At 30.4% G+C, this 143,086-nt stretch overlaps 13 protein-coding genes and 2 long non-coding RNA genes across 27 annotated transcripts in view; 7 read left to right on the top strand and 8 right to left on the bottom strand.

The window, feature by feature from the left end:
• The window catches only part of LOC126678524 (proteinaceous RNase P 2), a 5,101-nt gene extending 1,738 nt beyond the window's left edge, over positions 1-3,363 (top strand). For all 3 annotated transcript variants that reach the window (XM_050373430.2, XM_050373420.2, XM_050373424.2), the window contains exons 3-7: positions 256-357; positions 474-646; positions 758-878; positions 2,361-2,429; positions 2,989-3,363. In XM_050373430.2, the coding sequence (XP_050229387.1) occupies positions 256-357; positions 474-646; positions 758-878; positions 2,361-2,429; positions 2,989-3,288 (765 nt within the window). In that variant the 3' untranslated portion in view covers positions 3,289-3,363. The remainder of the gene's footprint in view (positions 1-255; positions 358-473; positions 647-757; positions 879-2,360; positions 2,430-2,988) is intronic.
• A 77-nt stretch (positions 3,364-3,440) lies between these two features.
• LOC126678551 (alcohol-forming fatty acyl-CoA reductase-like) lies at positions 3,441-14,482 on the bottom strand. The gene is made up of 10 exons (XM_050373449.2): positions 14,333-14,482; positions 14,127-14,230; positions 11,159-11,361; positions 10,469-10,569; positions 9,206-9,398; positions 5,611-5,772; positions 5,445-5,526; positions 5,065-5,334; positions 3,813-3,940; positions 3,441-3,724 (listed from the first exon to the last, which is right to left on the bottom strand). Exons 1-10 carry the CDS (start codon positions 14,409-14,411, stop codon positions 3,565-3,567), a joined length of 1,482 nt encoding a protein of 493 aa, XP_050229406.1. The 5' UTR covers positions 14,412-14,482; the 3' UTR covers positions 3,441-3,564.
• A 14,354-nt stretch (positions 14,483-28,836) lies between these two features.
• LOC126664273 (uncharacterized) lies at positions 28,837-29,550 on the top strand. Its single transcript, XR_007637387.2, has 2 exons — positions 28,837-28,912; positions 29,379-29,550. It is a non-coding gene; the product is annotated as an uncharacterized LOC126664273 (long non-coding RNA).
• Positions 29,551-30,013: 463 nt separating this feature from the next.
• On the bottom strand, positions 30,014-31,479 carry LOC126664272 (uncharacterized). The gene is made up of 2 exons (XR_008789904.1): positions 30,882-31,479; positions 30,014-30,397 (listed from the first exon to the last, which is right to left on the bottom strand). It is a non-coding gene; the product is annotated as an uncharacterized LOC126664272 (long non-coding RNA).
• A 1,024-nt stretch (positions 31,480-32,503) lies between these two features.
• LOC126664270 (fatty acyl-CoA reductase 3-like) lies at positions 32,504-41,600 on the bottom strand. Its single transcript, XM_050356578.2, has 10 exons — positions 41,359-41,600; positions 41,177-41,280; positions 40,898-41,103; positions 40,218-40,318; positions 39,300-39,492; positions 37,938-38,099; positions 37,585-37,666; positions 36,842-37,111; positions 33,408-33,535; positions 32,504-32,790 (listed from the first exon to the last, which is right to left on the bottom strand). Exons 1-10 carry the CDS (start codon positions 41,516-41,518, stop codon positions 32,637-32,639), a joined length of 1,560 nt encoding a protein of 519 aa, XP_050212535.1. The 5' UTR covers positions 41,519-41,600; the 3' UTR covers positions 32,504-32,636.
• Positions 41,601-50,440: 8,840 nt separating this feature from the next.
• Positions 50,441-57,339, bottom strand: LOC126660322 (protein HIRA). 2 transcript variants are annotated; one of them, XM_050353753.2, is made up of 10 exons: positions 56,910-57,339; positions 56,426-56,701; positions 55,814-56,065; positions 55,340-55,737; positions 53,957-54,974; positions 52,885-53,089; positions 52,476-52,716; positions 52,058-52,180; positions 51,786-51,903; positions 50,441-51,390 (listed from the first exon to the last, which is right to left on the bottom strand). In XM_050353753.2, exons 1-10 carry the CDS (start codon positions 57,015-57,017, stop codon positions 50,992-50,994), a joined length of 3,138 nt encoding a protein of 1,045 aa, XP_050209710.1. In that variant the 5' UTR covers positions 57,018-57,339; the 3' UTR covers positions 50,441-50,991. The 2 variants fall into 2 exon arrangements, with proteins under 2 accessions (XP_050209710.1, XP_050209720.1); XM_050353763.2 differs by lacking the exon at positions 56,910-57,339 and having other exon boundaries at positions 55,814-56,068; positions 56,426-56,518.
• A 1,240-nt stretch (positions 57,340-58,579) lies between these two features.
• On the top strand, positions 58,580-63,457 carry LOC126665268 (pentatricopeptide repeat-containing protein At2g27610). Of its 3 annotated transcripts, XR_008789902.1 has the most exons (3): positions 58,580-61,509; positions 62,227-62,645; positions 63,141-63,457. XR_008789902.1 is itself a non-coding variant. In XM_056104298.1 (1 exon), exon 1 carries the CDS (start codon positions 58,726-58,728, stop codon positions 61,324-61,326), a length of 2,601 nt encoding a protein of 866 aa, XP_055960273.1. In that variant the 5' UTR covers positions 58,580-58,725; the 3' UTR covers positions 61,327-61,758. The 3 variants fall into 3 exon arrangements, 1 of the variants encoding a protein (XP_055960273.1); XR_008789903.1 differs by lacking the exon at positions 62,227-62,645; XM_056104298.1 differs by lacking the exons at positions 62,227-62,645; positions 63,141-63,457 and having other exon boundaries at positions 58,580-61,758.
• Positions 62,069-66,922, bottom strand: LOC126665269 (subtilisin-like serine-protease S). The gene is made up of 10 exons (XM_050358014.2): positions 66,817-66,922; positions 66,535-66,632; positions 66,154-66,312; positions 65,964-66,075; positions 64,825-65,362; positions 64,401-64,495; positions 64,072-64,311; positions 63,603-63,717; positions 63,123-63,327; positions 62,069-62,708 (listed from the first exon to the last, which is right to left on the bottom strand). The coding sequence occupies exons 1-10, from the start codon at positions 66,891-66,893 to the stop codon at positions 62,161-62,163; spliced, it is 2,187 nt and encodes a 728-aa protein (XP_050213971.2). The 5' UTR covers positions 66,894-66,922; the 3' UTR covers positions 62,069-62,160.
• Positions 66,923-68,468: 1,546 nt separating this feature from the next.
• LOC126662677 (protein SUPPRESSOR OF K(+) TRANSPORT GROWTH DEFECT 1) lies at positions 68,469-74,161 on the bottom strand. 2 transcript variants are annotated; one of them, XM_050356367.2, is made up of 9 exons: positions 73,529-74,161; positions 72,072-72,177; positions 71,648-71,846; positions 70,982-71,050; positions 70,820-70,894; positions 70,626-70,724; positions 70,347-70,502; positions 69,455-69,610; positions 68,469-68,698 (listed from the first exon to the last, which is right to left on the bottom strand). In XM_050356367.2, the coding sequence occupies exons 1-8, from the start codon at positions 73,992-73,994 to the stop codon at positions 69,485-69,487; spliced, it is 1,296 nt and encodes a 431-aa protein (XP_050212324.1). In that variant the 5' UTR covers positions 73,995-74,161; the 3' UTR covers positions 68,469-68,698; positions 69,455-69,484. The 2 variants fall into 2 exon arrangements, with proteins under 2 accessions (XP_050212324.1, XP_050212323.1); XM_050356366.2 differs by lacking the exon at positions 68,469-68,698 and having other exon boundaries at positions 69,271-69,610; positions 73,529-74,160.
• A 1,041-nt stretch (positions 74,162-75,202) lies between these two features.
• LOC126666231 (uncharacterized) lies at positions 75,203-78,306 on the top strand. Of its 2 annotated transcripts, XM_050359237.2 has the most exons (6): positions 75,203-75,498; positions 75,674-75,780; positions 76,437-76,610; positions 76,698-76,920; positions 77,728-77,846; positions 77,937-78,306. In XM_050359237.2, exons 1-6 carry the CDS (start codon positions 75,295-75,297, stop codon positions 78,136-78,138), a joined length of 1,029 nt encoding a protein of 342 aa, XP_050215194.1. In that variant the 5' UTR covers positions 75,203-75,294; the 3' UTR covers positions 78,139-78,306. The 2 variants fall into 2 exon arrangements, with proteins under 2 accessions (XP_050215194.1, XP_050215193.1); XM_050359236.2 differs by having other exon boundaries at positions 75,205-75,498; positions 76,437-76,920.
• A 2,421-nt stretch (positions 78,307-80,727) lies between these two features.
• Positions 80,728-81,890, top strand: LOC126665910 (zinc finger A20 and AN1 domain-containing stress-associated protein 3). Its single transcript, XM_050358844.2, has 2 exons — positions 80,728-80,960; positions 81,126-81,890. The coding sequence occupies exon 2, from the start codon at positions 81,173-81,175 to the stop codon at positions 81,656-81,658; it is 486 nt and encodes a 161-aa protein (XP_050214801.1). The 5' UTR covers positions 80,728-80,960; positions 81,126-81,172; the 3' UTR covers positions 81,659-81,890.
• A 5,418-nt stretch (positions 81,891-87,308) lies between these two features.
• Positions 87,309-90,086, top strand: LOC126664395 (beta-1,6-galactosyltransferase GALT29A). 2 transcript variants are annotated; one of them, XM_050356765.2, is made up of 2 exons: positions 87,309-88,748; positions 89,510-90,086. In XM_050356765.2, the coding sequence occupies exons 1-2, from the start codon at positions 87,566-87,568 to the stop codon at positions 89,536-89,538; spliced, it is 1,212 nt and encodes a 403-aa protein (XP_050212722.1). In that variant the 5' UTR covers positions 87,309-87,565; the 3' UTR covers positions 89,539-90,086. The 2 variants fall into 2 exon arrangements, with proteins under 2 accessions (XP_050212722.1, XP_050212721.1); XM_050356764.2 differs by lacking the exon at positions 89,510-90,086 and having other exon boundaries at positions 87,309-88,977.
• A 161-nt stretch (positions 90,087-90,247) lies between these two features.
• On the bottom strand, positions 90,248-95,793 carry LOC126664394 (protein ADP-ribosyltransferase PARP3). 2 transcript variants are annotated; one of them, XM_050356762.2, is made up of 17 exons: positions 95,672-95,793; positions 94,782-95,056; positions 93,977-94,175; positions 93,772-93,885; positions 93,627-93,684; positions 93,450-93,519; positions 93,054-93,228; positions 92,607-92,978; positions 92,397-92,524; positions 92,251-92,327; positions 92,004-92,164; positions 91,709-91,918; positions 91,531-91,633; positions 91,376-91,458; positions 91,163-91,306; positions 90,897-91,079; positions 90,248-90,651 (listed from the first exon to the last, which is right to left on the bottom strand). In XM_050356762.2, exons 1-17 carry the CDS (start codon positions 95,675-95,677, stop codon positions 90,580-90,582), a joined length of 2,430 nt encoding a protein of 809 aa, XP_050212719.1. In that variant the 5' UTR covers positions 95,678-95,793; the 3' UTR covers positions 90,248-90,579. The 2 variants fall into 2 exon arrangements, with proteins under 2 accessions (XP_050212719.1, XP_050212720.1); XM_050356763.1 differs by lacking the exon at positions 95,672-95,793 and having other exon boundaries at positions 94,782-95,062.
• Positions 95,794-100,738: 4,945 nt separating this feature from the next.
• On the bottom strand, positions 100,739-105,089 carry LOC126679825 (zinc finger protein WIP3). Of its 2 annotated transcripts, none has more exons than XM_050374839.1 (3): positions 104,423-105,089; positions 101,924-102,403; positions 100,739-101,048 (listed from the first exon to the last, which is right to left on the bottom strand). In XM_050374839.1, the coding sequence occupies exons 1-2, from the start codon at positions 104,924-104,926 to the stop codon at positions 101,957-101,959; spliced, it is 951 nt and encodes a 316-aa protein (XP_050230796.1). In that variant the 5' UTR covers positions 104,927-105,089; the 3' UTR covers positions 100,739-101,048; positions 101,924-101,956. The 2 variants fall into 2 exon arrangements, with proteins under 2 accessions (XP_050230796.1, XP_050230790.1); XM_050374833.1 differs by having other exon boundaries at positions 100,739-101,125; positions 104,423-105,088.
• Positions 105,090-122,948: 17,859 nt separating this feature from the next.
• Positions 122,949-129,338, top strand: LOC126665254 (probable sodium/metabolite cotransporter BASS4, chloroplastic). 3 transcript variants are annotated; one of them, XM_050357991.2, is made up of 14 exons: positions 122,952-123,308; positions 123,382-123,496; positions 123,614-123,721; positions 123,800-123,867; positions 124,575-124,653; positions 124,776-124,834; positions 124,949-125,017; positions 125,188-125,301; positions 125,592-125,613; positions 125,953-126,020; positions 126,764-126,849; positions 128,158-128,287; positions 128,513-128,614; positions 129,114-129,338. In XM_050357991.2, the coding sequence occupies exons 1-14, from the start codon at positions 123,081-123,083 to the stop codon at positions 129,186-129,188; spliced, it is 1,323 nt and encodes a 440-aa protein (XP_050213948.1). In that variant the 5' UTR covers positions 122,952-123,080; the 3' UTR covers positions 129,189-129,338. The 3 variants fall into 3 exon arrangements, with proteins under 3 accessions (XP_050213949.1, XP_050213950.1, XP_050213948.1); XM_050357992.2 differs by lacking the exons at positions 128,158-128,287; positions 128,513-128,614; positions 129,114-129,338 and adding an exon at positions 127,510-128,075 and having other exon boundaries at positions 122,949-123,308; XM_050357993.2 differs by lacking the exons at positions 128,513-128,614; positions 129,114-129,338 and having other exon boundaries at positions 122,950-123,308; positions 128,082-128,285.
• Positions 129,339-143,086: the final 13,748 nt, after the last annotated feature.

Below are 143,086 nucleotides of genomic sequence, written 5' to 3'. Positions count from 1 at the left end.
TGTTTTGTAATGCTGTCGTCTTTTCTCTCTTTAAATTCATAGTTCAATTCAAGGAACTATATTGGTTTAGAAATCATTAAATTTCATACTTATTATTAGTGATCCCTTCTAACTTTACCAGATGAAATTAAAATGCAAAAGGACTTTACAAACCAAAAAGTGCAGTTTCATGACAATCTCATTCAAATTGAATAAAAAAGTATCGCTTTCATATTTTGTTGAGTAATTCTGTCTTTTTAATACCTGGTACTACAGGATTGGCTGGACAGAAATGCCAGTTATGAAGCAATCGTGGATGGAGCAAACATTGGTCTCTACCAGCAAAATTTTGCAGAGGGCGAGTTTAGCATTTCTCAGGTTGTTAATTGAACGTAGTGAATCTATTTGTTATCTGTTCAACTTAGCCTTTTTTTCCCAAGTGACATAGATTAATGCTTCATAATACTTATCTATCCAAAATTGCTATAGAGCAGCTTGACGCTGTTGTTAAAGAGCTATATGATCAGAGTGGAAAATGGCCACTTATTGTCTTGCATAGTAAGAGGGTTAGAGCACTTCTTGAGAATCCTTCCCAGAGAAATCTGATTCAGGAGTGGATGGAGAAGGATGTTCTTTATACAACACCTCATGGTTCAAATGATGACTGGTATTAATATGTGAATCCAATTTTGTTTGCTTGCTTCTTCTTCATGTTTGATATGTGCATTGTTATTCATCGTAAATATGCTTATTTGTAAGTTCTTTTATGAAATTTCAGGTATTGGCTTTATGCTGCTGTAAAACTGAGGTGTTTGCTTGTTACCAATGATGAGATGAGAGATCATATTTTTGAACTTCTAGGAAGCAGCTTCTTTCTCAAGTGGAAAGAAAGGCATCAAGTATGTGCTATCTCAGAATCTGGTTTCATCTGCAGTTTTTTTTCTTTTTTATACTATTTATTTTGCCAAGTTGTAAGTAGTGTTTTTACAAATATATAAGTTTGTGCTTTAAATTTGAAGTTGTGTCTATCTTCTTTCTAAAATACCTGTAGTATAATAGCACATCTTTTCAAGAGAAATCTTAGATTTTCAAGATAACTTAAAATACAAGCGCCACTTTGTATTCAAACCTGATCTTACGATGAATTGAGGTTGGTTTAGCATAGCGGAGTGTGATACTAGTTATGATCATTATATCAATTTTATGTAGTTCTCATATTTGATAAATGTGCTATGTCCAATGTAGCTATAGTTTTCAACCAATAGGTTGATATATCGCCCATTCAGTTGTTATGGACTTGAGTATAGGCTCACCGTATCTTTCTAGTGTACTTGTACAGTTGTATTGACGTGAGCGTATAGGTGTCCGTCAGTCCGTGTCACTAGTCAAGCGCTTCTGCTTGAAGTTTGAGCATTGAATGTTGGTCAACGTAGGACTAAAACTATACTGGTCCAGTCTCAAGATTATCTTTTTCATCGATGTCTTCTACTAAAACAGAGCTTTGTTCTGCAACTTTAGTGATGTAAATGGAAACAAACCCTACACCATGCTTTGCATTTAATCCACAGATGAATGGCTTGTACTACTGACCAGTAAGTTGTTTTAGAACGTTTCTGATTCTGGGCATTCCAGGAACTAAGTGAGAAACTGGGTAGAGCAGTTTGATAGCCATGAAAAAGATATCAGCTTTTTGTTTTGGTTATAAACATGTATTAATAACTAATCCCTCCATCCCATTTTGTTTGTCACTTTTTACACTTTCTGATGTCCCAAAAAAATTGTCACTTTTATATAATGAACATTAATTTTTCTCTTTTACCCTTGACATTAATGAATTTGCTAGATAGAAATTAATGATGCATTTAACTATATCATATTTCCTAGACAAAAAGGAGGGATATAAAAGAAAATTTATCGATCACATTAGATGTATTTTTAATATGTGTAAAAATGAAAAAGTGACAAACAAAACGGGATGGAGGGAGTATTAGTTATGGCCAATAAAGTGGGATAAACTTTGTTTGGCTACAAGGTTCGCATTGTTTGCCTCTGTTTGTGTTTAGACTGTTTGCTAGTCTATGTAATAAAAAAATTCAAAAAAGTGGCAGAGCTAAGGTATGGAAACAATAGAAGTGAATTCTAAGATAAGATGATGTGATGAATCATGTGGTGGAGAGTTCCCATGAATTGATCAGAGAAACAATTGAGTTCCATGTGTACCTTATAAGTGGCGACGTCACAGCTAGAATTACTCAAATTTAATAAACTTGTGAAACTTGCATAAGTTCAGGTAAAAATATCATGCTGTAGCTAATTGTGGTACTTTTCCTATATTCTTTCAGTATTGCTTTTGACTTAGTGTATGATGGATTGACTTGCAGGTTCGATATACCTTTGTGAAAGGCAACCTGAAACTTGAGATGCCGCCTCCTTTTTCTGTAGTAATCCAGGTATCATTCTATTGGTGTTCATATTTTTTTTCCCGCTTGTGGAACGTTTTACTTATGAGATTTCCATATTTTGGGCCTCCTACACTTGATGATGCAGGATGAGCTCATTTTTTTAACAATGGATCATGTGTTATTGGTTAGTGCACGTCTGCACATGAAACAATTTTAACGAAATTCTTGCAAGTTTGATGCATGATTTACTGTTCACTAGTTTCTAAAATCTATAACTTTTCTTGTCATCTTAATACTGCTTTGTGAATTGCAATTGAAATGACACGATTTAAAGTTGGGAGGCAATGTCATTAAGAATTGTCGAACTCTAACCGAACATAGTTGAACTCAAATTTTATATATGTATATGTCCTACGTTGTATGATTTTTTACTGAAATTACGTTTCAACATTTTTTCCGTTTTTGAAAATGTTCTCGTAACTCCATAACGTAATATTTCTAATATATTCCTAAAATAAACTGTTTTTCCGTTTTCCGTTTTTAATGTGTTCTGTTTTAATGTTTCTTTTTTCGTGCAACATAATATATCACTGTATCTTCATTTCAGGAATCAGAGAAGGGGTCATGGCATGTGCCAATAACAAGTGATGGAAATGAAGATTCTGCACAAAATTGGGTATGCATTACGAGGCCGAGTGCTTGTGATGCACCTCACAAAGATGAAACTTCTCAAAATGGCCATCACGCGTGTGTCGGGAAATCGTTAAAACCTTGCGAGCCAAATGGTATCACGAAAAAAATCGACAGTGAAGATTCTTTTATTCATTCAGAGAATAAACCTGCAACTCTAACAGGTAAAAGGAAAGAAAGGTCAACATGTCAGCTTAATTTAGAGTTGGACAAATAATCTATTTATGTTATTTGCTACATTATTATAGCTGTAATGACAGTTTTTTTTATAATCAGACATTGAAATACTAAATTCAAAAAACAAAAAAATACAGATAATAGTGATATAATTTTTTTTTCTTCTAAAAATAGCATAATGGAGACAAGAAATTATTATTAAAAGTTTGATGATAATAAATAAAATAATAAACATATAAGATGTAATCTGAATACAATTAAATTATATGATATGCATCACTAATTAAAAAATTGAAGTCTTTCTTAGTTTGTGAAATTATTTGATGACATATTTAACAAGACCAGGGATATGAACATTCATCATGTAATCTTCCCAGTCAATTTTTGTCGGATCGAAGTCGAATTCATCTTCCTCTTCAACACTTGTCTGTGGTGTTGATGCTATTCTCAGCTTCTCCGAGTTTGTATCGTCGAAGCTATATATGAATAAAATTTTGAATCAAAGACGAATAATAAGTATTTATATATGTAAAAAAGATTTGTGTAAGCAGAGAGTGATCTTACATGCCCTCGAAGAAAAGATATGGTTTATAAAGATCTACCAATTTCATCACCAAATTTAGTTTGTGAGTAAGAACCGTATATGTATCTTCATATTTCTTCAACATCAAGGTGTTTGCGAGCTGTAATGCCTGAAACCAAATAATTAACTTACTAGTAAAGAAATAGATCTCAAAGAAACGTACACCATGCATTAATATTCGTTAAAAGAATCCAATTTGTTTTCTTTATAAATTTAATTGAAAAATCTTATTTCGATTCAAAAGTTAATAATAATTTTATCGTATTTAAATTAGTTGCATTATGTAATCTATATTAAGTTATTTTACTGGAAATATTGAACATATATATATGATTCTCTCTATTTTTTTTACTTGTACATCTAGCCAAATTCAATTGTCTATAATTAATTAAGAACTTTAAGATGACTTTTATTATTGTCTTTCAAATTTATCCCTCCTCATAATTATACCGTCATGTAATGAATCAAAGCATTCATTAATTAATAGTGTTAAATTAATCTTTACTCTTAATTGAAGACACAAAGATCACTTTCTTATTTTGTGTGTTATTTTCTAAATGGACAAGTAAAAAAAAAAAAAAAAATTATCTTTATATTTCATATGTTATTTTAAAAAAAATTAGTTTTTCGGTGTATTATATTATATGTCAATTAAGTAATTTAGATAGCTTCAAAAAAAAGTAATTTAGATAGTTGGACTAGAGTTGCTGTCAAGTTTTAAAGTTGAACTAAATCCGAAATTTAAAATTTTAGTGTAACTTATAAAAAGTAAAAAAAAAAAGATTTTTTACATCCATTAATTAAGGTGAATAAACAATCAATTTGGTTAAAAAATCAACGGATTTAACCAAAATAAAGTTAATTCGAATTACTTTATTTTGTATACCGAACAGGCCAAATTAATTAAATTAGCCGAAACTGAATTAACAATAAATCAAAATCTTAAAAATTCAAGGCTGAACCAACTGAACTAAGGCAGTTAATTCAGTTAAATTGATAAAGTATAAATTAAACAAATATATTAGTTAATTTGGCTAATCGAAATTTTAAAAACTCTTAACCCTATTCAAATCAAAATACCTATCAATCAAACCGATCAAACTAATAAAAACTTTTAACCAAACTCAACAGAAATATATTAATTTATTTGGTTTAACCGACCCCTATCCATCATGTCGTTCTAGTATTTAATAAAAAAAGAAAATTTATATAACAAAATGAATGAGCAAATACCTTCAATGGAAGCTGAAATCGAATGGCCATGAACAAACGGAAGCTGGCCATGGAGCTTAACACAATGCCCTTAGTAATTTTGACAGGATCGCCATTTTTATTGATGCATGGATTTGCAGAGAAATATCGGAAGCTAAAATCATGAATGCTTGAGAATTTAAAAGGGTTTCTTGCTGAAGAACCTAATTGATATATTATTTCTGAACTTTTTTGCTTCTCACGATTCGCCATTGCCACCAGAATACCATTCACCACCATGTCAGCTGGTATCTGCAATTTTTCAATTTTATAGAAACAAATTAGAAGCTCAAATTAATATTCTGGCAAAACCATCAAGTTTTATTAATACTATGAGAAGGGGTTGAATGAAGGTTACGTACGACATCAAGGAAAGAGCGAGGATTAGAAACAAAACATGTCAATTTGCCTTTACCATATCCCACAATTACACTATCAATGGTCCTGCCACGATAACAAGTAATTGACATCACACATTGATGGGTATTTATTCACTGTAAAACATAAAGTGTTTATACAAAATATTACCGGAGACCTTCAATCCAGCCGGGAAAGGGTTGTTTGCGAGTGCTGGTTATCATAGTTGGTCGTATAATAACAAGGGGCAAATTGTGTTTGTAATGTACCAAATTCATCTCTCCCATTGCCTTTGTAAATACATACGTGTTTGGCCATCCAAACAACCTTGCCCTATTCATCATGCCTCATATATATATTAAGAAACAATAAACATGTGGCTTAATTACTTTAAAACCACTCACCTTGATTTTTTTTTCGTTTATACCCTGATTTAGGAAAAAATTCATTTATATCCTGACGTATGTGTTTATGTTTCACCTCTACCCGAGGCACTAAATTAACCTCTTTTCATTTAAAAAAAAAGTTTTAAAAAGTCCTTAATTTTTAACCTATATTCTAATTAGACTTTAATGTTATTAATAGTACAAAAATGACTTCTTCTTTGAAAAATTAAACTTATAATAATTATTTAATTTATTTTAACTATCAATAATTTTTTGTATACAAAACCGTATAAATATACAATTTTTTTTATTTTTTTTTCCGATTCTCTCTCCGGAAGAGGAGCCCGAGCACAGTAATTTTTTTAAAATTAAAAACCGTAAAAAAATTTATATAAAATAAAAAATTTACAAAAAAAAAATTCCGATTTTGGGAGGAGGAGCTCTCTTCCTTCCGTGGAAGGAAGGAGCAGATCTGCTCCTTCCTCCCATGGAGGAAGAAGCAGGCTGCTCCCATGGAGGAGGAGTTCAAAAACCGGATTTTTTTTAATAAAAATAATAATATTAGAGCGGTTTTTTAAATCGGGTTACGCTTGTAGGTTCGAATTAATTAGAAATATTTTATTTTATTTAAATTAAAAAATTAATTAGTTTAGGACTTATTTGAACGTTTTTAAAGATGAAGTATTTATTTGTACTTTTTTTAATAAAAAAGAAGTATAAAATAATCTTTATATTTAGTTGTTTTCAATAAATCATCTTTTTTTTTTTTTTGAAATTTGGGGTAGAGGTGAAATATAAATACATACGTCAATATATAAATTAATTTTTCTTAAGTCAGGGTATAAACGAAAAAAAATTCAAGTTGGGTGGTTTTTAAGTAATTAAGCCTAAACAAATTATATAACCAACATTTTTTTTGTAATGTGTTAATCTAAAAGAAAAGATAAAGCAAACGAACTTATATTCACTTTTAATAAATATTAAGGTTCAATCTCTTTAAAAAAAACCTAATTACTTAAAAACTACTTACCTTATAATTTTTTTTCATATATACTATGACCTACGAAAATTTTCAATTGTATACTGTTTTCGATTTTGATGTTTCATCTCTATCCTAATGAATTGAATTGATCTATTTTCCTTTAAAAAAGAGTTTAAATTAGTCCTTCATTTGTATTTTTTTCAAATAGAAAAAAGTATATTATAATCCTTCTATTTAATTGTTTTTAATATTTTCATCTTTACATTAATTAAATTGTCAAAAAATTTAATTTTGGGGTACAGATAAAACATAAAAATCGAAAATAGGATATAACTAAAAAATTTCATAGTTCATGGTATAAATGAAAAAAAGTTAAAAGATGGGTGGTTTTTAACTGATTAAGCCTTAAAACAATTCAAGTCGTATCGACATTTATAATATTTTTTTAATTTTAACATTTTTTTTTTAATTTTAACATAGTTTAAACAATTGTGTTTCAATTATTGGTAGTCGAATCATTTGAATGAATATCATTGAGTTATATATAGAGGTAAGCAAACAGCTGATAAAATCAAATTATCTGTTGAAACGATATTTTTCATTTTCGGTTAAGTTTGAATAAATATTTGATAAATTTATTTAATATATTTAATTTTGGCAAATATTTTTTGTTTGATTACGGTTAAGGATTTTTGAATATTTAATTAGAAATAACTGAATATTTAACATAATTTATATTTATTTTAAATATTATTTTTATATTTTTATCAGCTTAATCAAATTAACCTAATTAACCAACCCAGTTATTTCCTTTTTAATATTTTGGTTAGTTTAGTATAATCAATTTTAGTTAAATTAAAAATTTATATTCGTTCTGTTAAAGAGATAAAATAATTAAATTAATTCGATTTAAATTAATTTGGTCAGTTCTCAGCTGAATGAAACTCTTAAAACAATAACGTGTTATTTACTTAAATGAATTATTCAGCTATAATTGAATAAAAGTATTCTATTTAAACTAAAATTAATGAAATCAAAATATTGGATCATAGTTGATTAAAAGGTTTGAATTTTAAATAAGTCTAATGTCTTAAAAATATTAAACCTTTTCGGATGAGAATTTCAAAAACATAGATTTTAGCTAATTTTTAATAACTATATTTCAATTTTAATCAATCACTAATCTTTTTCAAAGAAGGTCAAACCTTTTTGGTTTGTTTCAGTTACGACTATCTAGTCATTATGTCGTAATTTTGATAAATATTTTTCAAATAAAAAAAGAGAGTGAGTTTGATTAGAATTGGATTTTGAAAAGGTTTGGTATTTTTTGATAATTAATGACAATGTGGTTAAACTTGAAATATTTATTAGGATTAATGTCATAAAAATTCACCAACTTTACACGTTTTTTCAATTTAGTCGCGTCCTTTAAAATTTATCATAAAGACACACCAATTTTTTTTTTCAAATCCATACACGGTGTTGACGTAACACTAATTCATTGGTTAAAAATGATCCACCTCAACAAATTATACCAATGAATGAATGCCACCTCCGTACCGTGTATGGATTTAGAAAAAAAATAATAGTTGATGGTATCTTTATAATAAATTTTAAAAAACGTGATTAAAATGGAAAAACGTGTAAAGTTGGTTGTTGTTTAGGCCGAATTATGAAGCGGAGGAAAGCAACAATGTCATATCAATGATGTCATCGGAGGTTGGCGGGACGGGACTGTCATGTGAGGTTGTTATGGACATATTGGCAATTTTGGATCAAATAATGTCGAGAGATTTTAGGATTTTAAATTTAGGCCATGACTTTGAGATAATAATTAGGGATTTTTTTTAAGAAAATTATAAAATTATATTAATTTATTAGATTGTGGAGTTTTTCACAAGTGATACTATGTTGTTTTTTTAATTGATTAATGGATTTTGACTATTTCTATCAATCAAATTTGTGTATTTGAAATGGTTTGGTGTTAGTTTACCAATAATTTATTAATAGTATATCAATAAATTTATTTTTAATATATTGTTAGTAAACCATTTATAAATTTAATATTTTTAGTGTATCGTGAATAAATAGTTAGTAAACTTAAATTGTGCATTTAAACAAATTGTTTTTTAATATATTTTATTTTTTAGTAATATCAATAATAAACTGGTAGTAAACCATTGGCAAACTTATAAAATGTTAATTTTTAGTATACCGTTAGTTACCTAAATCGTATTTTTGAAAAAAAGAATTTGTCAAAAAAATAAAAAATCAAACCATCTTTATACAAAAAAAAAAGGTATATTTTTAAAAGGAAACTTTTGCTCCAATATTTTTAAAAATATTTTACTTTTTTATGGATATTTGTCAAAAAAATCTTAAATAATCAGGCATATACCTTTCAATGCCAAAATCTTTGAGAATTTCTGTAATTTCTTTCTCGGAAGCATTTTCTGATTTAAGTTGATCTAACTTTTCTTGCACTAATTTCATTTCTTCTTTAATATCTAATTTCACGCTTCCCTTCTTGGCTTTACCCATTGAGAATGGCTTTTCTAGTACAAGTCCTGTATCTTCTCCACATACATAAGCTGAAAAATAAAATTAAATTAAAATTAAGATCAAAATTCACATCAAATTAATTTAAAAGTAATGAATATTAAAGGTTTTGGAGTCGTTAATTTTTTGGATTATTTTAATTCAGTCATAAAATTTTAATTTATTTCAATTTAAAACTTCTAAATTACAAGCAACGATTTTGTTTTTTTTCATGATATTATACCGAATTTAAGTGACAACCGCACCTTGCCATACAATGGAGCAAGAAAATTTTCTTACACCAAGACAAATAAGGCCAAATTTATTTTAGGGTCTCTGTCTTTCTATTTTTTTTATTCATTTGGTTATTTTTAAAAGTTTTTTTCGTTATCTAGTTCTTGGTTTTATACTTTTTTTTGATGGAAAAAGAGCATGCACTACACTCGTCGTGAAACGCTCGTGAGGCCAAATTTGAAAAGTGACCAAATAAATAAAAATTTAAAAGTATAAGGACTAGATAAACAAAAATTTAAAAATATAAGAACCAGATTTTAATTCATACCCTATCCTGAACTTTTATTTTATGATTTTGATTATTCCTACCATTAGTCTGTAGTCGTTTTTTACTATCTTAAAGATGTAGTGTGCCATTAGAAGTTCTATATGAACGCCAAATTTTTATTGTTTTTCCATAAAGCACCACGTGGTAAAAAAATTGACGGCAACAATGTTCGTATAGGATTCCATTTTAAACGCCATTGTGTTAAAAGTGACGTAAACGCCGCATAAACAACGGCAGAAATAATCAAATTATTAAATAAAAATCTAGAGACAATTGGGATATAGATTAAATTTGAGGGACGATTATAAAACGATAGTTCTAAAATAGTTGGCATAAACTACCCCATCAATAGAGGAAATATGGCGTGGCAAACCAATTGTCGCATAGACCCAGTATAACATGAATTCATTGAATAACTTCCGATTATTTGTATTTTTTAAGTCTAGTATCTAAATTAAAATAATTAAAGTTTTATACGTAAAATAAAATAATATAAAAGTTTAGGGATTTCAAAACTTTTATACCGGAATATTAGATGTCAGATTGAGAATTTGTACTTACCAGTAGAGACATGAACTAGCATCTTAATCTTTGGACATTTCTTTGCAAAATTCAGGACATGCAAAGCTCCCAATGTATTAATGCTCAATGCAACATCATATCTTCCAACCCAAAAAAAGATTAAAAGAGAACATTCAATTAAATTGTATATATTATTACTTTTAATTAGAGTTCAATGGTTTGAAAAAACTAAATTTTTTTATAAATTTATTCAAAGTTTTAAAATCTATTCGGATTCCGTTACAATTCTATTGAATTTTTTTTTTAAATAATTTAATTATGTCAATCTTTCACCTCACTACAATACCTAGTTTTATCATTTCTTTTTTCTTTTAGCTTTAAACTTATTTTTTTTACAACTACAAAAAGTTAATAAATTTTGAATTAAATTTTGACGTTATTTCTGATTTTTCTTAATTTAAAGTCAAATTTTGCAATTTAAAAAATAGGTTTTGCTATTTAAGGAATTAGTATAGATATTTCAATTGAAAATTGGAACTATTAAACTAATTAGAAAAAATTAGATAAAATTACAACAAAATTATCAAATTAGGATAGATTTATAAATTTTGAAAGTTTTGAATAAATCTGTAAAAAACAAAAAATTAAACTTTTTGGCACCTTTTATTCTTTAATTAATGAACAAATTAGTACAAAAGGGTAATAGGTAAATATGAATTATACATTCACCTTTCATCAAAGTTGATAGTGGCAGCAAAATTAATAACCAAATCAATTTCTTTCAGCATTTTATCTCTCAAATAAGAATCTTTAATTCCCAAATCTTCATAAGAAATGTCACCAGGAATTGGAGTCAATTTTTCTGATATAAAAGAAAGTAGACTTGCTCCATATTTTTCCCTCACTACTTTGAATATGTCCTTTCCTACCACCTATAGGTCCAACAAAGTCAATTATATAAGCAAAATGAATTCACATGTCCACAATTAAATTAAAATTAATAAATATATCTTGAATTGGAAACTTTGACAGCTTCATGCAATGATTATATTTAAAAAATATATATAAAATTGGAAGGTCTAGTTGATAAAATTAAATAACTGCCCACTTGAAATTACTTTTTTTTTTTATAAATTATTTTATATTTAGAGAAAATATTTAGTTTTTTTTTTAAAAATAATATTATATATAAACAACTTTAAAACAAATTTTACAGTCTGTCATGTTTATTTTATAAATTGGGATAATTATATTCAAGATATGTTTGATCCGACATGAACTTATTTAATTAGTCCAATTAAAAAAATAAAAATTCTATAATTTTAATTGAATTTAAATTTAAATATAATTATTCAATTTTTTTAAATTAACGGATCAAACTGCCTAATTTATTTTTAGGAATATATCTATTAGAAATGTTAAAATTATAGGTATATAGTTATTGTGGTTTTTCCTAGAATAGCAAAATTATTTTGAAGCAGCATAGGAACTTTAATAAAATTAAATACATAGTATCTTAATTTTTTTTAGTCTTGTAGACTAATTTACTATAAAAATAAATTTAAAAACTAAAATGTATTTTATTTATACATTAATCAATCCTTAGTCATTTGCATTTACTATCTAGATATAACTGAAATATATGGTACAAAATTATTTAGACCATATTGTCAATATATATATAGCACTCCCGTCATTTCACATGGGATGAATGAAAAACTATAGCGGTCTCATCTAATGATGCTTGGTTTATAGAAGGAGACTTTCATATTCTCGCTGAAATTCATGAAAATTTGATGTTTTAAGTGATTATTTTGGCTAATAATCACCCACGGCCCCTGACTTTAGGGGTACCTTACGACAAACTCCCTGATAAAAAAAAAACGATCAGTAAACCCCCTAATCTTTGTGGCGGCGCTCGCTAAACCCCCTAAACCCTAAATATGACGAAAATACCCCTGGCGCCGTTTTTTTCAGTCAACTGTCATTTTTTTGAAAAAAAAATAAATCTGACGGCGCCACGTCAGCTGCCACGTCAGCAAAATACCATAAAAAATTTAAACACCCAAAATACCCCTAATTTAATTTAGAAAAAGACAAAAATAAAATAAATCAACCCAATCTAAACCATTTAATTAACCGAACCAACCACCGCCACCCGACCAACCCACCGCCCGACCACCGCCGAAAAATTTTCCGGTCATCTTCTCCGAGATGACCGGAAAATTTTCCGGTCATACTCAGATCTGTTCTTGGAACAGATCCACCATGGATCTGTTCCAAGAACAGATCCACCATGGATCTGTTCTTGAACAGATCCGTCGTCGGATCTGTTCAAGAACAGATCCATGGTGGATCTGTTCTTGGAACAGATCTGAGTATGACCGAGATGACCAGAAAATTTTCCGGCGGTGGTCGGGTGGCGGGTTGGTCGGGTGGCGGTGGTTGGGTCGTTTGTGTTTGGGTTGATTGAATTGTTTGGGTTAGATAGAGTTGAGTTGAGTTATTTTATTTAATTTTTAATTAAATATGGGGGTATTTTAGGTGTTTTAATTTTTTATGAATTTTCGATGACGTGTCAGCTGACGTGGCGCTGTCAGATTTTTTTTTTTTGAAAGTCAGTTGACCAAAAAAGACGGTGCCAGAGGTATTTTCGTCCAAAAGGGGTTTAGCGAGCGCCGCCACAAAGATTAGGGGGTTTACTGATCGTTTTTTTTATCAGGAGGTTTGTCGTAAGGTACCCCTAAAATCAGGGGCCGTGGGTGATTATTAGCCGATTATTTTTGTTCCAATTCGATTCATGTTTTTCAATATCAATGTATTTAAAATACATTTCTCTCTATTTTATCCTTATTTATTACTCATTGCTTTCGAAAATATACAAAGCTACAAATGAGAGAAAAAGTTATAATGAAGATAGTATAATACTCTTTTTGTTCCATATTCTATTTAGAATAATTTTTTTTATTTAAAATTTCTCTTTACAACTTTTTCTAAATCACCTTAAAAGAATTAATATGAAAAATTCGACTATTGTTAATAAAAATAAAACAAATAAAAAAAACATGAAAAAATAATAATAATAATAAATGTTTTTTAAACCTGTGTGTTTGCAAATGGAACTTCTAAAATAGAACGCAATGAGTATTTTTTTACACATATTAATCACTCTTTTTGTAGAGAGTTAACTACTCTTCTTAATCTTTGTGTATAATCTTCAAACATCAAATATTATAGAATATGAAAAATTATTGCACGCAGCTGTTGCGTCATATCATTCGTGCAATAAATCATTGTTGCGTTAGTTAGGTGAAAAGATTAACAATAAAAAAAATTGAGTAGTATTTCTCTCCAAAAAAAAAGTAAGTAATAATTAAAAGATTTTTTATCGCAAATGTTCTTTGTCTTGTTGTAAATATGACATGACACAACCAATACATAGAATAGAGGGAGCATCAACTACAAACTATAGCTACGTAGGATAGAAATGTTGAAACGAAAAATGTGAAAATGACAACATAATTGACTAGCGTGCTCGAAGTCAAGACTCGAAGTTGTAGAAATATTTATGAAAATAAAAACAAAACAGCAAAACGTAAAATTCAAAAAATTGCTGCACGACATAACTGACCGTACAAATGTCAAACTTTATGAGTCTTTCAGCATCACAAGAAGAAAAAAAAAAAGTTGATCATACCTCATTATTCAAGCGATCCATGGCAGAGTTGGCATCTTTAGCTCTTAAAAGGAGATAAAGTTTCTTCACATTGGGTTGAACTCTCAATATCTTCTCCACAAAAACTGCAAATCCATCAAACAAAAATTATCACTAAACCCTAAAAAATTCATTATAAAAGCAAAACAATAGAGCTAGAGAATAATTAAATAATTAAGTAAACATACTCTTAGCTAAATATCCAGTTGCACCAGTGACCAAAATGGTCCTGTTCTTAAGAAACTCATCCACATTTCCAAATTCCATGAATTATATTCTTTCAAACCTATGAAAAGTTGGTGTTTTTTTTTAATATTTTATAAGTGAAATTGAAAAATAAAATATTTGAAATGGTATTTATAAACAAAAGTAATGTGTAATATTAAAGTCGCAAGTGACAGCTTAACCACCAAGCTGGGCAGGTAGTAATGTTTATAGTTGTACATGTACAGTTTTTCCATCGTTTATTTCCTATATTGGCTAAAATGTTGGGACATGCAAAAAACAAAATCCACCATTAAATTGAATGCAGCGCTGGGTATTTGTCTTTAGGGTTAATTACAATAAAAAACATGCATTTTAATGTATTTTATAATTATATTGCTAATTTTTAATTGTAATTCAAAATACATATCAAGTTTTTATATAATTATATTGATTATATGAACACCATAAGGTAACAAATTTCTGATTTACCTTCTGCGTCCATCAATAAAAACATATCACAAAATTAAAATATGTATAATTTTTTTAAAATTTATTTGTTTGAGATAATTAGTGTTATAATCATAATTTAACATTTTTAAAATTTTAATATTTAAATTATGAAAAAAATGTAAAATGTTTCTAAATAATTATACGATATAAGATAAGACATTCAAACCGTGAAGAAGGACTAGGGATGGTAATGGGGAAGCTATCTCCATCCCCGTCTCCGATTTTATGGGGAATCTCATCCCCGTCCCCATTTATTTGATGGGGATTAATCCATCCCGATCCCGATCCCCGTGGATTCCCTATTTCCATGAAAATTCTCATATCTCCGTATAATTTTAATATGAATATTTAAATATTTTTATTATATTTATAAAACATTTGAAAAAACAAGTATAAATTATTCAATATCAATATTATAAAATTAAATTATTTCAAAAATTAATTAATTATCTAAAGTATTCAGCAATTTTAAATATTAAAATAATAATCAAAACAAAATAAAAAAAATTCTAAATTTTTTATCTCGTTTTATAAGTAATTAAAAGTTTATTTCAAACAAAAAAGTAGTTATTTTCTTTTAAATAATTATATTAAATTATTAAAAATCATAAACAATATATTAAAAATTATAATATAAATTATATAAAAATAGATCGAATCCCCCTTAACGATGGAGATGGAAATCCCCATAAAGTAGAGTATATATTTCCTGTCTCCTCTCCAGCTCCGTGGATGGAGAAAAATCTTCTCCCATTCCCTACCCATAAGGGCAATTGGTGGAGATTTTTCTTCCCATTACAATCCCTAAAAAGGACCACTTTAATTTAAGCAAATCATTCCCACCTTTCCTTTCGCCTAACCTAAGATTGACATGTAAATACATTTTAGGTTGTCCAATTATAGGATAAACCACCTCACCACTCCACACACACAAAAATATATTGTTAATTTAAGTTTTTGTTTTTTGATAAATTATTGTTAATTTAAATTACAAAAAAATAAAAAAATAAAATAAAATTTTGTTTTTATCTTGGATGAGTTTAGTATTTTTTTTTTCAATTTCTATTATTAAATAACATTTTCAACTTAACTTTTAATTTTTAGTCATTTTTAAAATCAATCGGAAATTTTTTCCATCTTTTTTATTTTGTTGAAGAAGTTAGATTTTGTATTATTGTCAAATTTATCTTCTCGAATTGAAATTTGTTCCACTCGAGTCAAATGATTGAAAATCGATAAATTTTTAGACTCAAGTGCAGGTAAATTTTATTTTATTCATAAAATATCTACATGATTCATTAAATATATACAAAAATTAAATTATTAGTTATTAAATAAAATAATATATATATTTTAGTATAAAATAATAAACACATTTATCATTTACATAGCGACTTGTCACTAAATTAAAGTATCTTAGTACCACATTTCAACTATGATCTTAATGATTTTTCAGGCGCAAACTAAAATATAAGCACCCTAATAAACAGTGTTAAAGGATCCGTTAGCTAGGTCGAAATTATGAAAAGATGAATTATATAGCATCACTTGTTAGTATTTAATAAGGCCACCAACATATTTGTTTGAATGAATAAAAAGACGGTAAAGTAGGCAGTAAACTGTCCCACTTACATTATTGCACGCTATCTTTGTTCATACCACACAACTCGTTCTATCATTAGTTCAATAAAGAGTGGTAGAGTGTGTATTAAATCCTACTTAATCTAATATAATCCTGCTTTATGTGTTTGCATGTAAGACACGTGGCTGCCATTTGGATTAAACAAAAATAAATTTTTACTTTTCATTTTCATATAGAAATCAAAAGAATAGTTACAATTTTCTCTTTAAAGCTTATTTTTATCACCTTCTCTTCACTATTTTGTTAATCTCTACATCCTACATCTTCGTCATTTATATCCTCCATTGTCTCGTCAATCATTTTTGTCTAATTAGAAAAATAATTTTTTTCTTTTATATTTTTTCTCATCATTATTCTTTTCTTATTGAGTATTTTCATTTTTTTTCTTTTTATCTTAAAATATTTATAGATCTGAAAACATAATCAATTTACTTAAGGGCTTAGTCTAATGTCTAAGTCCCTCTTTATACATCCGAAGGTCAGAGATTCGGTCCTGATTTTACGCAAACAGTTGTTTCGCCTGATTTAAAAAAAATATTAATATAAATTAATTTCCGCTAACATCTAACATCGAATAGTTTTATCTCTGATAAAAAAATACTATCAATGAAAAATAATCTTACTTATTCTTCTTGATTTTTTTTTAATTTAATTTTGTTAGCTCAAAGCTGATTTAGATATAAAAACCTAAGCATGGAGAAAATTAACTTTAGAATCCCCTCAGCTCATTGCAACATAGAAGTCGTTATGAGAACATCATGAACTAATGAAAATTTAGGGAGAAGGTTCTTAAGGTGTTCAAATTATGAAATTAGTTGTGTGTTTGTGTATTAACAACTCATAAAATTAGTTAATAATATTTTTTTAATGGATCTTCGATACTGTTAAATGACTAGGCACCCCTATGCAGCCAAGAGTTAGAGTAGTAATAAATTGATGAATAAATTATTATGAGGTCCTTCATATTTGACATAATTCATATTTTAATCTCACTTATTTGAAAATTAAACGATACAGCCCCTCATCTTTATTTCCGTCAACAGTTTAATTCCTTCGTCTATTTTTAGTATTAGTCAACGAAGTTAAAGGAATTAGGTATAAATTGATTTTTAAATATGAGAAACGAAATCGTTGACGAAAACAAAAATGAGACAAAATCGTTGAAAAAAACAAAAATGAGAGATCATATAGTTTTGTTGACTAACACAAAAAATGGATATAAGGACTAAATCGTTATTAACGTTAGGCTCAAATCGCAAATAAAAAAAAGTGAAATGTTAGGATTTGTTTAACGAATACCCCTATATATTACATAATTTTATAACTTTTAATATTTATAAATATGACGCTATATTTTTACTATTTACACGTTTTCCCCATATTTCTGTTTTCTATATTTAAATAAAAAATTGTTCTGCTGTATTCGTGCAATTTAGGAGTATGCAAATCACATATTGAAAATAAGCAGAAATACAGAAAGCATGGACAAAGCAATTAACATTTCGAGCTTCAACTAATAAACTCTTAATTTATTTAATACATTTAGGTTTTGCTTTACTTTTGTATTGTAGTTAAGCATTTAGGGTGGATACCCTTTATATATTTTGTAGCAAAACAAAATTTAACCTTCTAAAGCATTCAAATGATAGCAAATGTTATGCTCCTTTTAGCTTCCTTTCTTTAGTTTCTAACAGCAAATACTCTTTCTATGCCAATTGATTTTCTTTTGATTTTCTTAGATTACACTATGGCTATGTTTGGTTCATGAAATAGGCGTGGAATGGAATAGATATTTCATATGAAATGATTATTCTTTGCTTTGATTCATGGAATAGTTATTCCATGAAATTGCTATTCCATGATTTTGTGGAAAAACATTTTTTTTCTTAAAAAGTAAACAATAGCTATTCCATTTCTAATGAAATAGTTATTTTATTTTATATTATTCCATTTCATGAATTAAACATGGTCTAGGTTTTTATACATTTTCTTTTTCTATCTCGTGATACAATAAACGATTAGTGGATACACATCTCTTAGCTCATAAAAGGAATGAATACCCAATTTTCATATTAATCTAAATACTCTACTTTATATAATCAAATCTATATCTTTAGAATACAGCAAAGGTAAATATTAGGCACATCCTTAAATCACCAAAAGTCTGAATACCCCAATAGAAACAATATTTAAGTCTAAAGCTTCACCAAACCAATCTCATTTTATCGCTTCCTCAAAAATCAGAATGAAACCTTATTAGGATATAACAGGTGCAGATGGAATCTATAACCTTTGGCCCGACAATCCGATTGAAGCAATTTTGGCATGCAACCATAAGACATTTTTGAAACCATTAAATAAAGAGAGATTAAACTCGAAAGGGGGAAAGGGATGGCCGAGAGACATCGAAGGAGAAGAGATACGGCAGTAGAGAAAGATTCGGTGACGGTGTGATATAAATGAGAGAAAGCACGAAGATAAACAATTTTTGCGAGATACAATTTTGGTTCAGACCTAAAACTAAAGCACGACGATAAAACAATTTTTTTTTATCTTTATACCGTATTTGTGTAGATAAAAATAGTTAGTAATTAGAAAATTTGAAAAGTTAATATATAAATAAAAAGTTTTTTTTTTTGTCAAAGGCTAAACTTCATTAAATGAAGAAATGATATATACAAATAGGAAATGACTGCTCATTACCAATGAGTAAGTCATTCCAAAAGTAAATGATGAGAACTGCAAAACAGTCATCCACAAGGGCTTTTTTAGCCACCTAATGGGCCACCCAAATTAAATCTAATTTCTAAAATTTGAAACTAGATCAAGAAAATCAACTAACTGAAGTCAATAACTCATTCATTGCTGTTCGTAGTCCTAGTGCCGCCACCACCATTGGTTCTATAATGCCAAGAAGCTGTCATGCCTATATCAAAATTGAAAAAGCCAAATAGTAGGAGAAAATAAAATAAAATAATTTGCCATTAAAAATAGGTCTATAGTTACTTTGTTTTTTTAATAAATAATACTTTATCAACCTTTTACTATTAGATGAATGTGATGACATTCATCAAATAGTAAAGTAGATAAAGTAACTTAAATACAAAGTAACTATAGAAACGGCCATAAAGAGTTTAATGTTATATGTTACCGCCATCTAAAACCGATTGTATACGAAACAATTACTAGACAGTCAAAAATCCCAATTTCAAATGCCAAAATTTAATGAAAAAGTTAAAACAATATTTTTATAATTATTTTATAGTTTTACAAGGTTTAATTTCTTCTAATATATAAGCCCATTTTATATTTATTGAAAGCTCAAAACATGTCTGATAAATCACCAAAAACTATGATAGATCTATGCCGGAAGCATCACCTGAAATCCACAAATAAGGGTCAGAAAAAACGCCGGAGGGGGTCTCCGGATGTTCGCTTCGCCGCTGAAGTCAGCTTTTTAATCGGGGAAAGAAGAGAGAATAGAAAGAAACAATATCAAGTGAGTAGAAAAAAAGTAACTTAGGGTTTTCTCATCATGTGACTTATATAGTCCATATTTGGTGGTCTCCTTTTCTCTCGGTATTGGTATCTCGGTATTAAGGGTAAGTCCCTTCGCGATAGAGATACAAAATAAGGGTTTCTTACATATATGCTTGTTTTTAGGCTTAATACATAATTTGACCTCTGAACTTGTACCATTTTACCCATCTAACTCCTAAACTTAACATCTCACCTATGGAACCTCTAAATTTGTTAAGTAATCCGATTTGACCCCTGAATTTGATAAATACGTAAACATTGAACCCCTCATTGTCCACCTGGCACTTGAAACATTCTACAAGAATTTATGTACAGAGGGATTCAATGTTTACGTATTTATCAAGTTCGGGGGTCAAATCGAATTATTTAACAAGTTCAGAGGTTCGATAGGTAAGACGTTAAGTTTAGGGGTTAGATGGATAAAAAGGTGCAAGTTCAGGGGTCAAACTATGTATTCGGCCTTTGTTTTTGTGCAGGTTTTTTCATTTATATGCTTCACAATAATAAATTATAAATATAGGCTCTATTTTTCTATTGTTTTGCATTTATACGCCTTTTGAAGAGAAGATAATTAACACATTTTATTGATTGCACACTAACGTCCCACCATATATGTGGACATCACTAAAAAATTAATTCGAAAAAAAATTAAAAAATATTTATCGGGGTATCTTCGTGTTTGAATGTGAGTTGAGAGGAATTGAATGTGAGTTTTAGAATTATAAAAAAATAAACAGGTATTTAGATAAAAAAAAGACGATACCTAGTAATTTAGGATAGTAAATAGTAGTGTATAAAAAGAATTGTTTTAGTTTATACACATAAGACGACAATGTTTTTCTATATATAAAAAAATTATTTATCTACTTCATTATTCACACATCATAGAATAGCACCACATACTATTATGTCAGGTTTGACATGATTGCCATATGGACGCTAGGCATATGGTGGGACGTTTGTGTGCAAATGTCCCACCACATGGTGAGACGTTGACGCAAAATGTGGACGTCCCACCATATGGTAGGACGCAATATGAAAACATTTTCAAGTAAAAAAAATTAAATTATGAAAATTATATGAGAAAATTTTCCGAAATTTTAATATTTTTTTCAGACGAATTAGAATCGTAATCAGTCATTACTATTTTGGGGTTGGATTAAAATCGAGAGGAAAAAAATTACTATATTTTGGTTAAAGGGTAAGGAGGTAATTTAGAGGGCGGCACCTAGTAAATAGTGGTAGTATATAAGTAATACCCTACAAAATAAGTCCAACAAGGAAATAATGTGTCCACATAAACCGTCTATATCAGAGAAAATATGTTATGATAGAAATTGGATAATATTTATCGGTGGTATTCATAAAATTAACACACTAAACAGTATTTTTTTTTAATTTTTTTTTGACAAAAAAAACACACTAAATAGTAAACTTATTTTTTGAATATTCATACCAATTTAGTCATAATCGCGAATTTTTTGAACAATCGTACATTGATAAAATCATTTTTGCTAGTATTTTATGTTCTCTCTTATATCTATCATGCTCCCATTCAGTGGCGAATGCAGAAATTTTTTATAAGATCTATTATCAAATAATATCTGACGGTTTTACAGTTGATGTGGAAATTTCATTTTTGTACGATTAGTATCTTCTTTACATTTGGCGAAAAAAATATCTTCTTTACAAAGGGGTAATGTTGTACCAAAATTTTATAAGATGATTAAAATTGACGAAATATAAAATTTAAGGTGGACAATGCTTCTATTTTATGATTATAAAAAAAGGCCAAATGTTGTAAAAAGATCAAACCTTTCACAAAAGTTTCACAAAAGTCCTGACCTTTCAATTTTGTCAATTTTGGCCAAAAACTGATTATTTGGTTTCATAAAAGTCCTGATCTTTCACTTTTGTCGATTTTGGCCAAAAATGGATTATTTGGTTTCACAAAAATCATGACCTTTCAATATTTGGCATGCCACATAGGCGTCACATAGGCGCCACATAGGCAAATTGAAATCAAATTGAGAGTTGCCACAATTGAAATCAAATAATTTGTTTTTGGCCAAAATCGACAAAATTGAAAGGTCATGATTTTTGTGAAACTTTTATGAAAGATTTGGCTTTTTTAAGACATATTTGGCATAAAAAAAACATGGTCACAGTCTTGTTATTGCAAGTGAATAGGCGATAATTCTAAAGATTGTCGAATTACATGCCATATATAAAATAAGCTAAACCCTAGAAAAAACTCCAAGAACACGGAATGCATGATAGCTATAAAAATATCAAACTTTCTTCACACAAAGAACTATAACCCAAATATGAAAATGAAAACCAAATACGTCGTCGTTTTATTGCTGACACTAACATTATCTATAAATCACCCATGCACTGGTTTTTGCATTACACAAAGGTATAACGTCCACATCATCAATAATTTGAGCAACAACACACTGCTTCTTCATTGCTGGTCTGCTGATGATGATTTAGGTAGCCATGAAATTTCATCTTTGGATGAATTTAGCTTTCGATTTTGTATGAATATTTTAGGGACTACTCGTTTCTGGTGCGATTTCAATTCGAATCGTAATTTATACAGCGGAAGGTATAAAATATTTTGGGATTGGCCGGAGTTATTACAAATGTGTGACTCCAAAACTTGTGTTTGGTCTGCTCGTGATGATGGTTTATATTTGCTAGATGTTGTCGGACAGAAGTTTTCTAAAGAGTATAATTGGGAGAATTCTGGCCAACCACCAAAATTGTAATGTATTTATCATATTTTACTGTAAGATTAATTTGATCGTTATATTATTTAGGAATACTTACTATTACCTCCAGATATTAGCCAGGAATCAAAATTAAGGGGAGTAAAATAGAAATAAATTTATATTATATATAAAATTAATTTTTTTTTAAATTAAGAGAGTTAATATGTAATAATTGTCTAAATAACATAATAAATTTTAAAAAATTCACTTGAAAAGTTTGTAATTTTTAAAATTAAGGAAAAATGTCCATTTGAGCCACCATGTGGCTATAATATTGTTTAAGTCCGAACTACTTTTTCCTCTCTTAACTTTAAAAAATTTTTGTATTCTCCCTCATATATATATTTCATCTAATTGCAACTCTCTTATAAATCGAAATTTTAGTTAAAAACTTAACAATAATTTTTTGAGGGATTGGGATTCCCTCAAGTTCTGAACTTGAGGGGATCATGTTCACGATTTACACCGTTCATTTTGTAATGAACAGTGTAGATTAAAAAGGCACAATTTTAATCAAATTAATCTACACCGTTCATTTTACAATGAACGGTGTAGATCGTGAACATGACCTTCTCAAGTTCATTTGGACTTGAGGGAATCCCAATCCTTTTTTGAGACTCATGAAAAATGGGGAGTAGTTCAGAACTCATGTGGACAATAGATATCCCCTGTTATCTATATTATTATTGTTGGGTTTTATAGGTTCATAACGCAGCGGAATTTCAAAAATTTATCTACAAACCCAAATCAAGATCCATGTAATTCGAATTAACAGAATAATTACTTACTTGTATGTCGAATTCAACAGCAATGTAGGAAGGAAGGAGGTGGTTCACTTTGGTGATACCTGGCCTCGGATCAGAAACGCCTCCAAAAGAACGCGTCCTCTACGAGTATCCACACGAACAGACCTTAGCCAAAACTAGTGCTTGTGTGCTAGCACTATTGCTTCACAAGCAATTTCGAATTTTAGTGATTTAGTGAATAATGAATTTCGTGATTCTCAAACCAACTGCTTAATGAGTATTTATAGTGATAAATAACACTAGGGTTTGAGACAAATTCGAATTTCAATCTCATTGCAATTCTACAAGTTTATGTTTATCAAAAACTCCCTTTTTGATAATTATCCATATATATTAATTACTATATTTATTATCTTCCAAAAATAATAAATTAAGGAAAACACTTATCCTTAAATTTCGAATTAATATATATATTTATTAATATATTACGAATTATATATATATATATATATATATAATTAATTAATTAATCACTTAATCACATTGGGCTTGTACAACCCATAACTGTTTTGGGCCTGTTCTTAGTGTGCGACCCTGTAGGTTCATATAACGTTGGCAGTAGGCTCGAAATCCCTATTTCAGCCCACAAGTCATAAGTGGCCTCTAGCAAGACATTATGACTACCCAAGTTATATGAATATCGATAATCCGATTTAACCATTTACAATAATATTTTAATCCCTTTGTCTCTCGATATCCAGATTGAATATAAGGCATAGTTATGTCATCCTTATAACATTCAATCATTAGTTTTTTGACTCTAAGTAGACTGAAAATGATAACTTCTTATCAATTAGCATGGCCATGCATTTTCTTCAGTCTATCTTCTTCAAGGGGCCCATAGATATCTTACTCAAATAAATGAGGGACAAATTCCTTCTCAGTCACTCACATTTCTCACATAGTTACTTTCATATCCAATGACAATCTATTCCATTATCTTGTTAAAGATAATGTAAGACTGTATCAAAATATGAAATAGCTATGTAGAAATCCATGATGATTTCAAGGTCAAAGGATTATACTAATAGAACTGTAATGAGAATTACTTATGACAGTGATCTATATAGTATTCTCACAGTGGGTCATCCAGTGCCTTATTTCTCAAATAGCACCTATGATTTGACTTAATATCTCATATACATGATTAGTAAAACATAATCATCAGTCAACATCATACTAGTCTCAATGTTCTATTAAGACTAGAGATAGATGGTATATAATTCTTTTATTAAACCTAAGGGTTCTACTATCAAGTCACATACTCGATGACCTTAGAAAGAATTAACCATTCAAGTATTTTAATCATTAATATAAAATGATAAAAACTGCCAATCAATAAATAATAAAATGATAAAGTCAAAACATGGTCAAACATGATTGACCTAGTGCATATCACTAACAATTATTTGTGAGAGGAAATTGAATCTTGCTTCCCTTAGTTCCAAAAAATAAATAAAAGTTAAATTTGTATAAAGTTTAAAAATAAAAATTAAATTAATTATTTTTATTAAAATTTTATAATTTTATTAATTTTAATTATAATTTTTTAAATATTATTAATTATATATTTTTAAAACATTAATTATCTTTTGAAATTAAAAATATTTATTATCAATTTTTATTGAATAAAATAATAATTAATGATACTAAAAGGAAATGTAAAAATAGTCAAAATTAATAAAAAAACAATATTAATATTTAGACAAGTTTAAGTAAATACATCTTTATGTAATTGAAGAGTTCTAGAGCAGGGACTGGAGAAGGCTTTGGCCCCTTAACTTTCAAAAATTATTTAATTCAATACATAAAATTATGATTTGACCTCGTTTATTTTCAAAAATTATCTCTACGTGTATAATATTTATTATAATTTGGTCCTCTTAACATAATAGTTTTAACTCCGTCAAGTGAAAATATTTGAAAATAAAAAATATTTATTCAATTATTGTATGCTACATCAATAGGTATTGATTTGAACCTATTCAAATTCCACCGCCTATGATATAAATTAAAGTTATGGAAAGAAATTGAAATTTCAAAACCAAAATAAACTATGACTAAAAGTTTATTATCTCACGGGCTAATATACTATATTTTCACATACATTAATATTCTGATTAAAAAAAGTAAAATACAAATTTATTTGATAATCTTATTAGACGTTAAGATCTCACTTGGTTCGTTTTATAGCAATTTCCAGAAAGTTAACTTTCCATAAAATTTGATTAATGTTGCTTGTTTCGATTTTTACTACCGGAAAGTTAACTTTCCGAAAAGTATAGTTCCTGGAAAGTTAATTTTCCATGAAGTTTGATTAATGTTGCTTGTTTCGATTTTTACTTGCCGGAAAGTATGAAATTGATTTTCGTATAATATATATTTTATTTTTGAACAAAGGGTCAACGCGCCTCCTGAACTTGTGACACGGGGTCTTCTACCCCAATATATATTTTTTGAACAATTAACCCCAAAACTCTTCATTTTTGGGTCAAATGACCCCATAATTTACATTTTTATTTCAAAAAATAGATTTAGGATAATTATATCGCAACAATTAGGGAGGTATCTAATTATTTTTTTACATCTCTCACCTCCGATTTATATTTTACGCGTTTTACAAATACAATTATGGGGTTATTTGACCTAAAAATGAAGAGTTTTGGGGTTAATTGCTAAAAAAAGTATAAATTGGGTTAGATGACTCGGTGTCACAAGTTTAGGGTGCGCGTAGACTCTTTGTTCTTTTATTTTTAATTAAAATACATAAATGTTCTCTAATAATTTTTATATTGTTAACATATAAGTATTTTTTTAAATCGAGCAATAAATAATTTAATTTTTGCTCATTAACATTTGTTTAACGATTCAAGTACTATTTGAAAGAGTTTTTAAATATTAAAATTTAAAAATTGTATTTTTTAGTTTAATTTTTCATAATATAAAAATATTAAATAAAATATTTAATTTTGTTATAAATAATGATTATAAAATAATATAGGTATATTTTTTAAAGTAAATAAAAAGAATTATATGAATTTTAGAAGAAAAAAAAGAGTTAAGGTAAAATTAGGAAAATCCAACAAAAGTACTAGAAAAGTTCTACTTCCTTACAATTTGCTAAGAAAAGTTACTTCCCTAGTCATTATTGCTCTTTGATTCACTTAAAGGAAAAGGAAGTTTTCTTTGCTCTTCTAAATGACAAATTTCACAAGTAACATTCTTGAAATAAGAAAAAGCTGAATCAATATCTTGAAGCTTCTTTATTTTTGTAATATCCTGTATTTTTCAGTCATGGTTTTGTTGTGTTTCCGACTTAGTTTCGGATTATTAATGGTGGACTTAGCAAGTGTGAAACTTTATTTGGGGTTGGAGTTGTATCTTGTATATGTCGCACGTGTCGCGTGAAGTTTCGATGACGATTTGATTTGTATCCGAATTACAATCGATGTTGCGTTCGTGTGCCTTCTAAATCTGACGTGTTTTGATAAACCATTCATATCTCCCAATTGCACCGTTGGATCGGGCTCATCTTTGGATATGTAGTGCATAATAAAAAGTTGACCGTTGGATCAACATTTAAGTCAAATTGGAGTAGTGTGCGAGTGTGCGAACGCACACTCTTGAAGTTGTGCAGTGTGCGAACGCACACTTCAGGTGTGCGATCGCACACCTATTTCTGCGGATAGACCTGTTACCACACGACCCTTTTCTTTTATTCTTTTAAAACCCTAAATTTAACACAAACCCTAGCCGTCCCACCTTGTCAAAACGCTCTGAAACATTACATCCTTCATCCCTCTTCTTCGCTCGTGGATTCGGTAAGATTTCGTTACTCTTCTTCGTGTTAACCTTTCGGTATCGCTTTGCCGTTGTATAACTCATGTCTCTACATTTTTTTTAGCACCGTTCCGAGATGGGTTTCTGCGTTGCTTCGTGCTTATCGTCCTCTATAATCCTAAGGCAATGGTATCGAAAATTGGTACGTAAAATTCTCCCGTTCCTATGCCGTTCGTTTCGCCGTCGATTTCACACGTTGCTAATGTTGTTCTTTTTGAATTCTGGTTGCCATGGCCTTGCTGTAATCTTTCATATATGTAGTAATAAACCCTTTTACTTGAATTGTGATTGTTCTTCGGTGTTGTCTCAATTCGCCGTTTGAAAGTTCTTTGTTGCCGCCGTAAATCTTGAGATGTCGTAGTTGTTATGGCTGCCGTGGGTTTGGTTTCACGCTTTTAGGTAGTTTAGGTTTAGAGGTTCATTAATATTTAGATTTCTAAACTCAGAAACCTTACATTCTTGGCTTGACATGTTTGATGTTTTTCAAATGGTGGTTGGCGGGGAAATCATGATTTTGTATGTAGGAGATGGCTAATGGTATTTTTAAGTCATGGGTTAAAATTGTCTTAACTATTTGAATTCTCATTGTTTATTGTTTTAATCAATTGAACCCCTCAAGATTGTTTCTAGCTATTGTCATTATTGTGATAATAACTTTGATTTCATTTTAATTTATAATTGGGCAATTTGAAAACGATAAATATTTTATAACTTAATTAATATAATTACTCGGGTAATTATATTTAATTTTGATTGAAATGTCAACTTGGCTAATTTACAGTTTAGCCCCTAACGTTTTCTTAACTTATTTTAGTTAAGTATTTGATTGTAACTTTGGTTACTTGAACTTTAAGCTATTGAGTTCCGTTTTAAATTTTGATTTTTAATTATCAAAGTTATTTTCATAATTATAAACTATGGTTTATAATTGGGATATAAGTATAATTATTTTATCAATGTTATATTTAATTATAAACTATGGTTTATAATTTGGGTAATATATTATTTATTAAAGCTGTTTTAAAATTATAAACTTGGGTTTATACTTTGATAAAGCTTTTAGGTCGGGTTAGACTTTGGTCGCCCGACAAGTGGGAAGAAGCTTGGTAGTTTTGATAACTCGGCTGACTCACTGATATGGATTTTAACTTGGGTTATTATCTAATAAATATTTAAATAATATTTTCTGAAAAGGACTTTAAAGCGAGAACTCGATAAACTTGACTTGTTGTTAACTGTATAATTATTTGAGTATTGTGTTTACTCTGTTTGACTTTACCTTGACTTGTTGTTTGTGCTAGTCCTATGTGGTGTCTAGTACTCCATAGAGTTAGGATCTGTTTTTAATGATTATTTATATTTGTTTAGACTCGTCGACTGTTCGTGCTTTTGAGACGAACCGAGTTTAGGCTGCTTGCCAGGAGTTTTCACGTGGATTAGCAAGCAGTGAGTTTATATCGCTATTTACCGCTTTATTAAGTAAATTGTATTTTGTATATATGTATATATTGTATAAACAGATTTCGAACTGTTTTCGGCATTATGGATCTGAATTGGAACGGGCTACTCGATGGGCATCATCGAGACTGTGTGCGCACCGGTATGATCATATATGGTATTTGAGGTAGGTTAGAGATACGTCTCACCTAGTGAGGGCGCCGGTGGAAGATACATCTCCTGGGACTCACATGTTTTATTCGAGTGACAGTCGGGGATCGGTTATTGAGATACGTCTCACCGACACGACAATGGATTTAGTATATTGTGGTTTAGGGTTTCAATACTTATCCATAATGATAAATTGCTTTACAAATGTTTTAAAAGTGTTTTAAAGGTTTTCACTTAATAAATGTAAATAGTTATATGAACTCATCTCAGTATATCTGACCCCGTTGTTTTCCCAATTTTCCAGGGTTATGATTTTGAGCGAGTCAGCTGGTCTCCGATTCTTTATTTCCTCGGAGGTCTTATTTTTATTAAAGTTATTAAATTGATTTTATTCTTAGACCGCAGTAGTAATTAGAAGTCTTATTTGTCTAATACTTGTTATACAATTATTCAATTGATTTATATTTTATTTAGCATTCTTATATTAACTTGGGTTAATATGTATTTATGCCATGTTGGAGACTCGCAGTTGTTCGAGCACTTAATATATAAATGTGATTATTATAAACTGCTAGAATTAGGTTGAAGTCTCGGTTGCTCCCGAGCATGGGTTTCTTGCAGGTTTATGTACTTATATGGTTATCCGCAAGGCTTGCTACGGGTTTTGGTACAACCATACCCATACCCTAGCGCCGGTCACGATTCATGAAAATGGGTCGTGACAATTTTGGACTCAAATGGATGTCCCAATCTAAAGTGCCATATCCCAGCTGCCGACTAAAGTTTAGCAGATACAAAATTACAAAATGAAGCAGAAGAAGAAATCAACGTGAGCGAGTATAAACCATCCCTTTTGCTAGCTGATCCAATCATCATGAATCTGTTCATATCCTGAATTAAACATATATTTTAAATAGAATCAAACATAAATGAGAAGCATTAGTCAATTTGTTGGCTAATATCAAATTGAAACTAAAACTTGGCACATACAAGACATATTTGAGTAATAATAAGGGACTGGATTGAATGTCTCCTATAGCAGCAATATGAACTTGTTCAACATTAGGCAGCCTTAGAACCATATTATAAACAGGTTTAGAAGACTTAAACAATTGTGAATTGCACGTTATATGATCTGTAGCCCCTGTATCTATTATCCATTTAGCAAATATCAACTCTGTGTCCTTCCTTTCCACAATAAGAACATATTGTTTACTTGTTTTGACTGAAGCCAAAAAATTTGGTTTTGATCCACTATTCACATAAGCAGGGTTCCTTTGCTGTAGAAAACACTTGGCTCCTCAGAAACAGAAGTAGAATTATCTGTCATTTCTTGAATAATGTTAGTGGAATAATGTCCATGACTTTTGGAATAGAAAACATTAGATTCAATAGCATTATTTCCAGATGTAAGTTGCCTTTCATACTAGATCATCATTAAGAAAGCTTTATTAGTTGGAGGCAAAAGCTTCATCATCATTATATGTGGCTTGAGGACTCCAAATTTATCATTTAGACCCTTATCATTAGAGAAATAATCTTTGATTTTTCTCAGCATCATACATGAACAAGCTGGATTACAAGCACAGTTTGGTATCGGTCTGGGACTTCCAAGCTTATCGCAAAGCATTTTCAGGTGAGTAAAATAGTCAGTAACATTCATATTATACTATTCAAAAGAATAAAACTTCTCTTGAAGATCTGAAATTCTCACAACATCAATTTGAGAAAAGTATTCTCGTAAATCTTGCAACAAATCAATATCATTGTCTATACAAGACAAACTATATGAGATAGAACTACTTACTGCTCTAGTCAGCCATAAACACTCCATATTATTGCGCCTCTCCCATGCTGGAAAGGAAGGGTCATTCCTGTGAGGAATAGGAATACTTCCATCAATAAACTTTAACTTGTTTTTAGAGATCAATGCTTTTTTCATGGCTCTGCACTATGAATGATAATTTTGTTCAGTTAACATATTTGTAACCGGCAATAGTGAGGGATTCTCACTCGGATGAACACAATAAGGACGTGAAGGAATATCTTCAAGTCTTGCAAAAGAATTTGCCATTGATAACAAAAAATAGCCTTGAAAAAGAAATTGATGAAGAAAAAGTGTTTGTTTACTGAGAAAATTAGCAAAATGCAGCTGAGAAAATGAAGAAATATAGAGCAAATTGCTTTGATACCATATTAAGAAGGCTTAATCACCAAAAAAATCCTAACTTTTAGCCCCTTTTTAGTTGCACCCTGACATTGCAATTTTGTCAGTTGCACCCTAATTCGCACCTCTGGGTTTCAATTCCACCCTCAAAATCAAATTGGACTTTTTTCACTCGGGAAAAATTCATAAAAACCCTTATAAAGTACTTGTTTGAACTCTTTTTCACATAAAAAGTTAAAAATAGATGACTTATTTTAACTTTTTCAGATGAAAAAAAGATCAATTTAGTACTTGAGGGTGGAATTGAAAACCAAAGGTGCGAATTAGGGCGCAACTGACAAAATTGCAATGTCAGGGTGCATTTGAAAAGGGGCTAAAAGGTGGGGTTTTTTTTGGTGATTAAGCTTATTAAGAAATAAGCTTTTTCTCATTAAAAAATGCAAATGAGTACAAATTATCCTTTTACTTACCAAGGCAGTTGGTATCACACTTTCAACGTGTGATCCAAGATACAAACATGCTAAATGAATCTAACCACCACTAATTGTAGTCTAGATACATTAAAAACAGTTATTAAGGAATCTCGAGCTCAGCTATAGCTCAGCAATCCGTGGCATGTAAGTTTGAACCAATGGCAGCAGCTCCCTGATTACTCTCAGCAGCAACAATTGAATCTGTAGTATCAGCCGAAGCAACATTCTTCAATAGGAAGAGCCTGACATTTTTGCCCAAGATCTAAATTTGGATGGGAAGAGCCTTACTAGGTTGGTGTGATGGGAAAACCTGGACAAGAATTTAAAAACCTGATAGTATTTGTTGATGCAAAAGATGGTAAAGGGGTCGAAGCATGGATTACTTCAGATGAACAAAGAATGAATATTTTACAACAAGATCATGAGTTCTTGAACTTTGTTTCTCTTATAATTTGAGGTTTTTCTAGCATCTGATAATTATTGTTTTTCATGGTTCAAGCATTAGTTCTTGTTCTTGATTCTATTAAAATTAAGTGATATTTGTGTTTTGAGACCATGTTTTCGCTATACTTCAATTCCGATATTGGCTTCCAAATGGCTTTAAACTCGTGGAACACACTCGCATTATGTTTGAAATGCTCAAACACGAAATGTAACATTCCACATCGAAAGTATGAGGATGGTTTAAGTGCCTTATAGTACTTATGATTCAACTACTGAATTTGGATTATTGCATGAAATAAGTATAAAAAAGTTCAAAAACAAACACATAACTACACTAAAATAATATAGAAAATAGCCGTAATTTTATGGCTATCAATAAGGTTAAAAGTTAAAACAGTAAAATATTAAATGTGAATACAACTTTATTGGAAACAAAACAACTTAAATGTTAAATAAATGTATTTTTGCCCATTATCTATCATTTAAAAACATATTTTACAATACCAGGAATATGAATATTTGTGAAGTAATCATCCCAATTAATGGATTTTGGATCGAAATAGAACAAATCAGTCTCCGTACCATTCTCTTTAGCTGCCATTCGCAATCTTTCCGTGTTCATGTCATCAAATCTGCACGTAAATTATTTATGCATATGTACCAAATTAATTGAATTGATATTGTGGCGAGGTTTATAAAAGAACTAAGAAAAACTAAATTTATTTATCTATAAATTTCGACTTGGTCAATTTTACAAATTATGACAATTACATTCAAGTATTAAACAAAAAAAATAAAAAAGTTTAATTGATAAATACAAAATATATTTTGATCTCTTAACTTATATCTATGATAAAACAGTACATACTTGAAGAAAATATTATAAAAATTATATGTCAAAGTTCATGAAAATTAATATATTTTTTTTACAATAGATTTATTACAATTGAAGATTTGCAAAAAAATATTTAATTTATCATAAATTAACAAAAAATATGGAAATAAATTTTATGTTTATTAATTAGACTCTTCATATTTATCATTTATATTTACTGGATATAATTGTTAGGACTCACAAAATCGACAAATCAGACTGTCAAAATTATTTTTTAAAATATTTATGCTAATTTGGTCATAGATATTATAAAGAAAATCTATTGAAAAATAATAATTTTATGAAATGTACAAGGAAAACAATAATTTAGAACTAATTATTTAAAAGTAATGAATGTAAACTAGAAAGACTTACACTCCACAAAAGAACAAGTAGGGCCTGTAAAGCTCCACTAATCTCATCACAAACTTGATCTTTCTATTAAGATCACTGTACAGCCCCTCAAAATAATGGCAAAATGCTGTGTTTACCACTTCTAGTCCCTGTGTTTCAGAAATTAATAATCTCAGTATTTATTATTGGGCCTGAACATCCAAAAATATTCTAATATTTTTATATTTCAAACTTTAGAAAAACATTTATTTTACCCCATTTTTTCAGTTTTTAGTTTCACCTATATCTACTTTTTTAATTTAGAGTTTTATCTTTTTTTTTAAATATATCATTTGTATTTAGAACGTGTTCTAAATACATCTTTAATATTTTAAATATTACATCTTTAAGATGATGTGTCTAATATGAAAGACATTTAATTTTTTTACAAATAAAATACTAATTTAAAAAAAAACTAAAAAATAATAAAGATTGAAAATTAAAAAAATAAGATAAGAGTGATGGTTTAGAAAATTCACAATATAAAAAAGTTTAAAAAATGGATTTTTTTTTATGATTAACCTTTATATTATTTGCATCCAAAATAGTTTTATGCTAAAACATTAGGAAATAAGTCTTAATAAAGAATTATGATAAATGGCTCGGTCTTTTACTTATTATATGTAGGGTTACTTTATTTTCAGAGTCATTTCATAATGACAAAGCAAAAAAATTATTTTGATGAAATAAAATTGTTCATAGCAACATGTGCCGGTACTGACACTATCAAAATAATTTGGATACCGGAGCATATGCCAATCACGTGCTGGTACTGATAGTTATATAAATTTGGATTAATTCCATAAAAATCACGACCTTTACACGAAATTTTATTTTAATTACGACATTTAAAAGTTGTCATATAAAACCATGACTTTTCATTTTTTGTATTTGTTTTTACTAAATTCTTCATTAAACCATTAATTAAAGACTCAAATTATAAATCGACACCAAATATTATTATCTTTCGGTTATAGTATGTAGGATTATTAATTTTTCGTTAAAAAATATGCACCGAATTTTACTTTGTTGATAGATTTGAAACAAAATTAAAGGTCGTGCCTTTAAATGCAAACATTTAAAAGTTGTGATTAAAATAAAATTTCGTGTGAAGGTCGTGATTTTTTATGGACTTAACCCTATAAAATTTGTAAAAACTTATTTTTAGGTAGTTTGAATTTAATATTAGATCAATAACCCCAGTATTATATATAATAAATATTTCTTGAATTTTAATAAAAAATTTAAATTAACAAATAATTAATAAAAACTATATATAATGTTATTTTTTATTATTAATTAAATTATTTAATTGTTAGAGATTTTAAAAATCATTTGTAGTAAATTTTAAATTGAGTTTTTTTTTTGTCAAAAGAAACCGAGGTTCAAATTGATTATTTTTATCAATTAAAAATTGACGATATCAATATTTCAACGGAAGGATAGACAATTAAATAACTTAAATTTTGGAAAGAATAGTTCATTCTAAAAATATAAGTGATAAACTAGTAATGTTAATATGATTTCAGAAACTTTTTAATGATTATTTTAAAAAAAATAATGAATAATATATTTATTTATTAGTATTATGAAGTTCTTTATAAATTTATGAGGAACGAATGATTTTATCTTCTCAACTTGTATTAAAATATCAAAAAAGTTCAAAATTGAAAGCATAATCATTTTTATTTTGAATTTGTGTTTAAATCCGGTCAAAAATCCTCCTCTCACCCCAGAAAGTGAGGCACACTCTCCGATATTTGATGGTGGTTTCTTTTATCAAAGTGGTATTTGATGGTAAAAAAAATTTAAATGGTTTTAATTTTTTTTCCAATTTTTTACTTTAACACATGATAATTTTAAAAAAGATTAATTTTTTTAATTTTAAAACTTTTATATCTAATTATTTTTTACTAAAAATATAGAGGATCTTTCGTACTTTTTTACAAAAAGATTTTTTTTATTTTCTTTTAGATCTCAGGCGAGGTGGAGCTCCTCCTCGCCTGCTTCTCGTGCTCCTCCTCGCCTGCTCCTCGCGCTCCTCAGACGAGGAGCAGATCTGCTCCTCGTTGAACAGGCCCATTGGTGCGTCTTTTTTTGAAGAACAGACCCATTTAGATCTGTTCGAAGATGAAGAGTATATCCATACGAGTTTGTTCTTCACATAATTGATTGGTCGGAAATTTTTCCGGCTAATCTGTTGAAGAAATAAAGCCTGGAAAATATTTGAATTTTTTTAAGAAAAGTTCAAAAAAATCCTTAATTTAGTTTATTTTAATTAAAGTTTAATTATGATTAATTAGTATTTAATTAAAATTAATTAGAGTAAATTATGATTTATAAATTCATTCTCCAATTAAAATGACACGTCATCAAAAAGGGGGAGGGGGGTGACCCGATTTACACAAATTCAGAATATAAATTATCCGGTTTCACTATTTTGGACTTTTTTTATATTTTAACGCAAGTTGAGAGGTTAAAGTGATCTTTTGCTCTATTTATGAGATATTGAGCTTAAAAATAAGGGTCCTAAATGAAGTATAATGAGTAAAAATTAGAGGATAGTCAATTATCATGGCAGTCAAACTATTATTTTATTTCAATTTAGTAAGTAAGTTTGGTTTTTTATTTTAATTATTAAATTTTAATTTTATATCAACAGAATATAGTCCGGGTATATATGCATACGTGACAATTGATTTTTGCTTATCATCATTATTATATGACAATTGTTTTTTACTTGAAAATTCATCATGTATGCATAATTATATTAGGGCGGAAATTTTCTATGCTAAATTATGCATACACAAGGAAAAACCACTCATAAACTCAAGTAGACTTATAGTTCAGGCTGCATCAAAAACTTTTAAGAGAAATATACTTTGAGTTTATAGTGAAGTCGAGCCAATAAAAAAAAATTAAGTTTGGACTGCAGATAGACCAGATCATTTAGCCCGAGCTAGAAAAAAATGGATCCTCCATTGTTCATACGTGAAAAAAATGGTTGCTATGTATATATTTTTTGGCTGAAAAATCACTGTAAAAATTAAATTACTCATTTTGTCCTATTTTAAAAGTCTAATTTACTTTTACACACAGATTAAAAAAATATTTATTTTTTTATCTTTTCATATTTTTTTTGTTTTACACTTATTAATAATAGCTGAATTTTGCATATTAGTTCTTTCAAAGTGATTTAAAAAAGGTAAAAATAGAAGTTTTATGTAAAAATATTTTAAAAATAGAAATTGAACATCATAAATGGAAAATTTTAAAATGAAATATGAGACTTTTAAAATTAAACTGAGGGAGTACTATTTAGCTAAAATAAGACGAGTTAAAATTTAATTTTCAAAATAAAATAAAATAATAGTTTGAATACTCTGAGAATTGTTTATCCGAAAATTGGAACTAACCTTGAGCAGAAGCAAGTAACGGAGAGCCATGTATCTATGGAAGCTAGCCATACTGTTCAAGACTTTAACCTTGCCGACCTTCACGGGCTTGCCATTTTTACCGATCCATGGTTTGTTTGTGAAGTAGTAAAATGCATAATCTTGAAGATTACTATATCTTACACTATTTTTTACTGACGAACCTACTTGATAAATTGCATTCTCTGATGCTCCATTTGCATGAGCTGCCATCGCCACTATTATTGCATTCACCACCATGTCCGCGGGTATCTGTCAAATAATCAATTCATAAAAAAAAAAAACGATTATATGACATTCTAATAATAATTCCATTATTTATAACTCACCCTCTTGTCGGATGCATGTAAAATTCAAACCAAAACTATAAATTTGGTTCGGTTTAATCTAATATTATAAAAATATTAATATTTCGCTTTAATTTGGTTTCAAATGTAAAATAATTCAGTTACTTTTAGTGCAAATCGAACTAAATCAAAAAACAATGACAAGTTCAGTTAAATCATCTTAAAATTTCAATTCGGTATAAGTCCAAAAAGATTAATTCGATTAAGTTCGATTTAAGCATAATGTACACATATATCCTCACGTAAACATCCTTTTTGACTTAAGCATATAATTCTAAATCTATTTAAATATTTTAATTAATTAAACGAAGATTGTCAAGAATTCGGTCGTAATATAAATATATTGATCAAGTGCTCAGTTATGGAAGATAAACCTACCACATCAACTATTCCATTAATATCACCAAGAAAGCATGTCAATCTTCCTTTGGCATAACCAACTGCCAAACTGTCAATAGTCCTGCAACAGTATAATTAAATCAAGACATATCCAGTAATTGAATGTCAATTCATCTAATAAAGCAGTTGACTTTAGATCAAATAACTAATTCACAACTATTGTAATCAATTTGCAAAAAAAAAAAAACAAATTAAGCCTTTTTATATATACAATATCCTTCATTTTGGTTCCATTAATAACTTTAAACCAAACAAATGTATTCCAATAATTTATGCATGTACATATATAAATAATATTGAAAATTATAGAGAAAATAAAAATGAGAGCATACCTGACCCCTTCGACCCAACCAGGGAAGGGTTCTTTGTAAGTAGTGGTTACAATTGTGGGACGTAAGATTACTACAGACAGATTGTCTTTAAGATGTCCTACAATCATCTCTCCCATTGCCTTTGTAAATACATATGTGTTTGGCCATCCATACATATTTGCCCTACTCATGTCATGTACATATATAAATAATTAATTTATTAATCCAAAAGATTTTTTGATTATAAATTCTATATCTTCTTTTCTAAGTTTGCATTTTTTTTTCTTTTATTGTTTTAAGAATAACAAAATAATTATATACGTCCATATATAATTATAATCAAACTAATAGAAATATATTTAAAAAGTAATTTCAACAATTTGATAACTCAAATTCTGATAATTGTATTTAAAAAATCAATAATAATAAAAGTTTAATTATAATGATAAAATTATTTTAAAAATAATATATTTACATATTTTTATAAAACTAGACAGATAATTTGATATAGAAACTGTAATTCCTTAATTATAAACAATGTTATTATAAAAATAAGTTAGAAGATCACATAATATTTTATTTTTGTCAAGCTAAACCCATCATAAAGTTTTTATACCTTTATCTTTATTTCACTTGATCTTTGATTAATATTTTAAATTTAAGTAGTTTTTTAACCATTTATTTTGTACACTCATGATCCTTATGTGGATAAAATTATATATAAAAAAATATTTTTATTTCATGTCAATCAAAACGACAAAGTTTCATATAAAAAGGGGTACAAAATATATAGTTAAAAAACTATTTAACTAAATTAAATTGTTTGTTAACGATTAAGTGAAATAAAAGTTAATAGTAAATAGATTTTGTGATGAGTTTAGGCTTTTATCAATTTGATCCTCTATCATTTTATAAATTCTCAAAATTTACAGATCAGAGTATTACAATCATTTTAAAGGATGTTTATTCAATTTGGTCAATCATTATGAATAAATAAATTTTTTGACCAAAATCAATCTGGAATCTGAACTTGTAATTCGGGATCAAATAATTCACTCTCAACTATTTTGATAAATTAAGGACAAAGCTCTCTATTTTTATCGACTAATGACAATACTCTCTATTTTTAGGTCAATCAAGGAAAAATTAAATCATCATAATCCCTATATTTGTTCATATTGTAAAATTTATACTTAATTGCTCTAAAAATAGAGAGTATCGTCATTAATTGATGAAAATAAATTATTTAATTTCGAATTGCAAATTGAGAGACCGAGTTGAAACAACTTAATCAATTTTTATCATGACAAGTGAAAATATATAAATGTAATTAAAGATATCCCAAGTAAATATTAGGTAGTTTGAAGAGTAATTAGTATATACCTTTGATTGCCCATTTGTTGCATGGCATCTTTGATTTCACGATCAGAAGCTCCTTCAGCTTGGAGTTGATTTAATTTATCATCAACCAACTTTTTCTCTTCATCAATGTCTAGCCCTGAAATACCATTCAGTGTCTCTCCAATTTTACACGGGCTCTCCAAAATCAGTCCTGCCTTTTCTCCACAAACATATGCTGAAAAGAGGATTTAATTATATTAGTCGTATATATATCAGAACTAAAAACAATTGAAAGAAATTGTAAAAAATAATTAGGAATGATTTTTTTTCCCCACAAAAGGAATCTATCGACAATTATATCTCCTTTATCAAATATATTATAATTTTAAAATTTTATCAGTTTAACCTATTATATTTTTGAATATTGTTAAATATATTCATGCCTAATTTTAAGCTGACGGTGCAATGTATATGTCAAGGTAATCAAGTTTTATATTCATTGACTTATAGTATTATGTCATGTCAGTTTTAAATAAGTTGCGCCCAAATTTGATAAAAGTCAAAAAATGATCGATTGAATTGACAAAATTTTAATATTATAAAATATTTAACAAATTAGACACAGTTATGGTTGGATAAATATATTTTATCTAAATATATTTGGTAAAATATAAAAATTATAATGGTAAAAAGGAATGGTAGAATGTATGAAAAAAAAATTAGTTTTTCAAAAATAGCATATAAACCTTTTAATTTATTTTTTTACCATTCAAGTTTTCAATGTTTTTGAATGGTGAAAATTGAGAGTTAAATATCCAAAATTAAATTAAAATATAAGGGTTTGTTTTAAAAAAATTTAATAAAATTGCACTATTAAAAATTATTAAAAGGTCCAGTGATAAAAAATATTAACCGAATAATTTAATTTTTCACCTTTGGCCGAAAGGAATTTATACTAACCAGTGGAAACATGAACAAGAACTTTGAGTTTAACACATTTCTTGGCAAAGCATAAGACATTCTTAGCACCCATAGTGTTGAGACCAAGTGCCACATCATATCTGCATCAAATTATTTAAAAACAAATCATCTTCAGCTGATTACTTATTATTCGTGAAAACTAATACTCTGTCCTTCCTTATATGATAAATCGTTGAACAAAATATAAAATCAAGTAAAATATAGTTTAATTGGTTAAATTAATTTTTTTATCGTTCTTTTCAGTTTTACTTATGTGTAATTTTCTAGACATAAAAATAATATTTAATAATTAATTTTTCATTGAAGCATTTTATATCGGAATATGAAGTGATTAATTTATTCGAGAACAACTATACAGAGAATTTTTTAGGTAGATTCAGTTCATCACGTCATCCGTAGACTAACCCTTTCACATTATCCAATTATAGTAATATTTATCAAAGATATAAAAAAAACTTTTAATCTTTAGTTTGTTTACCTAATATGCATTTTTTTAATAATTTCAGATAAAAAGAGTAATTATAAGAAATCATGCATGATCATTATAGCTTTTAAGTTATAATTAAGAAAGAAATCATGTATGATTACTGTGTTTAATTATTAAGAAAGAAATCATGCATGCATGAGCATGATTAGTTAAGTAATCAAAAATTAAATACCTCTCATCAAAGTTTGTTGTTGCAGCTAAATTAACAATAACATCTAAATCTCTGCACATGTCATCCCTCAAATCGGGATCCTTCACTCCCAAGCCCACATCACAAGCTATGTCACCAGGCACAAGAACTATTTTTTCAGCAATGAAAGAGTTCAGATTTGATCCCCATTTTTCTCTCACAACTCTAAATAAGTCCTTCCCCAACAGCTGCCAAAAAAGAAAAATCAAAAGCTGCATTAAAAGTTAAAGAAATTAATTAAATTAGGAAGAGAGAAAATACCTCATTTTGCAAGCGTTGAGAAGCAGACTTAGCATCTGCAGCTCTTAAAAGAAGATACAGTTTGTTCACATTTGGTTGCACTCTCAATATTTTCTCTATAAAAACTGCACAGAAAATAAGATTAATATATTATAAAAGATCACAAAAGAAGAACAAAGTAAAAAAAAAACTTATAAATATACTCTTTGCTAAAAACCCAGTTGCACCAATGACCAAAATGTTCTTGTTTTCAATAAACTGGAGAATACTTCCAAACTCCATTTTTGCAAATAATATGAAAGTTGCAGAAATTGAGATAGAGAGAGAGAGATGAAGTTTTGTGTTTTTTTGGTTAATTTTCATGTGCTTTGGCCAAATTATGAAGAGGGATTCACTTATAGGGTAGAGTGCACGTAAATTGTTTATTATAATATATTTCCATGCTTAGTTGCTTTGTTTATTTATCACATGTTATTTATAGTACATAAAAAGTAAAATCTAAGAGAATCTTATTTTCTTTAATTCTCTCATCACTTTCCAATTTTCTTTTAACTTTTAGTTTTTCTTTTATAATTCTTTTCTATTTTCTTGATCGGTCGAATTATATTAAATATTTTTAATTTTAAGATATAAATACATATAGTTTAATATAAATTAGACTAAATTTGTTAATTTAAAATTAGCATTTGAAGTGCTGAAAATATACTATTCAGTGGTGATACTTTCCCCAAATTTTTTATAAAGTAAATGTTATTTTATTTTTTTACCAGGATTGAATGAATAACAAATAGTTTTATTAAATTGTAAAATAAATGAATAAGAATGAAAAAAAAAAGTTTAGAATTCCACTTTATTAGTGGGTTGTTGAAATTGTACAAAAAGAAGGCAAAAATAAATTATAGAATTCCACTTCATTAGTGGGATTTGTTGAAATTGTAGAAAAAAACAAAGTGTGGAATTTCACTTCATTTTTAGGATTTGTTGAAAAAAAAATTCATTAAGTAAAATAGCTTGAACTTAGTAAAAGTTTTACTAATATACCTTGGATAAACAAATTTAGACTGAAAACAATGAAAGACAAAATAACTGGTCTATTGATATATTTTTAGAATTTTTAAGGGATTTTTAACTTTTTTTTTTGGATAGTTTGTTTAGTTAAAAAGACAATTAACAATTGTTTTAAGTTATTTATATAACTTATGCTTCCTCTTCCAAAGACAATTAACAAATGTTTTAAGTTATTTAGAGTTTTTATGCTACCTTATTCATTAAGTATTAATACTTAAATGTTATTTTAAGACATCGTTTCACTTTTTTGAAGATTTAGTTTCAACGTTCAAAATACTACAAAACAAATTTTTATTTTTTTTTATTTTTATAATTTGTAGCCTCAACCAGTTTTCCGACAATTTTATCTCCTTTTTTAGGCTACGAGTGTAAAAATACGAAAGTTTAGGATTTTATTTAAAAAAATTAAAACGTTAGAATTTAATATACCAATACATGTATCTAATATGTCTGTCACGTATGCACAAAGTTGTTGAAAAACGGTTTAAAGTACGAATTGCAAATATATAAAAGATTGGGATATTTGTTTCGTAACGTTTTGAACATTTGAATTAAATCGCTATACCGAGATACCCTTTATTTTATCACTTAAAATAGTAAAATATGGATATGAAAAGTCCACAGATGTTTGGTGGCAACATGTGAATTAGCGGGCGGGGTGTGGTGGGCTATACAACTCATCCTACATGTTCAAGTTTCTGATGTTATTATAATAAATTATCTAAACAAAACAAAATTTTGGCTCTAACCTCCAAAAATAACATTTTTATAAATACTTTAATGTAAGTTTTTAACAAATATACATCAATAAAGTCAGCGTGTATTTAGAAGCTTTTCTTCTTATATGTTTGGATGTTTGGCTTGTACATGAGAATCATTGATTCGATCCACGCGTTTATAGTTTTATTTGGACTTGTATGTTAGAAATTTTTAGGTTGATCAAAATTTTGGGAAAATTAGAGAAAAACTAAAAAAAAGGACCAAATTTTTTTAAAACATGTCATTTCGAAAAGCTTTTATTTATTAAATAAAAAGAATTTACTAACCTAAGATATTTCACTTTGTATGTTTCGTATTAGTAATATATTAGAAAGATTTTTTATTGAGAAAAAATAAAGGTATCAAATTTGTAACTATATTTTATTTTTTATAGTCACAAATAGATACGTAATATGTGAGAGAGAAAATATACTTTTTAGATAAAATTAATTTTTTTAACTGAAAGCGTACTTTTAACAATTAAATTATTATTTTTATGGATAGTTTCATAGTTAATACTAAAAGTTAAATTGTTATTAAAAGATTGATATCTTTTTTTTTTTTGCTTTTATATTCGGTTTTCTAGCTTGTATGTAATAGATGCTCTATTAAAATTGAGGGATTTTGATAAGGTTTCTGAAGTTGTATTTGCATGTGGTAGATCCTTAAGATGTTTGATTAGATCAAGGGAACTTGATTAAAATATTAAATTTTATTGAAGAAGGTTCCAAAATGAAGCATTTGTATAAATGAAATATTTTAAAGTTGTAAATAATAAATTAAAAGATTTCCATAGATAAATATTTTTACTTTATATTGTATGGTCAAAGTCCATCCCTGCCCTTTTATTTTATTGTTTCAGTTCACATTTTTGTAGATTAAATGTGATATTTTAATTTATAATTTGGATAATTTTTTTTTAATACCAAACTTTTTAGGGCGTTCTTAGTTATAGCCAAATCTTTTAAAATTAGTTGATTTAATCTATTTTGAGATATTTAAAATTTTTAATAGCCAATTGTGAAACAACCAAAGATTGTCATGTCACTCGCCTTGATGTGGCGAATGACATGACAATTTTTTCTCTTCGATTCGACAATGACTACAAAAGTTTTGAATATTTAAAATGGGTTATACAAACCGATTTTAAAAAAATTTGACTATAACTGACGTTACAAGTAAACATTTGGTATTATTGTTTAGGCTTACGTGCATAAAAATCATAAATTAAAGCATATTTTGTAAATTTAACATGAATTTTTTATTTTGACAAATTTAAATATCAATTTTAATTTTTTACAATTTTATACACCGAGCAATTTTCTGTTAAAAAAATATTAATGTGGACGCCGGATTAAATTTTTAGAATATGCGAGTAGGAAAAGAATTCCTATTTAGAATATGAATCGAAATAGAAAAAAAGATTCTTATTTGACTTGTCAATAAAAAAAAGGTAAAAAGATCAATCTAATGAAAAATGGGTCAATTTGAAAAAAAAAAAAGATCAATTTAATATTTAAAGGTACAATTAAAATAAAAAAATAAAAAAAAATTGACAATTTTTTAATATCGGAGTAGAATTAAAAAGAAATTAAAAGGTCAGATTTTTTAAAAGATTAAGTCTATATATAAATAGTTCTTTACGCTATAAATATAGTTCTTTGCGCGCTAAAGCATATATTTCTCCACTTGCATGCTACGACGTCATATAAAATTATTTTTCCAACAATTATCAGGTCATGGCGAATATAAGTTTTAAATGAAATCGTCAACATCAATTAATAATCCCACCATGATGTTGTAAAATGTAAATTGATGTAAGATTAGCATTAAAATATTTATATTTAGAGCATTTTCATTGCATGTTCTATTTTTTATATTGATATTATTTTACGTGTTTTACACGTGACTCATAGTATGACTCGGCAAATAATTATAATTATATTTATTAGAAATGGTTTATCTTATTTACGAAGAATATAAATAAAAATACTAAATAATAATTAAATTAATAAATGTTTTAAAAATACTTTAACTCTGATTATTAAATTAATAATTTATTAGAAGTAGTTTATCTTAATTAGAATGTTAAATAATTCAATAATAATTATTGAATATTTAGAGTAGTTTATTTTAATTAGTACTTAAACAATTGTCTTGAGATATTATTATAAGTAGTTTATTTTATTTAGTATTCTAATTCTATTCATTATTTAAATAATTTTTAAATAATAAGTATATTTTATACAGTAAAAATGACAATAACGTAAATGTGTCCTCCCTATCCATACTTTTATATATAGTATATATTATGTTTAGTATAGAAAAGATAAATAGCACACATATTGAATTCACTCTATTGTAAAATATTAAATAAAATGCTAAATTTGTAATTTTATAATTATTTATTATTGTTAATGATAAATTTATAAATAATTTCGATATATTATAATTTAGCGTATGCTAATCTTTCTAATAAATTTTGCACAAAATTTAGCATATGCCAAATTTAGTATGTAAAATAGAAGTCCAATTGAAACGTATTTTTTATATTAAATATTAAATTATAGTATTACTATAAGATAAATATGGCACTAGAGTGATGACTATGATATCCAACTTGATGTTCTAAAAAAAAGTCTGCATTCACTAAACCTTGTTTTCCTTATAGTGAGGAGTGGTTTTCTCAGCCTTTAAGCCGGAAATCACATTTTATCACCTTTATATCTTCATGTATTATATTTTTTCAACTAAATTGCTTCTTTTTCTTTTGTTATATATTTTTTTTAATTAAATTGCTATGTATTTTATTTATCAAAAAAATGCTATGTACTTTATATTTTTTCTGTTTGAGTATGTCTTATGGTTGTTTTAGTGTGTTTTGTTGTTTTAGTATGTTTTGTGGTTGTTTTTATAAGAGTTAATTCCTAAAAAAATCACAAACTTTACACGAAGTTTCATTTTAATCATGACTTTTAAAATTGCCATTTAAAGGCACGAACTTTCATATAGTTTCAAATTCATCATTTCAGTGTATTTTTATTGACTAAATTCTTCACTAAATCATTAATGAAAGACCCAAGTTATTAATCAACATCAAATCTTATTATCTTTCGGTTAGAGTATCTAGGATTAGGAATTTTTAGTCAGATAAAATACACCGAATTTTACTTTGATGATAGATTTACAATAAAATGAAAGTTCGTGCCTTTAAATGACAACTTTTAAAGGTCATGATTAAAATAAAAATTCGTGTCAAGTTCGTGAATTTTTAAGAATTAATCCTTTTATAATTACATATGTACTTTTAGTTAGATATTTCGTGCTAATTTCCACTTGCATGTTGCAAAATCTTGACGGATCAAGTTTTTTGGTGATGTCTAGCTTGTATAAGAAATTATGTAATTTTTTTTCTTTAAGATTTGTAAGCTGATATGCAATTAAAGTTGTGCATGTTAAAGCATAGACATCTTTTTTTTATATCAGGTTATTCGATTTCTTTTAGAATTTTTACAATTGTAACTACTACGATTTGAGTTAATATAAAGAAATCACCTTGTCAAAAAGAATATTTCTAATGCTTATATAGATTATATCTATTAAGTCTTTCATGGATAGATCCAATAACATTATAATATATCATTTAAATAAGACCTAATGGTATTAAAAGGTCAAGTCTCTTTTACTTTTTGAAAATGTATCCAAACCTTTTTAAAAATTATAAATCTATTCTAATTTAAACATAATATAATACATCAATTAAAATTTTAACACATTAAATAATGTGTTATAATAGTATTGACTTTATGCACAGATGATAAGAATAATAAAATTCATATAAATAATCAATTTATGTGGTAATTTGCCTTTTTAATTTGCAAACGATGGCCATTTAGGAAATATTTTAATTTTATGGTCAATTTAGTTCTATTCTTTTTATTCAATTAGCCCTATTTTTACACATGATTGGTGTATGTCGGTCACCTCCGATAATAATGTTTATGCTACGATGATGCAAATTAATAAAAAAAGTCAAATTGAGTATAAAATTACATTATACGCTAATTGACCATCACTTACAAATTAAAAAGACAAATTGCCTCTTAAATCTATAAATCTCTAATATTAGTTTTACTACCTGTTAGCTTAAATTCAATTATATTTATTAGCAATAGTGCTATAAGGTGAACAATCCCTTTCGAGTTTTTGTTATTGGATATTCAAATGATTTAGAAGATTTTATAATCTTAAATAATTAAGGTAGGTTGCCAATTGGCTAAAATCTTGGGACATCTATATAATATAAACATGAAGGTATATAAGTAACACCAATGGGACTATTGAAATAAGAAAACTAAACATATGCAACCTTTGTTTCCAATTTTTCTCTCTCTTTTTTTATATTTTTTCTAAAAAAAGAGAAGAAAATAGAAAAGACCAACAATTATAATGGTATTTAGAGTTTTAATTGTTAATTTGTTAATTGCGGAAGCATGATTCGAAACCACAACCCTTTTATGTATTTAGAGATGTGTTAACCATCCAAATTAGACCCATATTGGCGTCGTTAAAGATCATACATTACAAGTTTTTATCCGCTATATAATATGCTTTGAGAATATACATCATTATGCGTGTGCATTCAGTTCCAACCAAATCAAATGGAACCAACCAAAATTTAAGAAATTAAATTTCTCAAATCCAGCGGAACTAGTCGGTTTGATCAATTTTTTTATTTGATTTTATTATGTTCATTTGATTTCTACTAAAATTTAATTAAGAAAATTATATTTAAAACCGAACCAATTAAAAAATCAAATTCTTTTAATAATATCAAATCGAACCAAACTAAATTTATCATTATTCAGTTTTGTTTAATTTTTATACATTCCTATTTATCACTGATATTATGATCAGAAAGAGGGCAAAATCTAGGGACTTTGACGTCTCTTCAGAAAGAGACAATAATCCCTCTTGCAAGTAATGCAGAGATCAAAGGGTAGGTAAGTTTTTAGTTTTACAAGTAATACTCAATAGGACCAAACTGAAAGATATTCCTTGAAAGTTTCAATTATTTTGACATCTTTTTCATTATTTTCCAATACGTCTTTCAAGTTAGGAATTTTAAGAAATGTTTGACAGCTTCATGTGACGATTGTCATCGAATTTAGGTTTTGTTATTTTAATTAGAGGCATAAAACAAAGAGATTACATTTTAACTTAATGTCTTAAAAAATTCAAAATTTTATGGAGGAGATCAATTTATTAATATTTTAAAATCGTCTTAGTTAGCCCAATTTAATATTTATTATGTCAATTATAGACATTTTTACAAAATATCTAAAACACTGCCACACGTCAGCCATGTCACGGACACTGCCACACGTTAGCCATGTCACGGAAGACTAGAGATTTTTTCTTCAAAATTACTGGCATGTCATTTAAACCGAACCGAATCATCTCTCAATTTTGGCTAAAAAATATATGATCAAACCAAACTTTTCTTGACGCACTCGATATTGAAATGTAAAAAAACTTTAAGTTAATTTTTCAGTTTTTTTGTTGAATCATTTCTTAATGTGGCAAAATTGTAAATTATTTTCAAAAATAATTGACACGAAAAATATCACATTAGGCTAAATAAGATGATTTTAGGAATATTAATTAGAGTTGACCTCATCCGTAAAATTATTTTTTAAGGACATGAAACCTTGTATTTTTTATTATTCACTTGCATTGAATAATCATATAATAATAATAATACGTACCAATTACTTGAGGTATCATTACCCAAAAGATTAAATTGATTTAAATTTCATGCCTCGTAAATATTTTGGCTCTACCAATGTGATTGTTGTTGGGCATTGGAGCCGTTGTCTTTCCACTGGTTTTAATAATTATAATAACAATTGAGTTTAAGCGTCTGTTTAATTCAAATAAATTTCACAATTTTTATAAAATTCAATTAAATTTCTATGAAATATATGTTTAATTTAAATAAATTTTCACAATTTAAATTTATATTTAAAATACAATATTCACTTTATTTTATTTAATTTAAAATTAATTTCATATTTGAAATTCAGAAAATCAAACGTAAAAATAAAATTCATTTAAAAATGAAATGAAATGAATTCGACTTCAAAATTGTCCAAACAGGCCTTAAACTTCAATTGAGAATTTGGTCACATTGAAAAGACAACCAAACTTTTCCTAGTTGACATGAACTGTTTAACATTAACAGATGACTTGAGGTAATCAAAAGTAGGGGTGAGCAAAAATCAAACCAAACCATTAATTCGATCCAAAGCAACTCGAAATTAATTTTGGTTTGGTTAAAATGGTTAAAATGGATTGGTTTGGTTTCAAATTATAAAAAAATATGATTTTTTGTTTTGGTTTGGTTTTAACTAGTGGTTAACCGAACTGACCGAAAAACCGAAGTTTACAGTAATATTATTTTTATTAATATTTATATATGTATAAATAAATATAAAATTTATTTATTGAAATATTTATATATAAATATAATATGTGTTTATATATATATATATATATATATGAAAATAAAACATATAAACTAATACACACATATAAGTAAAACTTATTACGTATAATTTTAATTATTACGTATAATTATATATAATTTTTATCTAAATCTATATTAACCAAACCGAACCAAACTAAACCGAAACCGATACTAAAGTTTGGTTAACCGAACCGAAATTTTACATAAATATTTGGCGTGGTTTGGTTTTTATATTTTCCCTTAAAATATGGTTTGGTTTTAGAGTTTACTAAACCGAACCGAACCGAACCATGCTCACCCCTAATCAAAAGGCATCTGCTAGGTTTGATCAACAACACTTACTTCAATAGGCAGCATCACAAAAGCAAGAGCTAAAACAATCTTGTAAACAACTAATTTTAGGGTTGTAAAACGAACTAATCATATTTGGCTTGGTAAGATCTCAACCAGTACTTTTTCACTAGTCTAAATGAACAAGTTCGAAATCAAATTTATACTTGGTGATGATCAGCTTGTTTATATTCACAAACAACTTGTATAAAGCTTCTAAGCCGGCTCATATATGAGCTCGTGAGCTGACTTATATATGAACTCAAAGAGCTCATGGGCCGACTCTTTTGATTGTTATTAAGACTTTGGATAATGAAGAATCGCCATGTGTTTGAAACACTGATCATTAGGTATCACTATTTTTGTAAATTTGTAAACAGGTTTACAGAAATTTATATTTTAGCTTATATTTTTATTATTTAGGTGTTGAACAAGTCAAGCTCGAAGTGAACCGAGCTCGAGCTTGCTGGTTAAGCACCTAAATGAGCTAAAGACAAACCGAATTCAAGATCAGCTTGTGTAATTCGTTTCGATGTTAAACGAGCCGAGCTCGAACTCAACTCGCATAGCATCTAAAATTATAAATGAATAAATACGAGTTGAACTCTAACCGAACATGAACATTATAAAATATAAATGAACAGAGCTCGAGCTTAGTATTCAAAGTTAGAATCGAGCTCCGAGTTGAACATGAACATCTCATGTTTATAACAGATTGAATATGAACACCTCAAAAGTCAGCTCAGCTAGATTACAACCCTAGCTAAGATTGTGCTAATCTAGTTAATGTATATGCTTATTACCTAACTGACATACCAACTGTAGAAAAAAAGAAAGGAAACTTGCTTTCTCTGCTGATCGATTAGAGCATTTTGAAAAGCTAATCGAACTATGAGCGAGATTGTACAAGACTGATTTGAAAAACTATAAATGAAAAGACTTGCATAATCTTCTTTACCTTACTCAACAATGAGATTCTTGGTTACTCATGAGAATTGAGAAGACTTATAAGCCTTGGAGGCACCTATTAATGGTACCATCAACTTTTAACAATCAGGAAGTGCACCTATATCCAGTTCAGAAGAAAAATCATTTGTTAGCCAGCTAATGCTATTTTAACATGAGTCCCACTGGTTAGAAGTTAAATAATTCAAGAACCGGTATCTGTAGCGGGTGAATCCGGAATAACTTGATCTAGCAATCTTGGTCCTGAATCTACTTGATTAGTTACTACAGGCGTAGAGCCGGCGTTCTTTGCTGTAATGTGGGGAGAGTCCTTGGGATCTGTAGCTGGTTGGAGAGAGTCTGTTCGGGGAGCTTCTGGTCGAACAGTGTTCTTCGGATCTATTGCAGCTTCGTCAAGGTCCATGTGATTAGTTGCTGGTTCTGACGTAGTTGGTTGTGCTGAGTTTTTTTGGTCAATATTCGTTTCTGCACTTTCATATTCAGACAGGAGATCCATGAATTCATTGAGCAAACGCTGAACTTTTCTATTCGTTGCCATTGCGGGGAGAATGTCTTCTCTCAAGAGTTTGTGCTTTTCCATTCCCTGCAGTTTCCCCAAAATATGCCGCTTAATTAAAAAAAGTAGTGCCATCATTTTCAAAACTTACAAAAATAGAAAATTAATTATGATTTTCTAGCAACTCTCCAATATGATTCTTTTACATAATTAGAGTAAAATGCTTTGGACTACACTCTACATTGTATGATGCTAGCACGCTATGTAGCATGGAAATAGAAAGGCTAAAATGAAAAAAAGCGAACTATTATTTTTTTATCGAACAGATTGTAAATACAGAGTTCCATAAGCGTTTCAGAAAATGGAAAAGAAGCATTGAAACATATGACTAAAGAAGTTTCCGTGCAACATACAACCATCACAGAAAATACATGCCAGAAAATAAAGAACCATGCATTCTTAAAATGTTCATAAAGTCTTACAAGAACATAAGGATCCCAAGCCAAATTCTTTGCATCTGAAGATGTGGATTCCGCCATCCCAGCAGGAGGTCCTAGAAAACTCTCACAGACCTCTCGCAGACGAGACTCGTCTGTTTCTCTGCAACCAATGTGTTTCCATTTTATTTTCATTTCTAGTGACCAAACAAAAACTTAGTTCTGGCAATTTCCAGGATATGTACTCCAAAGGCGCAGATGCACTTTGTACATATAATGTTAGTGGAAAATAAAAGGCAAAGAGTTCAAATGAAAACCTTGCTAAAAAGCGTATATAAGATAGAAGGTACTGGCGATATTCATTGGGGGATTTCAAAGCCAAGGAAGACGCCAACTGAGCCTCCAAATGTGCACGAGTTTGCACTCCGTCGTCTGTCACCCTGTGATAGCACAGGAAAACAGGTCAAACTCTAGGAGTAATATATTTACAAGCCGTACTTAATATTTTGCGGATTTATAAATCGAACACGAACTTATAACAGATTCGAGAATCAAACAAAACAACCAAGTCGGAGAGAAGAGAAAGAACATATTAGTGATACGATATTTTGGTGAAAAGAACAAAGTGAAGTATTAACACAGATTAACTTTTAGCAAGATTCGGTTTCAGTTTTCACTCTTTTACTAATTTTGAGAATTCTTCAAAAATAAGCAAAATTAACCATGGATATATACCTGCCCCAACCTGGCTTTCTTGCCAAATATTTCCTAACATCCACCTGCAGTGCAGCTAATTCCCCACTCTGAATTGATCCAAAATTCCAGGAGCTAGAAAAATTTGATGCAGGGAAACAGTCGTCTGCCACTCTCAGCCAGCACATAAGATTTGCATCGAAAAGGAAGGCATGGCGTGTAGCCAAAACAACAAGAGGATAACCAGATTTTGACAACTTTGCAGATATAACTTTGATTGTTCCTGAAAGAGCAATAAAGTACTGATACAATTCAGAGGCGCAGTCACAAAAATATGTAAAAAAATTATCACATGTAACGACATAGTATTGTGCAGTCAATCTACAAAAGCAGTTGAAAGTAGAATGATGTATTATCTGTGAGACACATCACATAATACAAGATATTTAACCTTTTGCAGAAGAGTTTGGATCTGAAGCAACTAGAGATGCTAATGAGTCTTGCAAAACACACTTCCGATTATGTAGATCCCACACATATACTGAACCTTTTCTTGTGACAAGTAACAACTTCCAGCATTCATCACAATCTATGAAGGTGGCTGCAGATCCCATCATCATAGTTGGCATGGCACGTCTCCCACACTTTGTATAAACCTTCTCAAAACAGTTGCAAAAGGGTTATGCGCTTATGCTACAGAATCTATAATCAATCTACGAAAGCCTAACATTCAGTGTGAAACATATCTACCAAAAAGGGCTTATATCTTTAACCAAAATATTGAAAATGTATGGCAATCTCTATTATACTCGTGCAAACCTGGATCTACATAGAACATCAGCCTGAATGATCATGGCCACAAAGTCGCAGTTAATTATGAAAAACATATAAAAAGTCAAAAGTAAATGTTCATAAAGAAACCAAGAGTAACTCAGTTTGACTTGAATGAATCCTCTAATTGGTTAATTTCTTGACAAAACACTTCTATTAAGTTAAACATTCTAAATGTTGTTTACTAAAAGCAGATGAATTTAATTTTAAGTACAAATGTTCTAATCAAATTCTGCCAGCCTCAAACATGATAAATACCACCAAATATCAATTTTCCCAGTTGGAGAGTGAGATTACAAATTCCAAACTCCTAGACATATCATATTATCCTTATATTGAAATTCTAGTGTATAATCAATTAACCTTACAATAAAAGTGATATAAAAAATTAGCAAGTAATTCTTCTCTATCACTTCCGAAACTTCTTGATGTATCGGATTGATTAGAAAGGAATTCTTCTGGCTGTAGCATTCAAGGTATATTAAGTTTTCAGGCAACTAATATTTTTGCCATATGCAACATTCTGGTAATCTATTTAGTATTAAATACTCTGCAACAAACTCTTTTCAGTACAACAAAGTATAATAGTTAATTCCTTTTCTTCTTTCTTTGGCTTTAAACACAGTTGAAACATGAAAATAATAAGAAGACTGCAACATCCAAACATGGAAGTATGGGAATTGATTCTTTACCTGTAAACATCCATCTTCACAACCAACAGCCCAAAAGTTGGCATTTCCAGCGAGAACGGTGACTTTTCCAGAGATTCTATCGGACCAAAGAGTTTGAGCCCCTCTTGTGCAAACAACCTCTGTTTCTTTCGTCATAATAGCATTTCCTACCCCAATAATATCATTAACAGCATGTTCTCTAGGACGAGCTTCCAAGGAAATTGGTACAGTATCTTCCCCTATTTTCTTATCAAATACCCTAATTGAAATAGGTGTAGAAGGAACACTGGAGGAACTGGATGCCTTCGCACTTCCAGACTGTTCCACATTGATACTGCCATCTCTGCCTGAAGAACTAGAAACTTTCTCAATGACCAAACTCTCTGTAACAGTAGCCCTGGCAGTGATCCCAGAACGATCTTTCAAGTCGGAGCTTCTAATGTATGTTCCCCTGAAAGAAGTTTCTGGCTTGTCGCCAGCAGCGAGGCGTAGCCCATTTTCATCCTTTCCTTGATTAGATACTACAAGAGGTAAGTCGAGTGCTTGAGACTGGACCCCACCAATAACTGTTTCTGGCTGATTGGGCACTCCTACAGCTTCAGGAATGATTCTTTTTCTACCATCAGGGCGTCTATATTCTCTTTGTTTCACAGGACTAGAAATCCGAGCAGAAGCTGCCGCTTTATTCAAACTATCACCAGCAGTTCCCACAGCCTTCTTCCCATCATCAACTTGGGGCTCAGAAATCTTTGTTATAGCCTCCAAATCAACAGAAGATTTTGCAAGCGTCTGGTCTTGCTGAATATCAGAGACCACCTTTTTGGTCACTGTTTGTTTGGCTGAAGCTGCTTCCAGCAACAACTGTGCCGGGCTCTCCGCCAAGTTTGCTTGTCGGCCCCTAACATCACCATAACGACTTTTCTTTAATTCATCAAGCTCAACATCACTAATCTTGTGCCCAATTTCTCTTACTTCAAAATGAAAAGTAGCAACTGTCCCGTCCAAGGAACAGGCTAAAAGTGAATATCCATCAGGACTCCTGTCCCAAACGAAGAAAAATGTCAAGTGACACAGACTTGCGCTAAAAAAAATAGCAAAAGCAGATTAAATAAATACTACTCCCTCCGGTCCATAATATTTGTCACATTTGGCCATTTCACATAATTAAATATGTCTTGATTTATATATACTTTTACTAAATTGTCCATATTAATTACCACTAGTTTTATGTTTGACTAGTCCTCTTAACTTTACTAAGTTATTTATTGTTAGGGATAAATTTGGAAAAACAACAATTAATGCTTCCTTGAAACTCTAATGTGACAAATATTATGAACCAAAAGAAATTCTCAAATACGACAAATAGTATGGACCGGAGGGAGTATTAGATATATTAAAGTTTACCAGGACAAATCTACTACACTTTGAGTAAAGAAATGTTTCGCCACAAAAAGAGGTCGAGGACTAGCAGTTGTCCATACAGTTATAGTGCGATCCTGACTCCCAATGGCAATAACATTATATGGCTGTGATTCTTTCCCTCCAATTTTAGAGGCCCCATTTGCCCACCCAACAGGTGCAGTTTTGGCATCCTGTGCACTGGCCGAATTCCTTTTAAACATCGAATGGTTGAACCTCACCACAATAATGGGGGCATTATGTCCTAAGAAATCAAATGTGGCAGCCCATTCCCCTCTCTCTAGAACAGGCGCAGAATGCCTTGGCTTCTGAAAACCATGAGTAGTAGTTATGAAATGGCCACATGGGGACCACCCAAGCCGCCTAAAAAATGTAGAACCCAGCTGAAAAGTGAACACTTCAGTTAATATTTGAAAATAACAAATAGAAAATTTTATAAACAAAGCAAAAATCACATACAGATTTTGCCCAGTGGCCATCTGTTCTGTGAGCCAGACTCCAGTCGTTAGTCCGCCATATAATGACAGTCTTGTCGTCTGATTGACTTGCTATAAAAGAGCCAATGGGATCCCAAGCTACTCCTTTAACCAGGCTAGAGTGACCTCGTAGAACAGCTGTACAAATGCCGCTGCTCATATTCCAAATATGAATAGTATTGTCCAAACTCCCACTAGCCAATGTGGAGTCATCCGGGGACCAATTAAGATCCACCTACTTTAAGCAGTGAAAACAGCCCCCAAGTTAGACGATGTCCAGCAATGAAAACAGAAATTAACACTTAAATTACAGGATATTAATTGAAACATGAAACTAAATCAAGCTTTCTTTTCCCCTTGTTATCAAAGTATGACTTCAGCATCGGTATGCAATCCCACACTTGATGGGAAATGCATATGCAGAAGTTACAAACAATCTATATTCTAAATAGCTAGTACCTACATAAAAATAAAGGGCAAGAAGGTGACTGTTTTTAGATATGTGAGCATTATTAAAAACTCAACCAAAATGCAATCCAAAATAATTGTCTTTTATTTAGTCAAAAGCATTGCAGTGTAAAATCAGCTCCATTACCACATCTGCAGTGTGTCCTCTCAAAGTCATTGCAGCCTTCCAGTTCTCAACATCTGGTGGCTCTCCACTACCAAACTCCGTGGTGCCTGAACCAGGCTTCCTTTCGTGAACTAAAATCACCTGATCATCAGAACCTGATGCAACATACCGGCCATGCTTAGCCCACCTGACACAATTTACTGATCCAAAATGATCACGCAAAGTTGCGAGAAGCCTCTGTGTCGGTTCATCATCTCCTAAGACCCTGCTAACACATTTCATGTTCCAAATCCTCACCTGCATTAATCGCGTAAAGCCAAGCTGAATGTATTTGATTTTACCACATGAAATGTTACATGTAACACACGACATTATACACATCCGTAACTACCCACTTTGGATGAAAATTGGCTTCCCCTACTAGTGACATAATACAAAACCAAGCCTAAAAGAATAAATTTTCTGGGGAACCAAACACATGAATAAGTAAGCTAAAGGAGAATACCTTGTGGTCACCTCCACCAGTAGCAAACCTGAGGGCACCAGGTTGAATATCAATGGAGAAAATCTGCATTCCCTCATGTTTCACCCAAATGGGCTTCTCTGCAATCATCTTTTTTTCCACCAAAGAACCTTCTTTTATAACTTCTTTTAACTAAAAATCCAAAAGGGTATCCAAGTTCATAGCTTTTTCAAACACTACCAACACCCAACTGTAACTCAAAGCTTCAAAATAGGGTTTAAAAGACCAGGGATATGAAACCAGTGAAAATCAGGGTGTTTAGAACAACTAACCTAAATTACAGTTTACAAAAACCAAAAATACTGAAATGCTAGCTGCCAATTACAAAGTAAACAAAAAAAGAAAACCTAATTGTGCCGTAAACTTGTAGTGACCGGAGAAAAAAGAAAGGTGACTTTTTTTTAATTAAGGTAATTTCAGGATTTTTGAATACTTTAAAATTAAAATTAAAATTAAAAGCTGTACAAGAGAAAAAGTAAGAGAAAAGAATCTAGAATTCAAAAAATTTAGTTATAGTTAAATTTTTAAAACCGAACATTTGCTCATCCTAACTGTAACCATTAATGAAAACCCTAAACCTCTCTTTTCTCTCAAAACAAACCCTAGCCGTCTAGACTTTTTTTATTGTTTCTTCTCCGGCAGCCGTCAATGGTTTGATTTTGCTGTTGACGGTAGCCATCCCTTTATATATGTTAATTTAATTTTATAAATATAATAAATAGCCAATTCTTTTCCATTTTTTCTTGATGGATTAAGATTTATCAACGAAGCGCAATTCAATTACCAAGAAGCGGAGATAAATTGAAGATCATCAACAACAAAATGAAATCGTTTATGAGCTATATTAGGTTTATTTATTTTCCATTGTTTTGTTTTTTTCTGAATGTTTTATTTTGTCCTTTCTTTGTGAAAGGTTTGTTGTCCTTCCTCTGCGGAAGGTTTGCTGTCTCTTTTTTATGAAGGAGTTATCAAGTGGTGGTTGAATCGGATGATGTGAGTTTGCGGGTGATGGGTGATGGATGAAGTTTGATCGAAGATTGATTGAAAACTGCACTTAATTAGCGAAACAGTTAATAATTTATTTTTATTTTCGTAAGTAAGATCTGCGAATCAGACAGCATGTTGTCTGTTCCATGTCAGGTCATCGGGTTTCGTTTTCGAATTATCCCGAATTTCTTACAAATGTAACTGTTTCATATTCAATTTAATGAGATTTGATGAATTAAAAAAAAAAAAAAAAAAAAAAAAAAAGAGAAAAGAATCTGATTTGGCAAAAAAGGTAAATAAGAAATAGAATAGGTTAAAATGAGAGGCAAAATGTTTGTAATTTTATTAATACTAATGGGGATTTTGATTTAATTTTTGTTCCGATTATTATATTTAATTTGTATTTTTTATTATTTCATATTTTATTTTCAGATTAGAGTATTTGAAAGACTATATATTTATTTATTATTATATGACTTTAATATTTGTATTTTAATTTTATTCTTTAATGAATTTACTCTTGTTAAAAAAAGAAAAAAAAACATTTGTGCGATAAATACTAATGAATTTTTATTAATTTACAACATTATTAAATTTTCTTTTTTGAGAGAAATATCATAGAATTTTTTTTTTTTGAGAGGAATATTATTGAATTTTTATATTATACTCTTATCAATGAAATTCACTGACCATTCAGTTAAAATTCCAAAACTTGACTGCTTGTTTTTTCTTTTTGCAATCTTTCAGTCTAAAGAAAGCAGTTAAATGTTGCTATTCATTGCTCAATATATTAGCTTGAGGAATAAAGATTATGACTTTCAGAACATATACAAAACCCCAAGCAAAACCCTTGTTCAAAACTATCAAAGCCCAGTTCACACAATCTCATGCTGCTACTTTAAACCTGGAAGAATGTTTATTAGAACCTAAATGCTCACTTGCACATAACCTGTTCGATAGAAGTCCTCAACAAGACCTTGTACACTGCAATTACTTGCTTTTCGAGTATTCTCGTAGTAATTCTCACCATGAAGTTGTCAATCTTTTTGCGGATATTCATCGCACGGGGGTTCTCATTGACGGGTCTACCCTTTCATGTGTTCTAAAAGCTTGTGCAAGCTTGTTTGACAAGATGATTGGGATTCAGGTGCATGATTACTGTGTAAAATCTGGTTTTTTGGAGGATGTTAGTGTAGGCACTTCTCTTGTTGACATGTATATGAAGAATGAGAGTGTTGAAGAGGGAAGAGAAGTTTTTGATGAAATGGAAATGAGGAATGTTGTGTCATGGACCTCATTGCTTGCTGGTTATGCTCACAATGGATTGAATATGGAAGCATTGGAGTGTTTCTTTAAAATGCAAGCAGAGGGTATTAAGCCTAACCCGTTTACATTTGCTACTGTTCTTGGAGTTTTGGCAGATGATAAAGCTATGGCTGACCAGGGAATTCAAATTCACACCATGATCATTAAATATGGGTTTGAGGCAACTGTATCTGTTTGCAATTCTTTGATTAACATGTACTCAAAGTCGGGGGTGGTTAGAAATGCAAAGACTGTTTTTGACAGTATGGTCGCCAGGGATTCTGTCAGTTGGAATAGTATGGTTTCTGGCTATGTAGTCAATGGACTTTATTTGGAAGCTGTTGAGATGTTTTACCATCTGAGACTTGCTGATGTTAAGTTCTCGAATTTTGTTTTTGCCTCTGTTATCAAGTCGTGTGCTAATATTAAGGAATTGGGGTTTGCTAGGCAACTTCATACTCAGGTCATAAAGAGTGGGTTTGAATTCGATCATAATGTTACTGTAGCGTTGATGACAGCTTACAGTAAAAGCAGGGAGATGGATGATGCTTTCAAGATATTTTCTACGATGCATGGAACTCGAAATGTGGTGTCGTGGACAGCAATGATTAATGGGTATTTGCAGAATGGTTCATCAGAGCAAGCTGTTACGGTATTTCAAGAAATGAACAGGGACGGTGTTAGACCAAATGATTATACTTATTCTACTATCCTTGCAGCACAACCAGTTGTGTCTCCTTTAGAAGTTCACGCACAAATCATCAAAAGTGATTATCAGAAATCGGCTTCAGTCGGAACTGCACTTTTAGATGCTTATGTCAAGCTACGAAACCTTGATGAAGCATTAAAAGTTTTTAAAAGTATAGATGAGAAAGACATTGTGGCATGGTCAGCAATGGTTGGTGGATTTGCTCAAATAGGAAACACTGAAGAAGCTGTTAAGATATTCAACCAAATGGCTAAGGAGGGGATTGAACCTAATGAGTATACATTCTCTAGTATCATAAATGCGTGTGCTTCCCCTACTGCATCCGTAGAACAAGGAAAACAGTTCCATGCCTGGTCAATTAAGTCTAGATTTAATGATGCTTTATGTGTGAGCAGTGCACTTGTAACCTTGTATTCAAAAAGAGGGGATATCGAGAGTGCATATGAAGTTTTCAAGAGGCAAGGAATGAGAGATATAGTTTCGTGGAACTCGATGGTCTCCGGATATGCACAACACGGGCACGGAAGGAGGGCGCTTGAGGTATTTAAGGAGATGCAAAAGCAAAACATGGAAATGGATGGTGTAACATTCATTGGTGTAATTTCTGCTTGCACACATGCTGGACTAGTGGATGAAGGTCAAAAATATTTTGATATCATGGTGAAAGATCACCACATTAAGCCAACAACGGAGCATTATTCTTGTATGGTTGATCTATATAGCCGAGCTGGAATGCTCGGAAAAGCCACAGAGATCATCAACATAATGCCATTTCCTGCAGATGCAACTGTGTGGCGAACTCTCTTGGCTGCTTCTCGTGTTTACCGCAATCTAGAACTGGGGAAGCTTGCCGCGGAGAATCTCATATCACTCCAACCACAACACTCGGCTGCGTATGTCTTGCTATCGAATATATATGCTGCAGCAGGAAATTGGCAAGAAAGAGCTAAGGTAAGGAAATTGATGAATGACAGGAAAGTGAAAAAAGAGGCTGGGTACAGCTGGATTGAGGTGAAAACGACGACCTATTCGTTTTTAGCTGGAGATGTTTCGCATCCAATGTCGGGTGAAATTTATGCAAAACTTGCAGAACTAAGCAGCCGACTGAAGGATGCTGGTTATCAACCTGATACCAATTATGTGCTTCAGGATGTTGAGGAAGAACACAAGGAAACTATTCTTTCTCAACATAGTGAGAGGCTGGCTATTGCTTTCGGATTGATTGCCACATCTGCAGGAACTCCTCTGCAGATTGTGAAGAATCTGAGAGTCTGTGGAGATTGCCATACTGTTATTAAGTTAATATCAATGATGGAAGATAGGTGTATTGTAGTCAGAGATTCAAATCGCTTCCATCACTTTAAGGGAGGTTCGTGCTCTTGTGGCGATTATTGGTGAGAGCTCCTCGGGTTAGTCTGTTTAGAATGAAATCTTTGGTGATATTATTAGGACATCAGGATCATCTTCAGGATAAGGTCCCACATCACAATTATTTGCTGCAGGAAGTTTCACTTCCAAAAGGAATAAGGTTACATCAAATGTAAAGACACTAGGTGAGGCTGGCAGCATCCGCAGACCAATGTAAGAATAAATACTAACTTAACCTTTAGCTCAATTTTTGGTTATTTACTAAAATCAAATCTCAGGAACCTTGTAAGAATAGAATTTTACAGAAACATAAACATTAAATTTGATTGATAGGAGCAGAAAGGAACCAAAGGAAATTTTTTGTATTAGTATATTCCTTCATTCATAATTTTGGTTATTTACTAAGATCCCCCTTTGTAGGGGAAGGATGAACTGTTATTGTAGACGATTTGGAAAATATAATTTGAGGGCATATATGGTTAGGTTCTATTTTCTTAAGGCGCGGTTTTGGGGCAATCTAAGCCTGAGCAGTCCCCACCTGCTATCAGTTTTCGATCAGTTCTCCGAAGAAAAAAAAACAGATCTTTTCTTAGTTTCCTCTTGTAAACAATTTTGTACTAATTTCTTTCAATGAAGGAAAATATTTGTATTACATTCCTTCATTTGTTTTCAGTTTCCTTCCTCTTGTAAACAATTTTTTGATATCTTTTCAGTCAAGGTTTAGTACCTTTAGAAGCTTTGTATTACATCTACTTGAGTAAGGAATAGGGTCGAGTAAAATTTGGAATTGATCGTTTTTCTATAGATTCCATCAGAGATTTGTGTATGTAGCATCAATATGAGCTTAATTAATCCCTTTGTTTTCTACAAAGAAACAACATTAAGTCCAATAGGACTCCTAACCCTATGAACACCATTGCTCCATGTCAGTGCCCCGAATACGAAGCTTCCGTTACTTGTCTTGATCGGTGTGAAGTCGATCCTGAAAGACATCTTTTGTCCTGTCTTTGTAAAGTTGAGTATGGCAGGTGTAACTGTAACTTCAACACCGCTGGGATGATCTATTTTAGCAGAGTAAACAGATGGTCCTTTATCGTAATAAGTGACTGTTCGATGGACAGACACGCTTCCCTGCATTTTCGACACACCAATGGAAGGGTAGTTAAAATCATAGGATTTAGTGTCAGGTTTTTGGCAATAAGTTGGTTGTCCTGTCAGGTTTTTCAATTGTGCAGGGCTTGCACCTGTACTGCAAAGAAAATTGATAACATCGTAGGAATCGAAGTCGTAAATCAGTCCCGGATTCAGCGCTGCTGTCGGATTTACATGTCCGGACCCGTAGTCAAAAGGTGTAGCTTCTGTATTATAAGGATCTCTTGCAATCAGTTTTCCAGTATTATCTATTGCTGTAGCTGCAACAATGAATCGAAGTGAAAGATAATGTTACATTATAGAACTGGAAAAATTTGGGCTAAATATTTTTGCGGCTACTAAACTCATAACTTTTTTACAAAACGGTTACCGAACTATGAAATTTGTAACAACAGGTCACCCATGTATTCCAGACCAAATTTTGTTGATGTGGACACCAATTTGTGATGTGGACAAGGCAAAAAGGTACTACCAGGCTGCAAGCCAAAAACTGTTTTATGAAAAAGTTATAGTTGGGTAACGTTTTGTAATCTTTTATAATTTGATAACTGTTTTGTAACTTTCTAATACTTGGTATTCATTTTGGAAAAAAAATTCGGTAACCGCAAAAGTACTTAACCTGGGAAAATTCTGATAGGTCTATTTTTCAGAATTAGAAAACTAGATAACTTAACCTGTTGTCATTATTGCAGACATAATTGCTGCTGGACTCCAAGAAGGTCTGTAAGATTTTAAGATTGCAGCAATTGCTGCAATGTGTGGGCAAGACATTGAAGTCCCAGAGAGTATGTTATAATTGACTGATCTGTGTCCTGTTACATCAGTTGCTAGCGGAGACCATGCTGCCAAAATATTCAAACCTGGTGCTGTAATATCAGGCTGCAATATGAGTTCAAAAGGTCAGACAACAGCTGTAACTTTTCTTTTTTGTATCTAGAGGTGTGCAAAAGCCAAACCAAATAACCGAAACGAACCTAAAATATAAGATTGGTTAGGTCATTGATAAAAATGGTTTGGTTTAATTGGCGTTCTTACAAATATTCGGTTTCAGTTTTCAGTTTGGTTTGGTCAATTTACGAAACCGAATTAACCGAAAGGCCGAACAAATAACAAAGATAATTCAAGTTTTAATAAAGAAAAGAGATGTAACTTACTTTAATGATATCCGGGGTTATGATATTTGGTCCTTGGGAAGAAAAACCAGCCATTTTTGGTGCAGGCTTAGTGTTCAGGACTGTTATGGTTGGAGCTATCCTCCCAACCGGATACCTGTAGTGAAATGCACTTTTGGTGAGATGAATAAAGTTGATCTGATCGGCTAAAGTTCAATTAGTATTACCTATGCAGCACGGAAACAGAATTGTTGAAACGAGAAATAGCGAAATAGAAAACGGTGAAATGAAATTTTTACAAGAATAAATTATAAATATATCATTGTGGAGTTTTAAAGATGTTTTCGGAAACAGAAATGAAATATCAAAACATAGGACTTGAGAAGTTTCCGTGCAACAAAGAATACTAGATTTGCTGTATGAGCTGTGGGAGGGTATGGAATTCGAACCTCATTTCTCAAAAAAAGTTGAAGAAATCGTAGTCATGGCAGGAAAAAGATATAAAACTCACTTGTCAGTCTTCATATATGCAAGAAGCTGTTGTGCTTCTTCTTGACCAATTAAAGTGGTCGGAATCACAAACTGGAAGCCAACTTCTTTGGCCAATTGATCAATCAGAATCATTCCGCCACCGCCACCTTGCTGTATAGTTAACGCCTTCTCTGATCGAATATCTCTAACTTCCTCAATAGTGCACACCACAATCTTCCCCTTAATCTTGCTATAGTTCAGAGTATTATTCTTGCAAAAACTGATAGACAAAAAGTTAAGAACCAATATTGTTTAAATAATCCTTTGATTCAAGAATTTAGAATTATATTATATAGAGAGAAATTATACCTTGCATTCATTGCAGAAACTCCAGGTGCTGCTGCTTCATTTCCAGCAATTAAACCATATGAAGTTTCCATCTTTAGAGGGTTTAAAGAGAAACCCTGAAAAGATAAAATTTGGTTTTTCTTTCAAAACCTAATGAACTGAAATTTCAAGGAATTTAAATTTTTCAAACCGAACTAGTTGCTTCCGTCATTTTTTATTGGGTTTGGTTTGCACTAAAACTTAACTAATTCTTTTATATTCAAAACCGAACCGAGAAACCAAAATTATTTTATAATATCAAACCAAATAGAATCGAATTTGTCGATTTACTTTGGTTATTCATTTTGGTTTGATACATTAAAAATGTCAGGACTTGATAAGTGTTTGTGCAGCATAGCTGAACATAGCAGGTTTAAGATTGCATTGGTGAATAAAAAAAACTCACCTTAAGGACTTGTGAGTTTCCAAGATAAACATTAGAGTGGAATTGTCTATCTAGAGAACTCGCAGCAACAGTGAGAATCCAAGGAGCAACATTAGTTGCAGTCCCCGGAAAAATCGAGTTTCCGGCAGAGCAAGCAACAACCACTCCTTTCCTGAAACCATGGAAAGCTCCAATAGAAATAGCATTTTCAAAATAAACAGGTTGAGGAGGATTAGGCCCAAGAGAAATTGATAAAATATCAACTCCATCATCAATTGCATCATCCATTGCTGAAAGAACATCAGCATCGCTACATAGATTGAACCAGCAAGCCTTGTAAATGGCCAGTCTCGCGTTTGGTGCACCGCCTTTTGCCGTTCCGATCGCCATGCCTGATAGGCTAGCGTTAGGGACCATGTTTCCTCCTATAGTTGATGCAGTGTGTGTTCCGTGGCCGTCGCTGTCTCGAGCTGATCGGAAGAAAGTTCCTCCAAAAGCTTCAAGATTTCCGCTTTCTGCTTCAAATCCTTTGGAATAGTATCGTGCTCCGACGATTTTTCTGCAAGCACAATTCTTGAATCGTGATTTTCTTGTAATACAATCTTAATTTCGAGCAAAAGGTAGGTGGTGCGGAAAAAGAAAGGTTGAAATGTGAAAATCGATACCACAATATGTTACACAAAAACTTATCAAAGTCCTATGTTTTAGTATTTTGTTTCCATTTTTGGAAAGTTTATGAAACTGCAAAATTTTATATTTATAACATACTCATAAAAAAATGTTATTTTGCGGGTTTTCGGTTTTGGAGGTTCGTTTCATTACAACAAAGTTTAAGTTTTCCATTCAGGTTTTAGAAGTAGGAAGTTTCTGTTTTGAAACACTAAACTACAGGAATATTGATTGAAGTAATTTTTTACAGTATTTTAAAAATGGAACCTGCAGGCGGCAGCCAAACAGGCGTAACTACCAGTTCACCATTAATCACTTGATGTAAACAATAAATGAGGGCCAGTTTTTACAGTTCAAACGGCTCAATAGTTTACCAATCCGTATGGTTTTTCGGTTTTTAAGTGGTTGAATTATATTTTAACTTTAAGAGGAATCGAAACGGATTAACTGGTTTTTATGCATATACTTGTACTGTAAGAAATGATTGGTACCGGTTGCAATTAGCCAATGTAAAATTTTCACCAGCAACACATGTTCCCTTGAATTTCATGGGAACAGATCCTAGGCCTCTGTCACTGAAACTCTCAGACTCAGGCCAAACTCCTGCAATGAACTTCAACTGTTAGAATAGAATGATAAAAATGAAGCAAGAAACCTTAAAAATCAAGCATGCATCATTACCGGTGTCGATGACACCGACAATAATGTTCGATGTCAGAGAGGTCTTAGGCAGTTGGTTATTATGTTCATATAAAGAGTCCACTCCAAGAAATTCCCAAGAATGTGTTGTATGGATTTGATTCATCCTACTCTCAAACACAGAAACCACTGAATCGCTTTCTGCAGCACGGAATGAAATGAGTTAAAGCAACTATAGGAAGGTACGGTACGGGGAAACAAGATGGATATGAATACGGCGAAACAGTGTTATTTAAAGATTTTTTATGTTAAAAATGGAAAATCGTGTCAGAAGTGCTAAATTTCTGACATATTTTTAAAACGGAAAACATTGACTAGGTATATCTTTTTTGGTCTTAATATGAAATTTCTTATCAGTATTACCTGCAAGTTCCTGAGCTTGCTTTTGTGTAAGCATAGCTGAAAAGCCTCTAAAGTTTTTAGTATAATGGTGAAGTGCTACACTTTTCGCTTCTTCGAAACTGAAAATTAGAACGAAACATTAGCAACAATTTCAATATATTAGGCTTGCCATGTAGCACGGAAACATAAATGCTAAAATGTAAAATTTCAAAACAAAAAAGGGTCAAAATAATATTCTTTACAAGAATAAATTTAAGTTTTAAAATTTCAGAAGCGTTTTTATTCCGGAAACATAATGCTTGCCTTCCGGTTACTGAAGCAAGAATATGACGGTTAGCTTTGACGACAGATTCTGAAGTGGGATGAGAGTGTTCTCCCATGTAAACAATGTAATGCTGCAATTTTGACAGGATGCAAAATATTGCTGTTAGACTTTTTGTTTGAGATAAACAGAATAAATTTACTATCATAATTATGATCTTGTTGATATTGAGCATCTATACATAACCAGAATTTTGATAGCTATAGCATTGTTATTCAATTAATAAGCATTTAGAGGTGTGCAAAAAACAAACCAAATTGAATAATCAAACTGGACCGACAAATTCGGTTAGTATGATATTATAAAAAAAAATCATTTCATTTTCAGTTCAAATCAAACCAAACAAAAAAATAAACCGTACTAACTGATTTGATTCGGTTTAAAATGAATGCACACCCCTAAGCACAAGCACGAACGAAACTAATAATTGAACCGAACCAAAAAATTCAGTTTGGTTCAGTTTGATATTATAGAAAAAAGGTCAGTTCAGTTTTTATTCAAAACCGAAATAACTGATTTGGTTCGGTTTGATCATCGATGTATCCACCTTCTTATTGACGCTGGCTCCATGTACTAATGCAAATGTAGTTAGGAAGAGGAGATTAAGTATATGATATGATCTCATAATTAGCAGCAGCAAGAATGACAATGACAGAGAGTAGCTATGAAATACTGCAATGTTTGTAGACATCTGCTTTTATAGCCATAATCAAGAATTTAAAATCATTAAGAGCCGGCTTGATTCTTTATTAATTTAATATGTTGCATTTTTGTGGTTGCATATTTGCATTCTTTATAATTATATACCTTTCTGCAATGTTTATGATGATTAACGATAGAGTTAAAGCTGGAATCTGAAACTAATTTAATGCACTCAATATTTATTCGGCCAAGCGGACCAGAAAATCTAAATCTTTTCGATTTGTTATTAGCTTAACCAAAGTTTTTAAATTCCAATTACAAACGATTTTAGCTTATTCGCTCCAATTGGACAATGATTATAAAAATTTAAAGCTTTGATTAAAATTACAATTAGTCAAAAAGAAATCCATGAATTTCATGTCAGCATGATTTTTTTCGGCGACATGGAGACCGCGTGTGATTGGACACACACACTCTATTAAAATGATTAAATGGTTAGCTAAAAACGTTGGGAACATTTAAATTTGGACTAAAATTGCAAAGTTCTAAAAAAATTATTAGAGTTGAAAAAAAAATTAAAGAAAAGAATTTTGCAGTACATTAGATTTATTTATTGACGGAATTAAAAGGCAAAATGGACGGTTGTTTTAATAGTCAGCCTTTGATTTTTTTTCTCTCTCTTCCGCCATTGTGTTTCACTCAAATTATCTCATCTCGTTTGTGATATTTTTTTTTCTCTCTCTTCCGCCATTGTGTTTCACTCAAATTATCTCATCTCGTTTGTAGTTCCTATCACTTGCTATTTTTTTCTTCCCTCGCTCCGCGGCCGCCTTCTCCATTTTCTGTTCAATTTTTAATTCCGCCATTGATTATATTAAATTCACCTCTTTGGTCTCATCATGATTCATGACTAGAAGAATTCACCAACTTAACTAAAGGCAACATCTAATTGAAGTCCTCTCGGCAGGCTTCTATTAGCAACATTTTCAGAGAGGCGAAAATAAATTTGATCCTATGGTATTGGAAATATATAGTTGTATGGTATATGAAGTACAAAATAAATGCCTTTCTATTTCTTGGGCATGTGCCATTTGCCATTTGCCAGGAGATGACTACAAAGGCATGAAAACCTACCGACAAACTTTTGATTAGATATTTCAATCCATGACTTGGTCCCAGACAGCTTCCAAAGGCATCTTCACTTCTAGATTGTTTATATTTCTGCAACGAATCATAGATGTTATTATAAGAGTTGACTTTGCGCAACTTGCCTTAGAGATTTACAAGTTGAATCAAGCATAATCATAGTTACAGATATGCCTTCATCCTTTTCTAATAAACTGTTACATAACCTCAATTCACATATAGGCCAAGCCAACTAGCCATCTATTCCAAATTGACTCAAAAAACACTCGATATTAATCGAGTCAAACTTGAGTTTGGCCAACTTGAGCTCGAACATCAAAATATTCAGCTCGATAGACTCACGAGCCTAGTCAAGCTTTCATCAATTCACCTTTTCATCTTTTATAAATATATATATTTACAAGAATATCCTTATTTTTATACTAAAATACTATAATTTTCAGATTTTTCATGTAGATAATAGAATTGAGGCAAGTTCAACTGGAAACTCAATTATTCTATCGAGCTCGAACTTCAAATGATGCATGCGCCACCTACTACCATCCCTCCCCTAGACAATCTTAAACTTTTTTTATGAACATGTAATTTGATCGTATCTACAAAAGATCTCAGGCAACACCATTAAGAAAACTTGGGGATAGAAAAACTAGTCTTCAATTTCTGCAATGACATTTCTAAGAACTCATTTTTACACAATTTCAAACAAGTAATTAAATACGTATCCAACTTCCGTTTTACCAGCTCAATACAAAAGGGAAAGTCAAGTCAGTTTCCCTTTTTGATGAAGTAAATAAATCATTGGATAATACAAATCACAGCAGTTGAACTCACGGGTGAGAGTTGAACGTATCACGATATTGATTAACCTTCTTCCCCAAATTCCTTTGTGAATCTCTCGTGAACATCCAGATCAGATTTGCTCACTGTTGGTCTCTGTCTTGCAAGGACCTTATCAAAATCTGATTTTGTGATTGGTGGAGGAAGAATCTGCCAATAGACCAACCAGAAAAAATAAGAGTTTATTCATATTTAAAATAACCACGTAGGGGTATAACCAAGTTGAACCACTCAGGATTGACTCGAAAAATATTAGAAATCAACTCGATTAATATTGAGTCAAGCTCGAGTTCGAGCTACCGGAATTAATTATCGAGTCGAGTTCGAACTTTCAAATATTCGACTCAATAAGCTCGTGACCCTAATCGAGCTTTAGTCAATTACTTTAATTTTATATTAGAATTTAATTTTTAAATATTTATACAGACACGTGAATGAGTCGAGTCAAGCTCGAATCCTAAATATCCAACGAGTTCGGGCTCCTAAAATAAAGCTCGATCCCACTCCAGTCGAGTTTCGAGCTTTAGATTTTAGAGTCGAGTTGCAAGCTTTAGATTTTCAAGTCGAGTTTCAAGCATTAGATTTTAAAGTCGAGTTTCGAGCTTTAGATTTTAAAGTCGGGTTTCAAGCTTTAGATTTTAAAGTCGGGTTTCAAGCTTTAGATTTTAAAGTCGAGTTTCAAGCTTTAGATTTTAGAGTCGAGTTTCAAGCTTTAGATTTTAGAGTCGAGTTTCAAGCTTTAGATTTTAGAGTCGAGTTTCAAGCTTTAGATTTAGGACTTGAGTCAAACTCAAGCTTGCCAGTGTTTCGACTCGATTCTACGTTACCCCTAGGTGAGCTTGGATTAAATGTAGATGTTGTGCTGAAGATATATTTTCCCCTTTACCTTGGCAGCAAGCCCTTGTGCTGCTAGTTCCTGCATGGAAATTTGAACAGCACCGGGCTGCTTTGGTCCACATGGCACCCACATATCATTGGGAGTGTTGATAAAAAACATGGCATCCTGAGTCTTACGAACTGGCTCAAAGAGGACATCCTTCACCTGTCAAGTTCAAAAATAAAAGTCAAAATGGTTAAGGCAACCATGCTTAAAAAACTTAAAATTATTATTTTCTTTTAATATTGAAAAAATTGATAAACAGAAAGTGTCATGCATCATGCTTACAGAAACAGATATATCCGAACCCGAAAAGCCTTCTGACTTGCGAGCTAAGCTTTCAAAATCACTTTCAGTCAAGTTGTGAGGAGTATCTCCAAGATGCACCTATTTGAATCTTTTGAAGCTCAATAAAATAGCATAAAGTTGGTGGCATAGCCCAAATGCATGGAAAAAAAAAATTAAAAAAGAAAGGCTACTACTTTGAACATATGCTGCCGAGCCTTCAGATCTGGTAGAGGAATGTATATACGCTTGTCAAAACGTCTCCTGATTGCCTGTTATTACTATCAATTAGCAACGGTACCCAATATGACATCGATTGAGAATTAAATGACAGAACCACCTTTTGATAGTGCCCTTACCTGATCTAGGGCATATGGTGTGTTTGTTGCTGCAAGAATTAGAACTTTCTGGTCATTGTTCCCTACACCCTAAATACAAGGAAAATAGAGGCCCAAAGCCAAATTTTCATTACAATTTTTTGAAGCAAATGCAACAACTTGAACTGAAAGTTAGACAACACTAAAATTAATACGACTTAAAGCTCAAAGTTTCAAATCCACTTGACCAAGTAGAAGCCAAAACATGAAAACTAGAAACACATCACAAGAACCAACATTCAATAAAAGGAGAACTGAAGCTCAGGAACTTTACATATTATAACAACGCAACAGTCGCAAGCAATCTGCATTAGATTGAACTATAAAAAAAAGGGGTTCTGCAATTTCTTTTCTTTCTAAAAGTACAGTACCCCAACACCTTGTTAAAGAGTGATTTACGGATTATCTAAAATGATTAGTTAATAGCCATCTAGCACCACTTCTATCTTACTAAAAACAATTCATCCAAAAGCAGAGGTGTGACATCCCTGATGCATATGCACAACCATTGCAAAAATTCCCAACCTCAATCTATTAAACATATAGAGGAAGCTTAAATAAACCACAGATAAATAATAAGCATTTTTGTTAGCATATTATAGCTAATGTATGATATTCTTTTACCACGAAAGTACCAACAAACTATACCTGCATCTGTACAAGAAGTTCTGTTTTTATACGTCTTGAAGCTTCACTCTCATTGCCTTCTCCTCGTGTGCCACACAAGGAATCTATTTCATCAACAAAAATAATTGACGGCTGACTTTCGCGCGCCATCTGGAAAAGATTTGATACAAGCTTTTCACTTTCGCCCATCCACTTTGAAACCAAGTCTGAGGATGAGATACTGTTGGGAAAAAGTATAAGAATTAAAATTCAGAAATATGTAAAAAAATTTAATAACAAAAAGGACTTCACTCTGAAAAATGATGTATGCACAGAGAAAAGCAGAATATATTCAAAATAGAAAAGATGCCAGGATTGAGATTTGATAAAAAAAAAAGAGCATCTGTTTGTAGTATGATATTATAGCAGCTAAATTAGAAACTTCTGTTGTGATGAAAATATTCACCTGAAAAAAGTAGAGTCTGCTTCAGTTGCAACTGCCTTGGCTAAGTAAGATTTCCCTGTTCCAGGTGGTCCATACAAAAGAAAAGCCCGCCATGGTTGTCTCTTGCCTAAAGTAGAGCAAATGGGGGATTCATCAGTTTTAACATAACAAATCCAGGCAAGAATGTACTAAAAATTGCCCTTACAATATTAAATGGTTTCAAGAAATAAAAGAGCCACCCAAATGACATAAAAGAATATAAAACTACAGCAATGACTAATATGAGAGATCGCCTTTATGCTTTTAATCTAACCCTCATATCTGGCAAGGAAAAAACATGGCGAACCCAATTACTCAGATGACAGAATGGAGCCACCATAACCTTCTACTATCTCAACGGGAAAAAGTGCCAAGACACGCCAAACATGATACATTCATGAACTTTTCGTGAAAATAGATATGCAATTGTAACGTAAACTAGCAACATTCACCAGCTATGGAGACTGGAGAGCATGAAGAAAAGTGCCTCCATATGCAAACATCATAATCCACAAAATATATAGGTCAGTATCTTTTACCCTTGTTCAAAGTTGATTATAATATTGTTAACCACTTGGAAATATACATCAATATAAATTCTGGTGCAGCTAGAAATGCCAAAACACCAGAAACCAATAAAAATGTAAGTTAGTAGGTCCTAATCTCTAGAATATGATACATAGACCCCTTAAGCAGGAGGAAAAAAGTACTGTAAGTTCAGTCATACATTTAAGAAAAGAACTGCAGCATTGATGCCACTGCCACAAATAGGTGTTCTAACGATTAGACAGTACTAACCATAGTAAGAGCAAATTTAAGTAATACTAAAAATCATTGCAAGTGAAACAGGACTTTGTTAACTTCCTATAGACAAAAAGAATCTTATTGTTTTCCCTTGCTTCTAAGCCATATAAGCCCATGGAATAACACAAGAAGTGCAACCAAAATTAAGATGATCCAACATCAAAATGAAGCTATTTGTTTGATTACCAATGCATAGAACTATAGCTAAGAAAAATGCTCATTCTACTTAACAGCTAAAATATACAGAACTTCAATCAACCCAATGAAACAAAATGAAGAAAAAACAATGCAAGAACAATATAATAACTAGACATATTTCAAACTTCAACCTAAAATCAACACATGATACAGCTTAAAATCAATTTAAACCACTACCTAACGCCAATTTACTTCACATAACCAAATTCAAACTAAAAGTGAGCAAACAAAACCACAAAAACCACAAATCATTGGTAAAAAAATCAATCGAACCTACAAAGATATGCAATTAAAACATAAGAATTCCTAATCACACATCGAAATCCCTTCTAAACAATCTAAACCGATTAATTCATTCACTTCAAAAACCAACCCAAAGCTATAAATTATCAAGAAACCAGCAATCGAAAAATCTCACAAAACCCATAAAGAATCACCTGTAAAAAATTGAGGGAACTTAACAGGCAAAATAACAGCTTCCTGCAAAGACTGTTTAGCACTTTCAAGCCCCGCCACATCGTTCCACTTAACATTAGGCTTCTCTCTAATAATAGCAGAATTCAACCCAGCTCGCAATTTGGCTTGCTCTGGATCTTCCCCGTCATCCCCATCTTTCGGCTTAGTTTTGGGCTTCGTAGCAACAGCAGCATCCCCATTGGAAGCTGGACCGGGACCGCCTTCGTCGAGAACGGCACGGATCTCCTCCGCCCGACGGAGATATTCGGTGAACTTTTGAGTAATAGCTTCGCGAATCTTAGGGTTTTTTTCGTATTTTAAATGGGTTTTGAAGTATTCAAGAGCGTTCATGTATAATGGAAATGCTTTGGCATAATTACCAGCGTTGTCTTCTTGTACTGCTTGACGAACGTACTCAATCGCCTGCTCTTTGAAATTGCTGTACATTATTACTTATTTTTCTTGATCAATTGATACAAAATCGCATGTAAAGAAGAAGAAAAACAGATACAGTAGAAACCCTAATTTATTTTATTGAAGAAATTGAGATTTGAGAAAAAGGAAAAGAAAAAGGAAAATTATTAATTTGAGAGAATAAGAAAGATAGTTTAAAACAGGAAATAAATTGATGCAACAAAATGTTGATTAATTAGTTTTAATTTAAAAATCTTCAAAAATAAATAAATAAAAGTAAAGCAAGCCGTGTGAGGCGAGAAGAGGAAGGTTCCGATGATAATAGTTGATAGAATTTAGATTTAATTTTTGTATCCCTCTCAAAAAAAATAGAAGTAATTTTGTATAAGAAAATTAGTTATTATTTCTAAAAACAAATATCTAATTTCAATATAATATTGTTTAAATTGTAAAATTTCATTTTCTTAAATTGTTGTGAAGGTCAAGAAAATATTTTATGTTTGTATTATGTAAAATAATTATTTAGTAAGAGAATATTATGTAAATTTTGATACATTCTGTTGCACGAAAAATTTGTGCATGTTAAATATGTATAGTAAATTCTTTCAAAAAAAGTATATATATATAGTAATTAATTTCAAGAAAAATTTATTGTTGATTTTTTGAAACATATTTGTAAATTTATGTTTGTTTAAAAATAAATAATATAAAATTGAACTACTTATTCTTTTTCCTTATGCCATTGTATTTTTCTTTTGATAAGATTTATATTAATAGAATCATTGAAATACATCTAAATCAACAGTTAAAATAATCAAAAATTAAAATAAACTGAACAATTAATTTCATGTTAGTGTGTTCTTGCTAACTCTTCTTTTTTATCATATATTATTGCTAACTCTCAATTCACATAATATCACTAAAAATGAACCAAACTTCTCGCGAGCAGCTCGACGTCCAGCTCGTTAAAACATGTGAAAATTGATGATTTTTTGTGCATTTAAGCTTTCATTTATTTAAACGAGCTGAACATGAACATAGTGATGTTCGGCTCATTTACGTTCACGAACAACTTGTTTAATTGTTTCTGAATGAGCTCGATAAAGAGTTCACGAGGTGGTTCGTATAAAAACTCGATTCATTTATACACTAATATAATTTGCATTTTCACCTTACTTACATCTTTTTAATCTAAATTTAGGTCACCGCTAAATTGTTTTATATTTTGTAGTACTAGATTACTTATTTATTTGAGAGTGTACCTTAAAAATGGAGTGGTCTTATGAAAGACCTGGTTTGTTAAAGAAAGGCGGCCGGTAACAGGAAAAAAAGAATGGGAAAGAAGGAGAAGAAACAGAGGCATCAGCATCAACACAGAGAAGCTTCTTATTACTACAACACTCCTCAACAAGAAGATGATCGAGAACCAGAAGCTGATGATTTCGAAGAAGCAGCCGCAGAGGATGACATTAGTAATGCATCAAGCCCATCTAATGCCATTCCTTCAAAGTTTCTTCTTTACCAACAATCTGTACAGGTATCCAATTCATCAGTTATCAAATTGAAAACCCATCAGCCATTTTTGGTTCTTGGTGCTGCATTTGATTGCAGTTAAAATGTTTGTTCATAAAGGCCTCAACTTTCTTTTCCTTGTTGCTTTTATGATTGAAATCAGTAATGGGTTTGTTTGGTTCATTTGTACTGTATTGCAGTCTCCCAAAGGAGATATAAGCTATCTGCACAAGTTCTTTTTAATGTATGTTGGTGGAAGGTCACCTCTTCATTTCCAGGAGGATTTCTGTGGGACTGCTTTTTTGAGGTATATCACTTTGCTTCTCTCTTTTATCTCTATGCCAACTAGACATAATCTATGTTGCACGGAAACTTGTCGAATTCTACCATTCCGAGTTTTGTTTCTGTTTCCGAAAGGATTTTTAAACACCGGAACTATTTGTATAACCTATTCTCATTTGATATTTTGTTTCGCCGTTTTCCATTTCAGAGTTTCCGTGTTTTGTGTTGTTTAATTATGCTAAGCAAAACTCTATGCTAGTGTAGTAGCTTATATAGTTAACATTGAACCTTCGATTCTTTGTTTACTTTATCAACATTTTAAAAATGTGTGCTTTCTTTAATCTTAGATAGTTGTTATTTGTAAAGAAACTATCATTCTCTGGGGCTGGTCATACGTTAATTCTCGTTTGGAATGTCATTTGTTCTCTCATACCCACTTTGCATTTGCAGATTGGTTAAAATTGCGACAACAAAAACTCGGGCTATTTTTGCTTATATGTGCTGTTGAGCCACTATTTAGTTAACTTTGAAATGAATAAATGCTCCTCGGGTTAGGTTAGCTTAGCAGTTAGCATTGTCTTTTAGTTTGAGCACTGCTAAGAGCTGTATTTGAGGAGCTCTAACTTGCCTAGGTAAATTAAAGTTGTGTTCTAATACTTGAGATGCCTATGTTATTGGCAGTACGGAATGGTTACGTAGTGATCCAAGACGGACTGCTGTAGGAGTGGATTTGGACCTTGAGGCGCTAAATTGGTGTATGGAGAACAACATAAATAAAGTTGGAGCTGATGGATATTCCAGAATATCTCTCTTCCATGGAAATGTCTTGCAGCCTCATGAGGCCGAATTACTCAGGTTTGACCCCCAAGAATTGATAAACGTAAAACTGGGAGAGAGCAAAGACAGTCCCGAGAGTAATGCGCTTGATTCTGCTTCTGCCAGTAATAAGTGCTTGAAAGAAAACGTCCAGTTACCAGCTAGAGACATTGTGTGCGCCTTTAACTACAGCTGCTGTTGTCTCCATAGACGAGCAGATCTGGTTCTGTACTTCAAACATGTTCTTGATTCGTTGTCCAAAAGCGGTGGTATATTTGCAATGGATCTATATGGTGGATCATCATCAGAAGGCAAGCTAAGGCTACAGAGAAGATTTCCAAATTTTACGGTATAGTATTATTATTCTAGATACAATGGAAATTACAGTCTTATTGAGAGTTCACATGTACTTGTTCTGCATGCATCTCTTTTCTTACTTTCCGTCCATAAGATAGCAGATTCATATGGACAGAGGCATTTCCCATTTATTATTTTATGAATTATAAAAGGCTATGATGCATAGGAACATCCCGTATTTTATGTCTTGGCATTTCCTTTTCATTTCTAGAAACTCTTCTGAAACTCCGCAACTCTAAATTTATAAAATGTTCTTAAATGTCTTTTCTTGTTTAGTCATTTCACCGTTTCTTGTTTTAGCATCTCTCGTTTCATCATTTCCGTTTCGCAAGCATTTTGATTATTTTGGAGAACTCAAGTTGGCTGTGGGCATAATAGCATTACTGACGATTCTCTTAAAACTAGGGCAGCACGATTTTAAAAAAGTCAAAGGTCTCCTGTATTTCTGAAATGAATCAAACACTTTTAAGCACTGAAATCTTTTTTGTTAAAGGTTGATAGTCTTCTTGTTGATTTAAGTGTATGTTATGAAGTTCCATGTTCACTGGTCAGTACTCTCAAGTCTCAACTCCAAGTCTCATGCCGATTTGGTTTTTCTTGCTGTCCGAAAAGTGTCTGCAGTAGGTTAAAATATAAACTTTCAATGTTTTAGAAGTGTTTTCGAATATGTATGATTCAAGAAGTTTTCGGACAACATAGAGTGCAAAGAGTTAGATATATGCATTGCAAATTACAGATATTACTTCCTGAAAATTGTAAAGCTATTTCTGCTCTATCTAATTTCAAATGAAATTCACAGTATATTTGGGAACAAGCTGAATTTAACATAATTGAGCGCAAGACAAGGATAAGCCTCCACTTTAATCTTCCGAAACAGCAGAAAAAAATCCGCCATGCATTTTCGTATACCTGGAGGCTGTAAGTCATATATTTTCCAATTGCTCATTGTGTTTGAACATATATACAGCATTGTATTTTGGTCTGATAAATGAATGGCGGTGTATTTAGGTGGTCACTGCCAGAGATCAGAGACTGCTTAGAAGAAGCTGGGTTTAAATCCATTCACTTTTGGCTTCGGGAGATGCCGGACAGTGAAGAAAACAGGAACATCGAGGGATTCGGTGCTGGGCGAGACATAAAGTATGAGGAAGTTGAAACTTTTGAACAAGTTGATTCTTGGAATGCGTACATTGTGGCTGTTGCAAACTGAATTAATGACTCGAGTTGAGCTGCGTAAATTGCCACTCTCGGTAGAGGCGTAGAGCGGTAATAATGATATCGTGACCTGGAATGTGGAAAAACCGAACTGAAAAAACCAACGGAACCTATTGATCCAATCTGAAATTTGAAGTTTCTTATTGAACAAGTTGATTCTTAACCTAGTAAAGCTTACTTTTTCTCTTCTGAAAATTTTCAATCGGATAGAGAATAATATTTAACAATTTTAATTAATTATATCACATTATTGATAATGATGTGTTATGACAATATTGGCTTTATTTACAAATGATATGCTTGTAATTTGGACAAAAAATCAAAATAATCAATTGAATTAAATTAATTGTGCGATAGGTTTCATATTAATTAATATGAATTCAATTTTAAATTAAATTTATCCAACTAAAAAGAGTAAAATATTGGTCATTGATTTAATTGTTGTCCTAGCAGTCTTTTATTGAATGACTTAAGTACGATGAAGGAGAAATTATCAGATAAACTCAGTTTACCACGCCTATTATATTATGACACGTCATTAAAATAGTAGTATTATCATAATTTTGTTTATTATTTATTTACATTTTTGGATTGTAATTTTACAACAATGACATTATTTTAGTGACGTGTAATAATGTGATAGGTTTAGTCTACAAATTACGTGGTGCACTGAGTCTATTTAAAAATTTCTCTATCATGAAGATATTTGTGATTATATAATTTGTATTAGATAATGCAGCTGAATGTGACGTAATATGGCAAGACAAATTACAAAAAAGAAATTAATTAGAAATGAAAAACAAATAATTTGACCTCTTCATTAATTCATTCTTTTTTTTTTTTCAATGGCTGAAAAAAGAGGAGCCGTCGAGATCAAGTTTGAAGGAAGGAGCCAGAAACTAAAGCATTGGATTGGATAGTTGGATGTTGACCATCAAGCTAATTCATTTCTTTGCTTTAATCACAACCGTACATTCACTTTCATCTAAAAATAAATTAATTGTTCTTATTAATTAAGGAAACAAATAAACAAACAGTCCAAAAAGGCGTGTATACACCAATTGAAAACGTAGCTCAAACGGCTTCGAGAAGATTTTTTAACGAGTATTAGCTTACTTCGTCCAAAAGTTCTTGATTGTTATTTTATTTAATTTTTAATAATATTTTAAAGATCCTTTTAATTTTATTTTTAATCACATAAAAACAATTTCATTAATCAAACACCTGATCGATAAGCCATTATTATATAATACTATAAAATACTAGACTAACATAAAATCTTTCCAAACACAAAACAATTTCTACTGCTACCATATTAGTTTTCCTATTATATACAATTTTAAACAAACAATTCTCAATGATCAACAATAAACTAAAAATTATGAACAAAGTGTCAACGCGATCCCCCTAAATTTGTGACACGGGGTCATCTAACCCAATTTATACTTTTTTAACCAACTAACCCCAAAACTCTTCATTTTTTGATCAAATAACCCATAATTATATTTTTAAAATGCATAAAATACAAATCGGAGGTGAAGGATGCAAAAAAGTAATTAGATATTTCTCTAATTGTTACGATATAATTATCGTAAATCCATTTTTGAAATAAAAATAAAAAGTATGGGGTTATTTGATCTAAAAATGAAAAATTTTGGGATTAGTTGTTAAAAAAAATATAAATTGAGTTAGATGACTCCGTGTCACAAATTCAGAGACGCGTTGACTCTTTGTTTAAAAAATTATTACCGCCATTGCGATGTTTTTAGTACCCATCAGCCATACCATTACTAAACCTGCTGTTTAACTTGTCAAAACCACCAGTTCTCAAAAAAAAAAAAAAAAAAAAAAAAAAACTTGTCAAAACCACCGGCCATATTTACATAATAAACGTCCTTATAAGGTGGGATCTATTTTGGATCAATGCCCAAATATAAATTCTTTTTTTTTTTGTAATTTACAGTTTTATTTTTTTTGCTATTTTTGCATTTTAAACCTCAGCGAAAGAAGTCATAATCTAATTCATTAAAAGAAAGTCTTCGCTCTCAATTTCATAAAACGATAGCATCCTATGTAATTCCGCTTATATAATACACTAAAACAACTTTTAAAAACTAACAATAAATAATAAAGACCAAATAAAATAAAAATTAATAATTTAAATTTTTTAGATAAAGTAAACCATAATTATTGTGAACCTTAAATGTATGACACTAACTCGTATAGATTTTAGTAATTTAGTTTACAACTCTTTAAAATAAAAAAATTAAATTTTTATATTTTTAAAGAACGTAAACACAATATCACAAAAACAATAACACAATTAAGTAATGTATAGAAAATTAAATAAAAAAACTAATATATACCAAAGTTAAAAAAATATTAAATTAGAATATTTAATATTTATTTTTATGCGCTATGAAAATATAAAAATAGATATAATCGACTTTAGTAGTATATTTAAAAAGTAGAGTCCTAACTAAAAAGCTCGTTTTAAATTTTGGTTTGACAATAATTGTCTATAAACGTATTAAATATAATTAATAAAGATAAAGATAGAATAATAGTAAAAAGAAACAGCGTGAGTTTAGTTTGAAAAGAGAAGGTGGGTGGAATGTTCAGGCAACCCAGTTTATAAAGCCTCAAATTCCTTCTCCCCTTCTTCTTTCTTTTTATTTATATTTATATATTCGCCTCTTCTCTTTTTCTTTATTCTAATTCTCATCTTAAATCTCTCTTCGTCTCAATTACCATCGGATTCCTTTTTTTCTCATCTTCTATATATTTTTCTTTGATTTTCGGAGCTCTGCGCATCAGGTAATTTTCGTTTTAATTCATTGATTTTGGCTTTCAATGCTGTAGATTTTAATTTCTTCCTCAGAAAATCTGAATCTGGGATGTATTTGATTTTTTCAAATTTCAATTTCTTGTAATTGAATTTTGTGATGAATTGACCGATGCGTCTTTGATTCTGTTTTATAGGTTTTTATTTTCGGAAGAAATTCTTGAATTGAATTTGTTGTCAAACAATGGCGGAGGAGCACAGATGTCAAGCACAGCGTCTCTGCGTCAACAACTGCGGATTTTTCGGCAGTCCGGCGACGCAAAATCTCTGTTCTAAATGTCACCGGGATCTCGAACTCAAAGAACACCAATCTTCCAACGCTAAGCTCGCCTTTAACCAAACCCTAGCCGCCACGTCATCGTCGGCTATTTCCATCCCCGCTTCATCCCCTCTCCTCGTCGACCTACCGGCGGTCAGCAACAAACCGGAGGAAAAGAAAGAGGCGAAGGTTAAGGTAGAGGAGGCGGTGGTGCGGCCAAACAGGTGTATGACGTGTCGGAAGCGCGTGGGACTCACGGGGTTCAAGTGCCGGTGCGACATGGTGTTTTGTGGGACCCATAGGTACCCGGAGCAGCACGAGTGTGCTTTTGATTTTAAATCTATGGGCAAAGAACAAATTGCTAAAGCCAATCCTTTAATCAAAGCAAACAAGCTTGATAATAAACTCTGATTGGATTGTAAAATCAAGAAAATCGGAAAATTTGATTTCATTGTGTGATTTGGGGAAGGTTTTAAGGACTCCGGAATTTGTAAAATTGGTCGTGATTTCCGGATTCCGGTGACCGCCGGGAGCTCTTGGGTTGTTAGAGGGTGATTATCTTGCCGGTTGGTTCGGTGGTGGGAATTTATTTATGTGATGTATGTGAATTTTTAATCATAATTTTAATCGCCTTTTTTATTCATTTTCTACTAACTTTATTTTTTCTTTAATTTAAAGTTTTATCGCATGTGACGTGGAATTCAAGCTAGCATTGATAAAAGTTGTTAAAAAGAGAACTAGCCATTGATAAAAGGTCAATTATTAGATGAATATAGTTAGACAATAATTGGATGAATTTAACAATTTAATTTTAAACAAAAAAAAATAATGTCACCAATTAAAGCATTTGTTGTAATGGGTATTGATTTTTAAAAAATAAGAAAAATAAAAGTTGGTACAGAAAAATAATTCTTTTTGGATGTGTTATTATTATGCGACTTTACAATTATTATCATGGAAAGAAAATAATTCTAAAGTATTATATTTTGTCACAAATCTTTACTAGAATGTACTTCTCTTTGTAATTATCACCCACTCCACATTACCAAACAAACCGTCCACCCATTGCCTTGTCAAGTGGTTCATCTCGAAGTCGGCTATCTGCATTATCAAATTCATATTTTAAACGGATTGTATACTTATTTTAAATTTTTTATATACTAGTCGTATGTCCGCACAATTGTGCGGGATCAATTTAATATATTTTTTTATCTATAATATACTTTTTAAATTAAGTTTATTTCAATTGATTATAAAAATATTATAATAAACATAATATTAGGAATAACTATATATTACTGATACAAAATTATTAGATCAAATTTGATAAACAAAATAAATAAATTTACTTGTGATAAATTAATTCCAATTACACTGATTATTTATAATATTTAAATTAATGCTTGTATTGTTTTTTTTTGTGAGTTTTAAGAATACAAACTAATATTACATATAACTATATAAAGTCACACTCAAAGTATTTTATTTTTGTTGTTATTGGCTTTAAGCTTTCAATAACTGTAGTTAATAAACAAATTCAATCACTGCCTATTTTATCATGTTTTTCGGCCATATTAAAGAATTTTGAATTACTTAGCCACAACTTATCAATTCAGTAAATATTTATAATTTAACATAAATTTGATAAAGAAATAATATTAAAATAGATAGTTTAAAAATAGTGAAAACTAATGAGAGGACTCCTTTGTTCCTCTCAATTATATAAATATATAAATTTGATGAATCGAACATGATCGGCTTATATTAAAACTTTAGACTCGAACAAGATATATTTATTTAACGAATTAACACGACCCGAACTAATAAACAAATCTCTTAGATATAGCTTACATTAAAATTACTTTTATTTAATATGTTTGAAGTACAACATATTACAATATATATTATATAGTTATATTTGAACTATATCATCAAGTTAACTAATTAACTAAACATATTTACTGATTAGTATTTTAAATGAGTTAATTCATACATGATATGAATTCTTATAAACTCAAAGTTGCTTAATTTTATATCATAAGGAATTTAGTGACGGACAAATTCATCATTAAATCCTTCAGTGAAAAATAAATTAGTGATGGATTTACAGACCATCGCTAAAATATGTCGCTAATATGTTTTTTTTTTTTAGTAGTGTAAACAAATCGCCTACCATATTTCTAGCCAATTAAAAATACATGAAATAACATTTCAATACCACAAATTGTAATACAACCAAAACAAGTTGCCAAAAAGTATACTTACTAGCAAAACATTCTAATCCATATGTAATTGGAATGATGATTTTGGCATTCCAATTTTCTGTTAATATTTGTCTACTGCATTCAATCTCCAAAAAATCCCTATTGTTTCAAACTTTCTCTTTTTTTTAGAATAGAATATTTACTGTTAAAATAAAGTTATAACAACTTAAGCTCCTCATATTTTATAATAGAAAGAAAATTAAACTTAAATTTCTTACATTTAAATAATATATTATATAAATATATCAAAATTTTCACAATATTTATAATTAAAGATTTTGACTGTTTGGATTTAAAATGAATAAATTGATAAGGATAATATTAAATAATAAAATGCCAAAAAATTACTGCTCATCAAAATTGATAAATTTAGACTTTCTTAAAGATAAGATTTTAAATTAAAGATTTAATATAGAGATGGATTTTTTAATTCTAAATACTTTTATGACTTATTATCTTAATAAATGATTAATTTTGTTCTATATAAAACATATCAATTCAAAAGTTGTCTAAACTTATTTATCACTATTGATTTCACTTTCCGTGCTATGCACGTGACTCTTAATATAACTTAGCGCAGCAGAAAATAAATAAGAAAAGAGAAAAAATACATAAGATTTTTTACGTGGTTCTATCAATGCGATCTACTCCACGGACAAAGAGAGAATTTATTCTATATGTTTGTTGTGTGTTTATAATAGAGTCGTCACTTGTATTTATAGTGAACTCTTAAGACACAATTTAAATCCTAATTCATTAAGAAACTAGACTACAAATTTTAAAAAGAAAGCAATGCTAAATAAAGGATTAAGTATCCTAATCCCGATAGGAAAAATATGAGCCATAACTCAGCACGCCGGTAGGTCTGCATATTTTAAAAAAAATTATTAATTTTTTTAATAAAATAATTATTTATTAAATTTTTTAAAATTGAAAAATAAATATGTATTTAATTTTTAACTGAATTTAGGTTTGGTTAGATTATGTTTGATTTGATTGGGTTATTTTTGATTTGGTGGGAAGAGTGACTTTAGATTTGGTTAGATTAGATAGGTATTGGTTTATTTGTTATTTTTATAGATTTGAAGGGCATTTTAGTCAAATTACACCAAAAGTGCCATATGTGATCATTAAGTTATGTTTAGGGGGTTTAGAGGGCTAAAATTTAGTTCAGAGGTCTTGATTAGTCGAACGCTTAAGTTAGAGTGCCACAGGTGATTAAAACCAAAATTATACAATTCATGACAATAATTGTGTTTTCTTAAATTGTGTGATAGAGATAAAGTAGACAATTCTATTGGGAAACAGAGAGTATATATTAAGAAAGTTGACCTTTTTTAAATTATAAGAGTAAATATTACTTCCTCCGTCCTAAATTGATAGATATTGTTTTACTTTTCTTTGTTCCAAATTATAGACAGTCATTTACTGCTCAAATGATAAAATAACATAGATACCCTTATTAATTATAGTATATTTCATTAAAAATAGAGCAAACACCACTGGAAGTCAAGTCAACACTATATTAAATAAGGTTAATTGTGGTATGTTTTTATAAAATTACTCATTTTATATAAATTTACTAAATTTTTTAATATTTGTGCTTACTCTAAACTGTCTATCAATTTGAAACGGAGAGAATAATACAACTCTACTGATAAATGTGCTGTAATTTGAGTCATATAGTCATTTATTGGGAAGGATAAAGTTGGAAGATAATAGCTAATGTTATCTTTAAATCCTAAACGGACAACTAATTATAAAAAAATTCATGGTTAAAGGACAACTAAAAAAAGTTAATTACATATCAAATTATGACTTTTACATCAAGTTTTAAAAATAATATGAATTTTAAAACATATCAATTATAAACACCAACTTTTATTTTTTTTGATGTCATTATGCGCACATTTTTTTGGTCAAAAATTTTCTGATTTGGACATCCAATGGTCTACCACATGTCATGTCACGTCAGCAAAAATGCTATTAAAAATTGCCGATTTTAAGAAAAGAAATAAAAAATGGTGTCTGTGATCGATACATTTTAAAGGTCATACTATTTTTAAAATTTAGAATAAATATTATAATTTTATATATAATTGAAAAAAAAATAGAGGGAGTATATACTATGCAATAGCTTAATGGGGTGGATATTAGTGACAATGTTATAAAATTTACAATGTAATACATCTACATAAAACTCAGAGAATAATTTCCACAAGTTCCAATCCACTTTGGTAAAGCCTAGAAAATTGGAAATAACCCCACACATCAATTAAATGCTAAAGAAGGTGCCTTTAAAGAGATTTTAAATAGATGGTTAATCTTTTTTTCCGGTCAGTGAATTATAAGTATTTTTAACATTTTGGATACCATCATTTTATTTTTTATATTTTAACAATTTATATTTTATTTTTTCAACAACGAGAAATTGTTCTGTAAATTTATGTGAATTACCGTCTATGTAACTTTACGAAAAATCACGTGGCTCCCAATTTTATTGTTGCCGCATAAATAATTATTGCCCGAAATTACAATAACAACCTCTCATTTTTTGTAAATTATAAAATAGAACGATAATAACTGAAGTTTAAACACTCTGTCAAAAAATCACAAGAAAATTTAAGGGTTAATTATATTCAATCACAAATTTTATCCTAATTTGCAATTACAACATAAACTTTAAAACTTGACAATGTCAGTAACCCACTTTCATTTTTTGGCAAATTAGTATACCGAATTAAAACAATACTAACGTGGACATTGTAATATCCAGCCACGTGTTGTTGCATGATTGGTCGGTGTATCAATTTGTCAAAAAATGAAAGTTGGTTATTGACATTAACAAGTTTTAAAATTCGTGTTGTAATTGCAAATTGAACGAAAGATCACTTTACCCCTCCAACTTGGCACAAAGTATCAAAAACGTCCAAATTAGCAAAACTGTATCACTTTTACACTGAATTTGGCAAAACCGGTTCAAAGACACCCTTATGCTGATGTGGCACCTTAATTGGAGAGTGAGATTCTAAATCTAAAATAATTAACTCTAATTAACCCTAATTAACTTAATTTAATTAAATATTTAATTCTAATTAATCTAAAACATCTTCTTCTACTTCCATCACCACTATTCCTCCACCTCCATCGACCACCACCAAAAATCCATCAACCACCGCCGGAGCCCATCAATAACCGCCCAAAACACCGCCGCCCGAATCCATCTGACTGAGACGAGATATGAGCCGTCTCTCAGATGAGAGACGAACTGGGTTAGTCTCTCAGGACGAACCCAGATCTGGGTTCGTCTGTGCTGATGAGCAGCTGCCGGAAAAGATTTCGGGCAGCTGCTCATCTTAATTTTTTAAAAAAATTGACTTATTTTTATAAAAAGTATAAAAGGTCTTTTAAATTTTTAGTTAATATAATTTTGATATGTAAGATTTTAAAAATAAATTGTTTTTTTAACTATTATGGACTAATTTATAAAATGTTAAAAGAATTAGGATTATTTTAAAATTTTTACCATTAAAAACCATCTAGGAAATAAAATCACCATTAATATTAGAGAGTGTGTCTCACTCTCCTAGGTGAGAGTGAGGAGGGGGGCAGGATAAAAGTGATACTGTTTTGCTAATTTGGACGATTTTGATAATTTGTGTCAAGTTCAGGAATAAAGTGATCCTTTGTTCATTGCAAATTAGACTAAAGTTTGTAATTTAATTTACAATTAAGCCAAAAATTTAACCTATTAAACACATAAAACTAGGAAAAGCACACCTTTAAAATGCTTCATCTTGTTCTTGTCCCTCCCCATAGTACAGTTCTACTCCTACTCATCACTCATCTTTCATCTCAACATCGTCTCCGCCACCAAGAAACACAAAACCGGATCTTTATCTTTCATCTCATCTCACTTTCAGTCATGAAATTCCCATTTCTTAACCACATTCCCCATCATCCAAACCTCATTCCCATTTCCAATTCCTATTTCACTTTCTTCTAACACTTACCACACTGCACTTTCTTGAAAAACAAGAAACTTTCCATCTTCATGCCGAAACCCATCAGATTCTATGTCCAATGGTGGTGGTGGGTTGATTTAGCAGTGCCCACTGATCTCATTTCACCAATGAAAAGGTCAGTCTCAGTCCGTCCCTTTTTCACCATTTTATTACTCATTCTCTTCACTGTCACACTAAGTTGTCGGATCTTGATTCGTAAAGGCGGTGTCTTTACCTCAATTCAACTCCAACCCAATCTTATAGTTCACCCACCACTCCCAGTTTTCAACTCTACATTGCTTAAATATGCTTCAATTGACATTGGTGAAGCTAAATCAAACCAAGAAATTGAGCAATTATTAGAGGGTAGTTTTGCTAGTCAAGGGAGGTATAAGTCATTTACTACTTGGAGAAGATCCAATCATAGAAGTATTAGATCTAGTTCTTCTAAGGGCATGCCCTTAATCTTTAGGTCACCTCAGTTTTATCGTTACTGGTTGGATTTTAGAAGGGTTTTACAAAATTGGTCTAGAAACAAGAGGTTTCAGCCTGATATAATGAGTCAATTGGTTGAGCTGATGGGTGCAAAGAAAAAGTATGAATCTTGTGCTGTGGTGGGGAATAGTGGGATTTTGTTGCAGAAGAATTTTGGTGAGTTGATTGATGGTCATGAAATGGTTTTTAGATTGAACAATGCAAGAATTGAGAGATTTGAGCAATTTGTTGGGTTTAAAACTAATGTTTCCTTTGTAAATAGTAATATTTTGCATCTTTGTGCTAGGAGAGTTGGGTGTTTTTGTCATCCGTATGGAGCTAATGTTCCTATGGTTATGTATATTTGTCAGCCTATGCATCTCTTGGATTATACCATTTGCAATGCTTCTCGAAACTCGCCCGTGATTATCACCGATCGACGATTTGATCTGTTGTGTTCGAGGGTTGTGAAGTATTACTCGTTGAAGCGATTCGCTGGGGAGACGGGGAAATCGTTGGATGAGTGGAGCTCGTCTCATGACGGTTCCATGTTTCATTACTCTTCTGGATTTCAAGCTGTGATGTTGGCTTTAGGGACTTGTGAGAAAGTTAGCATCTTTGGATTTGGAAAATCAGCTCAGGCTAAGCACCATTATCATACTAATCAAAAGGGCGAGCTTCGGTTACATGATTATGCGGCGGAGTATGATTTTTATCATGATTTTGTGAGCAATCCGTTGGCGATCCCGTTTGTTTCAGGCAAGTTCAAGTTTCCTCCGGTGGTAATTTATCAATGAATTTTGTTCTTGTTAGTGTTATATTTGTAGTCAAAGCTTGAATCTTTGAATTGTTGGCAATTGTAATCATTTCCACAGAGAATTAGAAAAAGAGATTTCTGTTTCATATTCTGTACCATCCAAAATAGCTTAGACGATACTAAATGTAAAATTGGCAAGAATATGATATCAGATTTTGTGTTTTAACCTTCTTTTCTTGTTTCTTGTTTTTATTTGCTCTTCAATTTCTATGGTCCTGTGTAGCACGAATACGGGGAAATGAAACACTTAAACACAAACATGCCAAAATGGTGACACAATGTTATTTTAAGATTTTTTATAGTAAAAATGAAATTTCGTGTCCGAGACACTAAGTTTTCCACATGTTTCCGTTGGAAACGGTTGTGCTTTAAGATTTTTTATGTTGAAAATCAATAGGTTTCGGGCACTGCACACACTAATTGGTGTAAGCGGATGGATCTTAGGACTCTATGGAACACATTAATTTGCTCTTCAATTTCTATGGCCTGCATACAGCAATTTGGTGAGTTGATTGATAGTCATGAAATGGTTTTCAGATTGAACAATGCAAGAATTGAAAGATTTAAGCAACATGTCGGATTTAAACTACTATTTCCTTTGTAAATAGCAATATTTTGCATCTTCCTGCGGGGAGAATTGGATGTTTTTGACATTTTGTCATCCATATGGAGCTAATGTCCTATGGTTATGTATATTTGTCAGCCAATGCATCTTTTGGACTATTTCATTAGCAATACTTCTCAAAATTCGCACGTGATATCAGCAATTCGATCTATGGTGTTAAAGAGTGGTGAAGTACAGCTCGATGAAACGATTCGCTGATGAGACGTGGAAATCATTGGACTAATGCAGTTCGACCCGTAACGGTTCTCTGTTTCATTGCTTTTCTTGTTTTCAAGCTGTGTTGTTGGCTTTAGGCATATGTGAACGTATTTTTGGATTTGGAAATCACCCCAGGCAAAACACCATTATCATGCTAATCAAAAAGGTTACATGATTGTGCGCCGGAATATGATTTTTATCATTACGGTTAGGTGAGCAATCCGTTGGCAATCCCGTTTGTTTCAGGCAAGTTCAAGTTTCCTCCGGTGGCAATTTATCAATGAATTTTGTTTCATTGCTGTTATATCTGTAGTCATAGCTTGAATCTTTGTGTTGCGATTTTACAATTTCCAGAGAGAATTAGAAACAAAGATTTCTGTTTCATATTCTGTACCATCCGAAATATAGATACTAAATGTAAAATTGGCAAGAATATGATATCAGATTTTGGGTTTAACCTTGTTTTCTTTTGCTGTTCATTTTCCAGCACAGATACAGATATGCGAAACGGTAAAATACTCAAAACAGGAATATGTAACGGCGAAATATTTGTATTATTTAGCTACAGTCCCCATACACTAATGTAGTGGATTGAGTCTTAAGGTTATATGGAACATCTTATGAAATTCATCTCTGCCATCATTTTATTCATAATCTCCCATCAGGATTAAGCTTAAAATCCGAAATTCATTGTTTGTACATGTACATGCATCTTTGAGATTCATAAGCAGAAACATTACAACAAAAATATTGAGCAGAAGACAAAGCTACATACAAAATGTTATTACATATTTACAGCTGCATCATACAGCAGCTATGACATAAAGACCCTTCTTAACAGAGCTTCAGTTAAGCCTAGCAGCTACAGCCCTTCCTTGGGACACAAGTTAAGAAACAAAAAAGGATAATATTCATACAAAAGTAGTACTGAAACAGCAAATTTTCCCAACTCAAGGCTCTGCAGTGTCCATCACTACATCCTTCTCCTCATACTTTACCCCCACCAAGAACTTTATGGTTGTCTGCAATTTCCACAATCCAAGTTATATTTTGAGGAGGAGAAACTTCTATGAACAAAGGGTTTTTAACTACAATTCCTAACAACTCATTTAAACAGCACGGGAAGCCAAAAAAATTAGCGGTCTGGCTTGAACTTATACGAGTCTGAATCCAGATCATAAACAAATCAACCAGTTTAACTTGTAAATCTTATAGAATAAGTTAACAATATGAATCAAATGCATCTAATTTAACTTTGAAGTTGTACCTGTTTTGGATCATAGACTGCGTACTCGTTGTATTCCAGGATACCATCTTTGTTCTCGGATGGAATCAAGCGACCACAAGGAACCTTAATATCATCTTTCCACATGAAGTGTTCTGATTCATCTGTTTTCTTCCTCCCCAATCCCTTCACTCCCATCTTTTTTTCTTCAAAAGGTCTTGTGTCCTAAAGCAATTCAGCAGCAAATATTTCAGGATTATGTGTTGTTAAAATGTGGTGAAGAGTTCATTTCTGGAAATGAAACTGACCTCTGGTGGGGATGAAACCTCGGTGACTTCATCTCCGAGAGAAGCGACTGCCAGAACCAAGAATCCTTCTGGCCTATCTATAGCAGTAAAGCCATATCTAGCTGCTTCTGCGGCAGCATCCGAACAAACAATGGCCTTGCCGAACTGTAAACCACACAATCTGAGCACACGCGAGATAAAATCGGATAAAGAGGACTGAAGTTCTATACCTACCATATAACCGGGCACCGGAAGAGAACAAACAGCTGGCAAGAATCCTTTTTGCAGATGCCTCAACAAGTTCGAGCTCCTTGTGCCTGTGCACGGAAAGCAGTTGGTTCCACAACTAGATGAAGATCAAAGCGTACTAGGGTTTTTTAGAATCTCACCACACCACAACAGGACTTTGTTCGGCAACTTCTTTATTTCATCCAAAGTAGGATGAGCACTTGATTCCACAGCAAATATATTCTCTACCGATACACCATAATCCTGGAGCACAACAAAAGAAAATACATTAAAAGATGTGGAGTAAGACACATTAAATAGAGATCATGAACAGCTTACAGTATCTCCAACTTTTATTGGTTCATATGTTTTCTCCAGATAATTGACTATCATTTTGTAGTCATCAGTCTCTTTCTCCACCGGAGAAATTGAACACCCGAGTTTGCTATATCGATCAGATAACGGGTCATCGAGGGTTGAGCCTGACATGTCTCCGATGAGACGTGACGCCACATTTATGTCCCGGACAGTCTCGAATGCTGCTGCAACCTACAAGTTGAATTCACAATATAAAGAGTAGTCTGAATAATTGCATCGCTATACAATTAGCCTAAGATACCGTGCAGTGACTTACATGATCCGCAAGCTCATCGTAGTCCCGGAGAATCAGAGGCCTAGTGGAGTGCATAAGAGCGAACCATCTTTGACTGTAATCTGACCAAATAGCCTCCACCTTTTGTCCTCTCCCTTTCATTGATTTCACTGCTTCTATAAACTGAAGTAGGACTTCCTCACCTGAATAGGATTCGAGACACTACGGGTAAGGGACACAGTGGTGGTGGAGGTAATGAGAAATGAGAAACTCGAAGAGAGACTCTTACATCTTTTTAAGTGGATATCGGAGAGCATTCCCATCGGTAGATCAGGCGGGTCTAAACCCATTTCCATCATCGCATACCTGTGTCGAAGCATTTAAGGCTTGCAATTTCAAAGAAAATCCGTAGAAAGCAAATGATAAGATCTATACCTATAAATCTCCTGGCTGCATAAGATCTTCATAATATATGCAACCTTAGGTTCGAGTTTAGAATGCACAGCTGCAGCTCCTAGCTGCCTTAAAGCAAGCCCTCCTCTTCGCACCTCAATTCCGTCATCCTACCATAAGTGTTTACAGATGTAAGCTCTAGAATTTGAATCTTCAAACACAAGCTAAAAACAAAACTAGATAAAAATTTACCATGTCAATTGGGAAGAAACTTAATCTTTTCTTTTCAAACTTTTTCTCCCTCTCCCATGGTTCAAACTCATTTCCAGTAATTTCTTCGAAGATCCTGGCAAACTCTTTAACAGCATTATCAACATTTTCCCATTCTTCAACCCTCTCGTCAGCACCTGGATCATCGCCAACTTTCCCTTTCTTGTAGTACAAATGCAAGTTGCTCTCAGGAACAGTAATTAGTTGCAAGATACAATACTCGTTTATTTCCCGTCCCATGTCGCAAAGAGAAAAGGCGCAATTGTACAATATCCCATCTCTTTCGAATATTTCTCCACCTCGTTCCTCCAATTTACTATCCTTATGCACTCCCCTCTTGCCATATAGTTTAAGCTGCATTCACCAATCAAGTTGGTCAAGCAGAAATAATATTTTCTTGTAAGAACATGAGAGTCGTCAAGTCGATACCTCTGCTGTGAGCGACTCGAGAGCCTCTTCACTAGGTTCTTGTTTATCCCATGGAATTCCTTTACCTTCCACGGAAATATCAGAGACAACATCATACGCTTCCAAGGGTTGAGGTTCCTGCTTCTCAATGCTGTCAAGCAGCCATGCTTCTCTGACTACAGGTATGCTCCTTTCCCTTTAGTGATATACATGGACATATCAAAATTGTTCAGATGATGCCAACAGGACTACACATATGACTAATGGCTATATTTGACTCTGCTTCAATAGATCTTTAACTCCTTATGCTAGAATTTTATTAATATATACTATTGCAATTTGCACACTTACAAAGTGCTACTGAATAGCATAGCCACTGCCACGTTATATATTATATTAAAAAAATTTGTTGCTCACATTGCTTCTACTAGCTTGGAAGAACCACCTCGTTCCCGCTCAGTGGGCGAGACGACAAGGCAAGTCACACCTAATGAAAGTATTTGTAACAGCATTAGCTATAAGCAGAACAATAAGACATGAACACAAGATTCTTCACAAGTTTAAAAGATAGCGACAGAGAAGTGAACGAGTTACCAATAACTGAATTGGCGACCTTGCCTCCGTATTTTTCAAGAGTCTTTTTCCAGGATTGCTGCATTGACCAATCAATTAAATTTACTTTATTAAGTCACCAATGTGGCAGAAAATAAATGAAAAAGATTGCAACAATAGTACATACATGTGTTCGCGAAAGACGGCCTGATAAAGAAATCATCATGCCCGCGAAAGGCTTTCCGGGCGCAACTAACTCTTGAGGCGGCCGGTTTTTTGGGTCTTGACGCTTCTTCAGCAACTAGATTCCAAGAGCAAGATATATCTCAACAAAAACATTAGAAATGATTATGAATTATGAAGAACATGAAGGGAAAAAAGAGGTCATTTACATCTGCAATAGGGGAGTCGTTGAGAACAGAATCAGGTAACTTAATTGGCTCCTCTTTTCTTGGAGGATTTCTGGTCTTCATAGTGCAACTAGACCACTCACTATAAAACCCTTTACAAGAATATCTTTTGCCATCAAATTCCAAATTGCAGTCACATAATGGACATTTCTCTAGTGGTCCAAGAAACAGCAAATCTTGACTGTTCAGAAAAAAGAAAATTCAAAAGTATCAGTACTAGTACTGCATTGTTGTAGTAAACAGAAACACAAATGCTGAAACATTTTCGAAAACGAGAATAAAAAAACTGAAATGTAGAGTTAAAAGAGTTTCGAGAATAGAACGCCTAAAACTCCGGAATGTAGTTAAAAGGGTACTTTTGAAAACGAGAATAGAAATATAGAACTAAAAGGGCTCTTTCGAAAACAAGAATACAACGCTGAAATGCAGAATTAAAAGGTTCACCAGGACGAGAATAGAACGCACTGCGAGCCTAAAAGATAACGCTGAAATACAGAACTAAAAGATATATTTTCAATAACGAGAATATATAAAACACGAAATACTACTATTCAGAAACAAAACTAGAAAATGAGAATAAATCACAGAAATCTAGAACTAAGAAATGATGATATTGAAACGCCGGAAAACGAGAATAAAACGCCAAAATGCAGAACTAAAAAAACATGAATAAAAAGCCAAAATGTAGAACTCGACAAATTCCCGTACATATTTTAGTGCAAGTGCAGAACAGAAATATAGAATCTGATTTATTACTAAACAAGCCAACTTCAACTATAAAACTGACCATTTAGTGATAACAGCAGCATCAGAGCCAGATGAATCTTGATCATTCATTTCTAATATTTCTCTCATTTGATCAACAGAGAGCTTTTCTTGAATCGTTTTACAAAATTCCTCAAATTCCTGAGAAATATCAGCTTTAGCTTTTCCATTATTACCATCATTTTCATTCTTGTGTTTCTTCGGAGATTGTTCTCCTTCATGTGCTTTTGTCTCTGCCTTCTGCTTCCTCGTCATTACTTTACCCTCATCATGAGCTTGAGATCTCGTCTCATGAACCTTCATAATCATTTGCAAAAACATTAATAAAAGCTCAATTTTTCTCCAAAATTGCAGTATTACGAGACCGAAATATCAAATAACCACTAAAATACACGCACGGTTAGATAAGACAAATCATAATTTTAGTAATTCTAGTAAACTCTTAGATTATAGCAAGTAACTGTAGCAATTCAGGTTAATAATTACTTGTATGGCAAGAAATTTGTTCTGTGGTTATATTATATAAGCAATTTTTTTCGACGAAAACTGCTATTGTGATCTCCATTAATGTAGATGTAAAATGTCAATTATCAAAATATAATAAATAAAACGAGTATAATCGTTCTATAAAAAAATCTTTAAATCAGTACCCGCATAAATCTCTTGACTCCTAATAAATCAAAATTAAAGAATCAAAATTTTAAATAAAACTCTAATAATCTATTTATATATGAGCTTTGTTCCCAACTCTAATTATAATTTAATTAAAACAAAAACTACGAACAGAGTAAAAATGCCACTCTAAAAGGTTTCTAAGAAGAAAAACAGTGATATTCAAAGTATAATATGCTAATAATTGTGCAAAACATAGATAATTTAGCAATAAAATTTAGAAAAAGAACCAAAAATGACCTTCATCTTGCAGTAGTTAGTACTTCACTTTTAGAAATGCAAAATTTTCAACTCTAAAGAAGTAGCTTAAGCTTTTATGCTCAAACGACCGAACACTTTTTTTTTTATTTTTGACTTGAATATCACCGATGTTTAATTTGGTAAGAACAAAACTCCTAAAAGAGACACGTAAAATGCTTGTGTCAACATGTGTACAAAGGTTTATACCAAGATGCCACGTGCTCACCTGGGTGTTTTAAAGGGGTTGAGCATCCGACAAGTGCTGATTATCTGATATTTTCCAGGTTTTATGCGGTTTTACTGTCTGCATGCACCATTCGGGAGTACTGTATAAGCTGAACCGAGCCAACTAGGGAGCTGCTCGGAATTAATTCAAAAAATATTCAAAATCGACTTGATTAATATTGAATCGAACTCGAGCAACTAGATTGAAATCAAACATTGAAATGGTCGGCTCCATAAACTCGTGAACATAACTTATTTAATTTTTACTGTAATATTTTTATTTTTACCCTACAATTTAATTTTTAAATATATAAAAATCAAAGCGAGTCGAGTCGAATTATACTCGAAGTTCAATTGCTTTATCGGATTTGGATTCGAATTCAAATTCTTAAAATTAAACTATATAGAATGCAAGTGATTGGATTCAAGTTCGAACTCTAAACGATATTGGATTCAACTCGATTCATGAATGCCCTAATTAGGAGATTTATTTAATTTCTTTTATTCAACTTGGCACCATCTTGTGTTTGTAGACAACACATGGATAAATGACTGCACCACGTACTTGCAATCTACCCTTATGTTAAGAAAAAAAAAACTATCCTTATGTTTGATTTTAATCACAATATCATCCGGCTACTAGTCTAGTAGAATACATATGGAAAATAATTATTTGTTTTATAAAGATTTATTTCCATATAAAATCTCAATTGCTTTTAGATACTAAGTCTATCACGTCATCCATAGACTAAATCAATCATGTCATAACACCTCATTAAAATGAGGATATTCTTAAAATATTATTATTCAAAAGTGTATGCAAATAACAAACGAAATTATAAGAATACCTTTATTTTAATGAGGTGTTATTAGTCCACGGATGACGTGATAGACTGAGTTTACATAAGAATTTTTCCACAAGAGTATATTTAAAAACAAAGGAAAGAAAACTTCAAAAGTCTTTACTTGAACTCAGGCATTCCAACAAAGAGTTTACCAACTTTTGTTATCTTCAACAATAAGATTTGAAGAAATAGTGGCATTATGAAGCATGCTATTGTTATAGAAAAACAATTTACTTAAATTGCCTCCATAAATACCTATCAATGAGTGCAAATTTAATTTGAAAAAAATGATTACGATTTATTATTTAAATCACTTAAAACATGATTCTAAAAAATAATTATTTTCCACAAAAAACAAATTTAACAAAAATATATGTATACAATACAAGCAGACATGTTTAGTTATATCCCACCAAGCTATGAAGTATGAATTCATCAATGATCGAAATCTTGAACAATTTAATTAATCTAGCAAATTATGCAAAAACACGCATAAACGAATAATTATGTACTCTACAATTGCTGCAACAAGCGGTAGCGTGACTATGGTTAAAACTAAAAAGACTTGCTTGCGCTCAGAATCTAGAAGCTTCTCGGCTAGACAGTTTCTAAAGAATATCTTTCAAGTTTGAAAAAACAAAAAATACGTTATTGAAAAATGTGTGGTCTGAAGGTAAAGAAATTGAAAAATTTGATAACACATAATCAATGATCAACTCAAAGTTTTAGTAAGTGATAGTCTAAACAGTTTGTTTATAGAAGCATATCAATATCAATAACTTTGATGTCATATATTGTTAATCATGAGCAAGAAGTGACTTGACATGCTTTTGCAAAATCAAATATCATTTTTCCATTTTGAGGTGAATCAATAAATATCATCCCAAATTCTATTATTTTGAATTATTGTGACTGCAAAATCTCCATATTCTATTCCATCAACAAAACTTTCCTAATATATAATTCTCATCTGTTACAGATTCTCAATCAATATTATGCTAGCGAATTAGGTATTGTACTAAATAATTATACCATAAAATTTTCCAGGACATATTGTTTTCAAAAGTATAGGGACCATAAAGAAATAAAAAAGTCTAGGAACAAAGTAAAGAAAAGATAAAAAATACAGATACCTTAAGATATGTTTTACTTAATATTAAGTGGAGTACTAAAAACCGCCCATAGATTACTAGATACCGCCTTTTTTTACCTAAATACCTTTTTACTTTTTTCTAATTCTAAAACTCACATTTAACTCTCAACTCACATTCAAACACGAAGAACAGATAAAAAAAATCTCGTTTAATTTCAAAAATTTAAATTCAAAGTTTTTTCATTTAATTTAAAAAATTTGTTTAATTCCAAAAAAAATCGTTTAATTTCAAAAAAAATTCGTTTAATTTCAAAAAAAAATTGTTTGATTTTAAAAGTGTTTTTCGTTTAATTTCAAAAAAAAAATTCGTTTAATTTCAAAAGTGTTTTTCGTTTAATTATCGAAGGAAGACGTCTTCCAAAAACATCTACCCCTCTGGGAGACTTCTATTGAAGACTTCTCCCTTTTGGAGAGACTTCTAATGAAAACGTCCAACTATTTTTTTTAGTTTTTAATTAAAAAGGTAAGGAGGTAAAAAAGGAACGGTACCTAGTAATCTAAGGATGATATTTAGTAATACCCTATAGTAATGATATTTGAGATTTTCATAAGAAAAAACTCACAACCTGCTAGGTCGTGGGTTCGATTCTCCCACAAGTAGGGGTGTAAACGAGTTGGGCTACTCGTGAGTTATTCGAGATCGACTCGAAAAAAACTCGAGATCGGCTCGAAAAATTCGAGCCGAGCTCGAGCTCGAGCTTCATCTCGAGCCGAGCTCGAGTATCAATTGTTGAAGCTCGTGAGGCTCGCGAGCCTAAACGGGCCTAAACGAGCTTGATATTAAATAATAATAATAATTTTTATTATAATTGTATTATATTTTTTAGCTTTAAATTTAAATAAGTATCATATAAATAGGTCAAATTGTATATTATAAAGTGAAAAATAATTTAAATGTATCATATATGATTATTTTTTAATAATTATTTTTAATTTTATTAAATTCAAGTCGAGCTCGAGCTCGAGTAGTTCGAATATTGCTCGAGCTCGAGCTCGAGCTTAAGAATTTAAGCCCGCTCGAGCTCGAGCCTGTAAAACACACTCGAGCTCGAGCTCGAGCTTGGCAATACTCGGGCTCGGCTCGGCCCGTTTACACGCCTACCCACAAGTGCTCCCCCTCCCCATAAAAAAAAACTCGCAACCTTAATATTTTATCATGCACGTGTGAATCTCAATTTCATATTTCTTTTTCTTCGCCCGCGGCCAGACTTCGTTAATACCATTTCAAACGTCAAAAAGGGATAAAGGAATTTTCCAATTTAAATGATAATGAATATTAAAATGTCCTAAAGAAATAGACACCCCTACATAAATCGTATTAGTGAATAATCATCCTTCTTATATATCTAAATTTTCAATTAAAATCATTAGTATAAGATTTAATATTATATAATTCTGCCCATGTTAATTTTTTTAACTGTTAATAGCTCATTTTATTAAAAATATTCTGAATCCTTGACTAAATAAAATGAATCATCATATGGTAGCTAAAATATGTTACATTACTTTTGTTTTTCTCCCCCCGACAGAGCATAGTGGCGGTCCCTAATCTTCAAAAATATCAAACAATCCTGTATGGCTATGTTTTCTTTCGTTTATGTTCATTTCGTTTTTCAAAAATAATTGGTTATAAACTTATTGTCGTAAATTACAAAATTATAACTAAAATCTTATTTTACAAGTTGAAATTTTACATTGATTGATTATTTATATAATATCAACAAAAATTATATTAAAAAGAATTTAAAGTTTAATTTTTAACAATATTTGTTTGATTAATTAAATATCTAAGAGCAAGATAGAATAGACCTCCAATTTCAATAAATATTTACGTACCAAATTATATTAAAAATAATAAAATTCAAATTAAAATACCATCTAATTCTTTCTATACTATTTAATTTTTTATGGCTATCAATTAATTTTTTATTGCTACGTTTGCTTTAACTTTGTTTATGATCATTAAAATAAGAAAATACCATGTTTTCTTACATAAATTTACAAGTAAAAACTGTTTTATAATGGGTATTGATTGATTATATTTTGACTTTTGAGTGTAAACTCCAAAAAGGTCAAATGTGAAAGCAATTAAAGAGAAATCAGTATGTAGAAAAAGATTCCTTTGAAACTTAATTAATGCCTAAATCATTCTCCACTTTGGACTCTTTGTTCATCTCATGCCTTTGACATTAAGAGACGACATATATGTAACATACACTTTTTCTACAATTTCTTATGATCAAATTTCATTTCAGTTTGTATATACGTAAAATAATCTTATATATTCATAATTTTGATAAAATCAAGAATGGGATATTTTGGTTCGTCAATTTGATAAGTCTAGACAATTATATTTAAATTTGCAAAAGTGTTTCTCTTTACTAACTTGACTGATCAAGTAAATTCACGTAAACAATACATGTCAGATCAAATTTTAAATGAAATATCTCATTTTGTAAAATTAATAGACCATACTATACTGCTCAAATATATTTAATTATGGCAAAAATAATTATATTTAAATCTCGATTCAATCAAAAGAGTTTCTCTTTACTAACTTGACCGATCAAGTAAATTCACATAAGTAATCCATATCAAATTAAATAATAAATGAAATATCTCATTTCATAAAATTAATAGACCATACTATACTCAAATATATTTAATTATGACAAAAAGAATATGTACACGGGTGAATTTTGACTGGTAAACTATATGCTATATTGTAAACTGATATTTATTTTTTTATTTTTTTAACATTTATCTTTAGCTTTTATTTTAAGTAAACATGTTTTAATATTCTTGGACCAAATTTAATTCATGTAATATCTTTCAAAAGAAAAATTCACGTAATAAACCAATTGAAACATATTTTTAAAATATACTGTTATATCAACGAACATACAAAAATATTTAACCAACAACTTACAAAAGTCTTGTTGTATCTATAAGATTACCTGCAGTTAACAATGAAGCGGACAAATTTTTATCTGTAGCAGCAACAGAATTTTTGTCACTAAAAGAAAATTCATCAACTTCACCACCAACTTCAGCTAATCATCTTTATTTTTCGATCATCATCATGGACCTTAAGTACTGCCTGAAACTGCGACTAATCGTGCTCCGTAGCAAACCTCTCCCTCTGCTTCTCATGCTGTTGAGAATTTTTTGTTACTGAGCACGACCTCTGGTAATGTAACAGATCGTAATACCTAGCTTTCATCTCCCAAACTAGTGAAAATTACGGAAAAAAAAGATATTAAAGAAAGAAAATTCGGTATTATTTTAGAGTTAAAGATCCCACATTATCCATCACGAAATGTGCTAGGGCTAACAAATTTATATTACCGAGCTATAGTATTTTTACAGAACAATGATCATATTTTATTTGTTTTTTGTTTAACTAGGTGAACACTTATTTTTTCAGTAATAGGAGGTGACTTGTTAATTTTAGTAATTACGTGGAGGACGTAAAAATATAAGTTTTTAAACATTACCACATCAATTAAGGTCAATATTCATTTTAAAAAAGATCAAACATAATATATTTTTCTACTCAAACTATAGCACCATGATTTTGAAATTTTATTTGTTTGGTCATTTTTCTACCTTTGTTACTCGTTTAGAGCTGACATGACACAATATATGTCCATGTGTATTAAAATTATAACATTGTGGCACGTCAGCTACAAATTACGTATAGATATATTCAATACACTAAAAATGATGGATTAAACTACAAAATTTTAAAATCACAGTATAATTGACAAACGAGTTGTAATTATTAGTAGATAAAATACATTTTGTCTAAAATTTGTAATATGGTGATATTATATTTTCGTTGTCCACACGAATAGAAATATACCAAAGATCTTTTTTTTTACGTCATCAAAAATGATTTAGTTACCTAGTGTTGTTAGAAAATATATAATATACTAGCTAAATGAAAAATTTGAACTTCGATTACCGTTTCATAAAAGTACTATAGTTTAGTAATCGTAAATTTTCTGCGGGATCTTTAATTCTAACCTGGAGTTTCGATCACGATCGAGTTTGCATGCCCTAGCGGACAATTTCATCGTCTTCAGAGCCAGTAGAAATGCATTCCTTATCGTCTTCAAAACCGCGATGATCAAGTGCAGGATGAGGAGAATGACCCTTACCAAAAGACCTAATATGATCTTTGAGTGATCTTTTGTGTTTAAAGTCAGAACCACATGTACAATACCATAATTTGCCACAATTCTTTTCATGAGTTCTCCAATCTCCTTTAACAGCAAATGTTTTGGAACATTTTCTACACATAAATGGCTTAGCACCATGTTTTCTTTTGTAATGTGTTTGAAGTGTTCTAAAATCTTTCAATGGCTTAGCTCTTGGATGATTTATGTTGTTTTTGCAGCCTTGTGCACAACAATAGCAAGGCAGTCTTAACATTGCTGCTGGTTGTGTTCCTTTTAGTGAGTCTGGTCCTCTTCTGTATTCTGACCCATGTCCCCACATATGCATCTTCATATACACAAACACATGACAAATAATTTCTCATTAGGTTATTAATTGATTATGTAAAATAACTAATTAATCCAAAAGCTTTAGACGATAGATGAAACTCTAACGATGATTTAATTGTTTATAACACATTATACAAGTAAATGTCTATTGAATTTAAAAAGTGAACAACCATATGCGGTTGACAAGAAAACCGAACTCTCTAGACTTTTCGATAATATTTTTGTACTATATGTCAAGTAACTAATCAATCTAAAAGTATATTTTTGTACTATACCATGAGCTGTAGCTCAAATGGTATAAGCGCTAGACACAAAATGTTAAGGTCGTGGGTTCAATTTTTCCCACAAGCGCTCCCCCTCCTCAATTATCAAAAAAAAAAAAAATCAATCTAAAAGTATAAAATTATTAGGCGAGTCTCCAACTATGATTTTATTATGTCTTACAAGGTATTTTCAGAGATTTCATCACTTTTATATATTTTTAATTCATAAGTTTTCAAAATAAGATAAATTACATTCATTTATGTATTTCATAGTATGCAGAACAACCGTGAAAATAGTTTTGTTTAATTTCTTATGTAAATTTCAACATATTTATATTTATCTTATGCCAAATCCAATATTTTAATATTTTTACAGCTGCTTTTCACATAATTTGGAAGTTTTTTTTCTTTGATAAATACTAAATTTAAAGAATTTTGTACTAAATTATCAAAATAGATCAGGTTTGATCTATACAAACTTGTCCCACAACTTTAAAGATCTAGATGACCCTTTACTCAAAATTTAATGTTACATATGAAAAATCCTTACAAGACTAGTACTCGCTAGTTAGTACTATAAAAAGTTATAAAAAAAAGAAAAAAAAAGAAGCTGCTTGTGCTAAAATATGAAGTGAATATGCATAGATTTCATAGTCTCCAAAGGAATAATGTATAAATTGCTACTTAAATTTGATCCTCCTTCATTAGCATTGAAGGGGTGCCCTTGATTCATTTAATAAATCTTATATTTTGCACTACTTGTGTAAATGCCTCTATAATCATTACCATCTTTTTTATTATCACTTTTATATATTTCCACAACTTTTGACAATCTTACAACTACTTTCATCTCTTCAACTACTTAATTATCACCTTAATATGATAATTTTATGATATTTTTACTTTCCTAATATCTTCCTTAATTAGCTTCTATGCTAAAGGAAAAACAATTAAGTTGATCAGAAGAAGGAAATGAATATCATAATTCCAAAAAGTAAATAAGATTAAAATTTAAAGATAATAAATAATAAATCAGTTAACCCTTATTAGTCAATTTCTTAAAGAAATTTTAACTAATAGCTTCTTGTTATAAATGTTTTGTTTAGCATCGTTTTTTTGTCATATTTTCCTTAAGATCTTTCTATATAATTTATAAATGTTTTTTTTTGCTGAATGAAAAGTAATTATTTACTATGATCATCGACCATAACATCATATTTTCATTTATTTTCACCACCAATGCATTGTTTTTTTAATTTGTCCCCACAAAGAAGACAAGTTTAAAAATATAGAAACGTATACACATGTATATATTATGCATTAATCTTTATAATTAGCTCATCATATAAATTCAAGAACCTAAGCCAATAATATGAATTACACACCAACCATAAAATCATTTCTTCCTGTTAAAGAAACAAAACAAAAGTTATACAGAGAAAAAGAAAAAGTTATGGGTCTCAATTGAGTAAGGCCAGGAGAATTAAAAAAGTGAAAAAACCTAATAATTATGCATAATTGCATACCAATAATTAAGTGTATAGTCATTTCTTGATCTCACTACAATTGTATATATAGCTAAAGATTTTTATATCATTACATGTATGTCCAAAAGAGCATGTCTTGATATAGAGATGAAGACAAGAAAAAGAATATACAATCGTCGAACGAAACTGAATTTTCGAAGATTAAACGTATAATTAATTTTTATTGTGAAAAATAAAATATATAGGAAATGAATTAATTGAACTAACCTGCATGTTATTGTACCTATTGAAAGTTTTGCTGCATATAGAGCACTCAAATTGCATAGGACCGACAAGGATCTGAGCAGGAGTTGGGATCCAAAACCTATTGTCTGTGTTAAAAGAGCATCCATTAAAGCTTTTCTTGATTTTCTTGACAAGCTCTTGTTCTTGTTCTTGATTTTCTTCTTTAAAATATCCACTATTAGGCAGTCCAATATGTAAAGAAACTGTAACCTTTTCAAGATTACAATTTTCTTGAACTTCCACAGTTTCTTCTTCTTTAAGCAACTTCTTCTCTGTAAAAAGAGGTAAGCATTGAATAGTTTCTTGATCAAGAAACATATTTTCATGTTCTTGATTTGTGAGATGAACTTGTTGAGTAACAGAAGAACATGATGATGATGATGAAGTACATAAAGAAGAAGATGGTTTGAGCCATTCAATAAAAGTAGGAGGTTGAAAGCAAAGATTGTTATTAGTTTCTTGAACATGGCAATTCCAAAAACCCATAATTTTTGGTGAATTATGAGTATGAACTTTTGTTTCTTGAAAGTTGAGAATGTTTATATGTAGAGTTTATGTGGGAAAGCTTTGCACTACTTAATGGTTGGTTTTTTGAGACTCTAAGAAAAGGTGGATTTGGTTTGTCTTTTAGGAAGTCTTTCTTTCTCTACTACTCCTTTCTTTTCAACCCTTTTTTTGGAGAAATAGAGAGAGAAGGAGAGATTAGTGGGTAGGGTTAGGGAAAATGACATGCCAAAAACAATTTATCTCAACAAATTAAGAGAATCCTAGATTGTTTTTAGACTATTTTTTAATGTTATATAATTTAATAATATTGCGAGTTTTAGGTTTATAAAACTTGAGTCACAGGTTATTACATAATGAGTTTGAAAGAATGTCAAATTAAAAAAATAAAAATGTAATTTAGGGGGTGTTTGGTTCAGCTTTTTAGTGTAGTTTTTAGTTTTTGCTTTTCAAAAAGTTCCATAAAAGTGTTTGGTGAGATTTTCTTAAGAGTTTTTTGGAACTTTTTGAACCTTCAACAGCTGCTGTTTGAAAAACTCCATTTTAGAGCTTTTTGCCAACAGCTGATAGCTGTTTTAATAATTTTAATTATTTAAACCAAATTATCCTATAGGAATATATCGTTTTCTTAATATATAAAATTATTTAAATTATTTTTAAATACTCTAATTATTTATAAATTATATAAAATTATTTTATTTATATTAAAACAACTATAATTTAATAATTTTTTTAAAACAAATCATAAATTTATCAAAAAAAATATCTAAATAAATTTAAACTAAATATTGCTTCTTATAAAAAATTATTATTAACATTTTTATTAAATATTATATAAAAAAATATATTTATAGTTTAAAAAATAAAAACAAAAATTATACCCTTTACAGTCATTTTACATATAAACAACAACATCTAATCAAATCTCACCAAACACGTATGGTCTATCAGCTACCAGCTACCAGCCAACAGCTAACAGCTATCAGCAACAGCTACCAGCTACCAGCTGTAAGAAACAGCTGAACCAAACAGACCCTTAGTTGAGTTTTATTACTTTTTATACTTTCTAGCCACGTGCTATGTACGTGTGTGTTATTTATTTGACTCATTTTTAGTTATTTATTTTATTTGTATCTTACATTGAAAATTAATCTTTTTAGTTATATTATTTTTTAATATAATTTATTTTTATAGTTTTTACATCATTTTTAATCCAATATTATTTAATTAACTTATGTTTATTGATAATCGAAATTTAGTTTTTATAATTATATAAAAAATTATAAAAGTTATTACTATAATTTTACATATTAGTTATTTGTAATTTGTATTAATATTCAATTTTTATAGCATCGTATTAGTTTTTAGTATCAGTATATACTGTTTCACCTTTAATAATAAAAATATTTATTTTAAAAATATTTATAATTTGAATTGATACATAACTTTTATAAAAAAAATCCACCAAATCTCATTAAAATAATAATATAAATAATTATGTACAGTTTTAATTTTATTATCAAATAATTAAAAACACTAAAATAATTTTAATAAATAATTTTAATTGTTGTAATTTATTTATCCATCCTCTCTTCACACTTCTATATTTATATAACAAGATGTAATGGGAAAGAGAGGGCATTTGGTCAATACCCACAATGGAAGGAAAATGATATAAAACAGAATTAACTAAATCGTACACCTACAAGGATTAGTATTACTATTATTATTTCTTTTTAAAAATGCTTTATATTGTAATTAAGTACTTATAGATACTTTCTAAAAAAATTCTAACAACAATGAATTGCACTTAATAATATCTTCTGATATAATTTAACTTAAATTTTATTTGATTTTATTTTTTCATAAGTAAATTTTTAAATATTGCATGTGTTTATTATTTTCAAATTACTTATGATTAGTAACTTACAAAATTAACCCAAATAAGAATATTTTAATAGAATATAGTATTATGGTTTTTATTTTGGCCTCTTTCATGATAATTTCTCATTTGCATAAGCTTTTTGCAAAGCTGTGTTGAAAGATAAGGCAAATCATGGCATGGGAAACTAAATTGGGATTGCAAATTTCGCCAAAACTTGCTCTCAGTGACTTGTTTACACCATTTTACAGTTTGGATATCACTCGCAACAAAGTTCAACATGCCCTTCAATTCTAGAAAAACACAAATACTTCAATATTTTTGCGTTTTCTGTTTCGCAAACTGAAAACTTTCGAAAACTCATTCGAAATTTAATCATTATTATAAAATTTATTATTTGAATTATCTATTATATATTTCATGTTTAAATATTTTTAGAGTTACACATTTTTTAACTCATTCGAGATTTCATCTATTACTCATAAAGTGTATAGTAAAAGAAATATAATGAACAAAAAATCATCCTCAGGTGAAATTACCTACTAAATATGAGATCTAAATAGAGTAAAAAATAACATATAATTATACAAATATTTAAAATAATATATAGTAGGTAAAATTTGTCATTTCAATTTGTAAAGTTAAAGTACTCCTTGTGAGGTTAAAGTACTCCTTGTGAGATTTCATACTCCTTGTGAGGATATTGTACTCCTTGTGAGGTTAAAGTACGTTGATGAAGGCCTCTACCGTCTGCAATGTTCAAGATAAGTTCTGATTCAGCTATAATGTAGTAACAGTCGTTGGTATGATTTGTATGAAAATTTTGAGTTTTATCACTTATTGTAGTTCTCATTGTCTTTCAGGGATTATATCACTCGAAGTTGCGAAGACATTGGAATAAGTCGAGAAAGATATTTCATCAATAATAGAAGTCATAATTTTATACCGTTCGCTTACTTTGCATATGTTAAGCGAATGTGTACTTGGATGGCCCATGAAGTGGCTAAAAAGTCCTTAACGCCTCCTTTTTAGGAGTTATTATTGCAATCTCTGTTATTTAGTTCTTTCAAACATTATGTACTTCTATTTATCGAAATTAATATAATTGCTATTTTGCCAAAAAAAAAAATTAAGTACTGAGTAAATAGTTGAAAATTCACTTAACAAATGGATATCATGAATTCAAAAAAAAAAAATGGATATCATAGGCTCTGTAACTAAAAGAATCTAGAACTTGATCGTTGACAGTTTTATTTGATTAATTAAATAAGATAATTGTTTGATTTTTTTATATAATAATAAATATTTTATTAATGAAGAAATAACAATACAACTTGATAAAAAATTAATAAATAAATACATTCTGTATCGTTTCAATTTTATCGGATGTCCTCGAAGGGACAATATATAAATACATTCAAAAAGTACAAAAAGAAACTCAATCAGATAATAAAAATGTACATTTATATTTTTAAATCATGTTAACAAAGCTATTTGAACGTGTAATTCGATAATTCGACCGCTCCACTCGATAGCTATTTTAAACCATAAATTAACTACTTGATCTCTAAATGAGTCTAGTTGCAAGAAATATCAAGTGAAAAATTCATCAGTAATAATTAAGATTTCCGCTTCAAAATTGTATCAATAAAGAAAACAACAAAATTGAGCATAAATATTTTTGCAAGAAAAATATAAGATTCATGAAGGAAAAAAAATTCACAAAAGAAAAAGATAATATAAATCTATATTTATTGATAGAAAACAAATGTAACACTAAACTAGCGAAAGAAAATAGACAAGCTACCACTAATCGATAAAATGATCAGCAGATAACCAAATTAATGTTTTAATAAAAAGATAAAGAGAAACAAGAAAAGAGAATTTAATTATTTTTAATCATTTGATCTTTTAGGTGCATTAGGTATTATCATTTCTAATGAGAGTAACAAGATTAATTATCTTATAGTACTATATAATTTTTTTTTTTTATAAATTGACCTTATTTGATGTACGAAAACAAAATATTAGACTAAGAAAATAAAAATTTCACAAGTGTCGAAAACATAAAGTTCATAATTTTTATTTTTATTTTAGTTATTGGAAATGAAATGTGTTTACGCGAGGAATTGAAGGTTCATTATTTTATTTTCGAAGAAAGAGAATTATAGAATTCATAGGTATTTTCCGTATTTTGGGAAAGTTGAAAGAAAGATATTTTATCATCATTCCCGTTTTTACTTGTACTCTCATAAAACAAAATATGACAGAGAGTATGCATGCCTCAAATATTTGGACAAACATATAAAAGAAAAATGAGGCAATGATATGCAAAACTCCTTGTGGATATAAAACGTAGTAGCTTGGACTTGAAGGAAATTTGGCGACAGGAGAGATATGATGAGCGGATTTTCAGGGAGATGAAACCAAAACTTTTGTGTTTTCAACTTTTTCTTTATGTAATCTTTTGTGTATTCTCTACCACCATTCTTTCCCTTTCATTTCTAATATCTTGCCTTTACTTCCTCTCTTTTCCCTCGAATTCATAGATACATATATATGTACATCCTATCCTATATATTTTCTAGGCTTATATAATAATCATTGAAATTCGTCTATGGTCCAAACTCTTTAGTTTTATTTTATTTTTCTACTTTCGGTTTCAATTGGAATTGTATGTTTAAATTAAAGAGACAAAAAATTCAAATATGCCCTCTCTGTTTATAATTCTTAATGATAAAAGAGAAAATTAGAACAATATGAAGTATTATTGATAATCCGGTAGGAGCTAAGCTACCTCCGAGAAACGGAACAAGCCAACAGGTCTACGAGAATCTCGATCCTGGACTGAGGAAGTCTTTATTCGACATCACCCCGTGTCTCATCTCTGACCAATATCACCAAGAAATCTGCCAGGATTGAGGTAAAAAGGACATTACTTGTATATAAAGAAAGGAAGGTCATGTTAGTCAATGGACCACTAAAGATTTCCTTATAAGAGACATACACTTACGGCGCCATCCTCGATATAAACACCAAAATAACTAAAAAGGCCAAGTCAGCATATGATATAGAGTGACACCTCACCACTGAAAACACGAGTGAAGAAGAAGTATACTATATAAACCATTTTATTCTTAAACTCTAAGGTATTTTTTTATCTCTATGCTTACTCTTCTTGTTTTACTCTTCTTCTTCACCAAATACTTACTTGAGCGTCGGAGTGAGCGCCCAGAAAATCCCTTCGACGTTCTTTCTTATCGTGTTCTTTGTTCTCAGGTCTCGGAGTTTTAATAGATCTCCCCCCTGTTTTCAGTGATTCATTACTTGGCGCCGTCTCTGGAAATCTTGTTCTTTATTTGGTTGAAAAACATCCTTGATACTTTTACCAACAAGGAATAATTAATGGAAAGAGAATGCTTACTAGAACTTGTTTAAATCTGAAAACCATTTTAAAAGAATTGATTTTGTAGAGAAGACTAGAAAGAGGAACTTGGAATGCTTCAATCACTCACATGGGATTTACTTTATCTGGGAAACCTCTGTTTTGACACATTATAAAATAAAAAGGAGGAAGAAATAGGAGCTTTGGGCAAACTTGGCACCCACGAGTACATTAAAAACAACTTTCACAACCAAAGAAAGGAAAGAGATAGAACTACTAGATCATGATACTTTGGTAATATTAGTTAAAATGAAAAATTTTGGGTATGAAAGATTCTTATTGACCAAGGTAGCTCGACTAACCTTTTGCCTTAGAAAGTTTATATGGGAATTGGAAGAACACAGGAAAGGCTATAACTGGAGAACACTTCGATCTACGGGATCATGGGGGAACTTGTTTTCTAGAGGAAAGGTGGAACTAGTTGTGGAATTAGGGGACGAGCGGAAATTACCAGTAGATCCAATTGGAACTTTGAAAGAACCAACACGAAAGGTAAACTTTCTTTTCACCATTATTGATATATTAACCTACCTTACAATGCTATTTTGGATAGGTCAATATTATATGAAGCAAGAGTTGTCACTTGTATGAAATATTTGGTAATAAAAATACCAACTGAAATAAATACAATAATAACCAGTGGAAACCAAAAAAAGGCCAAATCTCATTATTTAGTCTCGAATGGAAAGTTAAAGGAAACATTCATGGTAGGATCGCCTAAACTTATGGAAGAGGAGGAAATTAATGCGAAATATACACCCCATAAAGAACTAGAATTGGTGATCCTAGGGGGGACGACCCTAAAACGATGAAATTGAAGGCAGGCATACTAGAGGAATATAGTGCAAAAATCGGAATGGAACTAGAAAATAACATAAAGAAACTTGCAGTCGCCCGGATGAGATAATGGGAGTGGATCCCGAAAATGCCTTTCATAAGTTGAATATTGATCTAACTATTAAGCCTATTATGCAAAAGAAAAGAGTTTTCTCGGCAGAGAAACAAATAGCAATTCATGATGACCAAGGCCTATGGGAAATTCATATTACGTATTGATTTTACTGATTTGAACAAAACAATACCGAAAGATAGCTATCCGCTACCAAATATTGATCAATTGGTGGACTACACCACTGGTTATGAAGTATTTGCATTCATAAATGAGACATAAGGGTTGCATCAGATTCTAATGCACAAAGATGACGAGGAGAAACCCTCATTCATAATTGATATGGGGATATACTGCTATACGCACACTGCTAGAAAACATTTAAATATCGATAGGATTTAGCAGCAAACGCTAATTTCATCGCTATTTAACCTATTTCGCGACAAATTTGACGGCAGAATGAAAATATGTCGCCAAACCTATGAAAAAACTTCAGTGACAGAATACACATCGTTATTTTGTCACTATATTTGGTGGGCTTTGGAAGAAAAAGGAAGCTCCAGTTTTTTTGAGAAAATTTAGCGACAGAACTTTGCAATCCGTCGCTAAAACCACCCTTAAATGAAACACATCGTTTCATTTAATGATTTAGCGATGGATTACAAAGTTTTGTCGCTAAATTAGCGACAACACGTTGCAATCAGTCGCTAATTTGTTTGTAAGTGAAACATATCGTTTCACTTTGCCATTGGTAACTGGTTTAATCAAAGGCTGCCTACGAAAAAGCTTGCAAAGCAAAGAACTTACACGTCAGCGACAAATTCCTTTTAACCATTTAGTAGCTTCAGGCGGCGGACAGGGCGGGGAACAGCAGCGGCAAAGGTGACCTAAAGGAAGTGGTTTCCTTCCCAAACCGGAAAACAAAGGAACGAAAGCGGTAAAGGCAAGGAACAACGGACGCCGGTGAGAGTGAAGGAAAGCGGACGCCGGTGGTGAAGAGCGGAGGAAATCGTCTGAGAAAAAGAGAAAGAGGCTGGTTTGCGGGAGAAAACGAAAAAATAGCAGAGGAAAGGAAATTGTTTCTGAAATAGGTTTGATTTTAACGACAAATACAAGTTCGTCGCTATAAAAAATTGTCGCTTACAAACTAATTAGCGACAGATTGCAACGTGATGTCGCTAATTTAGCGACGAAACTTTGCAATCCGTCGCTAAATCATTAAATGAAACGACGTGTTTCATTTAAGGGTGATTTTAGCGACAGATTGCAAAGTTATGTCGCTAAATTTTTTCAGAAAAACGGGCGCTTTTTTTTCTCTTCAAAACCCGCCAAACATAGCGATGGAATAGCAACGTATATTTCGTCGCTAAAGTTATTTCATAGATTTGGCGACAGATTTTCATCCTGTTGACAAATTCGTCGCGAAATAGGTTAAATAGCGACAAAATTAGCGCCAGTTGTTATTTAACTATTTTCTAGTAGTGTTATGCACTGTGTTTCTGCGATGTTGGTTTATAATGAAGTGTTGCAAAAAATGAGATTAATTTGGATAATGCCAAACTCATTTGAAGATATATGTATTCAGTGGATTGGATTTATTTCAAATGGAGGTGCATTGCGTTTATGGACAACATTATGAATTATGATGACTTGGAAAATTTAAAAACGTAGAGATAGGCGTATATTTGATCACAAGTTCACTTCTTCAGCTAATACTATTTTTGGTTGTTTTTTTTTTTAACTTTTCCATACTGGTTCATATTTTTTTAGAAATTCATATTGCATATTATTTGCATGAGATTGTATCTCCTTTCCTAGAATTGTAGTTTAAGTATGCGTAAATTTTTTAGATAATGAATTTTTTTATCATTTTTTGTGGTTTTTAATACAAATTTTATTTATAAAAAAGATAAAAGGTATAAAAACACTTCGTAGTTTTCATAAAACTACAGATTAGTCTTTAAACTATTTTTGGACACAATTAAATCTTTTTTGTTTTCAAAATCCCCCTCCGCCCAACACTGTTAGAAACACTCATTAGTTGCTGACATGTCTCTCATAACCATATAGGAAAAATGTTAAAAAATAATTTTAATGTTTAAAATATTTACCAAAAATTTGACGGTCTAAGTGTCCAAAAAATAAATTAAAAGGGTTTAAATGGTTTTTCTAAAATATTAGAGGACTTTACTGCACAATTTGAAAACATTAAGTGGCCCTAAAAAATTTAAAAGATTTATATGTTCTTTTTTTTGAATAATTTGAAGGAATTTTTTTTGTACTTTTACCTAAAAAGATGTGAAAAATCGTTACTCCCTCCATCCATTTTTAGTTGTCACTTTAAACTAATATATTTATCCATTAATAGTTGTCACTTTAGGATTTCTATGTGACTTTTACAATAATCTTCCAAGTCTAACCTTCTTATTAAATCACTTTATTAAATGTAAGTTCAATTTTTAAAACTAAATCATCCAATAGTATAATTAAAAACTTTATTTTTAAAATTAAATTTTTTAATAGTGGAGTTTATAAATAGGGTTAAACTAGTCTTTATGCTTATAATTTAAGACAAAAATCCACTATCTTAATCCTAGCAATTTATTCAAAAGTGACAACTAAAAAAAATGGAGGGAGTAACATCTAAACTATACACTTCCACAAATACAACATTCCACGTACAAATAAATTATGTTTATGTGAACTTTATCTATTGGGTCTGCCCCTAAGAGCTAGATATTCAATGTAACAAAACAATCAATCGGGTGAAAAAAGATTAGAAAACTTCATTAATCTACAAAATTTAGTAGTTATTTGACGTAGATGACAAACAGAAGGAGCATTTTTTCCCTTTTCCCAAAGAGAAGTTTTGCTCCTTTTCCAAATAAATTATGTCAAGTTTTGATTCATAAGAGCACCATATTTATAGGTCCTTTTTTCAGCATATTGACTTACTCCTAAGTATTATTTTCTTTTTTCACAGATGAATTCTGCCGATTTTCACATCTCGAATTTACATTTTAAATTTTCACATCTCAAGTTTATATATTTTTTACTTTTTATTTATTTGATTCCTGATCTACTTTGTTTTTTCAATTAGTTTTTATACTTTTCATTTTACTTGATCCCTCTATAATCAATTTTTGCAGTGATTTAGTCTTTAAAAGGTATATTAGGGACGAAGTAAAATAAAAAATGAAACTTTAAAAAGGACTAAATAAATGCTTTCTTTCTATTTGTATATGGACTAAGTAAACAAAAATAGAAAGGCTTAATCACCAAAAAAAACCTCACCTTTTAGCTCCTTTTCAGTTGCACCTTGACGTTGCAATTTTGTCAGTTGTACTCTAATTCGCACTTTTGGGTTTCAATTCCACCCTGAAAATCAAATTGGACTTTTTTTACTCGGAAAAAATTCATAAAAACCTTTATAAAGTACTCGTTTGAACTATTTTCCACATAAAAAGTTAAAAGTGGATGACTTATTTTAACTTTTTTCAAATGAAAAAGAGATCAATTTAATACTTGAGGGTGGAATTGAAAACCAAAGGTGCGAATTAGGGTGCAACTGACAAAATTGCAACGTGAGGGTGCATTTGAAAAGGGGCTAAAAGGTGGGGGATTTTTTGGTGATTAAGCCAAATAGAAATACATGCACTAAGTAAATAAAAAGTAAAAATTACAGGGACTAACTATAGAAGCAAAATAAATTAGGAACTTAAATAAGTAAAAAGTAAAAAATACAAGAAACTGAGGATGGATTATTGCCTAAACCATATATGTTTCATATGGCCGAAACTGTGGAAATTATTAAAATTGAAATTCACATATTTATACTCTAATATAAGACTTGACTTGGTTTTTCCTTCTAATTTCAACCTTGAAATCATTGCTTAATTGATTATTATACTTTTTAGAACAATTAAGTCTTTAACGACTACAATTTTATTAGCCTCGTCCATGAATCACTAAGTATATAGAGTAATTAAGGTCAATACAGTTTGTTAATTAGGTGTTAGACTCATCATTTCTTGGATCTAAAAGTCCTTAATTGGGTCTTCTGTGGCCAAAATTATCAATAAGTTTCACTGCCTGACTAATCTAGAGTTTAACCAAACAACTTGGACCCTCTAAAAAGGTGTTGAAATCATAATTTTAAGGTTTAATGGCAAAAAAATCCAAATCTTTACGACTTGTTGCAATTATATCCAAATTTTTTAATTTTTGCAATAATATCCAAATTGCATTATTTTGTTGCAATAATATCCAAATTGCATTTTTTATGTGAATTCTTTTGAGTTTTTTCGCCATTTTTGGGACTTTTACTATATTATTATATATCAAAACATAATAATAGCTTAATATCTTAATTGAAAACAACAATTTTAGCCATCAATTTGACTATTTTTCTACAAAAAATGCAATTTGGATATTATTGCAACAAAAAAATACAATTTGAATATTATTAAAAGGTTTAGATATAATTGCGACAAGTCGTAAAAGTTTGGGTTTTTTTTACCATTAGACATAATTTTAAAGCTAGTGGAGTTTGTGGATTTCACAAATTTTAGCAAGAACTGAAAAATCAATACTCCTTTTTCCATGAGGACTTTGTCCGAGTGTGGTGGACTTATAGCTTGTTGATAATTTTGACTTGAATATTTAATTTAATATAATAATTTATTACTTCTTCTGTTTTTTTTAGCTGTGTATTTAGCCAAAATTGTACATAACAATATAGCGCTCCTTTTGTCTTAATTTATAAGGAGAAATACAAATATAGTTCTATTAGTTAATAAATACTTTTTATATTAGAATATAGAGTCATTTATTAGGGATGGGTAAATTTGGAAGATAAGAATTAAAGTTATCTTGAAAATTTAAATAGACAAGTAAATATAGATAAATATATTTTGTTAAATGAATAACTAAAAACGAGGGAGTGATATTTAGCCAAAATTATTTCAGGTTTATGTTGATTTAGTATAATATATACATGAAATTAATTAATTTAATTTTCATTGACTAGAAATTTATTAGTTGAGTATTATAAAACTATTTTTTTCCTCATGGGATATTTATATAATCTCTGTCAAGATACATTATTTGTATCTAAATGTATTAGATAGAACTCCTAGATGCATGAGAGCGGTTAAGGTGTTTTTTTAATTTTAGTGAGGTTGTTGATTCACATATATGCAGCCGTTTAATTTTAGTGAGGTTATTTATATTTTAGACCATTTTAAATAATTGTTATGAAGGGGCATACATCATATGTGTTAAACTTTTATTAATTACTTCCTCCAATCATAAATTCGTCGCTTTTGAAAAATATTTTTTATTTATAATATTTGTCATTTTTAAAATATTAATAAAATATTATTATTATTATTATTATTATTATTATTATTATTTCAAATTTATATATTTTCTATTAATTTATTGAAAACATATAACAATACCAATAGAAAAAGCAATCATAAATATAAATAAATATCAAAATGTGGCTAACTCAGTAAAATTGTTACAAGTTCCAAAATGTGGTTAACTTAGTACAGTTGTTTATAATTAATTGTGACATGATAATAACTTTTTTAAGTATTAAAATTAAATACGAATAGTGACGGCCCGTTCCAACTTTCTGAAAATTCAGAATTAAGATCAAATTTTTTATATTTTACGATTTGGCCTTTTTTATTTTTTTAAATCGTCACCTCCATATAATATAACTACGATTTGACCATTTTAATATTGCATTTTTTTTGGCTCCGTTACTGATTGCGATAAATATTATGGACCGTAGGGAGTGTTTGAAAAATATGGCAAAAGATGGCTATTTTCTCTTAAATTTTGATGAAATACAAAATGTGATTCACATTGATGTAATGCTGACATCAATATTTTGCATCCTAGGGTTAAATAATGAATTATGTTTTGAAAGTGATAATAACTTATGTCAATTTGTCATAAGATCTTATGACACACATACTCAGGAAATTAATTAGTTTGGTCATCTATTAGAATTTGAACCAAACCGAATCATAAAATTGAAATTCTTAGCTGCCTCAACTTGACTTGACTTCTTCGTTCACTCTCTCTTTGTTTCCAAATTGGAAGTGTACCAAACACGACATTAAAACCTCAAAATTCAGACAATTGAAAAAGTTCAGGTGTCTCTCTACATCTTTTACCTAATTAGCTGTCTTCTTTTCTTTAAGGCCAAATGACCAAAAAGGATCAAATATTTTATAAATATTTTACAAAAATTCAAATTTTTTAATTTTATTTGTATCGTCCTAAAACACAGGTTTTTATTTTAATAATGTCCAATTATGCGATTTTACTGATGTAGCACCTACATGGCGTTGATGTGACATTGCCACACATCGGCGCCACATAAGTAAAATCATGTAGTTGGATGTAATTGAAATGATATCCTGCATTTCAGGACAAATTGAATAAAATTGAAAATTTTGGACTTTTGTGAAACTTTCACGAAAGGTTTGGTCTTTTTTAGTCATTAAGCATTTCTTTAAAATCCTATTAAATCCCATTTTTTCTAATTTTAGAGTAATTATTATGAGTAAATTGAATTCATTTCTATTGTACATATTGAAAGCTTACATAGATATTAATTTGTGGACGTATCAAATAAAATTAAAAACAACTGGCGTTTAATGTTTTTTTTAGAAAGTTAAGAGGGATACTAGGGTTTTATGTTAACTACGACATATTCATTCATTTTAAAAAATAATTTGGTTATTGCATGCCTGATTAAAAGAAAATTAAGTTTTTCTCCACTAAAAAACCTAACCATCTTTTAGTCCTTTCTTCTTGGCTACCATCAATAGCAAAGAAGTTTAATAATTTTTTCACAGTTAATGGCGGCCTCAATTTTAGTATTATTAGTCGTAAGATCGTGCATTTGCACAGGATTTAATTAACGATTATTTATAAATAATAATTAAAATTTAATATTTTATAATCATGAACTAATAAACATATATTTCATTTAATTTAAAAAACTAATGAGTTAAATAAGTGTTTTATTTAAATTTAAAATTTATGAAAATATTATTAGTGCAAGTATTTTACTCAAGTTAAAAAATAAATAAGAATTATCTTTTAATAACAATTTTTAATAATTAAATAAATATTTTATCTAAGTTGGGAACTCATAAGAATGTTTTTTTTGGTCCTCTCAACTATATAAATATATAAATATTTGATTTTTTTATGGTTTTTTTTTCTTCTTACTTTTATGGTAGAATATAAAATTTCATCTTTTTGAATTGTCATGGTTGAAAAGATTTCAATTAGAAACAATAGATCCAAATATTCCAATAATAAAGATACAATTATTTGGTTAGAGACATATTTAATTATTTTATAATTATTTTATTTTGTTTAAAGAAATTTTTTTGGAATTTAATAATGATTTATAAAAGTTGTCACATATGTACTTGCACTACCATTTTTGGCAAATTCATAAACCGCATAAAATCCGATAAAAAAGTTGTTGACATGAAAGCGGAAGGTTATCACTATTGATCACGTCAATGACACATCATACGCACCAATTTAAATTATTTACAAATAAATTCATGAATTTTATACGGTTTTGTAATTTAATCATAACATTATACATTTTTATTTAATCATGTTCAAAATCAGATTATTTTATGATATTTATAAAAAGGATAATGTTAAAAAAAATCACAAACATTACATATTTTTTCATTTTAATCATTCAGTTTAATTTTGTCATTTTCATGCATGAACTACCATTTTTTTCAAATTCATACACCGTGTTGAGCTATCACTGCTCCATTGGTATAATTCGCTGAGGTGCAGCTCATTTTACACCAATAAATGGTGTCACCTCAGCGCCATATATGAATTTGAAAAAAGTGGCAGTTCGGACATGAAAATAACAAAATTTAAACTGCTTGACTAAAATGAAAAAACATGTAAAGTTCGTGATTTTTTTTACATTAACCCTTTATAAAATTAAATGATTAAATTTATGAGTTAAATCTATAAAAGTTTAGATACTAATAAATTTAATCAGTTTAAAATGATACTTATATAAATTAATAAAATCATATTTATGTAGATTACTATCATGTTTTTAATAAATAACTAGTTTTTTTATCATATATGTACGGCATGAGTATAGTTTATTTAATATGTTTTAAATTGTATAATTGTTTTATTTAAAATTAAATATAAATTATACTAGATTAAAATGCAAAATAATCTAGATTAAAATTAAATTTATCTAAAGAATTAAATGTGAAATTGATTTGAATCTAACAAAAATTAAATGTGAAATTGATTTAAATTTGTTAATATCTAAAATTTATATAGATTTAAATAAAAAATCGTAATTTAATTTTATAAATATCATAAGTAATGTAATTTCGAATGTGATTAAATCGTAAAAATATATAAAGTTCATGATTAAATTATAAAGTCGTATAAAGGCCGTGAATTTATATATAAATTGTAACACCCACATTTAAATTGCATATAGTCATGCTCATACATTTCATGCATTTCGATGGTCAAGAGTAAGCGTCGTTCATTAGCATTTACGTGAGCATTTAAAGTAATGATTGATGTCAATTAAATGAAAATGATGGGGGGTTTGATTAATTCTATAACTATTTAAAATAAATAATAGGTAGTATAACGACCAACAAATATATCAGAACTAAATTGGAATGAAAGTACATCGGTAAATTAGGTTGATTAGAGTGGTTCGAAATGAAATTAAGTTTGAGATTAAAATCGAACATATAAAATATTTCAAGGATTATATGAGATATTAGTATTGATAAATAATTCTATGAAACCAATTGTATACAAAAATAATAAACCCTAACTATATGTTAAATATCACCTATTAAGCATTCTCCTTATCAAAACTAAACCTAGAAAAAAATGAGAGAAGAAGAGGAAATTCATTGCTAATATTTTGAGATTATTCTATCAATTAAACATAAAATTATTTAGGTTTTAAGTTTGAATCAAGAATTAGAAGAATTAAGGTATGTGGAATCATTTGAATTAGTTGATTTAGGTTTTCTGTTTTAACTCTTTTTTTGGCCGAATTTTTATTCGTGTTGTTTCTGTTATAAGTCAAGTTATACAACTCCAAATTGAAAGATTCTTGAGTCTATGGAAACCATAGCCAGTCTACTACAATTTTTATTCTTTGAGTTTTATCATTTAAAATCGTTATGATATCCTAATAGTCCACACCATTTTGTTGCTCTGCCTGCCTATACAGCCTGATAGGGTGTCACCAAAACATGAATATCTCATTGTATTGAGATCTAATTGGGTTGGTTCTTTTTGATATGTTTATGGACTCATATACCTATAACTACACCGAAAGATTTTACCAAATTGTGTCTATATGGATGTGTGGATCACTTTAAAGATAGGGTATATGTTCTGCCTACTTGTAGAACTATATCTACAACATTAACTAATTGTAAAATTGATAAAATGAGTTATACATGTCCAAATGATGAAATATTTAATTCTATGGATTCTTTCGGATGTTAAGTAAATTTTTTTAGTTGTGATAAAAGACCAATTTTGCCATTTGGATGGTTAATAAGAAGAAAACATTTAGTTATACAATCTGTCTAGACAGTTTAACTTAATTGTATTGTAATTTGCATTATCTGCTTTATACCAATCCAATTGATGTGATTCTAATTGGAAATCATCTATATTGAACTGCGGATAGAGAAATGATAGAATCATTTCTGATTAGAATGAAACTAGACTCAAATTTCAGGACTCATATCAATATTTTGCATAAATGATGTTTGTGTTAGGATTTGTACCTATTTGAAGTTGGTACATGAAATCTGCTTAGTAAAGAGGATTGTTATTTCTAGTTTGCTTATTTATGTAAATTATAAAAATAATTATTCCTTGTGAATGAATTGAGATTGTATATGTGAACATGTACTTATAGACCAGAAGGTAATACGACGGACAAGCCTGGAACTTCACGGGTTTGAGACTCGGTGAATTGAGTAAGTAAATAGATAGTGTTATACTTGGTATATACGTTTGTTTGCAATTGCAAGTGTGTGTTGATTTGAGATGTAAATGCGCTTGTGAATCATGGTTGAATTTTTGGTGTGAGTAATGTTTTCGTTTTGAGAATCATGTCATGCTTATGTTTGGATATTCAATGAGAATTGAGATAGTCGTTGGTTGCCTAAAAATGGCGATTCGGGTCAATAACGTGAGATTAAGCTATTGGTTGCCTAAAGGGCGATTTGGGCCAATAACTATGTTGGTTGCCTATATGGCGATTTGGGCCAATAACTATGTTGGTTGCCTATATGGCGATTTGGGCCAACATGTGAATTATGCGCATGATTAAATATCCTTCTGGAAGCTTGATGTTGATTAAAAATGTGTGAATATTTTGGTTTGAATTGAACATTGGACTACTATGTTTGCTATGGTTATTGCTTATGTTGAATGGATCATTGCTTGAGTTATATTTTAGTTACTTGAAATGCTTATGAATGTGTATATTTAGCATGTATATATCTATTTTTTATTGAATTGTAGGCTCACCCATCTGCGCTATTTTTTTTAAGATACAAAGAGTTATATTGAGTCGACATTTGCATCTGATAGAGGTTTCAGGTGGGCCAATGGAGAGTTCATTGCACGTGCATATTTTGAAGTGTTTATGTAAATAAGTTAGATAAATGAAACGTTTGTACTAATAATTAGTGTTTTATGTGAGATAGTATGAATGTATATGTATATGTTTTTAGCTAATATTTTTGTGTCATCACATGACATGTTTCAAATGGAGTTTGTCGTGTTTGTTATAAATTTATGAGTAAATAATGTTTTAAATTAAAAGGGTGTTACATAAATAATCCAAAATGATGTGTTTTTATGTATCATTGACGTGGCGAATTATGACAACTTCAGACTTTGACGTCAACAATCTGCATAAAATTTTCAATTAATGTATCGATTTGTCAAAATGATAGTTGGTGTACACATGTAACAATATTTATAAATCGTGATTTATGGTATTATGAGTTTCTATTATGATTTCTTTCCAAAAACATTTATTTGTCTTTCAACATAAAAATAGATTTACCTTCCTTCATGAAAAGATAAGAAGAGTTTTATTTGGATAATCAAACTCGTCTAAAGACTCGTCCAATAACAATAACGTTGATATATAGCTCATTATTGTCAGCAGGGGAAATATTTTTTACGCCGATATGCCAATTGCAGCTAATACATTATTATTTTTTACTTTATAAAATATAATTATTAATTAAAAAACTATTAATATTTATATTAGGGTTAGTTAGAGTTAGAGTACTAATTAAAATAAACTACTTATAATACTATGTAGAGATAATTGTTTAGAGTACTAATTAAAATAGGCTACTTTAATATTGATAATTTTTATTTTTATTTTTATTTAATTATTTAGAATTTTAATTAAGATAAATTATTTTCAATAAATTTTTAATCTAATTATTATTTAATATTTTCAATTTATATTCTCTATAAATAAGATAGACCACTCCTAATTATTAACTACCATATCAATAATTATTTAATAATTTATATTTATATTTAAATATAATTTATAATTATAAAAATAATTATTAATAAAACATTTATATAATATTTTAACGAGTCACAATATATGAAACACGTAAAAGGACACTAGTTGTTGAAAAGATATAAAAACGTGGCAGATGAAACAAACAAACCCAATTATAACACGCGCAAATTTACAAATATTCAATTGTTTTATCCTACTTCAGCACACCATAACCCAGTTACTAGTTAGTGCCTTTTTATATTGCCGGCCCCATTCTCCGGCGATCTACTTCTGTAATAAATGGCGACGGAGGCATCATCTATCATTACCGGAACCACCACGAGCTTCCGGTTACAGCCCTCACGCTCCGCCGCATTTCGCTTCCGTCAAAGCAACTATAACAAAAGCGGTCTGTTATTCTGTCATCGTGCTTCTCTAATTGCCTCCTCCTGTAAGCTCAATATCAACACTAAAGAAACATCTCGATCGATTGTTACTCATTGCGCCGCTGAAAGATCCGCCGACACGGTTTGATTCGATTTCAAAGAAAAAGTATTTTTAGTTTAATAAATTATCAGAGTTGATTGATTATTAATTGCAGGGAGATAATGTTGACGGAAGTAGTACAAGCTACAACAATGCTGATGCTGCTTCTAATTTAGCTAATGGATTTAAAATATTTTTGGATTTTACAGTGTCTAACTTTCTTCCTATAGGTAACAAAAACATTTCCATTTCCAAATTTTGTTTTCTTTTTGTGAATTTATTTGGTTGATATCTCAGCTTATTAATACTTAGTTTGTTTTGTGATTTGGTTATGTAAATTTGTGCAGCTTTAGTAAGTGCAGTAGCTTTAGGAATGGCTAATCCAAGTGCTGGTTGTTATGCTCATAAGTATTCTTTATCCAAGTATACTACTTTTCTTACCTTCTTTGTTTCAGGTCAGTTTTCTTTTTCTTGTTTTTGTACTATTTATATTTCAGCTTTGTCTCTTATGTCATTTATGGTTTCAAGTGCAGGATTAAAGTTGAAAGGCAAAGAAATTGGAGAAATTGCAGAATCATGGCCTTTAGCTCTAGTTGGACTAGTATGGCGTCGATTTTCTCTTTTTTTTTTTTTCTTTCAAATGTTCCTATTCTCCTTACCATGTTTCAGTCTAGTTTAATGAGTACCAAATTTACTGAGTTTTAGGCCTTGTTTGCATTAAGCATGTTCGAGTCGTTTCACTTAAATTCAGTTCATTTCTTGCAAACTTGTTGTCATCATATAATTACTTCCAAAATGTCTTCAGTGTTCTCTTTAAATTGAAAGAATCGAGTTCTACCAACTATCTATTAGCTTTCTAAAGAACGAATTGCCTAAATCAAGCAGCCTTTTTAGACAAGGGTTTGCTACTTCGGATCTTTTAATTAACACGCATCAGTCAAAAATATTAGTGTTACACTGCATTTTAAGATTATATTTCCAAACACTTTGTTATTTTCTTCCTAGCTGTGTGATACAACATGAGAAGAAAAAAGGAGAATCTTTCTATTCTGCTTGACTTGGTTTTTTGAATAGTCTTGCTCAAAGAAGTTAGGAACATTGTGCTCATCTGCTGTTTGTAATTATGCGGAAAAGGAGGCCCATTTCTATGTTATTTTGTTGTTTTATATAGATAAGTAGTTTTGAATTTCGCTGATAAGGCACCTACTTGAGCCCTAACTAAAGATCACTCCAGCTTCATGATTTATACCTTCTACTATCTCCTTGTTTTTGTTTGTTCTAACTAGTTTTATCTGTTTGTTGTGACAGGCTTCTATCTTGTTTTTTACTCCTTTGTTCTCCTATCTTATTTTGCAAGTTCGGCTTTCACCTCAAGAGTTTGTTACTGGTATTCTCATTTCTAATCTTGAAGTTTTCAACAGTAGGATTATGGATATATCATAATTAACTTATTGATTAAAATACCACAATTTATTTGGGTTTCATTGATATTGATGTTTCTTTGAATAGGATTGGCTATTTTCTGTTGTGTGCCGACAACATTAACAAGTGGTGTAGCACTAACACAAGTATGCTGCATCTTTTAACTCTCACCCCCTGTTTCTTCCTCCTTTGCCAGTAATTCTTTGACTAAATATCATAAATTATATTCCTAATGATAGTCTTTTGCCATGTAATTGCAGCTTGTTGGGGGAAATACAGCTCTTGCTCTAGCAATGACTGTAATTTCTAATTTGCTTGGTGTTCTAACTGTAAGTATTAAATTGCTCTAACGATGTTTCTTTTGAATTGCAAATACTCTTTTACAAAATCTTACATCCTCCATCCTAGGGATATACACATTAATTAGATTTTTGTATACTACCTTCTGTTATCTTTCAAATCCTCAAAATAGTATGCTAATGGTGGTTTTATGCTGTAGGTACCCTTCTTGGTCTCAAGAATCGTAGCTGATGGTTTTGGTTTATCCATCCCAACTGGAAAGCTATTTTGGAGTCTAATATTCACACTTCTCCTTCCTTTAGTTCTTGGAAAGGTTCTTTCCTTGTCTTTATTTGTACCAGCAATATCATTTTGTTATCATATATGATTATGGTTTTACATATTGAATAAATCATGATTATGAAGCATATTTGAAAGCAGAATGTAGAAGAAAAATGCACATTTCCTTATCTTCAATTTTCTCTTTCAATTCTCCTTTTTTTTTTTGTTTCTTTCTTGGAGAATAGTGCAGCTGTTAAATTTCTGACAGACACCAGTTAATGTTACCATTATATCATTTTCTTTCACAGTTTGCGGCATATTGATATGCTTTTTCATTCACAGGTGGTCCGGGATAGATTCAAAGGTAAGTCTATTTTCTCATTCTGATTTCCGATTTCTTTTATTTAATTCTTATAAGGACGTAGCTCATATTTGACTAGTGAAGTACCATTTACATAAGATGTATTTGGAAGTAAAGAAACATAAGGTGTATCTGCTGCAGATATTTACCTAAATAAATTTCATTTTCTAGATTTATTTAGCTTTTCTAAAGGGTTGCAAGGTTGGATATTTGTTTGACGGTGAATGATACTCTCACAAATATTAACATGCATTCATCAATCAGAAAAGTTAAAATGGTGTCAAATTTTACGTACTTATATTTCTTCTTGTCCCATTAATAGTTGATAAATTTTTTTTACAGGTATTGCGAACTACATTGATCAAAATTCTAGGACATTCTCAGTAATCAATACCTTCCTCCTCAGCCTTGTGAGTATTTCTCGTTCTAATTTCTTGGATATTCTAATATTTGAAAGGCAAATGCATTGGCCTTTGATTTTTTGCATTGTTGTTTTTGACAAATTCAAAATAACATAAATTGATTGCTTTATCAAAATGTTTTGTTAAGATCCGTTAGCAATACCTCAACCATAGTAGTATTTAGTTTGGGCCAATTTTCTTTTTCTGCTGCTTGAAAAGCTGAATTGTACATTTTATGTCAAACAGTTTGTAGGATGGGCATTCAGATAATTATAAAGGAAAATGGATTTGACCAAAAAGTGTAACCGTGTAAGTTCCTGGGTGAATTTGGTCTTGATAAGACTGAATTTGGATGGTATGAAAGCAAGCAAAAATGTTTAGAGGTTTAACTTAGATAACCTTGGCACCACATCAAATCCTTTTGTATTGCATGCAGCATTGAATTGCACTAATCAAATTATTTTTCTCAATAATTGGACATTTATTCAAAAGAAACACTTATCAATACGAGAATGCAGGGTGTCACAGCTAGTGACATAAAAAATGGTATCAGTACTTTGTGCATCTGCATAGAAATTACCATAGCACGAAAAATAAATAGATATAAAAAAACTACGCCATCAGTTATATCTGTTCTTTGTTAACTATCGAGGTCATTCATAAATTATCAGGTATTGGTACTTGTATAGGTATAAATATTACTTTTTTATATTATTTGAATCTTATAATGCTTTCTTTTCTAATTCTTGAAGACCCCATGGACGCAAGTAAGTAAATCTCGACCATTGCTCCTAATGGTGAAGCCTCAAGTCTTTATTGAAGCTATTGGCATGGGCATGTGAGTTCTTTATTTGTCACCTCACATGATATCGTTTTCTTTCTTTTAGCTGCGTGTCCTACTTGCTTAACATTTATTATAACAAGTAAAATGTTCTGTTATTTGTAAAGCGATCTTCAATAAATCAATTATAGGAAGATGACAGCTGGGTTTTCCTTTTGATTATCTGCTTTGTGATTCTCTGCATTTGTGCCTGTCTAAGACAACCTCTGTTTCGATATGGCAATGCGGCCTCAAATGCACAAATCACATGCAATTAGTATACAGTTTTTGGAAATAAGTTTGAATAGAAGACAACAACATTAGAATTTTAATCCACGAGAACAATGAAAAACACTTGCTTCTAGTCATAACTCATAAAGACACCCCTCTCCTTTTGGCTAAATTTGCCCTCCTTAAATGCAATTAAGTCTTGATGCAAATTTATTTTAAAATAAATAGAAGCCTATTGTATTTACACTTTGAGAAATTAGAGAAAAATAATGATTTGAATTTCTGGAGATCGTTAGATAAAAAGAAATTGATTGTTGTTTGCAATCAAAATTAATTGTTAGTGATCTATTTATATAGGGGTGTGAATTAACATTCGTTAGCTCATTAGTGCAAGTGAAAAGTCATAACTTACGTAAACATGTTGAGAAAATAACTTCAAATTTGTAGGTCTACCAGAGCATGGGTGTATTCATATGGGCACGGCTGCATGGGTGTGCCCGCTCGAAAACGTGCAGAATTTATTACTTTTCCTGCATTATGGTCTTCACACCCAATTGTGGAAATTATAGAAGAGAGAGCCTAATAAATTGTACCCTGGAGAAGGGAAGTAACCTTTCTATGCATTTTCCCTTTTGGGATATTTTTGAGTGGAAGTGTTAAAGAACTCGGACAAAGTATATGCAAATTCAAACTGCTTGAACTAGTTGCATGGACAAATGAAAATTCATGGAATTAATCTTCAAACTAACGCATTTCAATGCATTTAGTAATAGGTACTTATGCCATTCAAGGCCGAGATTATAACTAGATGAGATGTGCAAATGCAAACGACAAAACTATTTCAGAGGAAATGTATATTGGGTTTCTGTGCATTTAATACTCTTTAGGGACACCATTATGTGCATAGGGAACTAATATTATTTGTTCTGTTTTTGCAATACTATTTTCTTTATCATGCCTTCATTCTGTACTAAAGTTGGTCAATGCAGACAGAATAAAATATATTTTCTATGAAGTAGGTCTCTAAGAAGTCCCTCCTTAATCATGGGAGAGAGCTGATTGTCTGATAAGGTTAATATCTTCATTGGCTTTCAGTCTCGTGCACCTCACTTTACTGGGTTTTAACATCATTTTGACGAAAGCCTTATCATCTGGATTTGGTGGTAAAAAGGCCGCTTTTGCCAGCAAAAAGAACGCCCGAACTCTCACTCTTGTTTGCAGTCAGGTTAGTGTGCCTTTTGCATAGTATATCTTTTGTATAATTCCAACAATATTCTTGTTGGGAACCTACAACTGAATAAAATTCCAGAATGGAGCTTATTTAGACCTCAAGAAATGGCGGTAGAGCCAATGAGACATCTATTAACATATAAAATGACCATGTAAGGGCTGAAGACTTCTTCCGCTTTATGTTCATATCTCGTAACTTCAAATTTGTCTGGTTTTGCAGAAGGCTTTGCTTACTATAATTGTTGTAGTGGAACAACTGAATGGTGCTCTTGGTCAATCTGGGCTATTAATTCTTCCTTGTGTTGCAGCCTATATTAACCAGGTTTCTATCGCTTTCTCTTCGTTCCTAATTTTTTAGGGGCCGTTTGGTTCAAGGTTGGGAATCGGAATCGGAATGGGAATGATTGTTTTCATTTTTTGTTTGGTTCAAAGTGTGAGAATGGGAATGGGTAAAGTTTAATAAAAAAATTATTTATTATTTATTAAATTTTTTTTAATTTTTTTTTTATATAAAATAAATATTTAAAAAAATAAAAAAATATTAAAAAATATTTTTTTTATTTTAAGTATATTTTTTTAATGATTATATATTTATTATTTATTGTTAAAATATTTTGTTCAATTTTGATTCTCATTTCCAAAAATTCATTCCCATGGGGTAAGGGGGAATGGGTGATTTCCATTGAAGAAGTAATCACACTCCAATTCGCTAGTGTAATTTGACAAAACAAACACAAACAATGGGAATCATTCCTATTTCCATTCCCATTCCCTCTTTTTTTGGCGAACCAAATTAGCTTACTATATACTTTTTGGTGTAGATTGTTTTCGATTCATTTCTAGTGAATTTTTGGATTCAAAAGGACAAGTCGCAAAAGGAAATCAAGGCATTTTGATGCTTATGATCATTAGGTGAGAATCATTTCTGTACTTTTAAAATAAAAAATAAACTGCTGTATTCTTCAGAATTCCTATCTATGTTTCTGGAAGGAATTGTATAACACAACAAATAATTTTGTTCTATAGAAATCTGCTAGTTTGGTTTTTGCGTTGGATGCTTTAGGTCACTGAAAATATAAAAATCGGGTGATTTTCATTACCTGTCTCTCAACTTTTATCCTTCTTCCACCGTAATATAGTACATAAAACATTAATGAACAAAGGATCAATTCACCCCCTCAACTTGGCACGAAATATCAAATGAGTCATTTTGGACGATTTTAGTACAATTTAACCCGCAACTTCGTAAAACCGGATCACTTCAACCCGCAACTTAGCAAAACCGGATCAAATTCACCCTTCTGACAAAAAAAAGAGAGTGGATTATCTAATTAAAAAAAATTAATCCTAATTAATCCTAATTAATACTAATTAAAAATGTTAAATTAAACACTAATTAAAAAATTAACACTTTCACTCTTTTCTTCTTCTTCCCTTCCACCCGCCACCGCCGCCACGGCTGCCGCCATCGTCCGACCTTCAACCACCGTCGGATCTGCTCCGGAGGAGCAGATCTGAGTCTCTTTCAGATTTCAGATCTGCTCCTGAGGAGCAGATCTGAGGAGGAGCAGATCTGCTCCTGAGGAGCAGATCAGCTCCTCCATAAACGAGGAGCAGAGCTCCTCGTTTTACCGGCGAGGAGCTGCTGTTCCTCGCCGGAAAAACGAGGAGCAGCAGCTCCTCTAAAAACGAGGAGCTGTCTGCTCCTCGTTTTTTCAGCGAGGAGCTGCTGCTCCTCGCCGGAAAAACGAGGAGCAGAAGCTCCTCTAAAAACGAGGAGCTCTGCTCCTCGTTTTTCCTCAGTTTTTCCGGTGAGGAGCTGCTGCTCCTCACTGGAAAAACGAGGAGCAGAAGCTCCTCCAAAAATGAGGAGCTCTGCTCCTCGTTTTCAGCCCCTCGCCGGAAAAACGAGGAGCTGATGCTCCTCCATTTCCGGCGAGAAATGGCTGTAAAAAGGGGGGAAAAGTCCCTGAATTTTAGTTTAAAATATAAATTGATTTTTAAAGTTTTAAATTATAAAGGGTAAAGTTGAAATTTAAAATATATTAAGTATTAAACCAGAAAATAAAAAGAATATTGAGTACTATTTTGAACTATTTTCCCTACAAAACCAGAGAGTGTGTTCCACTCTCTTAGGGAGGGTGCGATTTGTACGATTTTGTAAAGTTGCGGGTCTGTTTGATCCAAAAACGGTAGAAATGACTCATTTGATATTTCGTGCCAAGTTGAGGGGGTGAATTGATCCTTTGTTCAAACATTAATTTGTACTATATTGTTTCTCGACTTCTATTCTGTATTGGTATTATCCATAACGTCACTTCACCTTCATTGCAGTCAAAATTTAATTACAAGGTGGCTAGTTGGAGTCTCTTCTTTTAATTATATGTTGTGTGACCTTATGATGCACCCGGAAACTTTGAAGAATGTGCGTTATCCCATTCTGCGGCTATCTTTTTAAAGGCTAAAGTCTCACTTTTAGCTTCTCAAGTCTAACCAAAAGAATAAATAGGATTTTGAGATCGAAATTGGCTCAATCATTGTTATGAAGTTGTCCAAAATGGTTAATTTTTCCCGTTCATGGTATATAGAAAAAAAATTCAAAAACATTCTTAATTTATAAAGTATTACCAATTTTATATTTATAAATCTTTTTAATCATTTTCACCTTCTTCTTCATTTAAATATATATAATTATATATATATGAAATTAAAATATTTATTAAAAAGGATCACTTTACCCTCTCAACTTGGCACAAAGTATCAAAAACGTCCAAATTAGCAAAACATAATTACTTTTTTTACCCTGAACTTGTCAAATTTGGTACAAAAAAACCCCCTCCCCACTCTCACCTACGAGAGTGAGGCACACTCTTTGGTTTTAGAGGTGGTTTTTTTTCTAGGTGGTTTTTAATGGTGAAATATTTAAAATGATCCTAATTTTTTAATATTATATAAATTAGTCCCTAATAATTAAAAAAATAATTTAATTTTAAAACCTTACGTATCAAAATTATATTAACTAAAAATATGGACTTTTTTGTACTTTTTACAAAATAATTTCAATTTTTTTAATTATAATCAGCAGCTGCCGGAAATCTTTTCCGGCAGCTGCTGAGTTCGTCTCGGAGTTCGTCTCTCACAGAGACAAACGGATTCGTCTCACAGAGACGAACTCTCGAACCCAGATCTGGGTTTCCTGATTTGGGTTCGCCGGATGAACTGAGAGACGAATTGAGTTCGTCTGAGATGGGTGGTGGGTGGTGTTTCGGGCGATTGTTGTTGGGTTTGGGCGGTGGTTGATGGATTTTGGGTGTTGGTTGGTAGAAGTGGAGGAAGAGGGATAGTAGCGGTGGTGGTGTAAAACAAAACCGATGAATTTATCGTTTTTAAAATTTAAATTAAATATTTAATTAAATAAAGTTAATTAGGATGAATATTTAATTAGATTAAGTTAATTAGGGTTAATTAGAGTTAATTAGTGTTAATTATTTTAAATTTAGAATCTCACTCTCCAATTAGGGCGCCACATCAGCATAGGGATGTTTTTGAAACGGTTTTGCCAAATTCAGGGTAAAAGTGATCCGGTTTCGCTAATTTGAACGTTTTTGATATTTTGTGCCAAGTTCGGGGGGTAAAGTGATCCTTTGTTCATTTATTAAAACAATCGAAACTCAGTTAAACACTTTGAAACTTAAATAAACACTTTGAAATTTAATTAAATAAATCAAAATTCAATTAAAGTAATCGAAATTCAATTTAAATCTAATTAAATCAACTAAAATAATTAAAATATTCCTAAATCACCATCGATTTTTACACCTAATCTATTCTGAAACAACTCGATTTCTTTTAGCCACCACCTCCTATCGATCGTCGAAAGTTTTTTCGGCGGTTTTCTCCGGCATGTTCTTCCATGGGAAGAACAGAAGCGATATGTTCTTCCCATGGAAAAACAGAAGCGATATGTTTTTCCATAAGAAGAACAAACCGCTTCTGATCTTCCATGGGAAGAACAGATGTGAATTGTTCTTCCATGGAAGAACAGGCCGGAGAGGGTTGCCATAATTGTTTTTCCGGCGGTCAATAGGAGGGTATGGCTGGAAAAATATCGGGTCGTTTTGAAATAAATTCGGGAGAAAATATGCGGTTTAATTGAATTTCGATTGGTTTAATTGAATTTAATTACTATTAAATTGAATCTCAATTTATTTAACTGAATGTCGAAGTGTTTAATTAAGTTTCGAAGTGTTTAATTGAGTTTCAATTGTTTTAATAAATATTTTAATTTTAAATATTTATTTAATTATTGATATTTAAATGAAGAAGAGGGTGAAAATAGTTAAAAAAAATTATAAATATAAAGTTGGTAAATATTTTAAATATTAAAGATAGAAAAAATTAACAGAGTCAACATTCGGTGTCATGTGAACTATTTTGGACAACCTCAGGGTGATAATTGAGCCAACCTTGATCTCAGCGTCTTATTTATTCTTTTGATCTGATTTTAAGAGTTATTTGTTTTTAAGTAAGTTTTCTGAATAAAAATTCTTAAAATGTTACATATAATAGTGATATATCAACACCTTATGATCTTTCTAATTTTGTTAGATTATATTATATATTTATTATAATTGTGAAATTTAGAATATTAATTATAATAATAATTATGAAATGCTCAAACAAATTATGTTTATTATAAACTTTAATTTTGATTATATTCATATGATTTATTCTATTAATTATCATATGGATTTTTTTTTTGACAATCGAATAATCTTTCATTAATAATAAAGAACAGTTACAGGTGTAAGAATTCAGAAAGGGTATAACCATTTCTAATGACCTGACATGGAACAAGATATAAACCTTAATTCGCAGATCGCCTTATAAAATAAAATCAAAATTACATAACTGCTCTAACACAATAAGATCCAATCCTTTTCTATCTAACAGAAGACTCACAAACTCTTCATAAAAAAACAACAAATCTTTCATATAGAAAGAACATGAAAACTTTCAAAAAGAAAGACAATCACTGTAAAATAGCTATAAAAAAAACTAATATAATCTATAACGATTTCATCTTCAATCTTGAAAGGTCTTGATCCATCTCTGATTTTTTATTTGTATATATATTGAAATTGATGCGATTCGTCGATAGATTTACCAACCAAAATAAAAAAGATGAAAAAGAATCGGTCATTTATTTTATTCTAAAACAATAGAAAGGAAATGGCTATCGCCAATGGCAAAAATAAACTATTGACGGCAACCGGATCGAAAACAAAAGGAGAAACGCTTGACGGCTAGGGTTTTCTATTTAAGAGAGAGGGGAGAGGAAGGAAAGTTAAAAAGTTTTCATTTTAATTATCATATGGATTTATTTGTATGAAAATAATTTTTCTATAAATACAGTTTAATATATTTATAATTTAATAATTTTTAATATTTATAGATATATTACTATTTATTTTTGGCAAAATGTTTCAAAAACTAACCTTTAGATTTTTTTCAATAGTACTCCGACCTTATAAAATCGCCAATTTTACTATAATTTACATTTTCAATTGTACCAAAAATTGAAAATTTCGAGCGATTTTGTTGCTTTAAGGATGAAATTATTAAAACAACTGAATATAAGTGTAAGATTTAAGTAGCGATTTGCCCCTTCAATTTGTAAGATAATTATCCACTTTATTGGCAATTTACATTTTCAACTTTTAACTTGCCAAAATGGGGTAATTGACCATAATCACCAAGTTCGTGATTGATTTGCCTAGAAAGTTAATTTATGTGTTAGTTTCTCATTGACTTAATTACTTAAAAACCACTCAGCTTGAACTTTTTTTTTTCGTTTATACCCTGACTTAGGAAAAAATTCATTTATATCCTGACGTATGTAGTTATGTTTCCCCTCTACCCCGAGGCACTAAATTAACCTCTTTTCATTTAGAAAAAAGTTTAAAATAGTTCTTCATTTTTAACCTAAGCTAATTAGAGTTTAATTAGAAATGAAGGACTATTTTAAACTTTTTTTAAAATGAAAAGAGGTTAATTTAGTGTCTCGGGGTAGAGGTGAAACATAAACACATACGTTAGGGTATAAATGAATTTTTTATTAAGTCAAGGTATAAACGAAAAAAAAGTTCAAGGTGGGTGGTTTTTAAGTAATTAAGCCTTTCTCATTACTTACAAGTTGACGGGACAAATATTTTATTTACTAAAAATTAAATAAACTAAAAACGGACATTTTTCATCACCTCTGATTCCGCCCTCGCCGCTCTTAGAGCCGCCAAACTAGATATAATTCGTCTACTATGGAGGAAGACAGACCTGATCCATCTTCCTCCATGGAAAATGAAGTTCGTCTTCCATGGATGATAAATATTCATCTTCCTCCATTGAAGATGGAGATCCGTCTTCCATAGAGGAAGACTGACCAGGTTCGTCTTTTTTCATAAAAGACAAATTTGGTGGGTTCAAGTGCGACGGCGGAGGCGTTTGTCCAGCTAAATATAAAAAATATAGAATTAATTTATATTAAATAATTTAAATTATTATTTTTTGAATTTGTGGAGAAGAGTTTTTTTGTTATATTTATAATATCAAAAAATATTTAAAATATATGTATGAAAGATTTATTTAAATTTTATCCGAGTGAAAAAGGTCAATTTGATGCTTCATGGTACAATTAAAAGTCGAAAATACGAAATAGAGTAAAATTGGCGATTTTACAAAATCGGAATGTTATTGAAAAATATCTAGAGGTCGATGATTTTGAGACATTTTCTTCTTTTTCTGTTTACATGTTTGTTGCACATTTTTGTTTTCTATAATTTGTTTTTTTTTGTTTTGCATTGAGTCATCGTGCCCATGAATGAATTCATTATATATAATTTGAAGGTTAATTGATATTATTTTTAAATAAATAAAGTTATTAAATGTGAATTATTGGGCCTAACATATAATTACTAATTATCCCGTCACATTAGGTCATAATTACTCTTTTACCCACAACTTTTTAAAAGTCAATTGTTTGTCTTCTAATGTTTGCTTAAATTAACTTAACTACTTCTCCCTTCTGTTAATTAGCAATGTTATTTGATTTAGTCAAACAGTCCGATTGTCAAAAATAAAGTTTATATTTCTTTTAAAAAGTCCATAACATTACTAAAAAAAATTCAAATAATTGCAAATTATTTATCAAATTATAATATTTTTATAAATATTTTAATTTATTAAAATAAGATTAACAAATAATATCCGAATCAAAATAAATTTAAAAACATCAAGAAATTAATTAAATTTAATATATCTTGTTTAGTTTAAAATTTAATATTTGTATGGTTCAAAATCGAGTTATGTCAAAAACATATTGTACTATATAATTTCTAAATAGAACCGAAATAAAATATATTTTCAATTTTCTTTTTTGATTTTATGAATTTATGGAATTTTTTGATAGAAAAAGTAGTTAATTGGCCAAATTAACATTTTAGTTTTTATAAAAAAAACCTTTAACTGACAGAAGAGAATACTAATTAATTTAATCAAACATTAGAGATAAACAATTGACTTTTTAAAAATTATGGGATAATTAGTAATTATGTTATGACCTAATATCGGGGGTAAATAGTAATTATCCGTAATAGCTAATATTTTTTTGAACAAAAGGTCAACGCGCCCCCTGAACTTGTGATACAGAGTCATTTAACTCAATTTGTACTTTTTAAGCAAATAACTGCAAAACTCTTCATTTTTGGGTCAGATTATCCCATTATTTATATTTTTTCTTGCAAAAAAATAGGTTTAGGATAGTTTTATCGCAACAATTAAGGAACTCTCTAATTTTTTTTCTCGCATCCCTCGTCTCCGATTTGTATTTTACGCGTTTTAAAAATATAATTATAGGACAATCTGACCTAAAAATGAAGAGTTTTGGAGTTAGTTACTTAAAAAAATACAAATTGAATTAAATGACCCGTGTCACAAATTTAGTAAGCGGGTTGACCCGTTGTTCTTTTTTAACCTATGAACCCAAGAAATTCTGATGTAGTTATAAATAAATTAAAAAAAATCAAAGAATGGGAAATTCTTATATTCTTATTGGAAAAAGAAACTGCCAGTCTATAGCATGATTAGTGATAGAAACAGAGCTAGGTCACACTGCCAAAAGCTGCCGTACTAAAATAATCTCAAGTGCTTCATTAAAAATGGGTGGTGAAGGGAATTGAGAATAAGTCTACAAATAGTTAATTTCTAAATATTTTGCAGGGTATAGATCACTGCATTATAGACAACTATTTTCTATATATATATACCAAAAAAAAAAAAAACTAAGTGAAGGCAGATCTTTACTCTCAAGAGTTTCTGCTTTGATCTGAAATATATTTTACCTGCAAATGCAATATAAAGATAGGGCTAAAGGTTCTGAATGATCTAGGGCCAATTTAGAGCTTACGGTTAAAAGTACATGCGGTCCATGAACTTATATGTTAGGTCCATTAATTCACATTTAATCATTTTAATTAATTAAAGATAATAGTATCAATTAACCTTCAAATTATATATATATATATATATATATATATATATATATATATATAATGAATGCATTCACGGGCACGTTGACTCAATATGGGGGTTGATTGACCTAAACTTAGAGATTTCTGTCCTTAATTAATTGGAATGGCTAAATATGAGTTAATTGGTCCTAACGCATAAGTTTAGGAACCATGATGGCCGTCTGATCTTAAAAGTACTCATAAGCTGATTTTCCATAATTACAAACTCCTGAAACAATAGTAGAACGTACTAGGAATGACGATTTCTTAATATCATAATTCTAAACCTAATATTAAACAACCTTAACCACTTTTAATGGTTTGATTCTTTCAGTTTTAAAACAAAACTAAATTAAATCGGTTCTGATGGATTTAAGCTTTGGTAAATTGGTTTTGAAGGATTTTTTCACCCCTAGAAAAGGTAAGTTAATAGTTGAAGGGGGGCGATTGTAGTGGAGACGAGCACTCGCCTTTAGGGGTGTGTATGTGGTTCCAATAAAATTGAATTAAATCTAAATTTTATTTTATTTAATATCAAATTGAATCATTTTTATGTGAATCTTAAATGTTTCAAACTGATCAACCAAATCGAATCAATCAAATTAGTTTAGTGATTTCATCTAATTTGTATTAAAATTGAATTAATCTCTTTACCTGCAATATCCAATCGAACCAAAAACTGATTTTTTTATATCAAACCGAATCAAATATGTCTATTTAATTTGGTTGATCAGCTTTGGTTCGATTTTACATTACCCTATTCTCTCCTAACTACATTGCTGCCCTCTTCTATTCTAAGGGATGAAAACAAGAGAATATGTAAGATGTGATACACCAATGAACAATAGAAAATGTGAGATACGATCTAAAAGTTATCTATATATCTATATAGTATAGAAGTGAATTTTTTGGCTTAATATATTATTTAATCCCTAAACTTTATCACTTTATTCTATACGATTTCTAAACTAATTTTTTGTTCTATCGAGCCTATTAACTATTTTCATTGTTCTATTGAACCCTTAAATTTTATCATTTTATTCTTTATGACCTTTGAATTAATTTCGTGTTCCATTAGACCTTTTAACTATTTTTTTTTGTTATATTTAACCACTTAACTATTCTTTTTGCCTATTGCACATTTAAATTTTTAATTTTTACCCATTTAACCTCTTAAAAAATACAACTTTTCCAACCATATTATATTTAGAATAAATGCTTAAAAGCATATAAATTTGTTATATTTAACCCCTTAACTATTCTTTTTGCCTATTGCACATTTAAATTTTTAATTTTTACCCATTTAACCTCCTAAAAATACAACTTTTTCAACCATATTATATTTAGAATAAATGCTTAAATGCTTCAAAGCATATAAATTAATTTATATACAATTATAGTATAAAGAGCTTAATACATTATTTAACCCCTAAACTTTACCACTTTATTTCATAAGACCTCTAAATTAATTTTTTGTTCTATTGAGCCTTTTAACTATTTTCATTGTTCTATTTAACCCCTAAATTTTACCATTTTGTTCTTTATGACCTTTGAACTAATTTCGTGTTCCATTAGACCTTTTAACTATTTTTTTTGTTATATTTAATTTTTACCCATTTAACCTCCTAAAAAATACAACTTTTCCAACCATATTATATTTAGAATAAATGCTTAAAAGCATATAAATTTGTTATATTTAACCCCTTAACTATTCTTTTTGTCTATTGCACATTTAAATTTTTAATTTATACCCATTTAACCTCCTAAAAAATACAACTTTTTCAACCATATTATATTTAGAATAAATGCTTAAAAGCATATAAATTAATTTATATACAATGACATGTGATTTTTTAATAAATATATCATTTTAATAATATTTTCGTAAATTGTTGACGACAGTATAAATTAAAAAGAAAATGGTAGAAATAAATAAAAAAATTATAGTTGATCAAATAATTAAATGATATTACTTCTTAAATATGTAAATGTTTTTTTACATTTCAACAATGATAAAAGGAGTTTGTATCTTTTGCTTAACGATATTTATAAAATACATAAATTTATTATACTTTGATAATATTAAATAAATATTTAATTATTTAAAAAAACTATAGATTTTAGTGTGATTCGTAAATATAACTTGAATTTCTAATTTTAGAAATTTTAAAATACCAACTTTTAATTTTTTGCAATTTCAAACTTTTCAAATCAATTACGAATCTTCTATGTTTGTGTTTAAATTGTAAAACACGCTAAAATATATGATTTTAAAGAAATTAATCCTTAAATAGATTTTTTAAAATTTTATAAAATATGTCGCTCTTTAGTTTAAATGTAGGAAATATATTTAATTTTTTTTAAATTAATACATTGTGTGAGAGGTTAAATGAGTAAAAAAGTAGTTTAGATATTAATTGCAGAAAACATTTAGTTGAGGGGTTAAATAGAACAAATAGTATAGTTTGAGGGGTCAAATAAAAAAAATAGTTAAGAGGTGTAATGGAACAAAAAAATAGTTTAGAGGTCGCAGTAGGGGTGAGCAAGAACCGAACCAAACCGAAAAACCGAACCGAACCGAACCGAATTTTGATGTTTGGTTCGGTTTTTCGGTGAAAACGGTTTGGTTCGGTTTCTACTCTAGGTAAAGTTTGGTGTTCGGTGTTCAGTTTGGTTTGGGTGTTTTGAAAACCGAACCGACCGAAAAACCGAATTAACCGAACTTTAATATAAAATATATATATTTTTTTAAAATAATATACATATGTACTTATATTTATTTGTTTTTTGTATTTATATCTTAATTATTGTTGATATATAAGTTAATAATTGTTATTTAAACATATATGGAAGTTTATTATACTCTAATTATTTAATATTTCAATTAATTTTAATATAAAAAATTTTAAAAAAATAAAAAGTGGTGATATTCGGTTTTAACCGAACTGTACCGAACCGAAATTTTCGGTTTGGTTCGGTTCGGTTTTTTCACCTCCAAACTAAAAGTTCGGTTCGGTTTGAGAATTTTGAAAACCGAAAAAACCGAAAAATTTCCAACCGAACCGAACCGAACCGACCGATGCTCACCCCTAGGTCGCAGTGAACAAAATGGTAAAGTGTAGGGGTTAAATAGAACAAAAAAATAGTTAAAAAGTCTAATGAAACAAAAATTTTGTTTATAAGTCACATGAAACAAAGTTGTAAAATTTAGGGGTTAAATAATATATTAAGCCAACCCAAAATCACTGTTCATTGAACAGTGTTTTTGGGCTCAATTTTATTTAAACACAACTCTTTCCCATTATTACAAGATTACTAACAATAAATGTATATTTCTTTTGTCCCTTATAGTAACTTTCTCATATTAATATTAGAAAGACCCATGTTCTATTATTAAATTTCAATAAAGCCATTGTATTTTAAATTGTTTTTTCCTATTTTATGTCATCACATGGAAATCATTAACTCTTCTTTTGTTGTTACACTTGAGGGTATTATATTAGTTAAATATATTTTTCTTGATTTTAAAGAATCTATATTAGACTTCTTATTTACAGTAAACCCATCATACTTCTTGGATTAGTGCCAGATGTTTTTTAAAAATTTAGCTGGAAAATTTATTTTTCACCATAATTAAATTAAATAGAAAATTTACTTCTCCAAAAAACAATGTAGCCTCCAAAGAATATTTCTTTCTTATGCCAAATTATTTAAATTCTTTTTTACTTCTTAAAGAAACAGTGTAAGCAAATTGCTTGGAGGCTACTCATCTCCTTCCCTATATATAAAAAGAAGGTTAAAGAGTTAAAAAGCACATAAAAATATTTTGAGATACAAATCGGTAAATAGAGTGAATTTAACTAAAAAACGACATGCTTTCTCAAGATATCAAATTAAATAATGTTATTCTATTGATTGGAATTTCTAAACATTCATCACGTTTTGGGTTCGTTGGCTTTGAATTTATCGTGTGTAAAATGCTTAAACATAAAATTGATCGTGTATAAAATCATCAAGTTGCAACCTTAATTTAATTGAACGAACTATTTTTTTTATCCTCATGTTATGTTTAATTTTTATGTGACTTATTAATTTAGTCCAGTTGGCGAAAAGGAAATACATTACAGGATATTGATATTCGGCTGACAACAATGCAAAGAATAATTTGAACTAGATTCAAGATTTTGAACAGAAAAAACAAAAATAATAATTAATAATTTAATTTAAAGTGTCAAGACCATCTCTATAATAAAATAAACCCTCTTAAACAATGCATCAAATAAAATTTTTATGCAAATTTTAATAAATTGTTAATTTTTAAAATGTATCAAATTTATGAACTTTAAAATTTGAATCATTAAATTTAGCTAAAAACAAGTTGACATCTGATAGGAGTAAAATACTCCTATGTATTGAGTTGTTTTCCGCATGCTTTTACTATGTTTCACCGTGCTTTTTGGTTGTTTTGTATACCTTATTGCGCGTGTGTGTGTTGTAGGGAAAATGGAGCAAAACGGAGTCCTTTTGGCCTAAAAGATGGAAGAATCAACGAATCTAAGAAAGGGCGAAGTCTTTGAACAAAAAGATGCCGAAAGCACATTTGAGAATCTGACCCCTCTGCACTAATTGAAGATTTTGGATTAGTTCGAGGCTTCTAAAGAGTTTGTGTTCTTCACAAGAAATGAAGTAGACATCCTAAGCTTTCCAGGGGTTCAAGAACCAACTCATTTGGACGTTTATACACCGAGTTATGAAGGTTCGAAGTCAGCAATTGTGCAGCAGAAAATCAGCAGAGCTCGATCGAGCTCCCCACTTATGGGGAGGGCTCGATCGAGCCCTTAGGCAAAAAACGAGCAGGGAACTTGTGAAGAATGAAGGGCTCGATCGAGCCCTTCCTCATAAGTGAAGGGCTCGATCGAGCCTTAGTGAAAAATGTGGCTGGGAGCTGAAATTGAAAAGAAACAAGACTTGGGACCACTTCCTCTTTTGGCTAGACACAACTTATACATGGTTGTCTTTATTTCCTCCTTTGTATTGCCTATATAAGGAACCTTATCTCCAAATTAGGTATAGACTTGATATAGAACATTTCACCTACTTTTTAGTTTCTTTTTTTAGTTAGGAGTAGATTAGTTTTAGGGTTTTGTGCCTCCATCTTTTCCACCATTGTTGTGGTGTTGGAGCTTTACTTATTGTAAGAACAAGATTTATCTTTGAATGCAAGTGCTTAATTTCAATCCTATTCTTCTAAGTAAGTTTTTATTATCTTTTATTTCTCTTTATTTAGAAGTTAATGTGATGTTTAGCATGATTGGCTAAACCCCCATGTTTGGGGGTTGATATGATGGTTGAATAATTGCTAGATTGGGTTAGGGTTTGGCTTGTGTGTTCTAATTAATTGCTTAATGCCTATTCTAGATTGATCACCTAGTATTTGTTGCTAGATTAATTTCCACCTTGAGAGAGGGTTTATTAATTTGAATTAATTAATTAGATGCTTAATTAGTAACACCATGAGAGTGGGTTAGTAATTAGGTGGCCTATGAGTTGTGTTTGATTGCTAATTGCCTCTAATTGTGTTTAGTGCTACGAGAGTAGGTTAAGCTTAATTAGTTGTGGTTTTGTAACTCTTTGAGGCTCGAGAGAGCGGGAGTTGCGATTTAGAAAAAGCTCGGTTCGCGTTTAGAAGCCATAGTCCGACCCCTTGATAGTAATTGGTTAATCGTAGTATCAACCCTCAAGCTTGTTATCCATAGTTTATCTTAATCATTCAATCGCTTGCTTATTGCTTTTTACTAGTTGAATTGTTTAGTAATTGTGTTTGCTTTAGTTAACGTTTTAATTGTTCGAATTCCAAATCAATTATTGTTGTGTGCTAAACGAATTGAGACTTAGAATCGATTCATTCTCATCAAATCCATTGTCCTTGTGGGATTCGACCTCGGTCTTACCGAGTATTACTAGTTGCGACACCGTACACTTGCGGTTTTCGCCAACAACATCTTTTGCTAATTTTTTTTAATTATCAATTTGTTTATGTTAACCTAAATTTGTAAGACATCTAAAATTTACAGTTTAAAATTTTATAACAGTACAAAACTAAAAATAATTGAATTGCACAACGCATTGATATTTAGTTAATTATTTGAAATGTTTTACTACAACATCATAAGACTTTTAAATAATTTATTTTATATTATTAATTTATTTTATTACAAAACTTGTGGACA

This window comes from Mercurialis annua, linkage group LG1-X (assembly GCF_937616625.2).
Source record: "Mercurialis annua linkage group LG1-X, ddMerAnnu1.2, whole genome shotgun sequence".
Lineage (NCBI taxonomy): Eukaryota > Viridiplantae > Streptophyta > Magnoliopsida > Malpighiales > Euphorbiaceae > Mercurialis > Mercurialis annua.
Note: the sequence above shows the minus strand (reverse complement) of the source record. Positions and strands in the feature narration are given on the sequence as shown.

Bases quoted from the DNA above. Each gene is read 5' to 3' on its own strand.
- LOC126678551 (XM_050373449.2), bottom strand. From the start codon at position 14,411: ATGGAATTTGGAAATGTGGATGAGTTTCTTAAGAACAGGACCATTTTG. The intron at 10,570-11,158 runs GTGAATGTATAA...TTGGGTTGGAAG, and splicing joins ACTATCAACTTTGATGAAAG to ATATGATGTTGCATTGAGCA. The intron at 5,773-9,205 runs GTATATGCCTGA...CATGATGAATAG, and splicing joins AAAGATTTTGGCATTGAAAG to GGCAAGGTTGTTTGGATGGC.
- LOC126664270 (XM_050356578.2), bottom strand. From the start codon at position 41,518: ATGAAAATTAACCAAAAAAACACAAAACTTCATCTCTCTCTCTCTATC. The intron at 40,319-40,897 runs GTATTTAATTTT...AATTTGATGCAG, and splicing joins ACAACAAACTTTGATGAGAG to ATATGATGTGGCACTTGGTC. The intron at 33,536-36,841 runs GTTAGTTCCAAT...TCTGAAACACAG, and splicing joins GTTACTTGCTTCTGCTCAAG to GGACTAGAAGTGGTAAACAC.
- LOC126660322 (XM_050353753.2), bottom strand. From the start codon at position 57,017: ATGATTGCAGAGAAGCCCATTTGGGTGAAACATGAGGGAATGCAGATT. The intron at 56,066-56,425 runs GTAATGGAGCTG...TGCTTAAAGTAG, and splicing joins GAGGACACACTGCAGATGTG to GTGGATCTTAATTGGTCCCC. The intron at 51,391-51,785 runs GTAAGACTTTAT...GGGAAACTGCAG, and splicing joins CTTGGGATCCTTATGTTCTT to GGAATGGAAAAGCACAAACT.
- LOC126665268 (XM_056104298.1), top strand. From the start codon at position 58,726: ATGACTTTCAGAACATATACAAAACCCCAAGCAAAACCCTTGTTCAAA.
- LOC126665269 (XM_050358014.2), bottom strand. From the start codon at position 66,893: ATGGGAGAACACTCTCATCCCACTTCAGAATCTGTCGTCAAAGCTAAC. The intron at 66,313-66,534 runs GTAATACTGATA...TCCGTGCTGCAG, and splicing joins GCAAGCTCAGGAACTTGCAG to AAAGCGATTCAGTGGTTTCT. The intron at 66,076-66,153 runs GTAATGATGCAT...AGTTCATTGCAG, and splicing joins TGTCGGTGTCATCGACACCG to GAGTTTGGCCTGAGTCTGAG.
- LOC126662677 (XM_050356367.2), bottom strand. From the start codon at position 73,994: ATGTACAGCAATTTCAAAGAGCAGGCGATTGAGTACGTTCGTCAAGCA. The intron at 70,895-70,981 runs GTAAGGGCACTA...TAGTAATAACAG, and splicing joins CACCATATGCCCTAGATCAG to GCAATCAGGAGACGTTTTGA. The intron at 70,725-70,819 runs GTAGTAGCCTTT...AGATTCAAATAG, and splicing joins CTCGGCAGCATATGTTCAAA to GTGCATCTTGGAGATACTCC.
- LOC126666231 (XM_050359236.2), top strand. From the start codon at position 75,295: ATGGGAAAGAAGGAGAAGAAACAGAGGCATCAGCATCAACACAGAGAA. The intron at 76,921-77,727 runs GTATAGTATTAT...TGAAATTCACAG, and splicing joins GAAGATTTCCAAATTTTACG to TATATTTGGGAACAAGCTGA. The intron at 77,847-77,936 runs GTAAGTCATATA...CGGTGTATTTAG, and splicing joins TTTTCGTATACCTGGAGGCT to GTGGTCACTGCCAGAGATCA.
- LOC126665910 (XM_050358844.2), top strand. From the start codon at position 81,173: ATGGCGGAGGAGCACAGATGTCAAGCACAGCGTCTCTGCGTCAACAAC.
- LOC126664395 (XM_050356764.2), top strand. From the start codon at position 87,566: ATGCCGAAACCCATCAGATTCTATGTCCAATGGTGGTGGTGGGTTGAT.
- LOC126664394 (XM_050356762.2), bottom strand. The intron at 91,634-91,708 runs GTAAGCTGTTCA...GTTGTGCTCCAG, and splicing joins CAATAAAAGTTGGAGATACT to GATTATGGTGTATCGGTAGA. The intron at 91,307-91,375 runs GTAGGTATAGAA...TGTGGTTTACAG, and splicing joins TTCCGGTGCCCGGTTATATG to TTCGGCAAGGCCATTGTTTG.
- LOC126679825 (XM_050374839.1), bottom strand. From the start codon at position 104,926: ATGGGTTTTTGGAATTGCCATGTTCAAGAAACTAATAACAATCTTTGC. The intron at 102,404-104,422 runs GTTAGTTCAATT...GTGTATATGAAG, and splicing joins ATAGGTACAATAACATGCAG to ATGCATATGTGGGGACATGG.
- LOC126665254 (XM_050357991.2), top strand. From the start codon at position 123,081: ATGGCGACGGAGGCATCATCTATCATTACCGGAACCACCACGAGCTTC. The intron at 125,614-125,952 runs GTAAGTCTATTT...TTTTTTTTACAG, and splicing joins GGTCCGGGATAGATTCAAAG to GTATTGCGAACTACATTGAT. The intron at 128,288-128,512 runs GTTAGTGTGCCT...CTGGTTTTGCAG, and splicing joins TCACTCTTGTTTGCAGTCAG to AAGGCTTTGCTTACTATAAT.